Consider the following 144,179-nt stretch of genomic DNA (forward strand, 5'->3'; position numbering starts at 1 on the left):
CCCAGGTACTCCTGACTCCAAGGCCGGTGCTTTATCCACTGCACCACCTAGCCCCCCGAAAGACAGATTTCAATACTGCTTTCACCATGGACAGGGAACTCATCTTGCCCCGATACTTAGTTTCCTCATTATTCCTCATCAGATAATATTCTTATCAAATATTATTATTATCATATTATTAGATAATCTATTTCACAAGTTTGATGTTAATTAGGAAATAAGAAAATACATGAACAGAAGTTTTGTAAACCTATATACATAACATATTTGTATATGAATACATACATATGTTTGCATACCTATGCCACACCTACTATCACTATTATTATTATCTCTTAAAAATATAAAGAATATACAATGATGTGCCTGGAAAGATAACAAAACTAAAAATCTTTGCACTTATATATATTTAATGGAACTGAAATTGCCATACCTACCATAAAGTGATATAATAATTTTAAACATAGCTTGTTTGATTCTCTTGACTTCATAACCATGTCCTTCTCCCCACCCCAAAGTGAAAGATGGAGCCAGTACCAATATATATAAGGTAAATTTAATCCACTCAACCCTGCTCCTCCACCCTTGCACCCTTGCTATTCCAAGCCTGACCTACTTCAGAGAGGAGATTGCCAGTCTTACTGAGCTACCCCAAATTACAAAGTGGCTTTATAGTTAGGACTAAAGTGAGACCACAAAACACATTGCATGTGACTTGAGCCAGAATTGACCTTCCTCCCTCCTCCCCAATCTTTCTCCAGAAGAGAAATTCGAATTCACTATCCACTTGATTAATTGATCAATAAAATCAATCTTCTCTTAGCATAGTTCCCAATTATTTAATTTACCAAACACTGTCAATCTTGGCTTTGGTAAAAACAAAGAGAAAAAATGAATTGAAAAAATATTTGCTCATATGGAATGTCTTTTCAGATGATTTAATGATTTTAAGCAGTGTTATATCTGTATAATTTTAAGTTGCTTGTATAATAGACACATTCTGAAGCATAAACATCAGTGGAAGGAGAAGAGACACTAGCAAATTATATTAATTGAACAAAATAACTGGAAAGACTACATTAAACATTTTTAAATGGTAGGTAAACTGACATGATTTATTATTGTTGTCTAAGGCATTCTTCAATACAACTTCTACATTATACAGTAATTTCTATACTAATTTCCCTAAAGTTAAAACATTTTTTCATCCCTGGAAAACTAGCTTGGTCATAAGGAAAACATTTAAATATATTGCTGCAATCTTCTAAAATTATACATTATTTTCCATGGATTATTATACAGCTTCAAAAATCTCAAAGGAAGAAAGCCTACTTATGTGTATGTTGATATCCGGAATGATCAGGAGAACCATAATAGAATTGATGTGCCCCCCCCATCTAATCTCCGATATTTCATCCAGTGGATTGAAGGACTCACCAAATCAATTAGAGTTTCCCCTTGATTGCCTTCAGTACATGTAACTTTATATTATACATGGATGAATAAAACATATAGATTATACACAGTAGAGTTCTTACAAATCACCGCTGCACATATAAATTCCCCTCCACAAATAAGGAGGGAAAATTGTGTAGAAAGGATATGGGGAGGGGATGTGTTTTTTGTTATGTCCTCACCTAGATAATTTTGTGCTTGTAATACACACAAATAAGGAATGTCTTCTGTATTTGTGTGCCTATGCATAAATACGTTTGCATAGATTCATATTACAGACTCACCGAACACCCATATCCACCTACCTCCCCCTAAGCTCATTCATCTGTGAAAAGAGACGGATTGTCCTTCAAAGCTGGAGAGCCTCAGTAGTGTTTGATTCCAGTTCCACCAAGCAGAAAGTTGAGTTCCAAGTCTTTTGTTGGAAGAGTCGCACAGCCCAAGGCTGAGCTGATCTGCCACCTCACCTCAGGCTACCGCGGCGGGGCACAAGCTGTTCTCCACCACCACCACCACCACCACCACCCCACACTCAAGCCCTCACCTGAAATGTTGCTCTAGGGCCGTTTTACAGGGAGCCCCCCCCCCCCCGTTCTATATCCCACTATGCTGCTGGGATTCCCTCTGGCCCCAGCTGAGTCCCAGAGGCGCAGGCAAGGAGATCCTCTAGTGGCTTCGGCAGGAGTTAATAAACAGTTAAGTTTGGAAGACTCAGCAGACACGTTGAGGGGGAGTAACCAAGCTGGAGCAGCAAAAACATCACAGCGCATTCCTGGGGAGTCCTCAGCTGCCAGCATCTGATTAGAACCATATCTCTCCCTGTGAGTGGCTCACTCCGCTCGGCAGCCCAGCGTACAACCGAGTACTGAACCGGCCCGCGGGGTTGGCCAGTCCTCCCGGAGAGGATTTGGGGAGCAGTGGGGGGAGAAATCATGCTCGGAACCGAAAGGAGCTAGTTTGTGAGTAGTTTTGTGTGGTTTTCCCCCTTCCCACCCCCCACCCCCTCTCCCCCCCCCTTCCTTCTCGACCCCTGCTCTCGGCTTTCACTTCTTGGAGGTCCGGAGCTGGGCTTGGGCTCGGTTTTCCCGGCCCTCTTGGGAGAGCGGGCTGCGGGGAGCCAGCCGAGCAAGGAGGCTGCGAGGTGCGGTGGGAGCGGGCGGTCCTGGAGCCTGGCATTTGAGACAGGGCTGGGGCTGAATGAAGGAGCCTTCGGAGCCGGGCTTAGACCCGGCGGTGCGGGAAGGGAAGGGAGGAAAACTGCCACCGAATCCCGGGAAGGGGGAGGCGGGCGCCGGCAGCTTCTAGAAAGCCACCCTTGTTGGTGGTAGTTTTTCCTCCCTCTGGTGACTGCCTAATGAGCTCCCCGACGTGCTTGCTTTTGCTCGCTTGCCTAACAAAGAGGGAGGACCTGGTCTGGGAGACTCCGGAGCAGCCTAGCCGGGAGTGACAAGCACGGGGACGAAATATTCTGGAACTTTGTCTCGCTCTCTTCCCGCTGCCGGCTTTCCTAAGACAATAGCTGCCGGAAGGTAACTGGCCCCACTAGTGGGGAGGCTCGAAGCTGCCTGGCCGCCGCCGCCACCTCCAGGAGAAGGGCAGGCGCTGAGGCCGGTGGGCTCTCCGGGCTGGCGGGGGCAAAGTGGAGGGCCAGATGGGAAAAGGAATGGGAGAAAAACGGAAAAACAAACCAACCCCAAAACCAACCTTGGCGGCCAACTGGAAATGCAGCGGTGTTCACTTCCTTGGCTTTAGGTGTCTCTTTTTAATATCCCCACGGGCTACGGCCTGATTTCTGCCTTCGATGTAGGTTTAGAACTTTGCTGAGATAATTATTTTTTAATGACGGAAGCCTTAGCAGGAGGGAGGGACTTCTGGCAACCTCTTCCAAATTAAACGTGGGGTCCAGAAACTAGCTTCTCTATGCCAGTGAATAACTTTAATATGGCAGAAGGAAAAGACAGGGAGTGACTGGGTGGAGAAAGGGACTCAATCTTAGGTTTTAAAATATTAGTATTACCACAGAAATTCCTTGATGGGGCTTCTTGGCCCCTGTCACTGGGGGGGAAGGGAACCACCCAGAATAGCCGGTACAGAACCTAAAAATGCTGAGTGAAAAACCATCCCCCAAGAATCGAATTAATGTCTTAAGTAGCTTTTCTTAGAGTTTCTCCAACATAAGTTTTCCTGCCCACATTGAGAAAAACATGTGCCAGGTTGTTTCCCCCCCCCCCCTCTTTTAAAATAGAGAGATGGGAGGAAAACATATAGAAAGCACCAGACAGATTGCTGACGCTTGGGATCTAAGACAAGCTTCTTACAACAGAAGCCTTGTCGTGACTTCACATTTATTTTTTCTGGGCCCTGTCACTACTCTGTCACAGGGAGGGAGATAAGACTTTATGAAACTTGAAAATAGAGGAGATTTTTTGCAGCTTCTTCCTTAATGCTTTCTGGAAAAGGGAAGGGGAGAGAGAATTTGGGGAAGAACAACATTAATAGGCAAGAGTAAAATAGGCTAGTCAATCCTCTCTTAAAAAGGCAGGATGAAAAGATTACTATGCAGTTTACTAGTCTACCCTTTTAAGGCAGATATTCTTTGTGGCCAATAACCTCTAGTGTCTTTCTTTCTTAACATTCAAGTATCTTTATCCTAAATTAGATTTGACATCTTTTTTTTCTGAAATTGTAGGTAATTTTTCCAAACTCCTCATTATGGCTCACCTTCTTCCTTAATCTCATGGATGTGTATTTGTGACTTTGTGAAGGTTTTGGGTGCATATGTGCAGATGTATGCAACTAGCTACTTCCCACTTCCCATCTAAGCTAACTTTCTAGAGCAAGCACAGGTAACACCCCATATCTTAGAGATGTGGGAGAAGTATTACATTGCAAGTTAAAAGACTTGTTTAAGACTTTAGTGAAGAATAGACTTTGATGTTATAAAATAACTGCTGAGTTCAAGATCTAGTCTAAGACTGAAACTCTAAAATTTCCCTGTAATTACATTACCTGTGTGACCTTAGACAAGTCATTAAATGTCATTGGACCTCCATTTTCCTGGGTAGCTAAATGAGGGTATTAGACTAGATGACCTCTAAATCTGTGATTCGGTGACTTGTTTCATCTTTTCCTTTACCTTATCAGTGGCTTCGAAGACAATTTGTTGTCAGGAAAGGGATGCTGGTGACTTCTGAGTCCTGCTGACTGGTTAACTGGCAACATTATTTATTGGATTGCTAAGTCATTCCTCCCTGTTTATTATATAGAGAACAAGAGAAGGCTTAGCAGTTTGGATTCTGGTTAGCAATATGTTTTGGGGAAACTTGGACCTCTTCACAAGGCAGTGACTATGGGTTTTTTTCCATTTTTTCTGTTGCTTGGTGTTGGTAAACTTAAATTTAGTACTACTAAACTGCCTACTCTTCATGGGTTTAACTTGGGGCTACAATCTGTTCTACTCCAAATCTCAACCTTTCAGACTTTCCCAACTCTGTTCCTGTGTAGGGGGAAGAATAATTTGTGGAAATGTTCCACCATTTGGAGGAAAAAAAATCTCATTCCTGGGACACAATAGTGGTTGGACATTGCCCTACTGGTCTTTAGAACAAAGATAATCAGCTGGAGAGACTTGGGGCCTGACTGGCTTGGAAGACTGAGCTAGTTGCTGTAGAAATGTGCACTTTTCTGGTCTTTTGAGTAAGCATAAGCAGAATGGCAGTTTGAAACACCTGAGTTTCAGAATGTGGTTTTTTAAAATGCTCTCTGGTTCTGAAATGTAATGCTAAGGTTGAACCAATGCCATTGCAATTCTAGAGCTAGAAGAAAATCTCCAACAGAAACTTATTAACTATGATGGTAGGGTTGATGTGCTTTGGATAGATGTGTTATTTATTTGTTTACAAATAGTGGATCTGTATTCCCAAAGAAAACTAATGGATACCTTAGGAACCTGAGAAGTCAAGCATTCTAATCTACTAAGGGAGGCAGAAATGGAGAGGGGGAGATGCCCTTTGATTTCAAGTTGGCTTAATGACCAATATAACCTTTGAGATATAGAAGTCTAGATTTTTTTTAAGAGCTAGGAGGAACTTTAGAGTGCTGGATTGATGGTAAAAATGGGTGATGATGATGATGATATTTATTCTGGAAGAGAACCATGACATCAGGGAGGTAATGCCATGACAAGCACATTATTTGGATTTGAGTGGGGGGGTGTTGTGCAAAGTTACCAGCCCTACTTTCTCCTACAGAGCCTTCTGGGTCCAGTAGCCAGATATGAATCAGGACAATTGGAGATGGCCTTTGTAATTGTGTGCAAGTTACCATCTCATTGGTTACTGGACCTCAGTTTTCTTCTCTGTAAAATAAAAAGTTTGAATCGGATGACCTCCAAGGGACTAAGATCCCTCCAAGCTCTATATCTATAATTCTATGAACCCCTTTGCTCAGGTCAGTCACTTAGAATATGGCAGAGCTGAGAAACTAAACCAAGGTCATCTAATTCCAAATCCATTGCTCTTTCAAATACTTTATGCAGTCTCTTAATCTTAATGCATTCATTACATGTTAGTGGGAAAAGGAGTATAATAGAGGCAAACACACTGAAACATGTATGGAACAAGAAACCAACTCCACTGCCCTCCCAACTCTCCCACACACACACAATACACTATACAAGTAAATATAAGTCATTCTTTGCAAAAATACTCATTTTAATGAGGTTCCATAATTAAGGCTCATATATTGCAAAATAAACACTAGCATTCAAACATTTAACTATAAACAAGGGAAGCATATTTGTCTATTCCAACATTAGTACAGACCAGACAAAAAAAGTCTCTGTTTGTGGTTCAAAGGACTCTCCATGGTCTATATGATCTTTTCTACTTTCATTTTGCCAGGCTACTCTTCTCCCCTACCCCACACCTCCATAACTACATATAAAGAAAAAAAGTCCTTTTTCCAAAGACCTGCATTGGATGGAAAGAGAAAGGAAACTATGGACCACCCATATTAATTGCAATGATTAGGCTAGCCATCTGTGGAGTGACGGGCTGCCTACACAGCAGGGCTCATGGCCAAGGATAGCTCCTTTTCATGCATCCCTTTCTGAGCCTTTAAGAAAGCCTGTGACTCTGGAGTCAGAGGGAGTCCGAACAAATCACTTCCTGGCCCAAAATGAGAGTGACACTTTTGGCAAAGGGAACCAGAATCTCCTTTCCCTTGTCCACTAACACCCCCAACTCCTTTGTTTTATTACACTTCATAATTTTTTCCCTTTCTAATAGAAAACTTTTTAACAAACAAGATGAAAAAGATCACCCAGGGACCTCTGGGACCAAAATTAAAACTGGTCTGATAGAAAAAGAACCTTGGGCTAAGCCCCTCCCATAATCTGTACAAAGTATCTTACTATTTAAGCACCTTTAGAATTCCATTTAAAGACACTGATACTTATGATGAGTGACTAGGGGAGAGAAGCTTACATTTTGGAGTCAGGCAACAAGTTAAATTATATTGAAGGAATAAGGAAGCAAAAATCTGAAAGAACTAGGGATGATCTAGGAGAATCCTTGGGAGAAGTTCAAAGAACAATTTCCCAGAAAGTTAGGTAAGAGAGGTTTTCAAATTCAAGGAATCTTAGTGATGTTTCCTTAACAAGTCCCCTCTGATTGGTTAAGGTTATTGCCTCACACTCATACTAGAGAAACTAGCTGTGTCACTCTGAAGTAGGCTGTTGCTTCTATGTTACTCCATATGGTAGCTGAATTATCCCGAAGTACACAATTTAGCACAACCTGACTTCTTTGTCATATTGCCAGCATTGAAATCTTCCTCACCTTGCTTCTTTTCCTTTGTGGATTAACTGCAGCACTAGCAATACTGACTGATCTCTCTTCTAAGGAGAGGAAGAGAGAAAGGGAGATAAATCTTGTTAGGAAAAATGTCAGAGATGATGGTCCTACATGGGATGAGAGAAGCAAACTGGGTTAAAGTAGATCACTAAAAATGTGATGAGGCAATTAAAAAGTGCATTTAAGATACAGGTTATTTTAACTAAAATCACAGATTCAATCATTGACTTTTATCTCCTCTCTTCCCCTTTTCTTTCCCCTTCCTCTTCTTCATCATGTCATGTCCCTACCTTTAAAGAAAGTGTGTTACTTCATTTCTTAGTATTGAAGGTACCAATGTCTAATTTCTCCCTTAAGAAGGGGTGTGGAGATGGTTATGCAATATGTATTCAATAGTGTTACTTGGGGGGGGGAAGAAAAAGTGTAAATTATGTTCATAATTTCAATTTGCATAGGGGACTACATATTAGAAAATTTCCTCTACTGGTAAAGACTGGGGTCTACTCTATATTAAAGAGTTGATTTGCCTAGGGTCCTACAGCTTGTATATGTCAGAAGTCATACTGGCATTTAAATTTTTCTGATTTAGCAGCTCTCCACCCACTCCATCCCCTCTTTCTCTTTCCCTCTCCCTCTCCCTCTCCCTCTTTGTCTCTGTCTATGTCTCTTTCTCCTCTGCCCCAGGAAGTTACTGAAACTCATATGCAATGACATACCTCTTTAAAGTTTGCTTAGCACAGAATTCTTGTCCCTATTTTATAGAACATAGATGCATATCTAGTTAGTTTCAGGAAGGTCTTGGACCAAGATTTTGAATATTCCAAGCCCAGTACTAATGATCAGGACTTGGGTCATCAAATAGTCTTTGTTCTCACACACACATACAAACACTCATATATACATAGGAAAAACAAAGGAAAAACACAGGATTTGGAGCCAGAGAAGCAGGGTTCAAATCCCAGCTCTGTCCTGTATTACCTATGTGACCTTCAGCAAGTCACTTAACCTCCTAGGGGTTCTAGTTCTTCTCATCTGTAAAATTAAAAAACTGGTTGGATTAGATGACCTCCAAATTTCCTTCTATCTCTAAATCTAAGATCTATGACCTCCAGTAGAATAGATAACTAAATCATGATCTCTAATCTGCTTTTAAATATGCTTTGGGGAGTGGAGGGGAGAGGGTGGAGTTTGGGTTATTAGTTTAAAAAAAAAAAACAAGAGAGGTAGTATTATAATAGTCAAAGAACTGAGCTGTGAGACCAGCTCATTGCTTTCTCCTGCTACTGGTCAATTTGAGTGTCCTGGGGCAAGTCATTTAGTTGTTCTTTCTGCATCATCAACAAACAATATAATACCCTGTGCACCTCACTGGGAGTCATGAAAGAATGTATATGAAGTTAAAGAACAAGTCAGAAAGGTAAGGGGGTTTTTTTGTTTTTGTTTTGTTTTGTGACTATTCTGACTTCTCATATCAATCGAGATAATTACCTAGAGGTGGTTTGTTAAAGTATATGTTAATAAATGAAAAATCTGGATAAATTGGCTTTTCTAGAGAGCAATCTCATTTATTATGATGTGCCAGTCACTGTGCAAAGGACTGGAGATACAATTTGGACCAACCAAATTATTAGGGAGAGAGAATATTTCAAGCTATACAAATCTGTTTAAAAACATGATTCTACTAGATTTAAAAAAAAAACAACCGCATGCCTTACATTCCCAATAGATTTTCCACTATTCCCCTCACAGTAGTAGCTCATGTTCAAGCAAAGATGGGAGAAGTGCCAATTTAATACTCCATCAGCTCTTGTTGATGTAGGAATGGCATACAAGAGACTCAAGTAGGTGTCAAGACCAGTTCCTTTCCCGGGCATATTTGATATTCAATTCAACAAAATCTTCTTACATGCCTACGTGGTTTAGAACATAGTTCCAGGAATTAGATAAAAAGTGTGGAAATTTCATGATTTCTGTTTTCTTGGCACTAACAGTCTACTTTAGTTGCTAGTTCAGCTATCTTTGTAGGCTATTCCTGTTTAAAAAAAATTCATGTTTCTTCTGTGTGGTGTAACTATTTCTTTAGAATGGTATAGCTAAACTGAGTTTCTTAGCATTAACTAGAATAATCTGAGAACCTTGCCAAGTCTCTCCCCCCCCAAAAAAAATAAATCAAAGCAACCAAAACCCCCTCACAAATCCTTAGATCTCTAGGCATCATGTTTCCAAATAAAGCATTCATGTTTAGGCTTAGACTGTATGCCCCACTGAAGTCAAGGATAAAAGTTCTTATCTCTTCTTCTCTCCCTCTCCCCCAATTTGAGCACTAGACTTTGCAGTAGTACTTGCTTAATAAATGATTGTTGGGGGGCAGCTATGTGGCATGGTGGATAGAGCACCAGCCCTGGAGTCAGGAGTGCCTGAATTCAAATGTGACCTCAGACACTTAACAATTACCTAGCTGTGTGGCCTTGGTCAAATCACATAATCACATTGCCTTGCCAAAAAAAAAGGTAATCTCCGGCATTCAGATGTATAAGCTCTTAGTTGGAGTGTAAGAAAATAATGATTGTTGAATCAATAATTTTCATTACTGAAACCTAATGACACAGTTGCAATGATTTGGGGAAGTATATTCTCTTTATTTCCCAGTAAACATATCAAAATCAAAATCATTTTTCAGGGGCGGCTAGGTGGCACAGTGAATAGAGCACCGGCCTTGGAGTCAGGAGTACCTGGGTTCAAATCCCACCTCAGACACTTAATAATTACCTAACCGCATGGCCTTGGGCAAGCCACTTAACCCCATTGCCTTGAAAAATCTAAAAAAAAAAATTTTTAATCATTTTTCAGATGATTTAGACCATACATTATGCTTATTCACTAACCAACCTCATGCTTTGTGGCTTAGAACTCCATGACTTCTCTCCTTGATCTCATTATATATTATATGTAACTTAAATTTTTTTTTTAATTTAAGGCATTGGGGTTAAGTGACTTGCCCAAGGTGACACAGCTAGGCAATTATTAAGTGTCTGAGGCTGGATCTGAACTCAGGTTCTCCTGACTACAACACCAGTGCTCTATCCACTGATCACATAGCTGCTCCTGTATGTAACTTTTTTTGTATGTCATGGACCCTTTTGACAGGCTGATGAGACTATGGGCTTCCATTACTCTTAGAATTTTGCTTTTAAATGAACAAAATACAGAGTATTATTCCAAAAGAAACCAATTATATTGAAATACAGTTTACTAAGATATAAAAAAAAAAATTAAGGTTTACAGACTTCAGGATAAGGCATCCTGATATAAAGATCTTTGAAATGCCATGATCTCCTTTATCAAAACCCTGAAATAGTCTCACTTTGAACAGCATATCATCCAAATAGATTCTTTTTTATGGTATTCTTCAAAACTTACTAAAGTATGTGGCACTCTAAATAATTATCAACTCTTTTTTCCCTTAATTTTCCTTTTTCTTTGCCCTATTTTTAATAACATCTTATGAGAAAATAGCCATCACACACACACACACACACACACACACACACACACACACACACACACACACACACGAAAAATGCTGAGTTTTATTTTCAGGTACTCTAATCTTGTTTATAATTTGTCATTTGGCTTTCATGAATTTGTTGACAAGAATGTTCGAAGTCCTTTGTGACTAATCCAGTACCTGAACTACAGGTACCCAAGTGTTTTTTTACTTAGCATAAGGAAAAGCCTTACATCAAGGCTTTCTCAGCAGTTAAACCTTAAGACATAACTAGAAAGTAAATGCAATAAACCTTCTCCTCATTAAAAGCATCCAGCAGATGTACAATGACACTAATCTCCTTAAACCAGCGTGTTTTGTTAGAAGATGGGGAATTCAGCTTAATTTAATCTCTGTTTAGCTTCCGAAGCAGAGACCTGGTGTTGCATCCATATTATTGGTTTTGCTGGGAAGCCTTAATTGCTTAAAAGATCATATTCCTGTCAAAAATATTCAAGGTTTTGTTGAATAAAATGTCCATATTAGCAACTGGGAAAGGGAAAGTGTCTTGGATGGTAATAATACTTACATAATGGACTTGCAACTCAATATCTATAAAATTTCTTCTGCAACCAACTGGTGATCTTTACCTGTTAAACCACTGTGTGAAATAGCTATTGTGCAAACATTCTGTGTGAGTGATTAGAGGATATATAAAAAAGTTAAGGAGGTTATAATTTAGTAGGGAGTATGACATAACTATAGCACATATTATTTGGTTCAAGTGCTTGATGAATAGTAAATCCAACATGTTATAAGACTACAGACACAAGAACTCACTTCTAGTTGGGATGGTCAAGGTGGTGGTATTTGAATAGGGCCTTAAGGGTAGGTTGAAATCATAATTTCATTTAACATCAGGAAGTCCTCTATGACAGTTTTATCAGCAATACTCATTAGTTGGGTAATTATGGGCAACCTTTCTGAATCTTAGTTTCCTCATCTATCATGAGGTTCCCATAGGGACTAGACCTGTGATTTCATTAGGATAAAGAAATTCCAGATGAAAAATTTCCTTTACCAATGGAATTTAGAACCTTCTCTTCAATGTATAACTTCTCAGTGTCTTAGATTTTTTGCTAAGATTAGATGATTTATCTGCCTGTGTGTCTCAAGTACAATTTAAACTTACATCTTGCTGGCTTTGAGAGCAACTCTCTATGCACTTTGTAGTTGTAAGAATATATGCAAAGTATTAGATAAATGTAAATTATCTTATTAGACTGGACATGAGGGAAGTTTGAAAATGGCATGAACAAAGGAACAAGCATAAAGGAGCTGATATGTTTAAGGCATATCTATCAACTTAATTAGAGTATGAAGAGGAAGCCTGGGACCAAATTGGGGAATGTTTTGAATACCAATCTGAAGTTTGGGCTTAATTTTTGTTATAGTCATGAAGAGTTATTTTTCAAGTAGAGAATCCATTCTGGCTTAATGTAACAGGCTAGTGTTAAAATAACATGAATTGGAGTAAAATAGAGACTGGCAGTTATATATTTTACTGCATATGGGTTTCAAAATAGTAAAAAAAAGATCTTAGAATCCAAGGCCTCAATGTTAAGAATCCAACTCAAAATTTGCCCCACTCTTTTAAGCTTAGCATTGGATTAGTTACTGCAAAAAATACATAAATAGGAAACACCTCTCGTAGCATTTTGTTTGAACCTCATGAAATATAGTTTTTATGTAAAATGTAGTTTTTTGGTGTAAAAGTTATATTATCCCTAATAGGTTTAAATTCAAATGAAATGCACATAGGAGATTCAATTTTACAAGAATAGTTACTAACCACTTATAATTAAGTTTGTTTGGATATAAAATTAAATAAAATTACTAGGGAGTAATCCAAAACAAAACTTCCAAGATCATGTATAGACAAATACTGGGGAATCTGGGTCTAAAAGGAACATGTAGTCCAGATATCTCTGACCCAGGAAGGCTTCTTGAAAAAAACATTAATTGAGGAAGACCTTGAAGAATGCCTTTGAAATAAACATGTAGAGAGACCACATAAATAAAGGCACAGAGGTAGAAGAAATGGATTGAATAATCCTATTTATATTTGAAGATATGGTTCAATAAGCAGAAGAATTGACCTTGAGTTAATGGGGAATATTGTAGGTTCTCAAGTTGAAAAATGATATGGTAAAATTTTGACCTTTTCCCTTCAAATACTTTGCTATTTATGCAAGCATAGATTCTATTCCCTACACTTGCTCCCTTATGTTGTATACCCCCACTTACCCAATAGATTGTAAACTCCTTGAGGGCAAAGGTTATTTCTTTTTTTATTGTGCCATCAGAAGAAATAAATAAAACTGATAAATTCTTCATAATAAGACAAAATAAGGAGCACAGTATAGTAGTGATATGCTGAATTCCCTTCCCACTCACCCAATCTATTATGACAATCTCAACATGAGGTACTCAGGGTACACTGGCTCTCATATCCTAAGGGTTCTTTTTGTCTTTTGAAGTTTTCCCTGCTCCACTGGACAAATTTCCATGACTATCTACCACCACAAGCAAAATCTCACCAAACAAGTATTTGTATGTCTGTTCAATGTCACAAGCAATACATAATTGTACAAGGCAATCTCTGCCCCCATGGAGCCTTCAATCCAGAAACAATATGGCCAGATTCTATAGTTAGATACCATGGGTGAAGGTTGAACAAAGTCTTATCACTACTGTGAAGAAGAGGTCTCTTTATAATTGATTTAAGACAATTGGGTTTTGTGAAGAGGAAGGGAGATCATATAATCATTTTAATCTGGACAAATGGATTGGAAAGAGAAGAGTTAGTAAAAAAAAAATCATCATATTAGTGTGCTTTAAACTTAATATTATTCTTGAGTATAAACAGACATTAAAAATAAAGCCATAGATTCTATTCACACCCTCACTCCTTGCTTTGTCTACCCTAACTAGGAATAGACCCTTTTGAATATATATAAAAGAAGGGATCTTTGTGTGATTATATACTCAAGGGTGCCAATAACTCTCATAGTTGGAAGAAAGATTATAAATAAGTACCATTGTTGGATATTTCTAAGGTGGGGGAGAACAGAGAGGAAGTACACTTCCTTCTATGTTAAATCAAAATCTATTTCTTTCATCTTAAATTTATCTTTTCCATTTAATTCATTCAATATGCACAAGTAGATAAATCAGTATAATTTCAACAATATTTTTAGTAATGTGATTCACAATGTCAGTCAATAAGTATTTATTAGGCACCTACTATATGATAGGCATATAAGACTAGGATGCAAAGAAAGGCAAAAGAAAATCCCTGCCATATTGGAGCTCACAGTCCACCACACAAATATCTACAGAACATTTAGGAAGCAATCAATGGGGGAAGGCATTAGAATTGAGAGATTATGAAAGGTTTCTTGTAGAAGGTGGGATTGATATGATAAATTGTCATACTAATAGTCTTGCAAAAATAGATATGCTACAGTTAGATTTGGATCTGGTTAAATGGCAGAACTCCAAATGTAGTCATTAATAATTTAGTGTCAACTTCACAAGCCATCTCCAGGGGAACTCTACTCTGTAGATGGATCTATACCTGGAATCTAATCTATTGAATATTTTTGTCAATGGCATGAATAAAAGCATAGTTAGCATGTTTTTTGTAGATGACAAAACTAGTAGGAATTGCCAACCCCACTAGGTGACTGAGTCTAAAAACATCTCAACGAACTAGAGCATTAGGTTGAATCTGATAAGATGACTTTCTACAAAGGTAACTGTTAGGTCTTGGGTATAAAATAAAATCTGTTTCAAAAGTACAAAATGAAGGAAGTATGACACCATCTGAAAAAAATGGTTTGGGGGGTTTAGGGAATTTCAAACTCAATATGTTAGGAAAGTAATATAGCAGCTAAAAAGAATAATATAATCCAATCTTATGCTTTTTAAAATATTAAAAATAAATTAATACACAAATTAGCATAACCTCTTCACAAAAGATATTTTTTAAACCAAGAAAAAAACACATGGTATCATACGTACAATGTCCAACTGTTTGGAATGACACTACAAATGTAACCTGGTAAAAATACTAAAATACTTCATTTCTAATTTTTAAGGGAAGTCTTTCCATGCCAATTACTTCAAAATTGAAATTCAAAAGCATTGCAAATGCAAAATGAAAATTGAATTTTAATGAGAAAAAAATTTAAAGATCTTAAAAGTTCAAAACTTAAATTTGCTCTTTGCTCTGAGTAGATTTAACCTTTTTGCTTTTGTACCCAGATATTGCAGTAATTATTTTAAGCAAACTTTGTATGGTTAGTAACTTTGCCTGTAACTCAACTGGGCAGCTAGATGGTAAAGTGGATAAAGCATCAGTCCTGGAAACAAGAGGACCTAAGTTTAAATTTGGTCTCAGACTCTTACCACTTACTAGCTTTTTGATCCTGATTGCCTTTCATCCAGGGGTCATCTCCAATAGTCCTAATTTATATCTGGTCACTGGACCTAGATGGTTCCAAAAGAGAAAGTGAGACTGGTGACAGACAAATTCATTTCACTTGCTTGTGATGGAATCACCTCCAGTTGTCATGGTCTTTTTCAAGAATGAAGGATAAGCATCATCATCCATAAATCAGCACAGAAATCTAAGGCTACATTCAGAGAGGCTTTAATTCCATGAATGAAGAGGTAATTGACTTTCTGTAATCACTACTCATGTAGTGAATAAAGAACTGGACAGAGTAACATGAATTCAAATCTTGTTTCAGATACTTAATAGCTATGTCATTTGGGTACATCTTTAATAGTAGCACCTACTTTACAGGGTTTTATGAGGCTCTCATAAGTTAAACAAAGATTCGTGTAAACCTTAAGGTTTACAAATATATACTGGCTATTATTATACTTAATCTTATTTTTAGTTTCCCTATATTAAAATAAGATATCTCTCAGGTTATTTTAAGTTTCAAATATTAAAATAGTTTGTAAATCCTAAAGCACTATGTTAATAATACTAACAATAATAATAAATAGTAATGGTAGTAGTAATAGTAGTTGTTGTTTTAACTCTTGGTCAAACCACTTTTGAAAAGTACTGTATTCTGTTCTATGCACAATTTAGGAAGAATGTTGAGATGCTGAACAATGTCCAGAGGACTATGATGGCAAAGTTCCTTAGAGAAAATACTGAGGAATTGAGGGGTGAAGGGAGAGTTAGAATATATCTTTTAAATGTTGATGTGTTATCATATGGAAGAGGAATTAGGAATTTTCTGTTTGATCCTAAAGACAAATTCAGTAGTAATGACTAGGAGTTGGAAAGAGAAATTTTCATAGCTATTGTCCAAAAATAGAAAATACTACTTCAAGAGGTTACTCCTCCTTGGAAGTCTTCAAGACAAGGAAAGATTGAACAACCATTAGGTTAAGTATGTTATGATGGGATTCCTGTAAGTATGGACTAGAGATCCCTTCCAACTCTAAAACTGTGAGTCCTTAATTCACTTCAATATTAAGCATCTGTTTTTTGCAAGGTCTATGGCTAGGCAAAAATACACTTTCAATGAAGAAAAGCAATTTATTAAGGTTGGAGATATACAGCAGTGCCTTGATAGATTTCTTCCTTACCTCTGACATTGATTTATTAAGTTAGTAAAGTCTGAAAAGTGATACCTTTTTGAATATCTTTTGGCATAGCTACTGAAGTCACTGAAAAATAAGGTGTTGAAACTTGTTAATCTATTTGATATCTCTGTAACTTAAGATGATCAATGTCGATGTTTTGTTATCTCCTAAAGGGATAAAATTGCTAGGAATGGAATGAAAAGTAATTCTTTGTTTCCACGGCATAGATGGTCTTAAACACTATACACTTTCATACATACAGAATGATCTCATTGGCAACATTTACCCCACTTGCCAACAAATTACTCTTCATTCTTATCACAAAAGCCAGTGATCTACATAAGATACAGAATTAACTGTCTCCACATACTCTTCCAGATTGCAATAGAATTACAGAGGTACACTAACTAAATGTATCTATGCATTTAAGGTTATTAGTGAATGTGAAAATCTGGTGTTATAATCTGACAATTGAGGAGATAACAGAACACCCATTGCCATATCTTACAGCTTTCCTTAATTAGTACCTCTTGGACTTACTTCCTTCCTTAGCAATAAAGTAAAGTAATTCTCTTGCCAAGTTTCCCTGTGTTCATAAGAATCATAAATTCATAAATCAGTGGAAACACATAGATGTTTCTGTGTCCCACCAAACTGAGAAATTGTGGGTAATAAGTGAAAACAACATTAAGGAGCAAAAGGTGAAATTTTCATATTTCTAATATCACTTAGAAGTGTTGTGCTGGTATTAGAATACATCCAATGGAAAGCTTTAGCTTGACCTAGACTTTTGGTTTTTGATGGTGAAAGAAACTTGTTAATCTAACTGGTCTATCTAAAGTAGCCTTCAGTAAGGTACATAATAAGCAACATACTTGTGCTTTCTTAGCCTTTGTCAGCTCTGGGCTTGGGAAAGGAAGGTGAACTGAGATAATGAAAGTCTCCAGATGATAGTCTATTCAAGTCCATAGACACTTTGAAATAGATCTTCATTGGAGGGTAAACTCTCTTACCTGGCACATCTAAGGGAGTAGAAGTTGTAATTGTTCAGTCCCCATGCAAATCAACATAGTCATTCAAATTCTCTGTCAGCTAGAAAACCTTTTTTTAGTAGTGGTAGTGTGACATCGTCAGATATTGGAATGCCATCTAAGCTTTCATCACATAGGCAAAAGCTTTGACACCAGTCAAACATTGCTTCAAACGCTCAACTGAAGTGAAGAAGTCTATAATAACTTACCTTATATTGTAGAAGTGATGTTCTTTTGGATGCTCTGAATTTCATCAATACTACTTTTACATTGTTATCAGACAGACTGCTTTCACAAAAAGTGTTTACTTTTGTGTCTATGTGTACACTTTAGTGAAAAATTCATTTGGTGATAAACTACGTTTGCTACTCATGTTACTCATGCCATCTGTTCACTTTTAATGTGGGAGCAGCTTAACACCTTTATTCCAAAGACCTCAAGGTCTAAGGAAGATGAGCCTGCTTCAATAATAGATACAAAATACAAGCCACCAAATGTGAATTTGTCTCTTTTTTTGATTGACCAGAAGCAAATGTCTTTGTGTCATTTCTGACTTTGTGCTTCCTACACATAATACTTTGGTTCTCTTCCCTGAATGAAAGAAAACCTGACTTCTGCCTACACTACAGAGTCTCAGCTAATGTAATTCCCTTGTTTTTATAGATGACAAAACTGAGACCTCTGGAAGTCACTTAATTAAAATTAGAACTAGAGTTCCAAATCTTCACCAGTCTTTCTTCTACATTATGACCACACTTGAACAAAGATTTTCTAAGCCTATTCTTATGGGCTAGGTACAGTGCTACAAAGACAAATCTGAAAACCCTCACCCTCAAGGTGATTGTATTCTAATGGGGAAAACAAGTGCAGAGTTAAATGCATTAGGAGGGGAAAAGGATTGATTTCCTTTGAACAGTGAACTGACCTTTGAGGGAGGCAAGGAATTCTATGAGAGGAAGTCACCCGTGCAAAGGCACAGGAATAAACTAGGGTATTACATATGAGGAACAGCAAGTGTTCCATTTGGGCTGGCATGTAGATTGTGTGAAGGTGAACAAGAGGTGTGATATACTGAAAAGAGTGGTTAAAAACACACTATGAAAGGTATTAAAACATAAATAGAAGAGTTGAGATTTTATTCTAGGAAAAAAGTAGCCACTTGAAGCTCCTCAATCAGTACAGTGATGTGAGCAAGACAGTTTGGGAACTTCAACTTGATGGTTCCACAGAAGGTAGCTTAGAAGGCAGTGACTGGACATAGGAAGATCATTTAGGAAATCTAAATTGTTTAGATGAAAAGTGATGAGATTTTCAATCAGGGTGGTTGGTTATGAGTAGAGAGATGTTTTGAGGTAGAGTTAACAAAACTTGACAACTTATTGGATGTGGGATGGGAAGGAGGGTTGAAGATGAGTTCTGGGTTTTGAACCTGTATGTTGTGGAAGGATGATGGAAAAAAGGAAGTTCATACATTTTTGTTTTGGACATGTTACATGCAAAATGTCTGTGAGATATACAGTTGGAGATTTTAAAGAAGCAACATGTGATACAAAATGGCCCAAGATAGAGAGACCAGAGGTGGAGAAATAGATCTTGAAGTTCTCTACAAAGAAATGATAGTTGAACTTATGGGAGCTAATGAGTTTACCAAAATATGGGGCAGGGTAGAAATAGGGCACAGGATAGAACCCCATAATTTATCTTGTCAATCTTAAATCCCATTGTTCTTTTACATGAATTTACTCCAGACCAATCTGATTATCCTTACCTTCCTTCTACTTACCAAATTCGTCTTATATGTAACTCTATTCACATATGCCTGAAATGCATTCTCCCTTCCTACTTAGGTAGATAGGTCTCAATCTTCAAAGTGAGCACAATTTATATCACTCTTTTAGGCTTTCCTCTCAATTGCTTTATGAAGTAGGTAGCACAAGGATCATCTCAATTTAAAGATGCAGCTATAAAACCTAAGCTGAAATGTTCTCCTTCAATCTCTTTTTGAAGTATGGTGACAAATAATTGAGAAAGTGCTTCATTATAGCCCATGTTACATAATTTACCTAACTAACCTGAGGGCCTTGAGGATAAGGATTCATCATTGAAGAGTGGAGGCAAAGGTTGTCAGGTGCACTGGCTAGTGATGTTAATTAAATGAAAGCATGTTTTCATCTTCCTGACATATTAATGGACTGAAAGCTGAACCCATAACTTTGAATATTGTTTCCTTTTGCCTTTTAAGAACATACTTTTCCTACCCCAACCCCTCCAAGAAGAATATCGTAAGCTCCTTGAGGACAGGGTTGTGTGTTTGTGTGTGAGTGCGTGTATATACAGGTATAGCTCTGTGTGTGTGTGTGTGTGTGTGTGTGTTCACTGCTTTGAACATGGTAAATGCTTGATGTATATTTGAGTGATTGTTAGGTGTAACAGTACTAAAAAGATAAGTGAAACATGGTGCAATTCTTATTAGCCTAAATTTTGGAAGATGACTTCCTCTGGGAGAGTTAGTTTTCTTGAAAAACTTAACTTGTTTACAAATATTTAATGAGATATTTTACTTATTTTTCACCAAATAAGTTCTAACTTAGGCTTAAGGTTGCCATTCTAGACCCTTTACTCATTTATCATAAAGAGTTGGAAGCATATTCATTTAGTGCCATGATTTTTTCATAGATAGAAACACTTGGTCTAACTTTTAGGCAGGATAAAAAACACATGGGATAATTTAGTTGGTATTCCAACACCTGCAAATTCCATTAAAAAGTACTACCACACTCCACCACTGTAGTGAGAAATAATGATCACCTAATAACCTGACTTTTATATGAAATTCTAATCCCAACTTTAAAGGAGCAACTAGTACATGATTTGCTAAATTTCTCCATAAATTAAATAGAATCCCTCTCGAAGAAACTTTTGTAAAGTTGGATTAAAGATTATCTGCTTATATCTCTATAACATTAATTTAAACTTAATAAAGTACACTATCAATTAGAAAAGTATTACGGTTCTAAATGTGATGATTTTTTTTGAGGACAGAACATTCATTTGAGTTTAAGCATCTATAACTCAAATTACATATTCTTAAAAAGAACAAGAAGTGAGAACCAGCATGTTGGGTAGCTTCCTTATGGAGGGCTTATAGAAACAAAACTAGACATCCAAGATGAGACAGTCAGGTTGGGTTGTGGAATCTAATGAAAAAAGGTAGAATGCTACAAAGATGGCCTATTCTGCTCAATAATATTTGGGAGTAAGTATTCAATTTTTCCAACTAATTTTTTAAATTGAATTTAGTAGCTTTTGAAAGGAGGGCTTGTCTTCACTGAACTACAATGCTCAGCTAAGGAAACAAATGATCTAATTAAATCCTCTTCTGCTTTAATCATCTTACAAAATAGGTGATTGGAAAAACACACTCTTGACCCTGCAGTTCAAATCCATTGTCTAACCTCTAGTTTAAGGCCTAGTATACCCTCCTTTTCATTCAGTGACTGAGTGGGTCACAAACTACAGCATGTAAATAGATGAACTCTGGCTTTGATTAGATAGTCTTAGTTTTCTTGAAATGTCCACTGCTTGGGGAGAGAGTAATCTTCAATAAGTTTTATAAAGGTTCATGCTATGTTTGTTTCTGAAAGGACATAGCTACCAGAACATCTCACTTAAACATTAAGCTGTTCATGAACCAGGAAAATTTTAGGATGACTCATTAATTGTTTTTCTCAGTGTTTCCCATATTGACACATTCCTATGGTGGCCAACTAGACTCTACTGAAGGAGGTCTGTGTTACAGTTCAGGGGGAAATAACCTGAATATGTTGTAAGCGGCAAAAGAACTGAAGATAAAGCCAGCTTGGTGATTCAGAAAGATAGTGTGGTGTACACATGAAGAGTAACTTGCCCCTTAGTGGGTGTTGGCATGGTGTATCTAAGCACTGCTCAACAAAAATAATACCTGTGTTGGAAGACTTTAAATCAATCCCATGGAGTAGAGTTATTTTATGGATGTTGGAACCCTCAGTCTTTCTTGCTTCATCTGGACAAATTTCCTAAGGACATGGGAAATCTTAGACAATTTCTTCCTTTTAAATATGTCATGTCAATTTTTGTAGAATATGTGACTTTATTAAGCTCTGGTAATCTTACAGATTAAGTATTAGTGAATAGGATTCAGATTCATTCTGCTCTGGTGTTTACTTGTATATGTGACTTTGGGGAGGTCACTTAAAAAACCTGGTCTAGGACTCCGATTCCTATGTTTAAAATGAGAGAGATGGACTAGATAGCCTCTGATGTCCTTTCTTCAGATCAGAGGTTCTTAACTCAGGGTCTTTAAAATCATTTTTTTGTTAATGATATGATAACTTGATAATATTTAAATATAAAACATGATTCTGAGAAGGGTCTCATATGTTTTACCAGATGACCTAAGGGGCCCACAATACAAATAGGTTAAGAATACTTGAACTCAATCTATAATCTATAAAGAAATGTTTGCACTAATAGGTCTAACTTATGACAGTTACATAGCAAATCACTCTTATTATCTGTTTGTTTTTAACTTAAACAAGGTAAAATTCATGTTTTTTTAAGTGAATGACTTGCTCAAATGAGATTTCACTGGGGCAAAAGAACCTGATCATTTTTGGTTTCAGGGTTTTGTTTTTTTTTTCTTATTTTTGCAAGGCAAATGGTGTTAAGTGGCTTGCCTAAGGCCACACAGCTAGGTAATTATTATTAAGTGTCTGAGGCTGGATTTGAACTCAGGTACTCCTGACTTCAGGGCCAGTGCTCTATCCACTGCGCCACCTAGCTGCCCCAAACCTGATCCTTTTTAAATGCATAAACTATTCATTGAAAGAAATTAGAGCTTCTAAATTCATAGGATCATTAACTAGGAACTAGCAGAAACCTTAGGGATCATCTGTTCCAACTCTTTCATTTTAGAGATGGAAAAAGTGCCATAGAGGCTATTTTTTCAAGGAAAAATGAGTAATAAATGGAAGAAAAAGAATTTGAACCCAATTCCTGCCTCCAAATCTATTTCAGGTATTCTAGGCCAGAAGTATCAAAAGCAGAATCAGGGAGAGCAGGTAAAAATTCCCAAGTAGGCTGGGACCAGATTAAAATGTTATTGAAATATAGGTAACAAAATAAATAAAAATATACTATAACATAGATGATTTAATTTGTGGTTTTTCAAATCAATATGTGACTGACTAGGATCTGTTTCTGTTTGAGTTTGACCCTATCATTGGCCATGGTTGTTAGTTTTCAGTTCTGTAGGAGTTTTCTAATCTTTCTCCCTTGCTTTCTAGGGACAGCTAGATAGTTTCTGTCTTGCAAAGATGAAAAGTGATTTGTAAACTTCTATTTCTATTGCTTTTCCTTCTGCTGAAGCAACTAAGTAACTTCTATGTAACAGTATTTTAAGTTACCTGGGACACTTCGAAGTTGTCCTTTCACCTGCCTAAATCTTAGTTTTTCCATATGTTAAGTAAGGGTTCAAATTACCTGACTTCTGTGAGCCCCTCCATCTCCTTGAGTATGTGGCTGGTGATCCCCATTCACAAAGCTGCATAGGTTGGAGGCGTAACCGAAATCCAAGTCTTCCTGACTTTTAAGGCTCCTCCTCATTAGCATATTATGCTGCCTCTTTTGTTCTATATATTTGACACCTACTAAATACTTCTGTAAGAAATAAAAGGCATCAGGCAGCTAGGTGGTGCAGGGGATAGAGAACTGGCCCTAGAGTCAAGAGTACCTGAGTTCACATCCGACCTTAGACATTTAATAATTACTTAGCTGTGTGGCCTTGGGCAAGCCACTTAACCCCATTTGCCTTGCCAAAAAAAAAAAAAATAATAAAGCAAAAAACCTAAAAATAAAGGAAGAAAAGGCATCATATCAAATGAAGAGGTAACTCACTCAAAGCCATAAATAAAAGTTCTCTAAAGAACTTCAGATTGAATAAAGTAACACTTATGACTTTTGTTGAAAGGGCTAAAAAATTATTCCTTTCCTAAGAATGATCCCCTTAAATAGATGCCTTTAGCCCTGTTGTGGAAAATAAGACCCTTTTATAACTAAGAAGAATTAAGAAGGAAGAATATTAGTTCTCTCTCTCTTTTTTTAGAATGTTAGTTCTTTCAGGATATTGGCATTTTGGACTATTCCAGGAATTGACCTGTAAGGGACCTTAAATGAAGGATAAGTCTCCAGCCTCTAAAACAGTGGAATACAAAGGCCTTGCAGGTATAATATGGGGAGAGATCTTAGATTTCTCCTTCATGCAACTGGTACTCTTATTAAAATGAATTATGCAAAATCAAAGGCCAGGGAAGGAATTTTAAATGTCAGTCTATCCTACTACCTTTAGGGAAAAAAATATTTGTACCATGTTGTTTGGCTTAGTTAGTTTAAGAAAATTTTTAAACCTTTTATATGCAGCAACTATAATTATAGATTACTTAATTGTTGTTAACCTAAACTCTTGCCTTCCTAATAGAAATGGTTTTTCTTCTTCCCTGATAAGATTGAAGGGATGACTTTTTTTTTGAAATTTGACCTCCCTGAAGGGTTTCGACTTGTTTAGGATCACAAAGCTAATACTGATTATGTGTTAGTCAAGGTGCTAATTTATGGAAATAAAAAGAAAAAAGGCAAAAAAATAATCTGTGTATTCAAGGAGCTTGTATTCAAAGGAAGAAAAAATATTTAAACAAATGGATATGTACAAAATGTATAGAATAGATACAAGATAACCTTGGCACAGAGGATAGAGCACAGGGCCTGGAAATAGGAGGACCTGAGTTCAAATTCAGCCTCAGACACTTAATAAACTGTGTGACACAAGTCACCTAACACCATTTGCCTCAGCTTCTTCATCTGTAAAATGAGTTGGAGAAGGAAATGGTGAAGTATTTCAATATCTCTGCCAAGAGAACTCCACAAACCATTAGATGCAACTGAACAACAACAAAATTTAGAGAGGAAGTCCTCCTAGAGAAGATAATGTTACTTGAGCTGAATCTTAAAGAAAGTCAAGGATTCTAAGAGGCAAAAGAGAAGAGGGGGAGCCTACCAGCAAAAGGTAGTAGCTCTCCACCTCTAGTGCCTAGATAGTAATAATATGTAAAAAGACTAGAGAAGAGATAGAAAGGAGTCATCTTATAAGGAATTTGGAATGCCTAACAGAGTTGATGATAGGGAGCTTACTGAATAGAAGGTGACTTTGTCAGATCTGTACTTAAGGAAAATTCACTTTGGCAGCTGTGAGAAGAATGGATTAGAGTGGAGAAATTTTTAGGGCAATGAGAACAATTAGATGACTATGTAAATAGTTGGACTCTATGTCTTATATGCTTAACTCCATTTCACATGGTTCTAAGATTAGCCTTTAGTAAGAAAGATTCTGATTCTGACTTATTACTCCCTGTGTGACCTTAGGCCAATTACCTTACCTGTCCAGGCTCCTTTCCTTATCTATAAAATGAAGGGATTAGACCAGGATCTTAGAAGTTACAGCTAGAAGGGGCCTTGGAGGCCATCTAATCCAGCTTTATCATTTTTTTTGAAGAACGCCAAGCATGAGATTTAATGACTTGCTCAAGGCTATATAATAACTAAGCTAAGAAGTCCTGTCAGGACTGAAATCAGATCCTCTGATTCTAAATCCCTTACACTGGGATACACTCCTCATGGATTATTGTGTAGAAAGGACCTTAGAGAACATTTAGTTCACATCCATTTCCTTCCCTTCATTTTAAGTGTAACCCAGGGCACAAGTCTATTTGCATGAGTCTAATATTAGTGAAAATAGTGTAATTCTATGTGCCTACATAACAATGAATAAACAGACCCAGAGAGGCAAAAAGACTTGCCCATGGTACAAAGATAAAGCTTGTGGAGACAATCTTCACATCTCTTTCAGCTATGAAAAACCTAAAATCAACCTCTCTAAGAAATATATATATATATATATATATATATATACATGTATATGTGTATATAAGCAAATGCATATTCATATACACATATGAACATGTACTGTGTGGGTATGCATGTGAAGAGAGTCAAAGACAAAGAGACAGAGAGAAATGTTAGTTCTATCTAGAAAAAGAAAAGACAAAGAGGTTTTCCTTACCAAAACCTTTTGGCTTTGGAGAGGTAGTCAGAGTACTGAGTGCATATTTGTAGTCTGACATTTAATCTGTATGATAACTACTTGAGTGTGTGTGTGTGTGTGTGTGTGTGTGTGTGTGTGTGTGCTAGAGCTAGGAAAGGCTGTTCCTATAGTTGTGCCTGATCATATATTTTTCCTAACATGAACAATTTTAGAGATAATAACTTCTGAATTTTTATTTGGTGATGCCTCTCATTAACTTTGATTCCTTGCCCTTCCTTCCCAGCAGATACTAAACTATGTAGATATAATTAAGCATAAAATTAAGAGTTAGGCCCCAGGAGAAGATTTGAAGTTATGTTGCTGTGATTGAAACGTTTAATGCTTCTTGTCCCTGGGTCTCACTTTGGTTTTCTCTCTGCTGAGGGAAAGAGAGAGATCTCATTTTAACAAGCTATGAAATTCACTAGGGGACCCTTAATAATGCAAAGCCCTAAATCATCTAACTTGGCACTCTGGATTCCTTTATGGCTTCAATTCTTTCTCCAAGCTTTTCTTTCTGTTGCTACAAACCAGGCATGACTGTGCATTTCTGGTCACATCACCTCCATTTCAGCTTGCCAGTCAGTAAGTCTGCTGAGATATCCATAGCTTCAAAACCAACAGGCTAGCTATGCTCCAGAGTCTCTGCTGATTCCATCTCCCAAGACCTGCAATAGAGAACTAAGGTACTCTTTCCTGAGATGATATATAAGGTGAGCAGATTTAGTCTCATTTTAAGTTAATCAACAATAATCTTGGAAGAAATAGCAGGATCAGAAGTCAGCCTGTAAAGGATAGAGAAGTTAGAGCAAGTTAATTTCTCTCTATGATCTAAAATAATACTTCACTTCTCTAGGAGTGACTTACCTGACAACTATAGTAAATGTTAAGAAGTCGAGAATTTTTTTGTTTCTTCTAAAGGTACCTAAACAGTCCAAATTTGTGTGTGTTTATTTGTCAGAGACCACCATAAAGTTATTTGGCCTACTTACTCTCACAATTCAGATGACTTTCTTTTTAATTTTGCCAGTCAATTCCAAATTTGAAGGAGGATTGGGTGGCACAAAGATCACTGGGGTAGCAGAAAAAGAAAAATAACTATTAAAAACATTACAAACTGGGGTTAATTTAATGTAAAAACAGTCTTATATTACATCCTCTACAAAGCTGCCAAAATCTACCCCAGTGATCTATGTGACTTCCCTACTCAAAAATCTTCATTGGTTCCTGTTGCCTCTAGCATAAAACTATCTTCCTAAATCTTGTAATTCTAAGCTTCTAGCAGAGAATTTGTGTTCACTTCTTTATCCCTTTCAGTCTGACTTCTTATCCTGCTATTTCTTCCAAGCTTACCATTGATCTAACTTAAAATGAGGCTACATCTACTCACCTTTTCTTCTTGAGTCCTTAGTGTTCCATGTGACTTTCTGCTGAAATCTCTTTTTTTGTACTTCCTCCCCCATTAGAAATGTGAAATACTTAAAAGCAGAGACTGCCCCACTTTCTGTGTTTGAATCCCTACCTCTTAGCAATGTCTGGTATACAGTAAGTGTTTAATAAATGTACACTATTCACTGTCAGAAGTCAAATTTCAGATCAAGAAAACTGGTATGCCTGCTTTGAAACAGTAATAATTAACACCTCTATGAAATTTTACTTGTTTGAGTCTGATAACCCAATGAGGTAGCTACCACAAGTATCCTGAACTTTAAGGATAATCCCATAGACACATAACTAGAAAGTTCTGGAAAGGAGATTCAAACCTAGGTCTTCCTCTCAACCTACTAACAAATGCAGCATTTTATCCACCAGGTCACAAGGCCTCTGTACAGACCAGTCTCGGGCAAGTAATATTGCCTTGAACCCCTGTTGAGACATTAACTCCACTGAGTTTAAAATAATGACAAAAACAGTGTTGAAAATATTGCTTGTGTTTGGATGAAATTAATTTCACCTGCCTCAAAAAAATTATTTTGGTTCAGGTTTTCTTCTAGACACTGATGCCACATTGTAGTGTATTTAATTCTCAATATATAACCAATCATTATTTCAAATACAGATGCTTCTAAAAAAGGTACTTTCTTGATCTCTTCAGATGAATATAATGTTTTTCAAGATTACACCACTGCACTGGCACTAAGGTAGAGAGAATGTGAGCAATATTCAGTAATTATTTTTGAGATTAATGTGCACAATTATCACTATAGGCCAGGCCATGCAGGAATTGATCTGAATGTCCCATTGTGTCCTTAGACCCAAATACTCAAAGAGTATATGTTGCACATTTAATGTAGTCATTACCTTACACTTCCAGATTGTTTCATGCTGGGGTGGGAGAAATTTCTTAAGTCTGGATGTTTTGGAATTCTAATGCACAGATGACCCCCCCCCTTCCCACTTACTTCATAATCTCTGACAGTAATGAAGATAAGAAAGTTCTTCAGGCTTTTTTCAAAAAAAAGTTTTACAAATCAGACTCGATCAGTATGCTAGATAGGTAGGTATCGCTTATCTTTGTAGACTCTGCAACCCCATTATTAACTTTTCCACAAGAAACTAGAGTTTTGGATGATGTATTGATGTCCTTTTGACCTGGCAAATGTAAATGGTCCCCAATTTCATCTACTGAGTTAGTATTTAGGTGCTTGGGTTTAACTGTTCTAACATGTCAACTGGAAGAAAGGATGGGCTGAAACCAGCTCTACGAAACAATAATTAAGGCAAATACCACAAATCTGGGCTGAATTTCTCATTTTGTTTCCTGAAGATGGAGATGTTAATATTACAGATAAAATTAATGTGTCACACATACATTTTTTCCTCCTCTGAGAGTCATTTGTTAAATATTTACTTGAAAGGAACCGCCTGGGAGTTACAGAATTTAATCAGTGCTGGAGTTTTACCATTAGGGTACCCATGTGGCACAGTAGATAGGGTGCTGAACCTGTAGTCATCTTTTTGAGTTTAAATCCAACCTCATACACTTACAAGTAACTTAACCTTATTTGCTTCAGTTTCCTTATCTGTAAAATAGCAAAACACTACAGTATTTTAGCCAAGAAACTCAATGTCATATATACTGTATAGTATCTTGATAATTTACGTGCACTTTCCTCCATTAGAAAGTTCACCCTTTGAGAGGGTACAAACTGTCTTTTGACTTTCTTTTATGCCTAACACGCAATGCCTGATACATACTAAGTATTTAAGAAATGTTTCTTGACTGCTTGAATGATTAAGGTATGAATACCACCAGGATCCTACATAGGCATAGAAGCCATTCTTTCCACCAAATGATTTATTAGCTTTTTAATACATCTCCTACAATTTTTAAAGAATTTAAAACATAGCATAGACACCTGAAAGGAGAATGGGGAAGGAGACACCTGAATCCCTAGAATCCTAGAACTTGGCTTTCACATCTCATCTCTGATTTTTTACTTACTAGTGTGACCTTAGACAATTCATTTAACCCTACCAATCCTGTTCCCTAATTTCCTCTTTAGATCTATGCTTCTGCATATATTTTTTGCAATGGTATAATAGTCTTAGTCTTGTCTCATTTTCTAACCAAATAAATAAATGATAAGCAACTTTTAAAGGAAATAACCATGGTTTCTTCTTCATTCCTCCTTACCCTTTGTATCAGTACTTAATACAGTGAGTCTTTAGTCTGACTGATGTCTATAAAGCACTGACAGTGAAAAGACTAGCTCTCAAGGGCACTCGCTTTTTGTTCATGTTCCCAGCATAGGAAGATTTTCCCTGGGAAACTCAGATGCCCTCTAGTTTTATTCCACAAAATAAGGCCATGAGGCCCTAAGATCAAGGTACCCTCAAGTGTTTCTGCTCTCTATTATTTAACCTACCCCTTGCAGTAATTCTTTAGAGGCCATTTGTGCATGGAAAAATGAACAGCAAGGCCTAGGTCTCTGGCAGTACATATTCTTCCCTAGGGCTCTTTGAAGAGACAGCCTTACTGGAAGCTTTTACTTAAAAATCAAGGGTGGGGTCACTCACTCACAGTGAGCCAAGAGGACCTAAATTGCCAAAGGAAGAACTCAAACTTCTAACATGTGCCTGAGAAGAAAGTCTCCAAAAATTTAAGCACTGATTAGGAGGGAGTGTACCGAAACAAAGTTAAATTCTTTGATCTCCAAGGAGTATCACTGACCCAGCCAAATGCTGTTTTCTGGGCAGCAACATCCTTTTTAATGGGCTGATTGGTACCATTCAATGTGTACCAAGAATACCATTTGCTATTAAGTAACTTTCCAAAGTTTCTATTTGGACTAGGTAAAATTATAAAGCTGGCAGGGCTAGGGGTGGGTGGAGTCTCTAACTCTCTCTAATCTGTGTCTGTCTCTGTGTCTCTATGTCTGTCTCTTTGTCTGTTTCTCTTTCTCCTATCCCTCTCTGTGTCTCTCCATTAATTTCTGTCTGCTGTTTCCATTTGCCAAAAGATAGTTTTACACAGGAAATTCATTTCTCCCTGCAAGAACCATGTCCTTGGTTCTCAAGGAAGCTAACCAATCAGAGGCTTCTAATGAACAGTCTCTGGAAACTTAAGATGGTTCCACTATTTCCTATTCCCTTGGAATCTAGTCCTAGCTTTGTCACTAAGTAGTTGCGTCCTGAGGTAAAATCATTTGACTTCAGTCCTTTCATCTGCAATTCATAATCTATAAATTCCCATCCAATTTGGGATTCTCTGATCTTTCAAATTGTTTTAAAGATTGGGAAAGATTAAAGCTCTGAAGAAGATTTAGAGGAGGTCCATCTTCCTCATTTGGATCAGGCCAAACTAGAGACCAGATCTGGCAACTTCTCATTTCTACATGGATTCTCTGAAGACCAACAGGTTGATTCAGTCAATTACTAGTTTGTCTTGATTGAAATGGAATAAATATTGCCCTAAAAGCTGTTGTCTTTCAACTAGGATATTGAGCATTTAATGATGAATCAACTTATCCCATCATTTTTAATTAGAGGAAGAATTATTTTCCCCCTTCTTTTTCTCTATATTAACACTTAGCAATTGCTCATTTTAATATTTATCAATTGCTCACTAAAACTAATATTCTTCACAAGCTAAACCTGTGTTTGTTTATAATTTGAAGATCCCATCTGATTTGGCCCTAGAGATGGTAGCATCTCTTCCTCTTATAAATGTTCAGTAAAGTAAATGAAACATTCCCTGCCTTGGAGAGTTAAATATAAATGACACATGCTTCCTATGAAGGCAGAATTTAGCATCCTGGCTTACAAACATATTTCTCTAGATATTAGGGCCCCACAGCTAGGCAAAGAATGTTAACTGGGAGAAAATTGACTGTAACCTATTCCCTTGTATGTTTGTAAATATGCACAAGTTCCCCCAAATGAACTATTGGCTGTATTAATCTTCCTGCTCCCTAGACGTGGCATTTGCAGGAAGAGTGGAACTTTCTAATTCTTTCTAATGGGATAGGAATTTGACCAGTTACAGGAGGAAAGTATTGGCTCCAGTGTCAGAAACAAAATAACTCTGATTTTGCAGCGTCTCTGGCAACTTCTTATTCCCAACTGGAGACTCTGAAGATGGTGATAAAGGCTGGTTCTTGGCTTCCACAGTTTTGCTTAGAAGTTAATATTTTACATTAATCCATCACTTCAGCTAAAACAGGCACAAAGTACCAAGGGAAAAGGAAAGCACATACTATAAAAAGGACAAAGTACTGGACATTCTAGCAAAGATGTTTATTCCACTTTTTATAATGTTCCTAACTCTTGTTTTCTTTGGCCTGCCTCTATTTTATTTGGTCCTTCCTTGAGGAGTCAGCCAAATAGCTGGCATTTGAAAGTCAATGGGGTTACTGTAGCTAAGAGAAACAGCTCATCAAATACAGGTAAATAAGAAACAGGGGATGGTTACCTCATCCTGCAACAGTCATTAGGATGCTATCCTAAGACTTCAAAAAAGCAAAAAAACCTCCTTTTCAAGGAAACCTTTAGCAACCATTTTGGGTGGTGTTGGACTTGGAGTCAAGAAAACCTAAGTTCCAATCCAGGCTTGAACACTTACTAAGCTGTGTGACTTTGGATAAGTCACTTAAATGCTGCTTGCCTCAGTTTCTTCATCTGTAAAATGGAGATTATAGTAGCACCTACCTCCCGGGTTCTTGTGAGGACCAAATAAAATGATAATTATAAAACACCTGGCACAGTGACTGATTGTTAGCAAATGATATATATACATATATATATATGTATATATATATATATATATATATATACACACACATTGTTGTTCAATCACTTTTGATTGTGTCTGATTCTTTGTGACCCCATTTGGGTTTTCTTGGCAGAGCTATTGGGGTGTTCACCATTTTCTTCTCTAGCTCATTTTACAGATGGGGAAATGAGGCAAAAAGGGTTAAATGACTTGTCCAGTGTCACCTAGCTAGTAAGTGTCTGAGGTCAGATTTGAACTCAGGAAGGTGAGTCTTCCTGAATCCAGGCCCCAAACTCTGCACTATGGTTCCACCTAGTCCTCCCAAATGCTATCTAAATGGTAATTTATTATTATTAAGGTTGAACAATGCTACCATTAATTGTACTTTAATTATAATTTTAATTTATACCTCTCATCAGCATTGTAAAACCTTTTCCCTGTGATTTGTCTTCCCTTCAACCTCTTTCCACCTCTTCTTCATTACTACCCTAGTTAGTCCCAGAATCTCAAACACCTTTAGAACTAGAGGAATCCTTCATCCTTTGATTTTTATATGTAACAAAATGGAAGGCCAGAAAAGAAAAGTAACTACAGAAATAGCCAAGAACAAAACCTCACGTATTTCTTAGTGGGTAGTCTTCTTCTCCCCCTAGTCCAGTACTTGATTTTAATACTTGTTCTATGATGGAGAAGGTTAGAGTTGTAATGTTTAACATCCATCCATTAAAAAAATATTTTGGTTTGGACTCTACTTAGCCTTTACCAATCCCCTATAATTAAGATTAGAGTTGTTAATGAGTTAGATAACTGACCTTAACTGAGCTCAGAAATATCCTGTTAATATTCTTGAAATAAATTCTCTGAGTGATTTTTGTTTGCTCAACTGATTAATATTTGAACCTGGGCGGGGGGAGAAAAATAGTATGAGGCAGTAGAAAGATATAGCTGGTTTGAGTTTCTACCCCTGATGCTTTTTAATATTCGGAAGGCAAATGTCACTCAATCTACCACATTGCTTCAGACTTAATTGCCATTGATCCTCAGAATGATGTTAAGTGCATAATGAGTGGAATTTTCTAGAGTTGGATTCTGAGGATTCCACTTGGATTCTCACTCTGCCACTATGTGACCTTCAGCAAGTTATCTTCACTGAACCTCAATTTCCATATCTCTAAAATGAGGGAATTGGGCCCCACAGGCCTCACTCAGATTACCTATGAGTTCCCTTTCAGATCTAGATCTATAACCCTAGTCACTGATGTCCAGGAAGGCAATAGCTATGCATCTAAATTAATCCAGACTGTGTCAGTACCATTTGATTAAGCCAGTGCTAGACTACCAATAATAACCTACCTTCACCCTGAATTGTAGTTTTAACATGTAGCAACCATTCACAGTATGATCAGGCACAAACCTGTGACAGGAGCTAAATTCCTATCAGTGTAAATACTAATTTAATACTCTCCTGTGCTCTATTTCAAAAGGGGAAGCCAATGACTTCTGAACTTCTAACAAGTGATGTGGTTGGAGACACTTAGAAAGGGGAAGTTCCAAGTTTCTATCCAAGGGATAATGTCCCAGTTGGACAAGGTCTTCTAGAACCTAATTCAATTAACTTTTAACTCCATCCCCAACAAACAAACATCATTCTTAATTTCAGAGAAATTGAGTGCCTAAGTAAATGGGCAGAAAAGTGACAGTTTCATAATTTGGGGAAAAAATAACCATTTCAAAATGTTCAGTCCTTTAGTGAGAGAAGTGATTTGCTTTATCTTAGAACTTAGTATGTTCATTTTAATTGGCTCTGAATTAAGAAAAAAAGTCCAAACAGCAGACAGTAACACTTTGGTGTGACTTCTAGTTATTGATTTGTCATCCCTGACCTCTTGATGTTGGTTCTTTTTTTTTTTTGGCAAAACAGTTGGTAATGCCTTGGACAATGCTGGACAGAAGAATCACCTGATAAATGAAAAGTTCTGTGCCTACTTTCAGTTATAATGTACTGAGTTAGGAATATATAATAACTTCTTACTCTATCTCTTCCTTAGACTTAGAACTCTGACCTATTGGAGATGAGAGAGAAATAATCCTTAGTGTTTCTGTCAGAATTTATTCTCTTCTCTCATATCATCAGGATGGGGCAAATAACATTCTAACTCAAAACATCTCTTTTGTACTTTTTTTTTTTGGTCGCCTCTCCAGGCATGATCTCTTATCTGAATTCATGCTTCATCCCCACCCTCCCTACCCACCCCCACCCCCAATCCCCAAGCCTATTGATTGAGCAATTTAGTCCTTTCTCAAAGAAGACCATAACATCAGGGAGGTGATGCCATGACAAGCACATGAGCTGGATTTGAGTGAGGAGGTGCTATGCTAAGTCACCAGCCTTACTTTCTCCACTACTGCTCCCTGGTTTTGAATAACATCACTCCAGGGAATCTTGTCCCAACCTGTTCCTTATCCTGAGACCAATTAATAGGGACCTGGAATTTCTTGCCCTTCCCTTTTGAAAGAGATTGCCACAGGGAAGAAATCTACCTTCATTGCTCCTTGGGTAAAATCTTAATGGCCCTGTTCAGTAGTTGGCATAGTTTCCAATTTGAAAGTTATCTTTTTCTGAGGGAGAATTTTTGGAGAGGGAGCAAGATGCATAGTGGTTGGATGGCCTTAAACTCATTTATGTTAAAAAGTGCTACTGGTTCAAAAATGGGTCTCTCTCTTGCTCTCCTCCTCTCTCTCCTCCCCTCCCCTACAGCCTTACATGGTTTTTGTCCCCTCCATATGTAAGTGAACTTGTGTGTGTGTGTATGTACACATATACATCCATACATATAAATATATACATATGCCTATATATAATATGTATGTGGGAGCCTCTGAGAGAGGGAATTGAGTTCTGGTTTGTTTTGGAGGAGACTTTCTTGAACCCAAAGATAGTCTTCCTAGATTTAACAATTAGTAGTGTCTTTTGACTATAATATTTCCCTTTTCATTTGTTATAAAATAAGAGATGCTTTTGGCAATGATTCAGATACTGTAGTGTAGGAAAAGTAGGTAACCTAGATTTTTACTTTTTCTCTTTTTATCCCCCACAATTGAAGCTATTAGAGCAGAGACTTTGTTGCAAAATGTATCAGTGTTGCTTTTTAGATAATGCTACAAAGATATTAATAAATTATAAATGTTTAGCCTCCTTAAACTGTTTAATTACTAAACTCATGAACAAATAGCAGTGCACAATTATTAACTTGCTTAATTCTATTATCATTATTTTTTCTAATTGCTGGCTGCTGGGAAAACTGAATAAAATTTAGAACTAACCCAAAACAGTCTAGGCCTTCTTCTGAGATAATATAGTGCTTAGTTGCCTGTTTTTCTGGTTTAAAAGCAAAGTCTTGATGCCCACTTGCTGGTAATGATAATAATAATAATAGAAGACAAGATTTTTGAGGTCTGGGTAGGAAGAAATGACTTATAAGGTTTCTTCCAACTCTAAGAATTCAGTGACTGCCATCTAACATTTTTCACAATTATATATATATATATATATATATCCTCTATCCAAATCCTTAAATATAAAGTTACAGATTCTTTTTTCCTTTGTTTCTTTGTTAAGGCAATGAAGTTAAGTACCTAAGATCACAGAGGTAAGTAAGTATTAAGTATCTGAAGATGAATTTGAACTCAGGTACTCCTGACTCCAAGACCAGTACTCTATCCAGTGGACCAAAGGAGTAGACTCTTTGTTTATTTTTGCAAGGCAATGGGGTTAAGTGACTTGTCCAAGGTCATACAGCTAGGCAATTATTAAGTACTCCTGACTCCAAGGCCAGTGCTTTATCCACTGTGCCACCTAGCTGCCCCTAAGTAACAGACTTTTAAAAAAAGACAAGTGTTGTCATATTCCTCCATTAAATACTTTTTGGTGTCTTTCATCTAAAACACTAAACTAATTGAATAGTTAATAAAATTTGTTTGGTTTCTTCATTAATCACTCAATTCAACTATATTGAGGCTTGTGATTCTCTCTTTCTCTTAGAGTTCAAGTCCCTCCCTTGACATCTATTGCTTCTATCAATCTAGGCAGGTCACTTAACTTCTCAGTTCTCAAAGACCATAAATTGCAGAGAAGGTCCCTATTTGCATTGGCTGAAGGAATTTCCCACCTCTAAGCATTCCCTACATCAAGGATATCCCCTCCCCCATCTCATCCCAGTTCCTATCTCTCCCTTTGACTCCACAGCAAATATTCTTTCTATTGTGCTAAACAACTTTAAATAAGTAGTCTATTAAGTGATCTCCTTTGTTCTACTATTCATTAGATCTGACATCTAAAGTAAATATTTGCCAGGTCAGGAATTCATAATCATCTGATCTGGATTCATTATCTATTGATAATGTATTAAGACCTTGAGATTCCATTACCTGACAATGGAGAAATGTAATCTTTCCTCATGAAAGGAGTTAGAATTTGTTTTTCCAATATTATCCTGTTTTTATCATTATTTATCATTATCCTGTTTTTTAAAGGAAAAAAAATTAAACACCACTGGTTCCTCATCGCTTACTGAATAATATGTCAATGACTTGGCCTGTATTTCAGTAGGAGCTAAAATCTAGTTCTAATATGCCTTTCTGGCCTTGATGCATACCACACTTTTCTTGTATTCTAAGGACAAATCAGAGTAGTAGTCATTTATCATTGCATTCTGTAATTTATTACCTCCATGAATTTATATAGGCTGGCCCATGTCTAGAAGTCATTCCTCTACTATCTCTTCTTGCTGAACTTCTTTCTTTAATGTCCATCATGGATAAATTCTTTTTCTATAAACTTATTCCTCTTTTCTCCCCCATCAAATGATTCCTAAATGCTTTTTGATCCCTTTAGATCTTTCCTATACCTCTAACTCTATTCTGACCTGCATCATTTGCACACAAGTCCTATTCATCCCCTCCCCCCCCCATGAAATTGGTCATAAACTATATAAAGGGGGGGCTGTTTTATCTTTGTATTACTATTACCTAAAACAGTATCTTGTATATACACAGGGACTTACAGCTTGAAGTGAGTTGAAATATTAGTCCTATTTAGCATTGATAGAAATTTGTAAAATCAATCTCTGACCAGTACTCAGTCCTTTGAAAAAAACTGTAATCTACAATGAATAGGGGGTAGGATTTTTCTTAGTGGTTATTTTACACAAATTGCCTTTAACCAAATTTTAAACCAAAAATATCTAACTAATCATTGAGGGCAGCTTAGGGTTGCTAGGTGATACAGTGAATACTGGGCCTGGAGTCAAGATTTATCTTTCTGAGTTCAAATTCAGCCTCAGACATTCAAATAGCTGTGTGTCCCTAGGCAAGTCATTTAACCCTGTTTCCTCAGTTCATCTTCTGTAAATGAGCTGGAGAAGGAAATGGCAATATTTCTACCAAGAAAACCCCAAATCTGGTCACATAGAGTTGGATACAACTGAAACAACTGAATAACTTACATGGAAAAAGTATCTCTCAAATATCAGGACTGTCATAAGGAAGACATGAGGACTCTTTAGGACTTAATATATGCTAATTATTCTTATGTCTTGGGAAGATTATTTATGTGGGTATATGCCTCTGATTTCTGTTTTATAGATCATCTTGGATTATGTCCATCTGAGATTCCCCAAGTGTGAATCCTCCTGGGACCTCTAAACATCTCCTGGAGCCAGGGTTCCCAGCCAGCTTCCTCAAAATGTCTGCTGAAGTAGAAACCAACATGGCCAATGGTCAGCCTGAACAACAGGCAACCCCCAAATCTACATCAAAGAAAGAAAAAAAGAAAGGTACAGAGGATCTTCCTGACCTAAGATTTTGAAAAAAGAAAAAGATTATATTTTTGTGAATTTGTTATTTTATTAATAAGGAAATTCTGATACCAAGGAAAAGCTGAGCCAGTAAGAGGAGGTACTTTGGCTGAATCCTCAATAAGATTAACTTAAATGTCTGAGAAAATTTGAGGAAGAATGTCTAAATTTAATGGAAAATAATAGAGGAAATAATACTTTTTTCTTACAACTGAGAAGTGGCCAGAAAAGCAATGGCTAGAGAAAATATTATCAGAAGAAGTATATGTCATTTGGAGGCCACCATGAAGTTTTATAATAAGTCTTTCTCAGTTTTCCAAAACTAATAGGATGGGATTTTAAAATTTATATCTCTGTGTTCGTTACATCTCTTGATTTCCCTCTCTCTATATCTTTTCTCCTCACTCCACTCCAATATCCACAACCAGGAAACCAAGAAAAGAAGACCATTATAGTAAATATTTGCCAGGTCAGGAATTCATAATCATCTGATTTGGATTCATTAGCAACTGATATTTTTTAAGACCTTGAGATTCCTTTACCTGACAATGGAAAAAATGTAATCTTTCCTCATGAAAGGAGTTAGAATTTGTTTTTCTAAATAGTGGATAGGAAAGAGAGAAAGGTGAGAAGTCAATGTGAATCTACATCTCTTTCTATTCAAAGACTCCAACTTCTGAGCAGCTGCCTTTTTGTGGTGGGTTTATTTGCATTACTATGGCATTTGCAATTACAGTTCTGCATGCTTTGCTCTATGTTAGCTTGTAAATGTCTTTCCAGATTTCTCTGATTCTCTCATTCGTCATTTTTATGGCAAAATAATATTGCCATAGGTCTGGAATAGTATTTTAAGCTTCGTAAAAAATACTTTCTGGGGAACACCATTACATCAATCTAGATTAGCTGAGTAATGAGATCCTCAAGTCCCAAAAAGGTCTTTAGATTCCTGTGGACAAGGTATAAAGGGAGAGAGTTGTTTTAGAAATACAAAACATTTAGAACTGTATAAAATCTTCTGTTCTAGGCTACTACTAATTAATATCTTTATCATACATTTTTAGGGATGTGGAACTAATTCAAAGTATTCCTTCTTCACACTACCCTTTGCCTCCATTTTCTGAATAGTGTTCCTGAATATATTGTCAAAAGGCAGTTAGAGGTGGAAGAAAACTAAATAGCAGACTTCCCCAATTAACTGGATTAATCCTTGTGTAACCAAGAGGCAAGAGTAGCCATAAATATTCCAAAACCTTGTAGATGTTCTGAAGCATGTTCATTCCTGAGGTTGGTGTCAAATACTTCATAGCTCTTTTACTTTAAGGTTGCATTTTTAACTTTAAGCTTTGATTTTTTTTCTTCTCTAGGAACAGAAAAGACAGATGAGTATCTCTTGGCCAGGTTCAAAGGTGATGGAGTAAAATACAAGGCCAAACTAATTGGCATTGATGATGTGCCAGATGCAAGAGGGGATAAAATGTGTCAAGACTCTATGATGAAGTTAAAGGTAAAGACTTGACCTCTGTGATACAGGGGAAGGGCTTGAGATCACTGTGCAGTGGCATAGTAGGAACTTGGTTGGGATGTAGATCTGGGCACTCCCCTATTAGGACAGGGTAACCTCAAGGGCAGAAGTTCCAGTAGCAGCAGAGCAAGAAGATGGTATGAAGGGGGGTTAGGTGGTGCAGTAGATAGAGCATCGGCCCTGAAGTCAGGAGGACCTAAGTTCAAATCTGACCTCAGATGTTTACTAATTGTTTAGCTATGTGACCTTGGGCAAGTCACTTAACCCCATTGCCTTAAATAAATAAAATTAAGAAAAAAGAAGATGGTATGAAGATGAAAGGGATAGCAAACAATAATATAACAAAGTTGTTATTTTCTATCTTTGAGGAAAGTCATTTGTGATTATTTTGGCTGTTAAAACTAGAAGTTCTTTTAAGATATTAATCTTTCTGGGGTGGTTAATTATACCATGTCTAGTTTTCACCACCTCCTCCACTTCCTTTTCAAATGCTTAATTACTTCTTAGCTACAACTTTTATATGGACAATGACCCAATTTGAATATTAAAGCTCACCTTAACATGACATTCAGCATTAAATCCCTCTTCTTTCCCAACCACTGACTTCTAGGGAATGTCCGTAGCTGCTCGGTCTCAAGGACAGCACAAACAGAAGATCTGGTTGAACATTTCTCTCTCTGGAATTAAAATAATTGATGAGAAAACTGGGGTAAGAATCCAACAACAATGAGCTTGGTTTATGACTGTCCTTGATGTTACTAGCTGGTTTTGAGGCCCCGGAAACTTGAGTGAGTAAGCATCCTTCCATCCACCTCAGACTCTATAGAAGAAATATGATATTGTCCTGGAAGATGTTGATTTTTTTTTAAGTAGAAAGAGAGGAGAGTGAAGAAGTTAAAAAAAATCCATTTGTGTGCAAAATCTCCAACTTCATGAAATGTTGTTAAACCAACCTGACCATTTTAGATGATTCTCTCATTATATGAAACTCAGGAATAGTATCTAAATAAGAACATCCCTTTAAACAAACATTAAAGGATTGGATGGCAGAGGAGAGGAAGTAACTATTCCTATGAAGGTTGGGAGCTTCTCTCTAAACTACAATTCATGGTTTTCTTCTCAACAAAACCTTATATTACCTTTTGAACCTCTCCATCGTCCTTCAACTCAACTTTAGGTTTTATTTTAGCCAAGAGACTATGTAGTCCTACTTTTTTCCTTAGCTATTCCCTTCAAAAACTTCTGGATCTCTAATCTTTCCTTCATTTGGTGTTTATATTATAGCATCAAAAAAAAAGCCTTTGCAGAGTGAAAAATACTTTTAACAGAAGATGCATTGTTTCCACTGAGATTTTTTACTACTTGCCCTGCAAGGGAAAATGTGGCTTTAGCAGTCAACAGGAGGCCAATATTTTTTCTTCCCTCAAATTCTAGCTCCTTGAAGAGGCTTGTCTAATGTCAGTAAAAGCAAGAGGTGCTAGTAGTACTGGCTGGTAAATGGACTTTGTGGTTTTCCAGAAACAAGTTATAACTTTGTCACAGGTGATCGAGCACGAACATCCTGTAAACAAGATCTCTTTCATTGCCCGAGATGTGACAGACAATAGGGCTTTTGGTTATGTGTGTGGAGGAGAAGGACAACATCAGTTTTTTGCCATAAAAACTGGACAACAGGTAAGAACTCTAGGGCCCAGGGGTTTTGATGGGCAATATATGGAGAAAGAGGAGGGGGAATTGAAATTAAAATAAAAGGGATTTTATACATCATACACACACACACACACACACACACACACACACACACACACACATTTCTTTTCAATAATTCCATGAAGTTCCACATTTAGCTACAGATACATAGACAAGTAGATGAGGTCAAGATAGCATCTGACTCTATTTCATTCTCTCCTTTGCCTTCCTCTAAAGTAAATATAAACAATTCAGAATGTGGCAGATAGAAGGTGGCAGGGGAGGAGGGATCTAAGTGTGTCTTCAAGCAGTCATTGACAACCAAGTAAAAATAAATTGTACAAATGAATTTCTAGTTAGTGGGATTTTGTTGGACCTTTTTGGTCCAAGAACATGCTCAGCTCATGATCCTTATCATTTTTCTCAGATTTCAAATTTAAGAAGCAAAAGTCAAAGCCTGTATTCCTTTTAGGAGGATCTAAGCATATGAATTCCTTCTTTCTTTTTCATTTAGACTATTTTCTTTCAGTGATGGTTTTTATTTTTAAAATTGCTGTCACTTTTCAATGATCTCTCTTCCATTCTCTCTACTCCCCTCCCTTCTATAATAAAGAAGCAAAACTAAAGAAAACAAATCTATACATTTGCCAGCTATGATAGCATATGCCTTATTCCATATCTATAAGACCACCAGAGGGGAGAGCTATGCTTAAGTCAGCATTCTAAACACAACTGGTTACTTCCATCAATCAGAATATTGAAGCTATCAACATAGTTTTTTTAAAAAACCATTTTAAATAGAATTCAGAATCTGGATAGAAGAGAAAAAAGAACAGTGAAGTACAGCTCAGTTTGAATGAGCTTTCTTGGCATTTCTAGAAGTAATTTGTGTCTGATAAAATGCTTCTTGGCAGACTACAATGCACAAATATACTTGTTACCCAGCTGGGAGCTGTGCTAAAGCAATTGAATGTGCTAAGACTAAAAAAGGTATCTAGAATATCTTCTTCTTTTGAAGCAGTTATACTTTAAAATCTATTCATTGATGACCCATTGATAGGCATGATAGAGCAGTCTCCATAGGAATTCATCCTCTCTGAATTCTAGAATAATAACTATTTAGAGAGAATGATACCTATACAGCTACAATGATTGTCATGTAGATAGCTATGTAGATCTATGCATAATATATGCATATATGCCTGTATGTATACATTTGTATGTATATCTGAAGATGACAATGTACAAGAAAGACCTAAAATCAATTAGAATGCTTTGGATAGTGATAGAAAAATATCTTGTCAATTCTCTAACATGAATAATGGAGTCAAGAAGATCTGGGTTCAAATTTTAACTTAGGTACTTGCTTAGCTGTATGACACTAGGAAGATCAACCTCCCTAAGGTTCAATTTCCTCACCTGTAAAATAGAGCAGGAAGTTATAATATAATGAGGTTAATTCCAGGCTCTATTCAATCAAACATTTTATTAATTCACCCCTAAAAAGCTGTTAGATTTCTTGAATTTTGAGTCCCACCTGTGGTTGCCTTGGTAATGCCACAACAATGTGGCCTGCAGACCTGAGGTTCCCCATCCCTGCTCTAGTAGAATGGTGTAATGGATAAAGCACTGACCATGAATCCCAGAAAATATGAGTCAAATTCTGCCTCTGAAATATGCTTGCTATATGATCCTGGAGGAGTTACTTTTCAGAATTCTAAGCATCTTTCTAAGTTGGAGCAAAGGTGCTAACCTGCATTGTTAGAGGGAGTATACTGAAGCTGGAATTTCTGGATGCCAATAAAATCAAAAGTTCAATCTCTATCCCCACCCAACTTATTGAAAAGATCTATTGTTTGATAAGTGTGATTCATCCTTCTGCTAATGCTGATTTCAATTCCTTTATTCCTTAGTATTGCTGATTGTCTTTATGAGCTGCTAGTGGCCAAAATATTTAATAACCTTCTGGCCAACATTTGAGTGATGAGTCTGTACCAAACAAGACTGATTCTTAGATAGCAAACATGCCATCTGTCACTAGGCCAATTCTCAAAGTCCTTCCAGCTTGGCAAGGCCTGCCAAGGCTTGTGTGCCACTGGCCATAGCTTTTAAAAATCCCACAATACAATGAGATTGCCTAGCAGAATTTCAGGAGAGACAGTTCACATTACCTGAATGAATCCAATTTATCTATTCAAGTTCAGTCTTCTCCCATTAATGGGAAAAGTTTTGGGATGAAAGAAGAAAATGGCATTAATCTGTAATATTAACAAGATGGAAGGGGGAAAGTAGTATTCTAGGAATAACTAATTTTTTTATTTCTTTTTAGGCAGAACCATTAGTTGTTGATCTTAAAGATCTTTTCCAAGTCATCTATAATGTCAAGAAAAAGGAAGAAGAAGACAAGAAAAAGGCAAGTACTAGAGTATGACAGGGTGGCAGGACTAGCTAACTTGATGAGTTGGATTTTCTAAGATACATTTGTATTTGTATTGTTGAATCTGAATATATTGCTTATCACTGAAATATCTTGACTTCAGCTTTTGATCAAGATAGCCATAGACCACAGTACCATTTTAATCATCTGCTGAGGGAGACACAACTTCTAGGTTGACTTTAAGCCTTAGGTTAAATTCAGTAAATATATTCTAATCTGTAGTGTAGAACACTAAATTTTTTTCCCCTTCTAGACTGGAGAACCCATAGGCAGTTCTCTTTTTCCAGATTTCTTCTCTTCTTCTTCTTTTACATAGATTAACTCTTCTGAATCTTGAGTGGAATCATTTCATGTATTCAAGTGTCCTATGATGGTGTGGCTAGGTAGCACAGTGGATAGAGCACTAGCCCTGGAGTCAGGAGTATCTGGGTTCAAATCTGGCCTCAGATACTTGGTAATTACCTAGCTGTGTGGCCTTGGGCAAGCCACTTAACCCCATTGCCTTGAAAAACTAAAAAAAATTTAAAAAGTCCTATGAACTAGTACTCAGTCCATAATGATTTTAGAGAGCCTCATAAGTATTACCTGTTCTTCTAAGGAGCCAAATAAACTTTGCTAGCCTGTGCAATTTTGCCAAACTGCATGGGATTTTTTTTTCAGGTTTTTGCAAGGCAAAGGGGGTTAAGTGGCTTGCCCAAGGCCACACAGCTAGGTAATTATTAAGTGTCTGAGACCAGATTTGAACCCAGGTACTCCTGACTCCAGGGCTGGTGCTCTATCCACTATGCCACCTAGCCACCCCACTGAATGGGATTTTAAGAGTCAGTTCATATTCCTGCAATTTAGGAGAGAAATAAGGAAGATTTGATTTTTATCTGCCTGCTTTAAGTAGCTATTACTAGGTGAGACCAAAGTGGTGGTACAGATTTCTGGAAAATCTATCTATTTTAGGAAATGAAGTTAACATGATTTTCAATTTTTTTATTTGTAGGCTGAAGAGGCTAACAAGGCAGTTGAGGTAAATTTGTTTCTATGCTTATATAAATAATTTGATCTTATATAAATGCTACACTCTTCCTCTCTTCTGAATATTCTCCAATACAAAATCCAAACCTTTGTTTAGTGAGTCATTAAAATTGGGAATAAATACTTAATGAACTATAGAGTTGGAGTCAGAAGAGAAGTTCAAATCTGGGCTCTGCTACTTACATTCTATGTGACCTTGGATAAAACAATGACTTCTCTGGACTTTCTCTTAAAAGAAGAGGTTGGATTAGGTTTATCAGCATCTCTTCTAACTCAAATGTTCTGTGGTCCTGTGACCTTTTCAGAATGGAAGTAAAGACCTGCTGACACTTGATGACTCAGCTAGCAAAATGAAATTGGTATGTCCATGAAGTCTTATGATTGTTTACTAATTGTATCTACCAATACTCCATGGATAATGCTAATGAAACCCTAAAATTACCATAAATGACCATAAAATTAAGGATGATTTAAGACAAAGGAGAACCTATTACTCCTAACAATTCAATATGAATATTTATTCTTTTAATATGAATGCAATTTTTATATTAATGTAGTTTCATAGAACTGGTATATGTCTGAATTTAATTAAAATTGCTTTTTTAAGGGTGTTGACCAGATGGCTTTGTTTGGGGACATGTCCACACCTCCTGACCTAAATAGTCCAACAGTAAGTATGTGGGGCAGCAGAGAGGGAAAATTTTGCACCCTAAAAGCACTTACGCCTATAATTTTATTTCAAAATACCAATAGTTAAAAGTTTTGCCTTTCCAAGCAGGAAATATATCTGAAGTTTCCTTACGGTTTTCTTTCAAAACATAAAAACACAGTAATGTAAATCAGGCAAGTTTTACTTTTTTAAAAAGTTATTTCAGCAACCTCTATTTATCATCTGAAACATAAACTAGTCAGAAATATCCACTATTTTAGGTATTAAAAAACAAAGGAAGCATCTTTTTAGAACTTGTTGACAAAAGCAATTTTGACTTGAATATTCAGATATCAGAATTCAAGAAGAAGATTTCACATTAATCTCCTCTTTCTGTTACCTTTTCCCAACTATTCAATTTCAATTCATTGGCAAGCTCCGTGATCAAAAATTTGAAAACAATAACACCAAAGGAGACATACAGTGGAAATTAAGTTAAACTTATTTATTTTTCTTCCTGAGACTTCATTGTTCCTCTCTATTTACGGTTCAGATTGAGAAATTAAATGATTCTCAGTCAGTCAACAAGTATTCATTATGCACCAGCAATCTGCCAACTTCTATGATGAATACTAGGGATGCAAAGAAAGGCCAAAAAACCCCTCAAGAAACACATTCTAATGGGGAAATAACATGTAAACAGCCTAAGTACATACAAGATATATACAGAATAGATGAAAGTTCATAGCAACTTGGGATACGATTTTTGTTCTTTTATTCTTTCTCCCTGTCTCAAACTCCCACTCAAGCAAAAAGGCATAGTTTATCTATTTCCAAATAAAACCTGTGTATGTCAACAGTCCCATATCATCTGACTATTTGGGACCTTCCCCTTTCTACCCACGTACTTCCCCTCAGATTTCTATAACCTCTCTTTGCCTTACCCTTTCCTTAGCTATCAGTCAAATGTTTGTTGAATGTCCATAGGTTTTGTGTTAACATCTGGCTCCTGAGTTAATTGATGTTATAGACAATCACTATCAATAGAAGTAAAGAGAGAAATATGACTAGGGCAGGGAGAGTGTATGTAAAGTCAGAGAGGTTGGAGAAGGGATGAGTTGGGAGAAGCTTCTTAGAGAAACTGAGTCTTCAGCTGCCTATGAAAACAAAACAAGAAAAACAACTGGGTATAGAAAAGGGCATTTCTTTGACAGGCATCTGGAATGAACATTCTCTTTCTAGAACTCTAACACAGTCTCTATCAGTTCCTTAAGTCTGTCTCTTTAACAAAGCCTTCCCCCCCTTATGAGCCTTAACAGAAGTCTTCCTTCTCTGAAAAATAATTTCCTTTCTATCTCTCTTCAAAGTTTTCAAAGTCTTACTATGGTCTTACTATGAAACAAAAAAGGAGGGAAGGGGGCTGGACTTTTTCCCCACATTAATGAAAGAGAACAGCAGTGTAGCCTTTTTCATGTAGTGGATAATGCAGATACTCATTTCCTGTGGCATACATAGTAAAATTATCCACAATTGACAGATGAGGTCTCAGATTAGCTTGGCCAAGTTCACCTAGCTAATAGGTATCCCAGTCATGTTGAATTGAAATTAATGTCCTTCCCATTCTTTTACCTTGCCTCCCCTCTGAAATGGCATCACATTTAACAACATTGTAAGGTTTAACAAAATAAGAAATCAAAAGTTTTATTGGAGACAGAGCTGGCTTCAAACCCAGAATGATCTTGCCTCTGGGTGACCTGGCCAAATCACTTCACTTTTCTCTTCTGGGCCATTCCTAAGACTATAAATTATAGAGAATTACATTAGTAGGAGTTTTCCTATCCAGGCGTTTCCCTGTAGTAATGAAAATACTGATTCGGTGTAGATAAGGTATTTATGGACATCTTAGCTTTTGCTTCTAGATAAACACAGTATTTCTCTGTCTCACACAGCTTTTGATATAATGATGTGTACACCATAGATATTCAGTTGTTTAAAATAATTGATCAATTAGGGAAGGTAGAATGTAGAGTTCCATATGAATTTGTCTCTGAGGGGGACTGTATGGGTTAAAGCTGAGACTAGAACTGAAGATAGAGGAAGGTCTGATTGACTGCTAAGTCAAAAGAGAACCTAGGAGGGGAAAAAATGAACTGGAAGGTCATAGTCTGAACTAAATTCAAAGTAACTGCTTATAAGGAAGTCATTTTATAAAGGGTTGTCAGTTTTAGCTTGCTATTCAAGTGGACAAGGTGGAGATTATCTCGCTATTCAAGTGGACAAGGACTAAGAAGATTCAAAACTCAAAACAAAAGAATAATAATGATTTAATAACAGTTTGGAAAAAGGTCTTGAATAAAGGATACTAGGCATCTCTGCTTGTGTTTTACATAGAGGCTCACATCAATATGAACAATGATTTCTCTGAAGTGAGTATGTCATTGGAATTCACATTGCATATTTCCATTGGGTTGAAACCAGTTGCTTTACATAACTTCAAATAATGCAAATTGGAATACATGGGATCACTTATGGAAGAATGTATTATTTGCACTTATTCAGACCCTGCTGTAGTAAAGCTTCTCTTGATGACTTTAAATAAAGGTATAAGCATATTTCCTTCATGTTTAAATACAACTTAGGTTACCAGCATAAAAAAAATAGAGATAAGGGGACAGAAATGACAGAACTTAGTAAAAAGATAATTTAAGACATTATTAGGGAATGGGGAAGGAAAGGAAATAAGAATTTCTGTAGCATCTATTTTGTGCTTACATTCTATTAAAGTGCTTTTCAAATTTGATCTCATTTGATTTCCACAATAATCCTGAGAGGCAGATGTTGTTGTTGTTGTTGTTGTTGTTGTTGTTGTTGTTACCACTTTACAGTTGAGGAAACTGAGGCAAACAGTGGTCACAAAGCTAGTAAGTGTTTGAGACTGGATTGAGGCAAGTCTTCCTGACTTGTCCTATCTACTGTATTGCCTAGTTGCCTCAGTTTGCCTATCATAAACAAGAATTAAAGGTGATTTTCCTAGTCTTAGTTGAGCAGAAAACTAGTGATAAAAATAAATTGGGAATGACTGTGTGTGTGTGTGTGTGTGTGTGTGTGTGTGTGTGTGTTCAGGGCTTGGGATAAAGGGGCTAGATAAATTTTCAAAAAATTATTCAACAGATTTTGGCAGGATATATAAATGGAAATACCCAGTAGGTAAAAGATGAAACGAGATTAGGAAAAAAGTTTAAGCTGGACCCTGATTATTAAGAGAGAGAATAGAGAGTAGGGTCAAGGACAGATATGGAGACGGTTGACACTGAGGGAATAAAAAGAAGATGAAAAGTGTTGGGACATAGAGGAAGATAATCAGAAGAGTAGAGTCCCAAGAAAACCAGGAGAAGAGGGTTTCCAAAGAGAAGTGTGATTAAAATATTGAATAAAGCAAAAGGCTTAAAGAGGGTGGGAATTTTGGATCATTGGATTTGAAGACTGATAAGTCACTGATTTTTTTTTGAGAGAACAATGTCAGTGGAGGAGGAATAAAGAAGAGAAATTAATCAACACTGAAGATATTGAATTAGCAAATATGAGCATCCTAAATGGTTTTAGGGAAAAAATGGTAGTATCTTATATAAAATCATATTTTTTAGTCCTTTCAGTTTTCAAAGCACTTTTATCACATTACTCTAGTAATATAAATATTTCATTAGCTATAAATAGGTATTATAAGCATGAAAATTTATTATAGTAAAAATGAAGTCCAAATTTAAAGCATTTTCTGCACATTTTTAGTTTATAAAAATATATATAGTAGAGAAACTGTCTTAACTATTTATCAAATCTCTTTTTCCTTTCAACTACCTTTACTTTTTAACTTCCAGTACGTCTCTTCACCTCCAAACTAACATTTGTAATATGAGAAATCTAAGATATGTCCAATGTCTGTTCCGTCTCTAAATTCTGTAGTCTATGAGGAGGTTATTTATTAAGGGCTGCCAGTTTTATCTTGCTATTCAAATGGACAAAATGGAGAACTAAAAGCTAGGAACATTCAAAAATCAAAGCAAAAAACAAGAAAGAGACAGAACCAGACTACCTCTTCTAAATAAATTATAATAATTGCTATGTGTCTGTCCTAACATTGAATCTCTTTCCTTTAAAAAAAAATCAGTAAAGTAGCAAAGAAAAAAAAACAGGGTTGAATTCAAGCTCTACTACATATGAACTCTATGGTTTTTTTTGCTTTCAGTTCCTCATCTATAAAATGAAGAATTCAGCTACATCTCAAAGATCCATTCTAGCTCTAAAACTCCTTCCCTAATGTGTCTACAAAAGGAAGACACTCAAGGGCCCAAGGAGACCATCTGTTACTAACCTAGATGACTGCAACTAAAAGCAAATGTTGGTGTGTTGGGAAAATGATTCAATTTGGTCCTTCTCAGAATGTACTTGGTGACCTCAACTACCTTCGGAACATGAAGCTCTAAGTTCAAATCCCACTTTATTACCTGTGACTTTGAACAAGTCACTTTATTGATCTGGGTAAATTTTCTCCTCTAAAAAAATGAAGAAGTGGTTAGAATTCCTTTCTAACTCCAGATATTTGATTCCATGACACTACTTCTAGCTCACCATGTCCAAGTTCATTAACTCTAGACATTTCCTACTCCTGCTTCTTTTCAATATAATATAATCCAGACCATAAAATCTATCTTTAAAACCTGAGCAGGTCATTCATCTTTTCAGATGAATTAGCATGACTTTCCCTTGGCTCTGTCATTTATAATCTAGGAGGTAACTTTTAATACAGGTGATTTAGCAAGTCAATGCTTGATTTCAATTAATACAATTTTTTATGGAAAGTTGAATGGTCATTTTTTTCTAATCCACATCATTCAACACCAAAAAGACCAGTTCTATCAAATCCTGAGTGATCTAGATCTCTAATCCAAGAGCAATGTCATTGAGCTTGAGAGCAATTTATACCAATTAGTACAAAGAAAAGTTCATTTAAAATGTAGTTAATATATTTGTCTACATAAATTCAAATGAAAACTTAGCCTTTATTAAGTACTCAAAGTCTTTGTGTAAAGGTCCAAGGAGGGGATATGCAGATAGTAAACATCAAAGGCAGCAGTCTCTATAGTGGGAAAATGTGCACCAGGAGGACTATAAGTAGGATGAGATCCATATTGAGACAGTCAGGCAGGGTTATAAAGAGATATGCCCCCCCACCGTGTGTGTGTGTGTGTGTGTGTGTGTGTGTGTGTGTGTGTGTGTGTGTTTTGTGTGTGTGTGTGTTTTGTGTGTGTGTGTGTGTGTGTTTTGTGTGTGTGTGTGTGTGTGTATACTACATTTTTCTGCCCCTTCCCCCTTAATGTCTCTGCCCTAAATATGTTTTAAAGCATTTGACAAGGGCAAACCCATTTATAATCAACTCTCTGGCTAAATTGATTTCTATTAGATCCTGGGCATTCACATAGCAGAGTTCTACCCATTATCTCCTTAATATTTTTGGGACCTGAGTATTCTTGAATGTGACCAAGCTCTCTTTCTGCTCAGCCTCTCTCTCTGCCCTAAACCCTTCCTTTAAAAATAGCTTCTGAATGCAGAGGAAAATGGGAGAGGACTAGGTAAAAATGAGGATAGTATGAGGATGCTTGCTGCTAAGGAAATTGGCAGCAGAGTAAAATTTTAAAAACCTAGAAAATATGAAAAATTTATCTTATGTACTGCCTGACTTACAAGCAGACAACCCAAAGACTTAACTTCTTTATTTTTTTAATTTTTTTATTTATTTAAGGCAATGGGGTTCAGTGCCCAAGGTCACACAGCTAGGCAATTACTAAGTGTTTGAGGCTGGATTTAAACCTCCTGACTCCAGGGCCAGTGCTGTATCCACTGTGCCACTTACCTGCCTCCTTGACTTATCTTCTTTCATAGCTCATCAAGAATCATTGAATTCTTGTCAATGGAACACTCCAACTACTCCCACAGGAGAACCCTTAGTAGTTATGATTCTTTCTAATTTTATGTTAGCTTTGTTTTAGGACCAAAAACTGTTTAAGGATGTCTCATGTATCCAAAAAAAAAAAAAAAAGGAACATTATACTAGACAAAAGGATTCCCAGATACTAGTCTATATTCACATGGCTTGTTAGTGTGAAATTCTGGACAGTCAAGGTATTTTGACCCCTCTGAGCTTGATCTTTGAAGTGGAAAGGATTTTGCATATAAATTCCAGGATTCCTTTAAAAAAAGTCATTCCTTTAAACTTGGAGATGCCTCTAAAGTTTTATTATACTAAACTGAAGAGTCAGAGCATCATGAGTATGAATTGTACCTGAGACACTTACTAGCTAGATGTGTCTTGGTAATTTCATCATTTATAAAATAGATATAATAGCACTAAGTTCACAGGTTAAAAGTGTTTCAAAGGAGATCAAAATATTTTACACTTAAAATCACTTAAAGTAGAATGAGAAGCAATAATCTTTAGCCAAGAGAATCACAGTAAAACAGAAAGTTACTAAGGACTTTCATGAGCAAAAGTAGGAACTGGGTGGGAAGAAAAGGTGTGTGTAGGGGGTGGGAGGAGAATATATTAATAACTGATTATTGAACTGAGAGTTGAAAAGCTATTCATATGAGGTATGTTGTCAATGATCGCCATGATACAGCTCACATTTAAAACCACAATATTGACTAATACTGTCTCTTTTCTTTCTAAATTTGATAGGAAAGCAAAGATATCCTGTTAGTGGATCTAAACTCTGAAATCGACACCAATCAAAATTCTCTAAGAGAAAATCCCTTCTTAACCAATGGCATCACTTCCCGCTCGCTTCCTCGACCAAAGCCCCAGATACCTTTCTTGCCTGAAAATGCTTTTTCTGCCAATCTCAACTTCTTTCCCACCCCTAATCCTGATCCTTTCCGTGATGATCCTTTCACACAACCAGACCAATCGACACCCTCTTCATTTGATTCTCCCAAACTTCCAGATCAGAAGAAAGAGAGTCTGAATAGCTTCTTGCCACTTGCACTGAGTAATGGGTCTCTGAATGGCGATTTTGATTACTTTGGGCAACAGTTTGACCAGATTTCTAATCGAACTGGGAAACAGGAGGCTCAGGTGGGCCAATGGTCCTTTGCAAGTATGCAAACCCAGCCTGCAATAAGAACTCAAAATGGGGTACCTGAAAGAGAACAAAATGGCTTTCTTATCCCATCTTCCCCCAACTTTTTTGTGGGGAACCCTTCCAAAGGATTGTCACTACCCAACGGAATAAAGCAGGACACAGAAAACTCTGTCCAGTCCTCACCACATGACTCCATAACAATTATCCCACCTCCACAAAGTACCAAACCTGGAAGAGGCAGAAGGACTGCTAAGGTGAATTACCTTCTTCACATATCCATTGGCAGAATGCATGTTCGGTACCAAAGGGTGGCTTAATGCAAGTTTTTTTTTTATCCCCTCTGCTATTGTAACTCCCAAAGAGTGGCTGTAAGATAGAAGGTGGGACCAGTCCCATCAGTTCTCCAGGAATATTTTTCCCTCTAATCATCCGTCGTTCTTAAGCTTACCCTTACTCTTACGGCAGTGTTTGTCACCCACTTTCCACATGCATGCTTTGTCTCTTAATATATTTAACTAAACAAGTTTTCCATTTTAATGCTGCCGGGCTTCTGTGTCTCTGGTAAGTTGATCTTTACATACTATGGGACAAGGGAAGGTTAGAACAGTGTTGCCACAGTCACTTATTTATGAAATTGAGGCTTCATTTAAAAATAAGAGAGATGTTTATTCTTGGATTAATAAGTAGAAATCAGACTATTACTATTTTAGGTAGTAAATTCATCCTTCAGATTTGTGTGTCTCAAAGCATATTGATCATCCTGACTAACACAAGTGCAATGAAATTACCTAAATCTCTTCTTGGCCAATACTTTTCCAGCTCTTAGGCCAATTTCCTGATAGACTTGGGGAAAGTGGGAGGACAGGGAGAAGCAAATTAAAAAAACATCAGCAACAACAGTAGCAACAACAAAACAGCTAACTGGAGGCATAGTTCTGTCTCTGTCATTAATTCACTTTGTCTGCTCATTTCTGAGATGGGAGGTTTACATAAACTCTTCAATGTCCTTTCCTGCTCTGATGTTCCATGACTTGGTTATTTAGCCTGATCTTTCTCTGTCAACTATTCAGTATAAAAATGACTAAGATTACAATTATTCTCATACTCCCAAAAACAGAATTTGGATTTCTCTCTTCTGAAAAAAGATAAGAATAATCATGATTATTTACAATTATCAAACTAATTTTTTTCTGTTTTTTTCCCATACCTATCCTTCCTCTTCCTTCTCTTCCTACTACCACCAGTCTCCAATGAGTGATATATTTGGATCAGATCTTTTTGCTACTCCTACCACAGAATCCCCAGGTCAGACTTCACCAACAGGACAACCTACAGTCTTACAGAACAATCCTATTGACCTTTTCAACACTAATTCTCCATCCTCAGTGGGTTCCCTGGCTGGTCTAGGTAAGCTCATTAATTTCCTGTCCTCTTTTTGTTTGTCTTCTTGTTCTGGAGATATGGAAATGGTTTTTATATTTCTTATATGGTTCTTATATTTTTTTCTTATATGGTACTTATATTTCCAACTTTAATTTGAAAAGTGTCAAAGAAGGTCGGGGTGGGGGGGTAGGTAGGAGTAGGGGAAGAACTTTCCTTTCTAAACAAGACCTGTGTTAAGTATCTACAGGTGGTTTAAAATATTACTTCAATATCAAAAATATGGGCAGTTAGGTGGTTCAATGGATAGAGTGCTGGTCCAGGAGTTAGGAAGACTTATCTTCTTGAATTCAAATCTGGCCTCAGTTTAGTAACTGTGAAACCCTGACCAAGTCACATAACCTTGTTTGCCTCAGTTCCTCAACTGCAAAATGAGCTAGAGAAGGAAATGACAAACCACTCCAGCATCTTTGCCAAGAAAATTCCAAATAGAGTCATGAAGATTTGGATAATACTAGAAATGACTGAACAACAACAAAAAATCCCTAATATATATATATGTGTGTGTGTGTGTGTGTGTGTGTGTGTGTGTGTGTGTATATATATATATATATACTCAGAATGTGGCAGAAAAGTGAAAAGCTACTATTTGAGTGATTTCTTTAGGGTTATCATCATCATCATCATTAGATTGGAACTGTAATTATATCAGCATATGGAGTCACCCAGTGAGGAAATGTCCATTTTCCAAGACACATAGGCACCTTCTTTGGAATTTATAATCTAAGAAAGTTTTCCAAGGCATTGCTTTAAAATAACTTGTCCCCATGATCACACAATCAGGTTATAGCAAAGAACTGAAATCAGATTTTCCTACCTTCATTTCTGTATTCTCATTTATATGATAGGTCATGGAGCTTCAAATATTAAGATTTAAATCAATTAAATTAATAAATAAAATAAAACTTTAAAAGATAAAACTGATTTATGAGATTTTTGCCTTAAAGAGTTGCTAAACAGCTTTTTAATTTTTTTACTTTGTGCAGAAGTTTCAGAGGTCATTTGGTCCTTGGGATGGAGAAGGGTGAAGAACAGTCTGGGTGGGAAAAAGCAGGATACTTCTTGAGAATGGGTGGGCACAGAACATCACACCATGAACAGCCTCCCATTATTTTCAGACTAATTTTATTCCTTACAACAAATTTCTGCCTTTGGGGGAGAGGAAGAGACTGATTGTTGTTGTTTGGCATCTCTACAGACTTCCACCTCTTAGGAATGGGAAGGTAGCATTATCCTCCCTCTTATAGAAATTACTTTTTTTTCTCTGCTTCTGAAACTGACTTGATCACCAAGTTTGACTTTCTTCTATGGAAAAATGTTTTTAAACTGTTATGTCTGCCCAGTTGTTTAAATGACTGAAGATTCTTCCTTGTGCATTTTCCCTAACCTAACTTGTTCTGATTCTCCTTGATAGTATATATGAAAGCAACTCTTCCTAGATGTTCTGATCTTTCTTGAACTTAATTGTCCATTCCCTCTCCCAAAATGGCGCTAGTAGAAAGTACTGACCCCTTTGCAGCATGGAGAAAAATGCCTATATGTTGCGACTCTGATTAAATAATGTCAGAGAGCTTGTCCTTTAATATCCATTCCTTGAAGAATTTTTATGGCCAATATTTTACTAGTCAGCCTGAAAATACAGCTGGACCCAATAACTGTTAATTTATTCAAATGAAGTGAAGCTTTTTGGCGAGGTGCCCCTGTTGAGGCCTTGGGATGCACAACAGCAGAATACTGATGATTCTTCAGAGTTTGGCCACTGCTGTAAAAGGAGCTCGACAGTGTAGGCCCTGTCCACTTGCTATGAGCCTCCGCCAAGCCACAGAAGGTTGTAGGTCTGGCTTCCGCCCCCAGCTGGGCGATCACATCCTGTGGTGAGCTGGTGAGGATAGAAACCTCAACACTCTCATTCTACCCACAGCTAAGACCTGGCATCAGGAGGACAGAAGACTGACCTCATATATACCTCCTTCCTTTCCTACCCCTCCTCTGCCTTGTTCATGCCTAGAGACAAACACACACACACACACACACACACACACACACACACATATGCACATACACAAAAACCACACAAAGTAGAAAGATCTGGAGGACTTTCAAAATGGCCTCTTCATGTGAGTGTGATGATGAAGAGGAAGGAAGAAGAAGCTGAAGACTGAATAGCTTTTAGCTTTTGCTGTTTAAAGCACTCCTCTCTTCCTCTTTGCTCTGCTTAACCCTCATGATCAAAGCCAAAATTATGCTCCTAAGAGAATCAAATTCTAACCTATCTTTTTTGTTAATTGACAACTGATTTTTTTAATCAAATTAGCAAATAATGAGTGGAAAAATAATTTATTGAAATGAAAATGACAGGTCAGCTCAGCTGAATGAGTTATTCTTTCCACCATTCTAGCTTTTAGGATTATGTAAAACTGCTAATTCAGAGAATCCTAGATTTGTAGCTGGGAGAACTCTGAGGTCGCTTTCAAGAGGTCTCTTTATTTTACAGATAGGAATCAGAAGTTAAGTGCTAAGTGACTTGTCAGGGTCAAACCTAACTAAAACAGTAGAACCTATCAGTCCTCCACAAAAATCAGTCAACATTCTATAATAGAAGATTCTAATTATATGGCTAATTACTAAGGTTAAATTCTTATGAAGTAAAGGAGTCCTAAATTTCCATACTGCCCACTCTCTGGTAGTTGGAAAAACTTGTTAGAATACAGTCTAAGATAGATATAAACTTTTCATCAAGAAAGACAAGTTAGTGACAAAAATAAAGAAAAAAATGGGGATAAACATATTACACTCTCATTAGCTATATGAACTTGGACATTGAGGACTCAGTTTCCCTTCTCTGTAAAATGAGTTTAGACTAAAATTCTAGGGATCCTGTCAGCTCTAACATTCTCAGTTTTCTTCATTTAGCAGACAAGTACAGTTTGGTAAAACCCAGCCAATATTTGTCTAGAATAAAAGTTCTATTGTATTAAAAGGTAAAATACATTTTTAGCTCATGGGCTATACAAAAAGTGGTAGCAGGGGTGGCGTAGTGGATAAAGCACCAGCCTTGGAGTCAGGAGTACCTGGGTTCAGATCTGGTCTCAGACACTTAATAATTACCTAGCTGTGTGGCCTTGGGCAAGCCACTTAACCCCATTTGCCTTGCAAAAACCTGAAATAAAAAAGTAGTAGCAGGTCAGATCTGGCTCAAGGTCACATGTGATTTGCTGACCCCTGGTTTAGCTCTTGGTGATTGTATAAGAAGACATAGTTAAATTAGACAATTCAATGACCTGGCTCTGTATGTATGTGTATAAGAACAAACAATATATTATTATATTGCTACAAATAATAAATCCAATTTATCAAGCACTTTTAAAGCTCACAAAATGCAGTGAAGTCCTAAGAGGTTTTTTTTTTTAATATCTTTCATCTGATGTAGGAATTGCATTACCAAGGCCTCTTGTTCTATTCTGGCAGGAATGGGAAACTTTGAAGAACTAAATATCAGACAAGTTCAAGGCGGGCAGAGTTTTGAAATTAGGACAACAGTTATTTGTTTTCTTTTTTAATGTTCATGGAGATGAATTGTAGGCATTTTGCTTAATAGTAGCTAAGAAGGTACTCTAGGTTTTCAGTACCCCCAGGTAAGAAATGGCTAAAGAACTAGAACTGCAGGAGACCCCATTAAAGGGAGACAAGGAGGATTGGTTTGGCGCAATTGGAGAAATGCTTTTATTCTAATAAGTTTCTGGACTATCACATATATTTAAAAGCTTGGATGTAGAATTCATTGAAGTTTGAGGGGAGTACCTCATAAATACTTTCATTTAAACCTTTCTGATTAGAGGGCAAAGGATCAGAGGAAAAACTCCTCCTATCAGCCCTTGTAGAGAGACCTCAAAATCCCAGCCATCTCTCCACTTGCAACCAGCTGCTTGACTTGGTATTAACTCCACCATCACTGTAAATATACCCTATGGATAGATATATAATACCAGGAGACTCACCATGTTATACATAGACACTGCTTCAACTTTGGCACACATACCTCATCAGGACCCTCTCTTACTTCTGCTTCTTAGACTGGAGGGCTAGCAGAGCCTCCCTTCAAAGTAGGTTAAAAAGGGTTAGCCAGGTGATGCAATAGATAGAGAACCAGCCCCTATAGTCAGGAGGACCTGAGTTCAAATCCAGCCTCAGACACTTAATAATTGCCTAACTGTGTGACCTTTAGCAGGTCACTTAACCTCAATGGCTTAAATAAAAAATAATTTTTAAAAAGTAGGTTAAAAATTTCTGCCATCTTTTCATTTCCCATTATCATTATTGCCTCAATTTACCTACTACTGCTTTTCAGTTTCCTTTTGTCTGTTGTCTTCCCCCATTAAACTGTAAATTCCTGGGAGAGCAGAGTCTATCTTTCTTCTTATTATTATATCCCCAACACTTTGCCCATTATATTAACTCACATTACCCTCAGATTCCTAGGTTAGGTAACACAATGTAGAAAATGTGATTTAAAGTAGTCTTCTCGGTCTCCATAAAGCTCCTACTACTTTCAACCAGTCTCCCATCATTAAATCAATCACAATTAAAAAGTTTTCCAATCTCCTCTATATCAACATTTGATGCATTAAAATTGGTAGAAACTATAAAATGGTTTCCATGAGATGTAAGCATAATGAGGTTTTATGGAAATGAGCTGTCATGTCATTAATCACCTAGTATGATAGCCAGCCTAGCTTTGTGTTTGAGCACAATTAAATTACATCTGTGTGACAAAGGTGTTCCTTTCTTCTCTGTTGAGGTTCTTAAGAAAGCTACCATAAAATAACAGTGGATAGATAAATTCTTCTATCTTTGACATTTTTCATTTGGTGAAATTTAATATTTTTCCTCTTTATTCCTTAGGTGGCTTACCAGTAACAACACCTCAGACAGGATCATGGAACCCATCAGTAGTTTTCAACCAGTCCACCTCAGTGCCCATGATGAGTTCTCAGCCTTCAGGATTCAGTCAGCCTCTTGCCTTTAGTACAAACCCAACAGTCTCAGGCTGGGATCAGCCAGCATCCTTTGGAGCCCCAACATCACCCTCATCCCCTCCTCTCTGGGGCTCTACCACAAGTGTGCCAGCTAATACATGGCCATCACAAGCCTCAATGGGAAACCCTTTTCAGAGCAACATATTCCCAACAGCCACCACACCTGGGCAACAATCTTCTGTGCTTATCTCAGGCTCACCCCCTGAGCCCCCTCCTAGAACTGTCCCACAGAAGGATATCTCTTGTGATGCCTTCACTGCCTTAGATCCACTCGGGGATAAAGAAATCAAGGAGGTGAAAGAAATGTTTAAGGACATCCAACTGAGGCAGCGACCAGCAGTGCCAGCACGGAAAGGGGAGCAAGCATCCTCTGGGCCCTTAGGAGCCTTCACCAGTTACTTTACTAGCAAAGTTGGGATTCCACAAGAGAGTGCAGAGCATGATGACTTAGATGCTAATCAGTTGTTGGCCAAGATAAATGGTAAGGTCTTTTCCCCTGGCAACCTTGTCCAAGGTAATCAAGCCCAGAAGAAACCAGTACAAGCTTCTTTCTCATTTCATTGGCAAACCAATAGCTCCATAAAACATTAATTAACCCTTTATATTTTGGAATACATTAGTGAATATGATTGTTATATTTGAAAAAAAATTGCCCTGACATTGCCCCCTGGTGACAGTACTGGTCATACTAGCCTTCAGAAGTACTGGAAACATTACCAGTGTTCTCAGGGTTGACTCATGGTATTTTGGCAAAGCAAATGGTTTTATTTCAACAATAATTAGGGGTTCCTTCATTTTTATTCCATAGATTGGGGAGGGGGGTTGGAGGGCTATTAAGATGAAAGTCTGGGAGCCAAATATTGTCCGAAGCAGATAGGCAAATCTAGAAATTCATCCAACTAGGAAACTAACAGTGTGAATGAGGAGCTCACCTGTAACATAGTCTCATTTGCTAAGAGGTGTAGTCAGTCAAATAACTAGTAGACATTATTTGAACCCATTTCTTCCTGAATGCAAGACTGGCCTTCTATGTACACTATTGCACTTGGATTTTTTAACTCCCTCATAGTTCTGAGAAACAGTGTGTAGGTGCTCTTATCAAATCGAATGAGAATAATCTTTGTAAAAATGATTAGCAAGGTGTCTACAACAGAATGAACACAATAAATGCTTGTTCTTTATCTCACTGAGGCAAATGTTATCAGAGAGACCATTTAAACAAGAAGCCAGTTTGCTAAGTAGTACATTTTGGATTTTTCTTTTTTTTTTTTATTTTTAAAGAACTACCAAAGCCAACTCCCAGACAAAGCACCCCATTAGCTTCCAAGACAGTGGAAAACTCATTTGAGAACCTTTTTGCAAAAGATCCTTTCCGGTCTCCATCTCAAGCACCCGTAAGTATGATTATTGGGAGAGAAACCTTAATAATTTGACAAATTATTATTCCAAGGTATTAATGTTCATACTTGTATAATTGGGAGGATCAAATTATTCCACTTTAATTTTTAGTTAGTAGAACTTTTAATTTTTAATTCATAAAGTAACTATTTTTGTCACACATACACAAAAAAGTTGAATTTTCAACTTCGAGAATTATCTTTCACATATTTCTTCCTCTAGAGAAAGATAATAGGATAATAGTTATCCCTTCTACATCATGGGGGTAAGGGTTTTGGCTCCCCATGATCTAGAAAATCCATAAAATTTGATTTTTTTTCTTTTATGGTTTACAATAATATATATGTGTATATGTATACATATATATATATATATATTATGCATTTCTGAATTTCTAAACCTTTTCTCTGTTGCCTGTTAGCCTCTGCATGTCCTTTGGGACTTCCACAAAATTCCCCAAAATTCCCATTTAATTTCTCATGCCTACTCAAATATAGCAAAACTTCAATGGGCAAGCTTGAGGGGAAAGGATAACTATTATCTTTCAGTGTTAGTGACATGCCTTCAATTTATAGCTGAGCAAAAATGGATATCTAAAAGTAAGATGCCTGTCCTTGGAAGCATTTATTAAGGACTTTAAATAAGACTTTAAAAAGTCCTATTAAGGACTTTAAATACTTTGCAGAAAAAACTCAAATTTGTAATTCTACCTAAAAGAACTTAACTTCTTAATATGAACATCTTAATGGCAATTAATTACAGAAGTTACACTAAGTCCTATATTTAGGAAACAAACTTCTTTTGTTAGAAACTTGTGCTTTCATTTGGATCTAATTATTCAGAGTTCAATGGAACTTAGAGCCTGTAGTCTCCCAATTATTTGCACACACAGCTTTATAATCCAATCATACTCCTTAAAAAAAATTCTAGAAATAGTCTGAGATTTATTCTTTATGATTAAGACTATTTATAGATAAGATAGATCTATATTCAAATATAAGACTTTAAGTTCTTAATTGGATGTTATATCTCCACAGACTGTGTCTCAACAGCCAACATCTTCTCATCTATATGGGGATCCTTTTGGAAATCGATTTGCATAACTTCTGTAAGTTGAAGATTCTATCAAGTTACTATCTAAAGGGAAATTAAATTTATAATAGAAGTTAAGTGTAACTTGCTTGTAGGAGACATAGATCTGAGTTTCCCTTCTCAAAACAGTGATACAATGTTGAGAATAATAGGTAGATTTTTAAATTATAGCTATCAAAGTTTTATGGCAGTATGCTAAATAACTCTATTTTTTCCTGCACATCAAAACTATTCTTTAGTTCATTTGAACATAAGCTCTATTATATAAACATCAAAACATGGAAGACTTAAAAATGCCACAAGGAAGCAGGATTTCACATTACTTTTTATTCAATGTGCCTATGTACTGAAGTACTTACTGAAGTTGCTATTTATAATAATATGTCAATGTTCTGTAGGGCCTGGAAATTTAAGGAAATGTGATATCTTCTTAACAACCATCAAACACTAAGCAAGTATTGTTAATAACTACCCCAAACACAGATGACACATATATCTTGGTTTCTGCTCAGCCTGGAGGTATAGTCTAGTAAAGTTAGTCATTCAAAAAATATTAAGTATTATTTCCCAATCAAAGCCAAGCATTATAATAAACACTGGGAATAAAATTTCATACAAAGAGAAAAGACAGTTCCTGCCCTCAAGAAGCTTATATTTTATATAGTACATTAAGACAAAGGGAATGAAAAAGCAGGAGGGAAGGGGAATGTCACTTAGTGGTTGCTTGATGACTAAGTATGTTAACATAATCAAGCCAGTTTAAGGTTACTCTAAACTGTGGTGGCTACTGATGATGACTGATTTTAAAAAACTGAAATTGCATCTTAGTGGTAAATATTTATTCTCCCAGGGCTTGTTCCTAAGCAAATTGTTTGGCATGTTTTGATGTATGCTGAAATTTGGTATGAGCTTAATGATTTATATCCCCTCTGACCAAACCTAACTTTGAAATCTTTGGTTTTGAAGAAATGTCCCATATAGCAGGCACTCTGAGAATTCAACTGTGATATGTTTGTGTGTGTGTGTGTGTGTGTGTGTGTGTGTGTGTGTGTGGCCATTTCAATCAAGAATTTAAAATGCCGGGGTGGCTAGGTGGTGCAGTGGATAAAGCACCAGCCCTGGAGTCAGGAGTACCTGGGTTCAAATCCGGTCTCAGACAATTAATAATTACCAAGCTGTGTGGCCTTGGGCAAGCCACTTAACCCCATTTGCCTTGCAAAAAAAAAAAAGAAATTAAAATGCCCTGTGATAAATGTACTGGAAAAACAAAGGCAATTACTAGACTTTCCTTACCTTCAAATAGCTTACACATTGTATTGGTAAGAAAATATATGCACAGAAAAGTAAATACAAAACATACTAAATCAGCTAACAATAATTACAAGGTGTTGTTTTGTTGTGAGAGATGTATTAAAAGCTGGGGAGATATGAGGCAGATGAAAAAAAGCTTCCTATAGAACATTTGAGTTGAGCTTTGGAAGTGAGGGCTCCTATCTACAAGGCATTATTGAGGAGAGTAAGACACTCTCAACTATGAAATAACCTCTGAGAAGATGTGGAAAGGGAAGCAATTGGCAGTCTGGATAAAATATTATAGAATACATGAAGAGGACTAATGTGTGTGTAACAAGCCTAGAAGAGTAGGCTGAAGCCAAATGATGAAGAAAATGCCTAACCAAGGAGTTTCCCCTGTAGTTGCAGGGTTCCAGGATGCAGAGGGAAAAGAAAGGAAAGACAATAAGCAAAGGGTTTTGTTGCAGACACCTTCTGGAAGTGAAATTTTGACTGTATACTTAGGATGATTGAACCCTGTTTCTTAGGATTACTCATAGTAATGATTCATTTATATGGGATTTTAAAGTTTGCAAAGCAATATAGGTGTAGCTAAGAGTGATCGTTCCTTCATTTGCCACTTCCAAAAATGAATGTTTAGTTTGTTAAACAGAAAAAAGAAATTCTGGGAATTGATTAGAAATTCATTGTAGTCTTGGACTTCCTTTATCCATTTATGAAAGTCGCACTAAGTAAAGATTTCATATACAAAATATACTCTTACAAAGTAACAATATGGGTTTGTGGAAAGAGTCAAGTAAGTTAAATTGGAATCCCACATCTGCTATTTACTCCCTGTTAGACCTTGGGGGAGTCACTAAACACCAAAGACCTCAGTTTCTTCATCTGTAGAATAGGAAAGTTGGATAAATTTCCTCTTTGGTCTGTTCCATCTATGACCGTTTGTTGGCTAGTACTTATTATGATCTATCAGGCAAAACCATATTCATATATACATATACGAATGAAGGAGGATTAAACTTCCCTTGGTTTAGCCCTATTTGGGAGAGTAAACAGTCTGAAAGGTAACTCTTGAAATTTGCACTGGGCACTGGAATTCTGATTAAGCTTCTAACCACAGATGCAGGAGATTCAGGCTGCGGGCCAAAGGGAAGACGTGCTTGATTTTCCTTCTCCCCAGTTCCTGTTGTGAAGTTATATATGTTCATACAGGTTCCTGCACCTGTTCCTTTTACATGAAAAAGGAATAGTGAATAGCTTCATCTTTGGTTTCAAGCATGACTAGCCCACACCAGTTAACTTCATACATATCAGATGTTGTTGGTGTATATTATGCCATTTATTTTTAAAATTCCAGGGGCCTATTGAATAAGGATTGAAGAGGAGAAAGAGGAGGAAAGTAGGAAGTTCTTTGTAACATATATGGAAAATAGCAGCTAATCTACAAAACAATCAAAGCTTCTAGTCTACCAAGTAGGGCTTTCTTGGTTACAGTACCTTTTTTGAAAGGTATACATTGTAATGAGATTTGTCTTGTACTTCAGGCCAATTAGGGAACAATTTAATGGACTAAAGAACAAATGTAATTTCCCTGAGAGCAATGCAACTTACCCACAGGGAGCGATTTTCCTATTGGGGATTGTAGATTATTTCCCATATATTGCTTTTTCTTACTTAATGATATCTGAAGCTGTGTTCAATTTTGAATTCCCCGAAAACTGCATATTTAGTCCCACTGATAATGAAAAAATATAATTATTTTCTGGGTATATATATTATCTTGTAACTTTTTTCTCCCATTCTTCATTAGGATTTTGGTGCATTCCCTATCAAGATGAACAAAAAGGTTGGCCACATTTGCCAAGGACAAAGTTATTAGTGGGACAACTTCTTGTCTTGCTCCAGCTTCAACATTCATTACCTTTTGCCTTATTCCTTGATGGCTTTTTTTTTACTTATACAAATATCTTTTCACTTTTTGCCCAGACATAAAGCTAAGCTTCAGAGCTGTGGCTTGAAACATAAGATATAAGAACCTGACCTTCCAAATCTTAAAACAAATGAAGTCAAGAGAATTTCTCCAATGTGGGGATAGGGGGAGAGTGTGTCCATTTGAGTCCTCCATCACTAGGCTCCTTTACTTTCCTGAAACACTTGGCATCTCACAAAGGATAAATGTTAAATACCATCTAAACACACTTCCAGAACTTTTGCTCTATTGACAAGTTTTGGAATTACCTTCACTTAAGGTTTAGAATCTGTGTGGGGTTTTTCCCCACTCTCTTTTTTTCAAAGGCTTACAAATTCATTGGTTGTAAAAGGACCGAGATTTATTTAAAAAATAAAACAAAATCATGTTTTTCCTCTCCTCTTCCTTTCCTTCTCTAATGATGTGATGAAAGAAACTAAAGCAAGCCCTTCAATCATTCACAGATATTTGCTGTCTCATTCCACATCTCCAGACCTCATTTTTAAAAGGATGGGAACCTTTTTTGAAGCTCACTTTTGGGAAATTCTCCCTAATTTTATGGCAGGATTGATTTTATTTTTTTTAATTCTGACCCAAAATCTATGGCAAATAGGGGTAAGCATGTTAGAGGGACAGTAGTTTCCCCATCACCCTTACCCCAAACATTAAGTATGATTCAGTTTCTAAAATTTTATTTACTTTAACCTAACACTATCACTTTCCTCCTTTTGTAGAGCTGGCAAGATTCTGTTGGTTTATGGGAAAACAGTCTCCTTACCAAATCACAGGTCTGATACTGTTTGGAGCCTTTTGGTTAAGAAAGAGTGTAATCACTTAATCATAATCACTCATGGGGTGGGCACATACTGTTTTCCCTTAACTGAATATGAGGCCACCATCTTGAATTTATGCTCCAGAATCCAGATCTTTTGATAATGTTTTTCAGTGAGCCTGCTAGAAGTCTATTCATCATGGAGATGTTGTAATCTGAAGGTCAGTTCATTTATGAAATAAAGTGATTGACCCAAATACCTCTGGAATTTTTGGTGGTTACATTGGACCCTTTAAATTAACTAAAGAACTTTTTCAAACAGGCTAGGGACTGATAAAGACAAAAAAAATGGATGAAAGATGTCCTGAAGTATCTGAAAATATTGGTTATAACCATGGTCATATAGATCTTTTTTTTCTTTTTAAAAAAAACCAAAAATGAACTTGAACGCTTTCCCAGTATATTTTGTATTTCTACTTTTAGCGCAATTATGAGAGTGATTTTTTGCCAAAATGAATTTTGTATTGCATATGTGTTATTGTTATTGCTTGTCTTTGACCCTTAACTCTCAGGTTCTTGTGGGTGTTAAACATCCACATTCAATGTTAATGTTGGGTGGAGGAAAAGGATACTTATGCAGTGTCTACCAGCTGGGAGACTCATGCACCTCTATTGATTTAACCCTAAGCCCTAAATAATTTTCTAAGGTAAAGTTAGGGTGACATGTCTAATGGTAATAGCTGATCAATGTATAGGCTTAACCTTTCTGTCTGGCTTTCTGCTCAACCATTTATAAATATGAACTTGAAATAGTATTTTAATGTCCAAATTCCTAAATCTGTGCTAAAACTGGAGACAATTGTTTGTAGGTAACTGGGATTTTTGAAAGTAATTTCTTGAAATTGAATTTCAGCCACATATGTCCTGTACAGATCTATTTTTCTCCTGTGCACTTTTCTGTAATGCAAATAAAGTTATGAATTTACTCCATCTCAATAAACTGGAAATGCAGAATTTTGTGCATCTTGTTTATTTGTTCTATCTTCAGAGTCTGCTTCAGATAATGTGTGTGGTATTTTGTACTTTAAGCTGGGGCTGAAAGAAGATAGAGAAAGGTAGGTGAAATTAGGTGGTGTTTTTTTCTCAAATCTAGCTCATGTCATTTTGTTTTCTCCCTTTCCATCCTACAGTGTGAAGTGGAAGTACATACTAAAATGAATACAAATTATGCTCTAATTTCTCCCAATTATAACTTCCTGCACTATGAGGCAGCTTATGTTATATACAAAAAAATTTCAATATCAGGATGTTAACTTCTTGATGTCCTCATACAACTCCATCAGGTTTTAAGTTGCAGAATAATTAGGCAGCAAGGTAAGAAGACTTAGCTTTCTAGTTTGTAAAATGGGATAGCTAGGTGATATAGTGAACAGAAATAAGGAAGACTCTTCCTCCTAAGTTCAGATCTGGCCTCAGATACTTATTAGTTGTGTAAGAGTATGGACAAATCACTTAAGCTCATTTTCCTCTTCTATAAAATGAGGATAACAATATTATCTCCCCTAAAGGTTTGGGTCAAATTGGGATATAGAGAGTAGCTAGGTGACAAGTGAATAGTACTGGGTGTGAAGTCAGAAAGCTCTGTCTTCTTGAGTTCAAAATCTGCCTCAGGTGCTCACTAGCCATGTGACCCTGGTCTACTCACTTAACCTGGTTTTTCTCTGTTCCCTCATCTGTAAAATAAGCTGGAGAAGGACATGGCAAGTGCTCAAGAAAATTACTAGTAAAATCCTAAATATGATCAGGAAGCATCAGAAACAACTGATGACTGAATAACAACAACAAAATGGGGATGATAATAATAATAGAACTCAACTCTCAGTGTTGTTAGATAAAATGAGATCATGCACTATGCATTGTAAAGCTATATAAATATTAGCTGTTATTATCATTTGTCAATGGAAAAGAGTTTCCTCTTTTCTAATATAACCAAGGTTTTTAAAAAAATGCTTAGGATGCAAAGGGTAAACACTCCTTCCCTTGTAGATATATACAATATAGATATAAAGTGATAGATTGGTGGGAAAGCAGAGGGAGGCACTTAACAGTCTAAGATAAAAGGTGATGCTTGAGCTTATTGGAGGAAATTAGAGACGGAAAGACAAGTAAGAAGGAAGTAAATTCTAAGTATGAGGATCTATAAATGCAATGCTTCATCTCCAGAGCCAAGAAGAAAAAAAAATGTTTGGGCAAGCTTTGACTCTATAGACAAGTGACAGGGTTAAACTAATTTTATTACATGCAATGAGGTAAACTGAGGAGGAAGGAGGAACTATTTCAAAGCAGATTAATCTAAATTTAAAAGTTATTGAAGGTAGGCTTGTTCCACCTCAGGTTACTGCCAGCCTTTCATTCAATTCCTGCAAGTTTTCCCTTCTCTACCCCCATCTTTCCACCCTGATGTCACTAGGTAAGAATGCAGGAAAATAGCTCACACTTAGAGACTATATTGCTTCCCAGCACTGCAGAAACAGCCATACCTGAACTAAGAGATTTGAGAAGGAATTCCCTGTTGTGCAGATTCTCTATAATTTATAGATGCTTTGCAGGGAAGGAAAACTCCTTCAGATACTCTGCTGATTTCAGTCTTCTTGCTTAACTTTTTCAGGTCTCTCTCCAAAACAGTTTAACCTTCATACTTTTATCAGTGCCATGAAGAGCAAGGAGTTTTAAAGAAGTGAGAACCACCTGCTGTTAACCAACCCAAGAGTAGAGAGAAATGCTTACTGAAGCAGATTTACCAAAAGTGGAAGGGGGGAAGGAAAATAAGGGCAAAATAACCTTGTCGTTGACTGGACAATTCACAGTAGAAGTTATTTACTTATTAACACAATTCTCATCTGTGCAGATTTTACCAGTGAACATTTAATTTGTGGCAGGGCTTCCTTTTCAGACTGTAAGAAAATATGACTTACAAAAAAATAAACAAGCACCTTTTAAAAAAATATAATAAATATAAATATAAAACTAAAAGTTAATATAATATGCAATGGTGAAAAAAATGAGTTTTCATGATAAATGCAAAACTAAAACAAAGATTCCCTTTCTGTAAATAAGAGTCACATTTCTGAAAATAGCAACAATAGCAATAAGACCAGAGAAAGAAATTAAAGGCATAAATATGGGGGGAGGGGGAGATAAAATTATCATTATTTGCTGCTGACATAGTTTACCTAGGGAATCCTAAAGAACCTGAAAAAAAATAAAACCTGGCCTAATTGAGGTAATAGCTTCAAGAAAGTGGCAGAATTCAAGATAAACCCACAAAAAGCCATAGCATTTCTACATAACAATAACAAAATCCTGGAGCAAATAATCAAAAGGGAAGCCCCATTCAAAGCAACAATAAAATGCAAAATGTATACCATGGCACATTCATTTACCATGGTACACTCAAGATACAATGATCTTTAAAAGACCTTTAAAGTAATAAAGAATGACCTCATTGGAACGTTCAATGTTGGACTATATTAATATAATAAAAATGACATTATTCCAATTAATTTACATATTTAAAAACAAATTTATCAAACTAGGGAAAACTTGTTAGAGTTAGGCAAAGAAATAAAATTAATTTGAAAGAACAATTTAAAAATTTTTTAAGTTCTAAAGTTTCAAGAGAAAATAATGGGAAAGGGGGAGGAAAGAATGAAGAGAGAGCCCTTCCAACACCTCAAATTATATCTTTAGTCATAAAATGTGCTTGATACTGGCTAAAAAAGAGAAAAGAAGATCAATGGAACAGATTAGATAAGGAAGAATCAGAAAGAATTAAATTCATAATCCACAACCCAGTAAACTTGAGTACATAAATTATTTGAGGAAAGATTCCCCATTTAACCAAAATTATTCAGAAAACTGAAAATAAATTGCAGATATTAGATTTGGCAAACATGAACTATATTACACAATACATCTCAAAAGGATACAAACAGAATAACAAAATTAGAGGAGGACCAGCTCAGGGATCATTTGAAGTAATAATTAGGTGGAAATAATTAACCAAACAAGGGATAATGGTAATTGCAGAAGATAAAATAATTAGTTAACTGAAATGGAAAGATATATACACAAACACAATCAATGCAACTAGGATAAGTATCTTATAAGGTTCTGATATATAAGATTTACAAAAAGACTAATTCAAAAATATAAAACTGAAAGTCATTCTCCCATGTATAAATGAACAAAGGATACAAACAATTCTTAAGAGAATTGTGAACTGTTAAGAAGTATAAGAAATATCCTTCCAAATCACTAATAGGAGAAATAAAAAAAAATCTCCAAAGTTTCACTTTAAAAGTTTTAAAATATCCTACCATGGTTTGAAAATATCCATTAATAATATTGTGCTGAAGTCCTATAGTTGTCGTTCAGTCCTTTCAGTTAAATCCATCTCTTCATGACCCCATTTGGGGTTTTCTTGACAGAGACACTGGAATGGTTTGCCATTTCCTTCTCCAGTTCATTTTACAGATAAGGAAACTAAGGAAAACAGGATTAAGGATTTATTCAAGGTCACACAGATTTAAACTCAGTTAAAGATGTCTTCATGATTTAAGACATACTGTATTCACTGCTCCACCTACCTGCATTTCTATAGTACTAACAATCCCTTATTAGTATCCCTAATAATAATAATCCCAGTATTATATCTGGGATATAACATAATCCAGTATAACTACATACCTGGGTAAATAACTATACTTTTGGGGTTTAATGCTTCATCTTTAAAATAAAGAAGATGGACTAGAAATAACTACTAAGGTTCTCTGTAGCCCTAAATCTATGATCCATCTGTTTATTATGAGGCAGCTAGGTAGCTCAGTGAATAGAGCAGTGGACATAGAGTTCAAATTCAACTTCAGTCACTTGCAAGTTGTGTGATCCTAGGTAAGTCATTTAATTTTGTCTACCTCACATTTCTCATCTGTAAAATGAGAATAATAGTACCTAATTTTCAGGGTTGTGGGAATAAAATAGAATTACATTGAAATGTGCTTCAAATGATATATATATATATATATATATATATATACATATACATATACATATATATGGTAGTTATTATTCTTATTACTTGTTTTACCTTATGTCATGTTTTCATAGATTCATTTAAACATAATGCAGCTTTAGTTGCAAGGTCCCTCCCTCAAAAAAAAAAGCAAAACAGATTGGGTTTTCAATTTTTTTTCTTTATGTAGAGGAGTATAGACCTGGATAATGGATAATCTCCAAATTGGATTGACCCTTTTAATAATCCAGTGACTAAATAAGCTATATTTCCAGAAATATTCCATAAGCAGCAGGAAGCACAATGCAAAGTCTACTTGGTGAAATAAGATCTTTCTCTTCTTCCCTGCCCCCATCCCCCAGACTTCTGGTTAATATTTAAGCCATTATTATTTGAAGAGATTGCTAAATAATGAAATGTCTGTGTTTCTTTCTGGGAAGTGTTTAAACAATATTATCCTTTTTTCTTAAAAAAAAAAAAACACTTTGTTTGCACGTTGGAAGTATGCTAGGTAAGTCAGAGAAGCTCAAGATTACGTACTCCAGCAGCTCTTTATAACATGGTAGTCATCAGCATGCTGCTGATGAACAAACTCCAGCAATTTATCATCTTACCTATCCAGTTACTAAAGCTCCTCCTCAGTTCTTGTTTTTCTGAAGAGCTCCAGGTTTTAATTACTGGTCACATGCAACACATTAAGTAGAAGACTAAAAATATGTCCTGCAAACCTTAGTCCTCTACTATAATTGGACGGGGAATCCTGTGTTGAAGGACCCTCTGTTTCTATATTGCCGGGTGCCAGGCAGGCAGTTACTGATTCCTAACTAGTTATGATTTGACTTGAATGGGGCCACTTTTGTCTTATCCTGTCTCCTACAGCTCTACCACGGCCCTCCATCACCTCCATCCCTTTGAAGATCCTTTTTGTGTATTTTTTTCCCTCTTTAGAATGGAAGATCCTTGAAGGCAGGACTTGACTTGTTGGCTTGTAGGTAATTGTAAAGAAGAATAGTGCCTGGCAAATAGTAAGCATATAGTAAGTGCTTTTTCTTCTCTCTGCCAAAGCTAAACCAGTTACCTGAGAACATAGGGTGATCTGCCCAAGGCCTAACACCTTAGCAGCAGAACTGGAATTTGAACTCAACTCTTTTCACTCTTCACCCAGTGTTCTGTCTATAATAACAATCTTTTTTACAGGTATAGAAATTGAGGCTCAAAGAGGTAAAATTCAGTGCAATAAACATTTATTAAGTACCTCTTATATGGTAGGCATTGTCCTAAAGGCTGGAGAAAAAAATTAATTAAAAAAGACATTCTCTATCATAAAAGATTTATAGTCTAAAAGCAAGAGATAACACATAAGAGGAGGAAGGAAAGCAAGGAAAAGGGAACACATCTTGTTTTCTGGGGTAGAAATCCAGGATAGAACAGATGAAAAGTTGAGTGAGCTAAATCGGGTTTCTGCCATCTATAAAGGAGGCATTAGGAAGAGTTTGATACTCCTCCCTCCAATCTTCCAATGGGGGAAGGGAGGACTGAGGGAGATGGTGTCAGTCAAGGCTTGAACTAGCAACATGATGGTGAAATTAAAAGTGATGAGCTGATCCTGAGAGGGGCATCTTGTTTTGTGGAATTGAAACCAGGCAAGGGAACAGATGTAGAATGGGGTTTCCTTTTTAGAAGATAAAATAATTGCTCAGAATCACAAGTCAAAGTCAGACTTATGACAATAACTACTTTCAAACAGTAAGTGATATCCCTTACAAGAAATATTGACCTTGTTCCATTTGACCCCAGAGAACAGAAATAGGAAAAATGGGTGAAAATTGCAAAGAAACAGACACATTAATACTTGAAGACAAAACTTCCTCATAATTAAGGCTGTTCCAAAGTAGAATGGAGGCTCCCAAGAAGTGAAAGGTGGATTTTCCCTTTCCTGAAAACCATCAAACAAAAAACAAATGACTATTTATTAGAAATATTGTAATGGTCATGCTTTTTCAATTATGAGTTGAAGTAAATGGGTCTCTGGGGTCCCTTTCAACTCTGGGATTCTTTAATAACCACCACATCATTAGGAAGCATGTTGAGGAACTCAGACTCTAGAGAGAAGAACCAAGCTATAGAAATCTGGGGGAAGGGTAGCCTGATAGGATGCTCTACATGGGACTAGCAGAGGACTATAAGGGAGAACAAAGGAATTGACCAATGTGAATAGCTGCTACTGGGGAGGAAACACACATATCTTCCCCCCAAAACATGCCAGAACCCTAGACCAAATCACATCTGTCCTTTGCTAATTGTGGCTCTAGTATTCAGTTGTCCCATTCAGTCTTTATTAGTCAATTTTCCTCCTTGGATAAGTATTTAGATTGGTTAATTTGAATATTCATTAGTTAATGTCATGATTAAATTTTTGATCTTGCAATTGCAGTAGCCATTTACTATTGGTTAAAAATATTAGTTCTCACTGCAGCAAGGCAATCCTTTGATACCTCCTTAATTCACTATCCCATCCCTCATAAATGATATTCCAAATCATTTGTTTCATTGATCCTCAAGCTTCTTGGTTTTCCTCCCACACACCACTCCCCCCATACTCTCAGCTGAAAACCTTCTATCCCACATGAAGAAGTGGCTCTTCTCTTTGCCAAAAAATCTGTTCTACATGCATCCTTTATTTCATTCCATCTTGTCTTTTCCAATAGAATGTCCTATCATCCCTACTCTCTACTAATCTTCAATCTCTACTATTCTAATATCCTGCTATCTGCCAACACGCCCATATTTTCGTGATCATTTAAAAAAATCATCACTTCATTTGATCTTCTGGGCTAGCTATTATGTTTTTTTCATGACTATAGTCCTTGAGAAAAATCTCTGCATTTGGGGCCTCTACTTTCTCTCTTCCCACTCTTCTCAACACTTTTGGTGGTATGTTTCTGACTACATAATTCAGCTTAAACTAGTCTTTATGAAGTCCTCAATGATTTCTTAATTGCCAAATCTAATTTTGTTTTTCTTCAATTTCCATCCTTTTTAACTTCTTGATTGCCTTGGACATTATTGATTGCCCTCTTCTCCTGTATATTCTCTTCTCAGCTCTACTCTCTCCTGGTTTTCCTCCCACCTGACTACTCCTTCTCAGTCTCTTTCATTGGTTGTCCCTCCAGGTAATGCCTATTAACTATGGATGTCTCTCAAGAGCTTCTCTTGAAACCTTTTTTTCTTCTCCCTAAACTATTTGACTCATCAATAATCATCTCTATGTTGATAATCTTCAGGTCAATTTGTTCAGCCCTAACCTTTTTTTTTCTGATATACAATCTCCCATCAACATCTACCAATTGGACATTTCAAATTAATGAATGTTCCCTGGGTTCAACATGTTCAAAATGGAACTCATTATGTTTTCCTCTGCCTCTTTCCTTTTCAAACTGCCATATTACTTTCAAAGGGTACTGCCATTCTCCCAGTCACACATGCTCAAAACCTTAGTGTCATCTTCAGCCTACATTTATTCCATATATCCAATCTGCTTTCAAATCTTGCTGTTTCATCCTTCACAATATCTTTCAAATATGTCCTTCTCTCCTCACTCACACAGCTGCCACTTTGGTACAAATCTTTTATCACTTCATGCCTGAACTATTGCAATTATTTGCTGTTGGTCTTCTTGTCTCAAGTCTCCCATTCAGATCCTCCAAACAATTGCCAAAGTGATCTTCCTAAACAAGGAACTAATGATGTCAACTCAATAAATTCCATTATCCCCCTATCACTTCTAGGATCAAATACAAATAACTCTGGTATTTAAAGTCCTTCATGTTCAGGGATCAGGGTCCCTGTTTCAATTTCCAGGTTTCTTTCATTTTATTCTTCTCTCTGTATTTTACAATCCCATCACACTTTGCCTTCTTGCTGTTCTTTGCATACAACACTCTGCTTTCAGACCTATTCACTGATTGTGCTTCCTGCCTGTAATGCTCTATTTTATCATTTCTATTCCATGACCAGCTTGGCTTTCTTGGCTTTCTTCAAGACTCAGCTTGAATCCTGTAAGAGACTTTTGATAGTTCCTCCCTATACTCCACCCAAACCCTATTGCTAATTCCTTTGAGATTACCTCTAATTTATGAGAGACAGACAGACAAGCAAAGAGACAGAGACAGAGAAAGAGACTGAGACAGAAGCAGACAGAGACAAGAGATGAGCATAAATACATGTCTTTTATGTATGGTATTTTACATATGATCTCTCCCATTTTGCCTATTGTTTCCCCCATTAGAATGCAAGCTTCCTGAAGGAAAAGAACCTGTTTTTGTCTTTCTTGGTATTCCCAGTAATTAGCACATTGCCTGGAATTTAATAAGGACTTTATGAATATGTATTGTTCAATGGGTCCAATCATACTTTATAAACATCTAAACCTGAATAATAATTATTTTCTTCTAACTGGGAGTCATGGTCTATTGAAAAGAGAACAATGGACTAGAAATCAAAAGCATAGATGGGTTTAGTTTTCTATTAAGCCACCATTTATTTCTGTGCTTTTAAGTAGTTTCCTTTAGCCTCAGGGTTTTCATCTTTTTTTTTTTTTAGGTTTTTGCAAGGCAGTGAGGTTAAGTGGCTTGCCCAAGGTCACACAGCTAGGTAGTTATTAAGTGTCTGAGACTGGATTTGAACTCAGGTACTCCTGACTCCAGGGCCGGTGCTCTATCCACTGTGCCACCTAGCCTCCCTGGTTTTCATCTTTTCAATGAGTAGGCAGAAAACATGAGAAGTCAGTATGAAAAAGTAGAAAGACTGGTGGATTTGGAAGCAGAGAATCTGGGTTCATATCCATACTATCCTGTCACTTATTGCTTCTGGGATTTTGGATTTATCACTTAGCATCTCTCTGGGCCTCAGTTCTTCATCTTTAAAATGAGAAAGTGAGATGAGACAGCTTCAAGGGTCCCTTCTAGCTCTATGTCTGGTCCTATGATCTCTAAAATGATTTTTCTGTTCTAAAAATTCTATGATTCTATCCATAATCCCAGGAAATTTTTCTAGAAGCATACTGTACTTGGTCAATAAGGTTCCTATGGCTTGATTCTAATAGATTATGATGACTAGTAGATTGTGGACTATTTCCTGGTACATTTATCCAGACACCTAAAGATTGGAAAAGCAAAACATCTACATGGATACAGACATCCTTATCATCATTAATCTTGTTTGTGTGTTTATTCTGCCTTTAACTTCCTGTAGGATTTTTAACTTATACCACAGCTACTAGTAAATTATAGTTAAATTCTCAAGTGTATTTCAAAACAGTTGCTCATTCATATTAACTCAGCCAAGAAAAAAACTATAAACTTTTCTAAATATATTAGATGAGTCAGTTTCCAAAGGGGAAAGCTGCTTACAAGCTCTGGTCACACCTACTCATAATTAAATCTAATTAGTGTAAAATACTCTCAAATTTTGAATAAAGGACTTTGCCTTTAGGTTTGCATTCTCAGAATGAGCCTCAAGAATGAAACCCATTAAAAAGACACTTAAACGTGGATGTGGTGTCTCCTGGCTATATATTCCCTGGGCCAGTGCTAACATCTTGTTACTTGCTGTGCTCCACAGGAAGTGGCTTGTGGCCATAGAATCATTCAATTATCTAGTTATAGTCATTTCCCACCCATTTCAACAGCCATGGAAAAGTCTGCTCTGCCTTTGTAAATTCAGTTCTATGCTAGTGAGACATCACTCAGGTATGTTGAACAGAACTGTTGAAAGCAACTTCTTTCTGTTCTTAGGAGCCACAAATGATGTAGGCTCAAGGATTCTGGTAACTTTAGCCTACAACTACAAGCTTCCCTGACTCTAGCTGTATGACACATAGAAATTCCATGCATTGCACACCTTCCATGAGATGATTTGATTTGAATTCTGTGAAAACTCCTGAGAAGCACCCACTTTTTAGAAAGCATTGTGTTTAGTGGGGATCCACAGACAAAACAATCCCTGCCTTCAAGGAACCCATTCTATTGAGAAGAATCAATATATACACTGATAACAATAAGTAAAAAGTACATGAAAAGTAATTTGGGTAGAAGAGAGAAACTGCAGCTGAAGGGCTGCATCAGTGTAAGAATGGTTTATTTTTCTAACAGTTACAAAGGACCTTTGTATTTTTTAATCTCATTCAAAGATACAAACATTATCACTCTAATTTATTGATGAAAAATTGAAACAAAGACAGGCAGGTTAACTGGTTAGCCCATGAGTACATGACTACTAGTGCTTAAATACAGATCTCTCCTAATATTAGGTAGCATACACAATGCATAGTAGCATCACTTCCTTTTTTGCTAGATTCTGAAACATTTTTCTCCATATATCTCTTTATCCAATATACAAACACCTAAAAATACAAGCACCACTTTTTCAGTTCTTTAATTGCACTGAAAAGACTACAAACTTCAGGAATTTTTTTGTTTTATGTTTTTTAGTAATTTGTTATGTTCTAGAAAACATGTAAAAAGTTGTTTTTTAATTATTGTATTTCATTGCTGTTAGTGTGAAAATGACATGACATTTTCAGAATTAAAAAGAAAAAAACGATAAAAATTGCTTCATTCTTTCTGGTTCTTAGCCTTTGAATGAGTATGAATTAACAGTATTGGACAAAGTTGCATGAAAGAAGAGCAATGGTTTACATTCTGGCTGTTATTTCATGATTTCTATGACCTTGAGCAAGTTGTTTTAACTTCTCTGGACCTCAGTTTCCTTAATCATAAATTGGAGGTGAGGGATTTGAACTCAATGACCTCTAAGGTCCCCTGGGGTTCTATGATCCTCTAACATCCTATCACATCCTAAATGTGATCAAGCTAAGAGTGTTAGGGTATGAAAATGGGTAAGAAAGAATTACTTCTTCTGAAGCAAAAGCAATGGAACTGGGAAAGAGGAATGTCAGTGGTAACACTGGGTCCAATGATAGATCCAATGATGGGTAAGCCACACCACCCCAGAAGAGGGGTTGGTCCCATCCCCAGAGAGTTCATGACAGAGATATTGAGGTGGTGGTCACCATGGAGAGTAAGTTAAACTTACAGGGGAGAAAATATACTTACTAGTAAGGTGATACCCTGAGGCAAAGCCCTATTTACCCCAATCTACAGTTATCCTTTCCACATCATGAGGGGTTAGGGAGTAGACACCTTTTTGATCTGGAAAAATCTGCTTCAAAATTTTTGACTCAGAGAAGAAGAAATTCTATATATTTATTGTATTAAAAGATTAAAAAGATAACAGATAAAATTACTATATGTATATGTTATGCATTTCTGAGTTTCTAAACTTTTTCTGTTACATCTGCTGGTCTTCATGGGCCATCTGGGTTTTCACAAAACTCCCCCAAAATTGACATTTAATTTCTTATGCTGACTCACCATATATTGAAATCACAAAATGTGGAAGGGTATAGTTCTCAATCCAATTGGTGAATCTAATTCAATATAATTGCTCTGAGTAAAATTTTTGAGACTAAAGAGCATTGTTGTTGTTTTAATTCTGTCTGAACCCATCTAGGGTTTCCCCTGACAAAGATATTCTTGGAATGCCTTACCATTTCCTTCTCCAGCTCATTTTTCCAGTCAAGGAAACTAAAACAACAGAGTTAAATGATCTGTACAGTGTCTGCGACCAGATTTGAACTCAGGAAGGTGAGTCTTTCTGTTTCTAGGCCCAGTTCTCTATTCAATGAGCCACTTAGCTGACTACTATGCATTGGGAAAATGTAAAGAGACCACAGTGAAGCAAGCACATTGTACAAAAGTAGAAAGCCCCATTCAACTCAACCAATTTATATCCAGAATACAGAAATCTCATTTTTCAAATCTACAGATTATTCACTGTTCTTTGACTGGACTTTGGAGTCCTCTAACAGAAATCAGTAATGACTCTGACCAGTGACAGGAAATACTTTGAGAGTTTTCCATCCTCCCCACTGAAGATAAATAGATTACAAAATAATCACAGCCACTCCTTTGGCAACTGCCTAAGAGACAAGCAGCATGTCTGTTGACCAGAGATTTGGACTTCTAATATGGGTTTTAGAAATAAGTCTTTTGATGAATGGAGCTACGACAAGGTGAGCTCATCACTTCCCCCTTTGCTATATATTTCTTATTTCATTCAATCCAACTAAATATTTATTCAGTATCTTCCCTGCTTCAAATCTCAAAACTCTGGGCATTACAACTTCTCTGGGTTGCAGTCTCTTCCTCATAATGTGAAGATTAGATTAGATAATGTCTAAGATCCTTTTTAACTCTCAATCTAGGCACCCTGATCCAATAAGTACAAGATCTAGGTGATCCCCAGAAGCACAAAACATAAAAATGATGCAATCCCTAGCCTTCAAGAACTTATTGTGTACTGGGGATACAATTTATATAGTAATAAATATAATACATATTGTTTAAAAAGGAAAGACAGCATTAGCAAGTAGGGGGATTAGCAAAGGCTTTTCAGAGCAGGCAGTAGCATCTGAACTGAGCTTTGAGGATGATAAGGATTCTGGAAGGCAAGGTTGAGGGGAGATCCTCAAATTGGAAGTAGGGGACTGAATAGACGACTTTAAAATAGTCTGAATTAGAGGTAAAGATTGCCTGAACCAAGGAGTGAGTGGAGGAAAGAGGATAGATGAGAGAGGTAATAGCAGTAGAACTGTTGAAACTTGACAAGTGACTGGACAGGCAAGAGGGAGAGGCATAAAAAAGAATTGAGGATGATGATGAAATTGAGAACTTGACTGACTAAAAAAGCAGGGAAGGTTAAAAAAAATGAAGGATTTAAGAAAAAAAGATGGTAAAATTGTTTTGAATATTTTGAGTTTGAATTTTCCAACAGGACAACCAGATTAAGATAACCAGTAAGCAGTTAAGAGGTGCAAGATTTGAGATTAGAGTATAGATCAGGTTTATGTAGTTGCCTACATGGATATGATTATTGAATCAAAGGGAGTTGATAAGATGACCAAGGGAAAGAATATGGAGTAAGCAGAGGATCTAGAGTAAAACTCTGTGAGTAGGAGATGACGAAGAAACCAGTAAAGGAGATTGAAAAAGAATTGCTAACACAGGAGCAGAAAGCAATGTCCCAGAAGAAGCATAACACAGTGAGGAGAGGCTACTTTCTCTTGTGACCTTGGGCAAGTCATTTTACCTCTTTGTGTCTTAATGAGAGGAAGCTGGGAGGCACAGTAGATAGAGTGCCAGGCTGGCATCCAGGAAATTCATCTTCATGATTTCAAATCTGGCCTTGGACACTTACTAGTTGTATGATCCTGGGAAAGTAACTTACCCCTGTTTGTCTCAGTTTCTTCATCTGTAAAAATAACTGGAGAAGAAAATGACAAACCATCCCAGTACCAAGAAAACTCCAAATGGTGTCACAAAGGATCAGATATGACAAAGTAGACTAAACAACAAAATGAGAGGGTTGACCCTCAATGATCTCTAATGTCTCTTCCAGATGTAAATCTGTAATCCTTAAATTCTAAATAAAAAAATAAATGACTAGTAGTACCTACCTCCTGGAGACTCAACTCTGCTAGTCATTGTCAATGAGTGAAAACAGTAGCTTTTATGAAGCTTATAGGAAAGACAAGGGAAGAAAAGATCATAAGAAAGGAGTCACTGCCCTCCAAGAGCTTCCATTTTAACAGCAAGAGACAACATTTAAAGGGGAGCAGGGTGGGGGGGGGGGGCGGCTAGGTGGCTAGGTGGCTAGGTGGCGTAGTGGATAAAGCACCGGCCCTGGAGTCAGGAGTACCTGGGTTCAAATCCGGTCTCAGACACTTAATAATTACCTAGCTGTGTGGCCTTGGGCAAGCCACTTAACCCCATTTGCCTTGCAAAAATAAAAAAATAAATAAATAAAGGGGAGTGGGGTCAAGGGAATTGCCACAAGGTAGTTGATTGTCACATTCTTTCCAAAATCATTAATTTTATTAACATTCTCAGATCTTTTTCTTAAGAGTAAACCCTGAAAATATGAAACGGTTTTAAGAAAGAAATGGATTAGATCATTTGTAAGAGGAGAGGGAAGGAGAAATGAAATGGGAATCCCTCCCCTCTAGACTTAGGAAGGTTTATATTATATAGGATTTGGACTAGGGAACCCACACTTGAACTATATGTACTCAGTTAATCAATTTTGCTGAGAAGTCAACTTGAAAGCAGAGAAGATTGAGAAGGCTATTAGTAAATATAAACATTCCTTGTAGCCCTCTCCTTGAGAGTTCTTGAGGTCAAGATAGCATTCTGGGTGTGAACAATTTCTAATCACATAAGTTAGAGCTTAACAACATAATAATTAATGCTTCTAAACAATATAATAAAAGCTTAATAATTCACATAGGCAAGTGGCAGGGTAAGGAAGCAAGCTAGACATAGACACTGGACAGCTTGACGCCAAGATACTGTTCTAAAAATTGAGTGGACTTTGCAGAGAGGGGTAGGAGGAGAGGAATAAACAGTGTATCCAGAAGATAGGGTGGTTGATCATTTCAAAAACTACAGAGAGGTTTAAGACTTGGGGGGGGGGGGGAGTCATTAGAACTGCAGGATCAAAGACTAGGAGACAGGAGAGGATAGGTACTATGGAAAGGTCAGGCTCACTGATTGGGAAGACAGTGTTCTTAGGTGTAGCAAGTAGTGGGGTATTTTGTTTACATGTAGGGTAACTAAATCACAGATATTAGAGTGGCAAGAGGAGAACTAATTGATCAGGACCTTCAGCCTCCAAAGAGACCTGTGATTATCAAACATACATAGATATGAGGAGTAAGGTATTTTGACTTAGTTGTCTGGGCCAGTAATTAATATATGTTTGGGTCAGATGGGCAATTAGATACACTCATAAGAATCTTAAGTTAGGTTAGGTCCTCTCTAGTATCTCTGGTTCCCTATGGCCTTATGTTTCTGCTCTGGTTCTGAGTTTTACGTACCAAAGACCCTCCTGGAGTTTATGTTTCCCAAACTTGAAATTTGACAGAGAGAGAGAGAGAGAGAGAGAGAGAGAGAGAGAGAGAGGCAGGCTGGGATATTTCTGGGATATTTTAATGATATGTTGGAAGGACAAAAGGAGTTTTTTTTGTTCAGTTGTTTCAGACGTGTCCAACTCTTCATGAGCCTACTTGTGGTTTTCTTGGCAAAGATACTAGAGTGAGTTGCCATTTTCTTCTCTAATCAATTTTATAAATGAGGAAACTGAGGCAAGCAGGATTAAGTAACTTTCTCAGGGATACAGAGCTAAGAAGTATCAGATGTCACATTTGAACTCAAGTCTTGCAGACTCTAGGGCCTGTGCTGTGCTACCTAGTTGCCCCAGTGAGAGAGTAAATCCTTTCCAAATTTAAGTTAAAGATTCTGGTTTTTAAATTCAAAGATTTACTGTTTTTCTCTCTTTCTTTTTGTTTACTTCAAGTAATTAAAATTTAAAGGTCAGGGGGACAGTTAGATAGACAGTGGATAGAGCACTGGCCCTGGAGTTGGGAGTACCTGAGTTCAAATCTGACTTTAGACACTTAATAATTGCCTAGCTGTGTGACCTTGGGCAAATTACTTAACCCCATTGCCTTAAATAAAATTTTTAAAAAATTTAAGGGTCAGGGAATAATAGAGTGTAATTTTAATACATATTTCTTTTTTTAATTCAACATAATGGAAGTCTGTAATTTCTTACATATTCCCCTTTCTTTGTTTCCTGAAATGCTTATTTGTTGATGGTTATTAAGTTTAAATTTTTAAAAAGGAAAAAAATTAAAAGACATCAATGTTTTAGGATCCTTTTCCTGGAAGTCATTCACAGGAGGGATTATAGGAAAGTATCTAGACCCAGGTTTGAAATATTAAGGCCCTGGATAAAGTATTATCCTTAGAAATAGAAGAAAAGATGTGCAGCTTCTTCAGTGTTCCAGGCCTATTTCAGTTTGTTCAAACTCTTTTTTATATCTCCAAATGGGCAAAGAACAGTTAGTCAACCAACAAGGATTTATTAAATGCTACTGTGTACTGGATGTTATGCTAGCCACTGGAAATATAAAGACAAAAACCCTGCCCTTAGGAGTTTATATTCTTCTGGTATCCCACTACAAATCAAATGAGTCATATTGCCTTTTCTAATCATTTATTTTCATGAAGTGCATTCAAGGAAATAACCTGAGGAAAGGCTTCACTAGTTTCTGCAGCTAATCACCCCATCTTGACTCTCCCATAATAGTGGTCAACCTCAAATTCTGTTACACTGCCATAGGACCAATGTGAATTCTGCTGATTCTAATTCTCCTTAATCAAATAAAAAACCTCTTTTAGTTGAGTATACCATAAATTGAGGTCCAGGACCAAGTTGATTCTCATCTTTGTCTCTGTAGCACCTTCCTGGCACATAGGTGTACATGATAAATGCTTATTTAATATCTTTTAACTAAACTGAAGCAGCACTAAGTGACAAAGAAGTTCCTTTTCCATATATGAGCAAAGTCATCCATTTTAACATCCAAAAGACGAGAATAAACAACATACATTTCATAATTCAAAAGACTGTTCAAAAGACATTTGTGGATAGCAAGTTGTCACGACTTTATTGGTATTTGAATGAATCATATTTGGCATCCACAGAGCACCAGAACCTTCTGTGGCATTGCTGAATACACATAAAAGAGGACTTCAGAAAAAGACGAATATATGTAAGCATGACACTAAATAAGATAGATGAGACACCTGTGCCTCTTAATCTCCTAGTGATGTTGTAATTAAACAGAAGCAAGATTGGTTAGGTTTCTATGTGATACGATTGCTTAATTGGAAAATATTCAATGAATGGTAAAGGCTAAGTAAGATTGGGGAACTTTTATTTATTTATCATTAAAAGAGTAAGAGAAACCACTTCTATGTTTCTAATTGCTATATGAATATATTGTATTACAGCAATCAAAAACATTCAAACATTCAAATACTCATTAAGCATCCATAGCATCCTAGGCTTGCTAGGTCCCAAAGAGAAATAATAATAATAATAATAATAATAATAGCCAACATTTATACAGCTTTTATACATTTATATACTTGTTATGGGTCAGACATTGTGCTAAGCATTTTACAAGTGTCATCTCATTTGATCCTCAGAACAACTTTAGAAGGTAGGCAATATTATCATTCCCATTTTACAGATAAAGAAACAGAGATTAAGTAACTTACTCAGGGTCACATAGTTAGCAAATGTCCAAGGTCACATTAGAACTCAGGTCTTCTTAACTCTGCTGTGTCACCTAACTGACCCTAAGATCATAGATCCAGAATTGGAAGGAATTTTGGAGTTGATCTCATACAAACTTTTATTTTAGAGATGCCTAGATACCTAGAGAGAAAATAATTTGCACAAGGTTACATGAGGCCACAAGTAGCAGAGTCATTTTATAGGTGAGCCTACCTTCTAAAAATAATATGTTGAATTCATATACTATTTTAAAGTTTACAAAACTCTTTATAAATATTATTTTATTCAAAAAATAACATTGAAACATAGGTGCTATTATTATTATCCTCATTCTATAGATGAGGAAATTGAAGCAGAAGTTAAGTGACTTGCTAAGGGTCTTCCTGACTCCAGGGACAGCACTACTATCCCCTATGCTACTTGGTTGCCTGGTCTTTGAAAACTTTAGTAATTAAACCTTCTTGATTAAGATTCAGATGGGTCTCCTTCCTATCAAATTCGATTCTATGAAGAATGATTTATGGGAAGTTCGAGTGTATATAGAGATATCCAACAAGAGGTGTATTTTTTCCTCTATATTATGTGAAAATAAAATTCTATTCTTTTTTTTCCATGTCCCTTTTAAAACTATTGTAGTGAAGCTTTCCTTCATTCAATCTTTGCCCTCCCCATTCCCTGTCAAAGAATCATTTTCTCATTTGGAAAATATTTTCATTTGCTGAGGAACTTTGCCTACCAGAAGAGGTTAGGGGAGGGGAGTTTCATCATTTGAACCTCATGTATTTACTCTGACCCTTTCTTAAACAGAAAAATCAATTTGAGCAGTCCAGATTGTAGGTAGAACAGTGCCCTGCTGAGCATACATGAGATCCCATGCATGCCCTGGGAAGGCTGCCCTCCCTTTGAAGTTCTTCGCCCTTGGTGCCTGCCATGCTCAGCTGCTCAGAGGAGGAGGGAAGGCCCCTTGAGTCTGGCTCTCTTGACCCAAGCAGCTGCACCACAAAGCTTTCTTTGGCTTTAAGTCTCATTGCATGTAGTCTTCTATTTGTAGACCAAGCAAGGGGAGGGTGAAATAATGAATACTGACCTTTTATGACATTTAGAAATCAATTAATCACTTAATTATTAATCAATAAATCACTTATTTATATGTATGCAGATGCATACATAGTTCAATATTTAATCCTAATAATAACAATGTCAGAGTCAGCATGGAATAGTGAATAAAATGTTGTTCTTTGAGCCAAAAAGCTCTAGCCCTGCCTCTCTGTGCAACACCAGACAAGTAACTTAAACTTTCTGCCCTTTAAGTACCTCTCTACAGGAATTCTTAATTTGGAATTGAGAAAAAAATTTTTGATAACTATTTCAATATAATTGGTTTTCTTTGTCATCCTATGTAATTTTTAATGCACTTAAAAACATTACTCTGAGGTTTCCCCAGGATTTCCAAAGGGGGTGCAGGTCACCAAAAAAAAGTTAAGAAACCCTGTTCTAAGATTAGAAATTGGAGAGAAAGTACCAATTTGCATTGACAGATGGAGACTCTTCATATGGGAATTCCCTCTGCTATTGAATTCACTAATCAATTCCCTATCCCATTTCCTAATAATATGCAATAGCTCACACTTATAATATAGGATTTTTTTAGGTTTTTTGCAAGGCAGTGGGGGTTAAGTGGCTTTCCCAAGGTCACACAGCTAGATAATTATTAAGTGTCTGAGGCTGCATTTGAACTCAGGTACTCCTGACTCCAGGGCCAGTGCTCTATCCACTAGCCACCCCTATAATATAGTTTTAATGTACTGTGTACTCCTAATAATAACCAATAGCAATTTGTATTTTGGCATGCTCTCTTTTATCCCCATAAGACTCTTACTACTATTATTCCCATTTTCTAGATGAGGAAGCTGAAATTCTTTTTCCTTTGGTCTCTGAGATACAGGCTTAGTAGTGGTATTGTTGGATCAAAGAGTATGTACATTTTTATGGTCCTTTGGGCTTAGTTCCAAATTGTTCTCCAGAATGGTTGAATTAGTTCACAACACTACCAACAACAATTTGTCTCAATTTTGGACATATCCCAAATATTCATAAAAGGAAAAGCTGTGGTCATTTTTATGAACCAGTTATCTAAAACATTAGTGTTTCATTGTTGCCACCAGAATAATTTCAACAAAATAAACATCTCCTCTCTTCTGATAGCATCTTCTGACACATTTTCTTCTCACGCCAAGAAATAAATATCCACTTGTCAAAATCCTTTTCATCTAAGACAAGATCTCATTCAAATGCTACCTCTTCGGGGAAGTCTTCTTGGATCCATGCCCCACCTGACCCCAGCTGGAAGCAATCACTCCATCCTCTCTATAACCTCATAGCATTTCACTCTTTTATCATCTTTTCAGAATCATATTTATTTATATCTTTGCTCTCCTGCTGGAATGGAAGTACCTTGGGGTGAATAACACCTAACAGTGTCTGGAGCATAGTAGGAAGGAAGGCAATGAGCATTTATTAAATATCTGCTATGTACTAGGCAATGACAAATGCTTTTCAACTATTTCATCTGGTCTTCACAACAACCCTAAAAAGTAGGTGCTATTATTATTATCCTCATTTTATAGTTCAGGTTACTGAGGCAAAAGAAAAATTGAGTGATGTGTTCATGATCACCCAGCAAGTAAGTGTCTAAGGCCATATTTTGACTCAGATCTTCCTGACTCTGAGCTTGGTGATCTATCCACTGTTCCATATAGCTTTCTAAGGTAGGCACTAAATAACTATTTGTTGAATTTCAATTTGATTGTAAAAAATAGAATTGAACCTGAATGTTGTTCACAGTGACCTAAATTTTCCCACTTCCTAACACTGGTACAGCATGAAAAAAAGCAGTGTGTATATATATATAGTCAGAAAACCAAGTTTCACATCTTGACTCAACCTGTGAGCAACCTGTGTAGCCTTGGACAAATCACTTAACCCCTCTAGGTCTTATTTTTCCTCATCCTCAAAATGAGGGAGCTAAACAAGATGATCTCTGATCAACCTTCTAACTCCCTCCCTGGGTCCACCCATCTATCAGATTCTCATATAAAAGCAGCATAAAACTTGTGTTTCTATTGAATGGGAGAATCACAATCCCTGCCCCCCCCCACCTTCTCCCCTTGTTCACAAAAACCTGAAAGGGCAAAACACCCATCAATGGCATCTCATTCCTCTGTGATGCATTCATTACTAGCTCAGAGATTCATTCACCTGTGGTGTTGGATGCATATTACTTTGATCTCAACAATGATTTTTCCAGCTGAGATTTAAACATTTAGAGAAATAATTTGTACTTGATTAGCACCTTTCATTTTGGGGTAGCAAAAGTAATTTATAAATATGTCTTCATTAATCCTAACAACACAGCAGGGAGATGGGCAGGTGGTGCATGATTTACATATGGAAAAACCTGAAGCAAGCAAAGAGGATTTTTGTCAGATGAGAAATGAGTTCACTGGAGAGGGGAGCTGGAGATGAAGTGAAGAAGTGGGGAAAATACATGAGTACTAATCGTTTTAACATTTGTAGAACACATTCTAAGTTTTTTTTAAAAGTCACATTCTTTGTATTTATAATCCATTATTCAATTAAATTCAAAAATAATATATATATATATAATATGGCACTTTCCTGTGGGCTGAAAATGCAAAATAAAAATGAAATGGCATAACTGTAGTCAAGAGATTGGAGAACACAGCATGTACATGAATAAGAAAATTACTAGCTAATTTGAGGAGGGGGGCAACCAGTTGGTACAGTGAATAGAGGACCACTCAGCCACGTACTGTAACCTGTGAGCAATCTGTGTAACCTTGGGCGAATCATTTAACCCCTCTGGGAGGTAGCTTGAACAAGATGATCTCCAATCATCTACCTTCTAACTCTCTCCCTGGGTCCACTCATCTATCAGATTCTCATATAAGGGTAAGCATAAAACTTGTGTTTCTATTGAATGGGAGAGTCCTGGTATCAGGAAGACCTGAGATCAAATTTGTCCTCAGACACTTACTATGTGGTCATTTAAGTCATTTACCTTAATCCAATGGAGAAAGAAATGACAAACCACACCAGCATCTTTGCCAAGAAAACCTCAAATAGGGTCATGAAGAGCTGGACACAACTGAAATGACTGAACAACAAATTTATGGAGGGCAATAGTACTCACTACTTAGGGACATTGGGAAAAGCTTCCCATAGTAGATGACACATAAACAGAATCATTAAGGAAAATAAGGAAGAAAATCAGCAAAGATGAGGAGGGATAGGATTAGGTAAACTCCAGAGTTTATGCAAAGGGTAAAAAACATAGATAAAGGCATGAAACTAAGGGATAGAATAACAAGTTCAGGGAATAGAAACTAAGCACATTTAAATTAAATGTCCCTTGCAGGCAATATAGAATTTATTCTTTACTTTCTACATTCCTCCACACCATTTCCAATCTCATTGATTTCACCTCCTCAATTTCTTCCCTGCCCATCCTCTTCTCCTTCCTTTAATCATACAATTACCCTAGTTCAGGTCCTCATTTCCTCTGACTTAGATGAGTCCTTATTCTATCTATAGCAAACTTACATTCCATTTAGAACTATTCCTCTCATATTCTTTTTTTTTTTTTTGCAAGGGCAAATGGGGTTAAGTGGCTTGCCCAAGGCCACATGGCTAGGTAATTATTAAGTGTCTGAGACCGGATTTGAACCCAGGTACTCCTGACTCCAGGACCGGTGCTTTATCCACTACACCACCTAGGTATTTTCATAGAGAGTAACTTGCAGTGAAGAATGAAAAAATCCTTTTGAAGAAATTGGGATTTTAGTTGAGTCTTAAAGGAAACTAGTGAAGCTAATGGTGAGAAGAGACAACATTTTAGGCATTAGGGTTAGTGAAAAGACTGGAGTCAAGAGAAGGAATGTTATAAGCAAGGGACACTTCCCTGGTTTACTTAAATTTCCAACTAAAAATCCCATTTTCTATAGGAAGTCTTTCCTAATCCCTCTTAACTCTGATGCCTTCCCTCTCTTAGTAATTCCCTCTTGCCTATTAATATATAATATATATATATATATATCTTGTTTGTCCATATTTGTTCACTTGTCTTCTCCACTCAATTGTGAGCTTGTGGAGGGTAGGGAGATTATCTTTTTGCCTCTTTTTGCATCCTTAGCAGGCTTAGTGTCACATAGTAGGTACTTAATAATTATTTATTGATTGATCATTGATTAATTGATTGAAGAGAGCAAGTGCTGCTGGTTCATCCATAATTTGGAGGGAAATAAAGACTTAGAAAGCAAAAAATGAAGGAAAAGGCTAGGTTGGAAAGGGTTTTAAAAGTTAAATTGAAAATTGCATATGCAATCTTGAAGGTAATAGGTAGCCACTGGCATTTATTGAAATGGAGAATGTACATATTCTGAAGGACATCTTAAGAAAATTAAGATAATGAAAGTTCTGAGATTCTCCAGCTCTGAGATTCACTGAATAGGAGAGTAAAAAGAAAAAGAAAAAAGTACAATAAAGAAAACAAAGAATTTGAAGAAGAAATGAGTGATTATCGGTCTTAAGAATATATTATCAGTATTAAAGAAGAATTTTATAGAATATTTTTGGTATATACATATATACAGAAGTCTGAATCCCAAAGAATTTAAGAAATTTGATTGTTGTTTCCTATTGTTTTGGAGGTGCATCACAGCTGGTATGAAAACCAAGCTGGTCTGACTCCCAGTCATTTCAAATCATATCAATAAACAATGAATACTCTTATGTGCAAAACACCATATTAGGTAAGGTCTAACATTCTTTCAGCTTCAATGTAGTGTACAGAAAAAAAAAAAGAAAAAGAAAGGAAAGGAGAAACTTGGGCCCAGAAAGATATTGTGAATTAAAACCAGCCCCAGCCACCCCTGGCCTTTTTTGATGCTACTTTCATGTGTTCTCTTTTCTCAGACTTTCAGAAGCCACTTTGAGAAGGTTACCTAGAGAAGCTGGTGCCCCTGCTCCTATAGACTGTAGGCTGAGCTCCTGGAGTCAGTGGTCTTCATGTAATCCTTGCCAAAAAGAAATGGTAAGATATAGACCTTTTTTTCAGCATCCATGAATGGGGTCTCTGGGATTTGCATTTCAGGAAAGAAGGTCTAATTTTCAGTTCTGAGACTAGGACTATTAGCACAGTGGGTGGCTCCTTAAGGTTCCATTTTTTGCAAGGTAAAGGGAAATGCAATTTCAAATAGATGCATATATTTTTATTCAGGTAGGTATTCCCCCTTTGTTTAAATAAAAAAAAATTGTATGGAATTCAGATCAAGATGGCTAGACAGTAAGAAAGCCAGTGGAATTGGGAGGAACTCCTCTACCACCTCAAACATGAACTGTCACTCACAAGAAAATACCAACGAGGCCGGGGGGGGGGGGGGGGGGGGGGGGCAGATAAGTAGTGCAAGGGATAGGGCACCTTCCCTGAAGTGAGAAGGACCTGAGTTCAATTTCAACATCACATTTACTAGCTGTGTGGCTCTAGTCAAATCTCTTGACCCTGATTGCATCTCCAGAACAAACAAGCAAACAACAAATCAATAAAACCACCCCCAAATGAGGGAAGAAGCAGGAAACACTATAGCTACTGCCACAGGGAAATATATGGTAGCCCTGGAGCATTTGAAGTAGGACCCTAGACATGGCATCCAACCAGCTCCACCCATTCTATACCCTCTCCTAGACTGATCAGGTGTTGGGGTCCTTTTCCATCGTACTTCACCCTGACCTGAGCACAGAGATTTGCAGGTACAAAGGTACTCTGGGCAAGCCCAAGAAAATGACTTCCCTAACCCAGCAAGAGTCCTGGGCCAGTTCCCACCCATCCCCCCCCCCAAAAAAGCAAAACAAAACAATATAAAAAATTATTACAGGTGCTTCCAGCTACCCTCCCAGTGCAGCCAGACCCAAGCCCACACTGATCAGGCCTCTTGATGATCAAGCCTAGGGGGACTCCTAGACTTCTTTGTCCTAGGTCAGTTCAGGATGGCAGAAAACTCCCTCTATATCAAAACAATCTAAACACAGGAGCTTCCTTCACCCCTACTAGCTGGGCTCACTTCTGCTCCTTTCTTAAATGAAGCAGAAAATGGTTTCCTTTAGGTCAAGTGCTAATTCTACTCTCAGAGGACAACACATGGAAGGTTAAGGCCAAATTTACAACTCAGCCCTTCATCACAGAGATGTATATGGCTAAGACTCACCTTCTCCTGGGACCCCAGTCCTATGTCACATCATTACCCTCTGCCCCATTCTTTGGATGATTCCTTTCTGCTTCTCTTCAAAGCAGAAAGGAGTCCTTGTCTCTCTTCCATCTAACAACCAGAGCAAAGAAGAGGAAACACCTCCCCTCACTCTAGTGGGTCTACTGGAACTACTATAGTAAATCCATAACCAGACACTTTTATTGCCCCAACCATGAAAAATGAGTAGTAATTAGAAGATAACTTGAATATGTGTTCATAATGAACTTCTTCAAGGAAAAGACCCAAGGGACAAAATTCCTTCAGAAACTCGGGTTGAAACAGCAATTGCTTAGAGACAAGAAGTGACAATAGAAAAATAATTAGACAATAAATATATTGCAGAAATTTTTTTAAAGCAGTTAAAAAAACACAAAAATAAATGAACCAATGACTTGGAAAACTGAAGAATGAAAGCAGCAAATAATAGAATTAACAAAATCAAGCAGGTAATAAAAAAAATAAAATTATACCAACAAAGCAACAGAACTGAAAATGTAACTAAATGATTGACAGAACAATATGAATTTGAAATATAAAGTAAAAAAAGAACAAACATTAACTGGGATCCCAGAAAAAACTAAGAAAGAAAAAAAAGCTAGGTAGTGTATTTAAGGGATTAGTTCAGGTAATGTTCTATATAGAAAAAGAGTATGTAAAAAACCAGGAAGAAGAAATCCTAACAATTTATCAAAATTATATAATCATAAAAGTTAAAAAAGAAAACAAGAAAAATCACAAAAATCTCTCCAAGCATCTAGGAGTACACAAGAAGCTATACTTATACTTAAATAAACATGCATTAAAATATCATAACAATAAGAATAATAATTTTTAATAATAAAAGATTTCAAGGATAAACAAAAGCATCTTTTTTAATACTATATACAAAAAAGTACATTCTTTGAAAATGTGATCATACTTGTTTAAACATAAAGTTGTAGAATCAAAGGTATCTTGGAGTTGATACAGGTCAAGCTTCTCATCATGCAGATGTGGAAAGTGAAGCCAAGATTGATTAAGAGACTTTTTCAAGGTCACTCTGGTTGTGAGTGGCAGAGAAGAAATTTGAAATCAGGGCTTCTGATTCTAGAGCCAGAGCTCTTTTCACTGTGCCATACTGTCTCCCCAAGAAATTTACTTTAAAAGCCAACACGAGTTGAATGGATTTATCAGTACTAACCACAGAAGAGAAAATCTGAAAATTACAAGGATATTAAGTGATTTACAAAGACAATAATATTCTTCAAGCTTCTTATTAACTTTAGTTAAAATTAATATTAATATACATGGTAAAGACGTCATCCTATCTATCAGTCACTAATTTAAATGATTTGGAAAGAGGAAAAAACAGTAGTCTTCAAGATAAAGTTAATCTTGCTAGACTAAAATAGTTTAAATATCATATAAGTAAAATGATTAATAGTGTTAAAAATAGAAATGCAAACATATTTGTATATTAAGTTAACTCCTTGTCCTGGGTCCCCTAAACTCTGGATTTACCCAGATCTCGGGTTCAGGTTGTACTTCATAAAAGATCCTCAAGTTTCTACTTCTGCTTCTGATTCCACCCTCAGTCATCCCAAAAAAATCTCTAAAACAAAACTTGTATAGTTCATGTCTAGGATTTCCATAAACTATGATTAGCAGGGTCCCCTCTTGGTAAAGGTAAATGATGTACATTATGGACATCGGGAAATGGATAGTTATCCCTTCACCATGGAAATCCCCAAAAAAAAATTCAAAAGCCACTTGGAGAATAAGGAAAATAAAGAAATTCTAATGTCAGACCTGATGAGACAAGCTCATGTTCCTATTGCCATGTTCTTGTTCAACAAACTGTGGTTATTGCATGAGACCAGGGTAAAAAGTGAAAGAGTAGAAATAAATCCCTTCTACCCAGACAATACTGATAAATGCTTAACAATCAGCACTCTGGAGGAAAAATATGTGCACTACACAATTTTAATCATTTTAATTGATAACATTTTTTTCAATCACTTTCTTAATTCTAGAAATCAATAAAACAGTAAATCAAATTCTGATTTGTAAAATTTACTGATTTTAGAGATGCAAATTCTTACAGTAAAAACTTTAACAATCAGCTCTCAATGGTAGCATCTGACTGCAGCACACTTCTACCACTATCATATCTTGCTGCCAAAGCAAATTTCCTTAAAAGTGTAGATCTGATCATATAACCACTCCACACAATCAGTTCCTCTGACTTCCCATTGACCTTGGGAACATATTTTAGCTTTTAAAATCCCTACACAACCCAGCCCCCAATCTACCCTTCCAGTCTCATTGTGAATCAATCCAGGTAGGATTCTCTGCAGGCTAATCAAATTGACCTCTGTGTTATTCACACACAACAGTCCATCTCCATTCTTTGTTATTGTACTGGCCAACTCCACTGGTCTGAAAAATCCTCCTTTATTATTTTTGCCTCACAGATTCAATTTCTTTAATTTGCAACTCAGGAATCACTTTTTGTATTTAGCATTTCCTAATTCCTTAAACTGTTGACGCCTCTACTTCCAAACTACTTTGTCTATATTTTTTGTATATGTTTTATATATGTTTGTATTTATTCACTTTATATTTATGTTGTTTGTACTTATATATTTATTGGTTGTCTTTGCTCAGTACAATTGGGATGATTTTTATTTATTGTACTTTTATCTTCAGTTGCCCTAGCATAGTGCAGATACTTAATATATACTTATTATTGATCATTTGGCAGCTGAAAGTCAGTGATAGAGAAAACACTGGAAAAGAATACCAAAAGGTAGTAGATTCATTCTATTTAGTTCTTTCGTAGACCAAAGAGACTCATCTCATTAAAAGTCTATCATCCTGTCTATCAGTCACCAGTCATCTTCAGAACACTCCTAATCATCAGGGACTAAAAATATTTTCTTTTATTAACCCAGCAAGGTGCATTTTCTTCAGAAAATAGTCAAAATTCATTCTAGCTTCATGGGATTTCCAGGATTACTCCTGCTACATTAATTTTAAGAGTTGACACTTAATTTATTACTTATAACAATAAACTTGAAAGAGAAATACTTGAAGAAAGGATCAAGAAATTTTTCTTGTAGTTCCATGAATATATTGTCCACAAGAATGCAAAATCTAATGTAAATATTATAGCTAGATTAAAACTGAATTTGATCTAAAATATGTTATTCAACTGCAAATTATGATTATCAGATTACATGTAATTTAGATTTTAAGAAAATTAAAAGGGATAATAAATAAGAGCATCATACAGTGATGAAGGGGAAAACAGTAAATATGCGACAATCAACTTGTTGTATATATCAAATAATGTCAACAGTTAAAATCAGAAAAAAAGAATAAATCAGGGGCTGCTAAGTGGCACAGTGGATAGAGCACCGGCCTTGGAGTCAGGAGTACCTGAGTTCAAATCCAGCCTCAGACACTTAATAATTACCTAGCCATGTGGCCTTGGGCAAGCCACTTAACCCCATTGCCTTGCAAAAAAACTAAAAAAAAAAAGAATAAATCAATAAGAACAATAATAATTAAGAACCCCAGCTATTTACTATCAGACTGACAAATTATATCAAAATGATTTGTTACACAGAGAAGCTCTTTGGGAGGGAGGAAGGAGGATTATTACAAGAAATTCTGAGGATTTTTTAAAGAAACAAAAGATATAAATAAAAATTTATTTTAAAAAAGATTAACTTTTTCTTAATTGCAGGTTTTCATGTAGCAGGAGTGATCAAGTATTTCAGGGGTGATCAAAAGAGCTCTTTTTTTTTTGGACCAGGACACATCCTTCTCTTGCCCCTTGCTAAGAGACACATATCTTCCTGAAATAACAATGATTATTCCTGCTGAACACAAAGTTTGATCTCATCATAAGATTTCTTTTCTTTTTTGTTCTAATTTGAAGAGACCTACCAACTCAGCTATGTCACTGACCCAAAATATAAATGGTAATTTGAATTTATTTGATAATTATTTTGCATTTGAAGAGATAGCAATATAATATGCAGAAGAGGCATGATGAAATTCTTAAAGATTACCACAAAAAAGTCAGAATACACAGCATGAAATTTTATTTCAAGATCATTTCTGTCTGCCTTTTTCCGTATTTCACATTGGTTTGTAAGCAATTTGTTTTCCCTAATATCCAGTTGTATAATACCTTTTGTGGTATTCATAGCCTCATGTTTTTCAAATACCAACCAGTTTGGGGTTTTTTAAACAGTATCGTTCACGAACTGTGGAAGCCTTTGGCCAGTTTGGTGGGAAGCGATGCCTATATTCTTTGGGAGACAGGCGTAGCTGTGAATCTACTAGTATCTGTGAAGATGAAGAAAATTACTGTGGAAATGATTTTAAATGTGAAACAGGTATTGTGTCTATCTCTTCAATTCACTAGTATGGGACAAATTGCTTGGCTGACATTTTTGGGCACAGATTGTTCATTGTGGGTTCTGTTTGACTATAAGAGTGAAAGAAATTAAATTCTAGTTCAACTAGAACTTCCAAAGATACTTTGTGTATCTCATGCAAAGAGTCTATTTTGTCCTTTATCTTCATCAAAAATATTAGATGTCTTTAGAGTTCAGTATGTAAATGTGTGTGTTTGTAGATGTGTGTGCACATTGTGTGCATCTGGATATTACCTATACCTTAGCAGATGGAGACTCGGTGTCTCCCTCAGTGTGATACAGAGGGCTTCCTAAAATGATTTTTAAAAAGGAGCATTTTATTCCATTTTGGGCAATATAAATTATACCATGCCATATCAAGTCATTATTGTCGTTTATTTAGGTCGATGTATTAAAAAGCGGCTTCTATGTAATGAAGACAATGACTGTGGAGACTTTTCTGATGAAGACAATTGTGAAAAAGACCCACGTTCTCCCTGCCGTAGTGAGACAGAATTATCTGAGCTTGGCCGGATGGCTGGATCTGGGTCAGTATCTATTTAAATTACAGAGGAAATAAATACCTCCTGGTTAGGTGAACATTATCTCTAGGGAAAAGACAAGTCACACTATAGACAAAAAAAACAACTGTTCTTACCAGTGCCAGGTCACCCTGGAGATACAATGGAATCATCCAGAGTAAAAATAAAGTGCCAGGGAAGCTCACCCTTTGGTGGCACATGCAGAGGTTAAAGCCCTTGTGCTTGAAATAGCTTGACTCAAATCCCAGTCTATATTGGCCACTTAGAGCCCCAGGAAAAATGTATCCTTTTTCACTGAATGAAAACACACACACACACACACACACACACACACACACACACACACACACACAATTTAAATTTCAGCTCTGCCATTTTACTAGTTGTGGGGTCCTGGATAAGTCACTTAGTATCTCTAAGACTCAGTTTCTTATAAAATGAAAATAATAATACCTATATAACCTACTTCATAAAATGATCATGAAGAGGGAGTTTTAATAATAATAATAGTTAATAATTATATAGGATTTTTAAGGTTTGTGAAGTACTTTTCATATGTTAACTTGTTTGATTTTCACAACAACCCTATGGGGTAGGTGTTATTATTCTCATTGTACAGATGAGGAAACTTGAGATTAGAGATGCTAAGTGTCATGCATGAGGTCATATAACTAGTAAATGTCTGAGGTAGGATTCAAAATCAAGTGTTGCTGACTCTGAGTCTAACAGTGTATTATTCACTGTACCAAGTAGCTGTCTCCAAAAACAAAGTATTTAATATATGTGACTCATTGTTGTTGCTACCCCTTCTCTGTTGTTTTGTACAGAACTATGATTACTGGTAGAGAAGATATTCTTCTACAATGTAAGTTAGCAATATTCTGTAACATAGTCTTAGGGAACTGAAAAGTTAAATGCTTTGCCCAAGGACACAGAGTTAGTAAAGAGGAGATAGGGTGTTAAGGGCAACAATAATGAGTGGAAGCTGATGGTGGTGGTCCTGAGGAGAAGGAGGAGAAGGAAGTTAAGATCATTAAGGATTTATCTCAGGTGGAAATCTCAAATTTGACATCGTAAAAATGGATAATGACAAAAGCCTTCTGTAGTACAATGGTATTGGTGCTCCGTCTTTTCACAGATAATATAAAGTCCAGCTATCATTTCCTTGGAGGAAAGGAATAAGCATTTATCGAGTACCTAGAGTATAAGGCACTTACTAAGTACTTTACAAATATCTCACTTAATCTTCACAATAAACTTATGTGATAGTTACTATTTAAGGTTAAGGAAACAGAGGCAGACAGAGGTTAAGTGATTTGCCCAGGATCACACAGCTAGGAAGTATCTGAGGTTGGATACTGCACTCAGGTCTTTCTGACTCCAGGTTCCAGTGATTTTTATCCATTGATTCACCTGAGCTAGATCATAAGTGAGAGTTTTATCAACAACTAGCTTAACCTTGCTCTTCCTAAATTTGCCCAATCATTGTCAATCAGTCGTAATATACAAGCACATCCTCCAAATACTTTGCTCCCAAACCTCATTTAGTGGTATCACTATTCAATCATTTTTACTCCTGTATGACTTTTTGTGACCTTATTTGGGATTTTCTTGTCAAAGATACTGGGTAGTTTGTCATTTTCTTCTCCAGATCATTTTATAGATGAGAAAACAGAGTTAAGTTACTTGTCTAGGGTCATATAGCTAATAAGTTTCTGAGGGTATATTTAAACTCCACAACTGGTCCAACACTTCATCCATTGCACCACCTAGCCACCCTTACGGTGATTGGATCAGATAATATCTGATATCTCTTCTGTTGTTCGGTCATATTCAACACCTCATAACCCCATTTGGGGTTTTCTTAACAGATATAAGAATGGTTTGCCATTTCCTTTTCAAGCTCATTTTGCAGTTGTATTGCTAATACACTATAATGAAACATCTCCCACCTCCATTTGGCCAGTTTCCTGAAGGTGCAATCAGATGCAATCAAGTTCTATCAAGTAATACAACTAATTGCTCACTTAAATGCTGAATCACTTAAAATATTTTCATGCAACTACTAAAAGAGTCCTGGGTAGAATTTGTCTATATAATAGCCCTAAACAGAAAAAATATAAAACTATTAGCTTTTCCCTAAAAGAATATTTTTTTGTGAATAATTAAACTGCATGCTAAGTTCTGGGAATGAAAATATAAATGTGTAAGAAAGTCCCTGCCTTTAAAAAGTTTACAATCTATTAAGGGAAAATAGCCCATGTTGGGGAGGGAACTAGGATCAGGAAATAGGAGAAAAGAGGGAAAAGCTGATAATATACATGCAGCAACATGGGATAGACATAGCCTGGAAGGGGCAAGATGGCCTGGTTCCAGGCAAAACAAGTGAAAGCTCATCTGTCAGAATTCTGCGACACAGGAGTACGTCCATCAGGAGCAAGAGAAAGGGCAGACTGCATGTGGAATGGCATGACTGGAGATAGTGGGGAAATCACATGATGGTCTTGTTCTCAGCAAGATTTATTGAAAGCTATCAGGACCATTTAATTCCTAAATCATTATAGTTTGACCAAGGGACAGATATGTAGCACAATGAATAATAGTAATAGTAATAGAGTTCAAATCTGGCCACAGATATTTACTAGTTGTGAGACTCTGGGCAAGACATTTAATCTTGTTTGCCTCAGTTTCCTCAACTTTAAAATGAGCTAGAGAAGGAAATGGCAAATCACTCCAGTGTCTTTGATACCAATACCCCAAATATGGTCATAAAGTGTTGGACATGATTAAAGTTACTGAACACAAGAATAACAATTAGACTTTTAGTGCTTTTGGTTTACAAAGTATCATATAGTATGTAGTTTAATCTTCATACCAGGCTTGTATAATGGGCAGTACAAGTTTTAAACCCATTTTACAGATGAAGAAATGTTCTCAAAGAAGTTATATGACTTGCCCATGGTTATATAACTAGAAGGCAGTAGAACCAGGGATCCAATCCATGTTCTCAAAGAAGTTATATGACTTGCCCAAGGTTACATAACTAGAAGGCAGTAGGATCAGGGATCCAATCCAGGCTTTCATAAGAGAAATTTCAGACTCTTTTCCCAACACCACATTTGCCTCCTTTGGGATCGTGGGATCACAAATCTCAAAGTGGAAAGTACATTGGATGCCACTGAATTCAACATTTTCAGTTTATAGATATAGCACCTGAAGTGAAACCACAAGGATAAAGGCTATAAGTGAGGATTCAAACTCAGATTCCATGATTATCAGTTCATACCTCCTTTTTCACTACATTGTTTTCTTAAAAAGACAAAAAATAGGGGGCAGCTGGATGGCATAGTGGATAAAGCACCGGCCTTGGAGTCAGGAGTACCTGGGTTCAAATCCGATCTCAGACACTTAATAATTACCTAGCTGTGTGGCCTTGGGCAAACCACTTAACCCCATTTGCCTTGCAAAAAAAAAAAAAAAGACAAAAAATAGAGTCCAAGTAGCAACCCAAAGTAATATTTATGCATTTCTTAACCATTTAACCTGTATAAAATTGTACTACATTTTTCTTAAATTCCTATCTTTTTGTGAAAATGTGTCATTAATGAAATATTTGAGGGCTGTATTTTTTTTTTAGTTTTTGCAAGGCAAATGGGGTTAAGAGACTTGCTGTATAACATTATTTTGAATGAAACATTTTTCATTTACATAGTGATTTATTTTTAAGACCCTCGTACACATTACATCATTTGAATTTTATAATTTTGCTACCATTTCCTCAACTGCCCTATTGTTCTATATACCATTTTTGTGACTGACTTCCATTGACCAAAATTCTCTTCCCTGGCCACCACTCCCTATAAATATTATCTCCTCATTAAAATGTAAGCTTTTTGAGGTCAGGAATTGACTTACTTTTGTATTTGTATACACAATATTTAGCTGAAACTGGGTATATATTAAGTACTTAATAAACATTTGTCATCCTCTAGTCATTCATTCACTATTATCCCATTTTAAGGGCAAGAAAACAGAAATACAGAGAGGCTTTGTGATTTGCCTAAGGCCCACATCCAATCATTTGCAAAGCCAGAACTAAACCTGATATCTCTGAATTGCATTTCATTATATCATATTACTGCTTCAACTTCCACCCTCGTCTCCACTCCAACAAAAACCCTGAAGTTGCCTCTTCCACTTCAAAGCAGAATTGATATTTAATATTTTACTTTAAAATGAGATCCTAAAGCAAGAGCTGAGCTCTTAAATTAGATATGTAAAGTTAAAAAAAACCATGATTTACAAGAACCAATATTTTAAAAAAAAATTACAGGTCAAAGGGGGTCATTTTGCAATTGCATTTATAATAATTTATTACATACTATTAAAATTTTTCTTCATTTACTCTGATTACTATTCTTATGATGTCTAAATGTCTGAACTAATAGACATAAGGCAATAATAACAGCAATAAAGATGATGGTGAGAGTTTCAGCAAGCAAGACTATAAACTGCATTTCTATATTTTGCCATCTGGACAATCTCTCCAAATCTTATCTTGTCGACTGTCACACACAACCAGATTCTTTCACAGATCAAAGTCCCCAACATTAGTCGGAATTATTCTATACTTTTTTCTCCCAGTGAACTGCTCTACCACTTGAATGAGGATTCCAGAAGGGTTGAATTGGATTGGGTTGCAACTCTGACAGACCCTTGCCTTGTGGTCCTCTAAGATTTTCAAAAGCATTTAGTGTAATCCTTCCACACCATCTTGTATTCATTGAAAACACGCAAATCCAAACCAGATGAAATTATGTATGATATGCAAAGAATGCTTTCCTTGTGCTCCGAGCTTAAAATCTCCCCTGTGGATCAAGCCCAGGAAAGATTCCCTCCAGCTCACCTGGTAAACTACTGAATTGGGATGCAGCTGGGAAGACAGACTCATGCCAAGTATTAACCAGAGGACACGGGCGTTTCCTCTCCCTAAAGAGCATTCCACGCATGATGAATTTTCATGTTACCTAGAAGATCAAACTATCTCCTTGTAGACTAGACTGGTTGACTCTAGAGCAGTAGAACCAAATGCCACCCCTGATCAATTTTGATCAGAGTCACAGCAAGATCTCATGTAGCTTCAACCACACTGACCTGCTCATTGGGTCCCCAGACACACCACATCCCATCCCTTCTCCAGGGGAATATCTTTCCTTTTTGAATCTACTTCTTTATCTTCTATCTACCCTTTGTTCCCCTAGTGGCCCTTTCATTCATGATTCTTTCAGTTATGGCAACTCATCTATTTAATGGCAATTGTATGAGAGAGGCAGTGTGTCATAGTAGATAGAGAAAGTCAACTTTAAAACCAGGAATATCTTGGTTCCAGGCCTGCTTCTGACATATTCTGGTAGTATGACACTGGGTAAGTCATTAACCTCTCAGATAAACTATAACTTGAGAAGGAAGGGGGTCAATCAGCATTGGTAAAGGAAATTTGCTCAATCAGTAAGTTCCCTAGAACTCCATATGTAGTTCCAGTCTTGACCATATTAATCATCATCATCATAGTTGGTATTTCAATAGGTTTAGAAAAACATTTTACATATATATTATTGTATGTGAATCATATTACCATTATATTTTATAAAGCACTTCTCACAAAAGCTTTGTGATATAGATTGCACCAGAATTCAACTTAGATTGTCCCTATTTTACAAGTCAAATAACTGAGACTAAGAGATTAGGTGACCTACCAAGCACAACATAATACTGTGTGTGATTACAGTGGAAAAAACACTGGATGCGGACTCAGAAGAATCTAGTGTGAATTTTAGCTCTGTTCACCTGTGTAAACCATAGCAAGTCATTCAACCTCTGAATAGAAAGTCAGTTTCTTATGTTAAAAAAAAAGTGGTCTGGATTAGATGACCTCTGAGATTCCTCCTGCATCTAAAGTCCTATAGCATCATTTTCTTCCTTTCATTGAACACTTAATCTCCTACTGCTTGTATTCCAAGTCAGCTGAAATAAAAGTGAATAGAGTACTGAAGTAGGAAAATCTAAGTTGAAATCTGGTTTCAGATACTTACTATTTTGGTGACCTTTCTCAGCCTCAGTTTTCTCATCATGTAAATTGGATATAATAAAAGGCCCTATTGCTTAAAATGCTTCATAGAGGCAATAATAATAATAATAGTTATTATTATTTTTATTAAAAGGGCTTCTTTAGGAGAATATATTTTCATTTATCAGCCACACTTTGAAATTATTGTGAAAATTTTGTCTCCTTAACTGAGCCTCCCATAAAATGTAATGGATACCACTAGTTAGTTAAAGAGAAAAGGAAATTTCAAGTTCTTTCTGCTGATTCAGAGATTTCCTGAAACATGCCAGCCAAATGAATAAAATATTACTAACTGGCTGTCAGTAGGACATGCTTTTTAATGATTTTGTAGCATTGGTGGTAGGCTTGTCCTAATTTAGTCACATTCTTTTGCCAACTTGTCCTTATGATTAGTGATATGAATAGTGATATAGTTGCCTCAGGGAACAACCTGCAGCTGAACAGCTCTCAATTTTTTTTCTGTGCCAATCTAATCAATCAATCAATGCCTTCTGTGGGCCAGGCCTTGTGATAGTCACTGAGTCATAAATGCAAATTATATTCTAGTGAGAGAGACCACAAGGATGTAAAAAAGTATGTACAAAATAAATATTTAGAGAAAATAAATATATGAAAAGTAATAGGCACAAGGTAGTTTGGGAGTGAGGATATAAGCACTTGGGGAGAATCAGGAACATTTTCATGCAGATGATGATGTTTGAGCTGCATCTTAAAGAAAGGGACATTGTATGTTGGAAGTGAGGAGAGAATGTATTCCATCTGTGGAAAGGCACAGACAGAACAGATGGATTGAGTGCTGACTGTGAAAAATAAAAAAGGTCAGTTTTCTGGATAAGTTTGCAGTAGAAAAAGTAGCATCTATTGAGGCTGTTAAAATAGGCTAGGAGCAGGTTATGAAGGACTTTACAACTTAAAGAGAGGAGACAATATTTTTAACCTAAAGGCAATAGAGAGACATTAAGAATTGATTTGAGGACAGGTGACATGTGGTCAGATCTGTGATTAAGGAAAATTACTTTGGTAATTGTATGTAGGATGAACTGAAATGATAAGAAGTTTGAAGAGACTAACTTGGAAAGTATTGCAACAATTTAGGCAAGAGTCTGAACTAAGGTGTTAGCTTTATGAATAAAGGGATAGAATTCAAGAGAAGATATGGAAGCCTAAAATAGCAAGATTTGAAAACTGATTTGGGGCGGCTAGGTGGCGCAGTGAATAAGAGCACTGGCCTTGGAATCAGGAGTACCTGGGTTCAAATCCAACCTCAGACAGTTAATAATTACCTAGCCATGTGGCCTTGGGCAAGCCACTTAAACCCATTGCCTTGGGAAAAAATGAAAAAAAAATCTAAAAAAGAAAACTGATTAGATATGTAGGGTAAAGAATAATATTAGGATAATTAATTTATTAATTAGGACAGAATTAAGGATAATGCTGAAATTACAAACATGAAAAAAGAATGGTCTTGTCTCTTATAGTAATGGTGAACTTTGAAAAAAGGAAGGGTTTGAAGGGAAAGATGTGTTCAGTTTTGGACATGTCATTTTTGTGATATCTCCAAGGCATCTAGTTTGAAATATCCAATAAGCAATTGGTAATATGGGACTGAAGCTCAGGGGAGAGACTAAAACTGGATATGTATAAATATGCACACATATGTGCATATATATATATATATATATATAGGCATTCATTTGTATAGAGAAAATAATTAAACTCATTGGAGTAGATAGGCTTGAGGGATGGAAACTTACTAGCTCTCCATCCTAAGCAAGTGAACTAATCAGTCCCAGACATTATCATGAATGATCCAAAAGATTGTGGTAATCACTGAATTCTTCTAACTGTTAACACTATATTTTTTTCAAAGAAATAGTTTTGTAAAGAATGCCAAACATAGTCAGTATATACCTACTATACAGCCTTTAATCTTTTGAATCAGAACATAATCTTTCTACTATTTTTCTAAAAGAAAATTGTCCCCAAAAAAGATGGAAATTGGGGCCAAAGTAAGGGGAAACAGTTGGACTTTTTGCCAGTAAGCTGGAATTTCAGTGTTCCTATTGGAATGCTGGAAAGTACACTATGTCTAATACAGTCCTGGAAACAAAAAAAAGAGGTCCTTGACGTGCAATGAGACAGCTGGAGGAGAAGACACATGTTTAAAGAAAGTGAAGAGAGGAAGGGTAGAATCACAAGAATTGATTCATAGATGCAACCTAACATACACACATGCTAGATTGTGCCCCTGGGATGCACTGTTTGCAAATAATTTACAGAGTTGGCATTCCAGTCTCACAGCTTAAACTGCTTTCAAGAAGTTAGATCCAAGTTAGAGAAGAGAAATTAGGAATCAGAGCCCAATTCTCCTAGTGCTTTGCTTTAGTAATATTTTTTTTGCTCTTTCTCATTGAAAGCAATTTTTTTATTCTCAAAGAGTTTAGGGGCTTCTTTGAGACAACTTTACTATTAAAGATTCTAGAATGAGGAGAAGAGATCCCTGAATTATTTTCTTCCTTAATAGATCATTGGGTAGTAATGGTGAAGGAGGGCTCTTGAAATTTCCTTTCGAGTTAGAGTAGAGAAGGCTACCCTTGGAAATTTGCTATCTCTTCTGTTCACAGGATCAACATTTTAGGGATGGATCCTTTGGACACCCCCTTTGACAATGAATATTTCCATGGTCTATGTGAGCGAGTTCGAGATGGAAATACTGGGACCTATTATCGCAGGCCCTGGAATGTGGCAACTCTAAATTATGATGTAAGTCTCCTCACAAATCCTACCACCAAATTAATCTGTAACTTCTCAGAATCTAGTTCAAAAGATATCAAATTGCTTGGATAAGTTTCATGAGAAATATTGGGTGAAGTTCTGCAGACAAGAGAAATAATTAATTGAATGTAAGAACTACTGGGCATTTAAAGAACAGTATCATCCATTTAATCTCTCTAAAAAAAGGCTTCAAATCACCCATAAACCAAAATATTGGGAAGTGGTCACTCTTGGCCTCTTTGCCTGATCTCTCTCTCTTACCTAACCCTAATGACTGAATGTTGCTTCAATCAGACTGTGACCTGGAAAGATATAGCTTTAGAAAATCAAAGTCTCCTTGCACTCCACTGTATCCAGGGCCATCTTCAGTCATCCTAAACCATATCTGGCTACAGGACACAAATGACCCAGAGGAGAAAGTGAGGTTGGTGATTTTGCACAGCACACCCTTACTTGAATCTTACTCACTTGCACACCATCACAACACCTCCCTGATTTCATGGTCTTCTTTGAGAATGAAGGATAAACAGCAATCCAAACCAATTTCTTTCTGATGAACTGACCATCTTCAACAAATATAAGGAAACCATTGACAACTATCTTAGAATCATGAGAAGAAATTAGGATAACATTGGCAGAACTTGGGCAAAACCTAAGATGTGATACATAATGATTTAAATGATGCTCATTGCTTGTACTCATTTCTTGGCTTAGAGTAATGAAAACTTGCATCTGCAATACCCCACTCCTTTATCTTAATTTGTACTTTTGCTCTAACTCATCTTGTGAATGTACATCAATATTCACTCATTTATAAGAAATGCCTGATACAACCCTATCATGTTCTTTCAAACAAGTCTAGAAAACAGCCCTGAACAATAAGTCATTAACCTTTTTTAGAGGTTTGCATAATTTTTCTAGAACTATGACTTAGATGATTATTAGGGAGTGCTTAATGCTTTCTTAGATTTCCTCTGGAGTTTATGCCCACTACCTGAATTAAATTTCTTAAGAAAATTCTAATAACAATGGGAGTAGAAGGGAGAAAGTTCAGGAGAACCATGAGGGACCACTTGAATGAAAATTCAATAGTGGGAAATAGAAAAGCAAATTAGTTTTAGATCCCATGCAAATTGTAAGTGTTTAAATCCTCTTGGTGGTCCCTTGTGACATCAGAATTACTATTAGCATCTGTTTATATGAAACTCAATATTTTTCTTGTACCTTAGGTCACCTTGGAATGGAAAAGGATGAGGGAAAAAAAGAAAGAAAAGGATGGTGAAGAAGAGAGAAGGAAAAAATAACCAAAATAGCTTATTGTACCTTCTGTTTCATGATGATTCACAGGAGAAAAAATTTTTTCATACTTGATATGAAAATATATATATATATATACATATTTAAAATCTCAGATATGCAATGGATTGAGAAAGGTCATATGAAGTTCATTTTCCTGATTTCAGTCTAGACTATCTTACAAAGCTTTTTCTGAGAGATAGTGATATCCTGTCCTCTTTAAAAGATCTATTGGAGGGGGCGGCTAGGTGGCGTAATGGATAAAGCACTGGCCTTGGAGTCAGGAGTACCTGGGTTCAAATCCAGTCTCAGACACTTAATAATTACCTAGCTGTGTGGCCTTGGGCAAGCCACTTAACCCCATTTGCCTTGCAAAAACCTAAAAAAAAAGATCTATAAAGGGAGAACCCATTTTAATGTTTAATAACCTTTCTATACTTACCTAATAAAATGTTAAATTATCAAAGAAAAACATCATCTAATTATATTTTCTTTTGATTTCAGAATAATTGGTTGTTTTCCTTTCTTTTAGACCAAAGCAGAAAAAAAGTTTAGAACAGAAAACTATGAAGAACATAAACTTCAAATAGCAGAAACCTTCAGAGAAAGGAGAACAAGTTTTGGCTTTGGCGTGTCTCTAAAACTCACATCTACTGAAGGCCCTTTGAATTTAATCAATACTATACAATCCTTTGATTCTAATGTTCCAGAATTTGGAGAAGCTGAAGCCAAAGCTCCAGAACCCAAAATGCTTGAAGATGAAGTGCCTGGGGATGAAGTACCTGGAAAAGAAGCACCTGGGGATGGATCCCCTGGAGGTGGACCACTTGCAGGAAAATCTGATCAAAGCAAAGAAAATTCTGCTCTAACATTTAGATATCGATACTCAAAAAATGAAAGTCTCTACCTTATCAAGTATTATTCCTCAGACGAGGTAGGATTAAAAAAAAGTATACAATATAAAATGTTTTTAAACTATATTATTGTTGCTATAATAATAACAATAATTATTATTATTGCATTATAGCACTTCAAATTTTGCAAAGCATTTTACAAATGGTATTTATTATCCTCACAACCACCCTGGGAGGGAGGTTTTATTTTTCCCATTTTACCATTGAGGATTGTTGTTGTTATTGAGTTGTTTCAGTTATGTCTGACTCTTTGTGACCCTATTTGGTGTTTTCTTGGCAAAGATACTTGGAGTGATTTGTTATTTCTTTCTCCAGTTCATTTTACAGATGAGGAAACTGAGAGAAAGTGACTTGCTTAGGGTCACACAGCTAATAAGTGTCTAAGGTCACATTTGAATTTAGGTCTTCCTGACTCCAAGTCTAACATTTTCTCCATTGTGCAACCTAGATGTCCCTGTTAAGGGTTACACAGTTAAGCAAGTGTCTGAAACTGAATTTGAATTCAGAACTTCCTGACTCTGAATTCAATATTCTAGTCATTGAATTATCTAGAACTGTTCTGATGATTTTAGTATCTGGAGCTGGCCAGAACCAGAGAAGGACATTCAAGAAACATTAAACTGCAATATCTGTCATTGGTGAATAACAAATTAATATTGCAACTAGAATGCTCCAAGGAGAGATTATTCCCTTTTTGTGAAGAAGGGAGCAGCCTTCCTTGCTTCAGAATTGATATTTGTGGAACACTGAAAGGCTCATCAAATCATGATTTTGCCGTTCACAAAGGTTTGTTGGCCTTAAGTAGTCTACTTTCAGAGTTCAGGTATACTGACTAGGAACTATGATAACATGCTATTTTAACACTGACATCACGATTGTTTGTGAGATACTCTATAAACTAATAGTAATAAATTTATAAAAATGCTTTAAGATATAACATTACTGATGATTCATTATAATGCATTAGAAAGGAGAAAGAATATTTATTTGCTACTAATTATGATCATAAGGCAATGAGATATTCCATAAATCAGTCTCTTAATATCATCATACCTCATATTTCTATTTCACAGAAGTTTTAGAATTATTAAAAACCTGTTATTTAGTCCAACATGTTTATGTGTGCATGCATATTTGATTTGTGTTTCTATGTGTGCATTGAGTTCTTAAGATAAGTGGATCTAAGCACTTTGAAATAAATATCAAATTTCTTTCTCCTTTCCCCAATTACCAAATTGTATTTTAATGCAAATAATAATAAAATTATGACTCTTAGGTCTCAAAGAATGAGATGCTAGTAGAAAATCCTTACTGACAAATCTGCATCATGAACTAGTCAAATTTGAAATCTTCTAATTGAATTCTTAAGAAAAATACACACATGGACACTTGGGAGAACCCTTCCTCAAAATCCAGCTCATTATTCATGCTTTACAATCTGGACTGGGGATTAGAATATTTTTTGTGCATCTTTGAAGCTCAGTACTGAATTGTAATAGGAAACAACAGAATGCAGCATTAATTCATACTGTGCACAGTGTGAATTCTTCTTCCCTGAGACATTTTTGGAACTGGTACCACTCATTCCCTCCAGGTAGTCCTGTCATCCAGCCGGTTGAGAAGTCATGTGTGACTGACCAACTGCCTGAAACTCTATGTCCAAGTCCAATGGTCAAAGATCTCTGTAAATAATATGTACTAACTATAGCTGCAGCAGGAAAATCTTTGAGATACCATGAACAGGTCTAGTTTGCACTTTAGACAAATAGGAACAAGTTATTTGGATTGCACAGGCTATCACAAAATTTCTGCTTTGACAATTGTCCAAATCCCTTGGGAATTTTTCACTGTGGAGTTTTTGGTTTATGCTTTTCCACACATGTATTAGCATAATATTATTTCTCCCTTTCCTCCCTCCTCCTTCCTTTCCCTATCTTCACTTCTTCTCCCTCCTCTTCCTCCTTACATTTTCTCTCTTCTTCCTTTCTCTTCTTTCCTTTTTCCTCTTCTTCCCTCCTGCCTTCCCTCTTTTAATTCTTTTCTCTCCTTTCCCTTCTTACTTTTCCTTTTCTCACTGACTCTCCCTTCTCTATTGCTTTCCTTTCCTTACATCTCCCTCTTTTCTTTCCTTCCTCTCCCTTTTTTCTCTGTTCCTCCTTCTCTACTAATTTTCTTTCTCTCTTCCTCCCTAAAATTAAAACTCAAGTCCCTAACGTAACTGCCTGAACTTGGGTAAGGTATTTCATTGACTTTAGAAATCAACAATCCATAAATCAACAAGCATTTAAGATTCTACTATGTGCTAAACACTATACCAAGTATATGAAATGCAAAGAAGAAGGGAAGTGGTGGCCACCTTCAAAGATCTTACAATAGGGAATAGAAGAAAACATGTATACAAATAAGTATATACAAAAATTATGCCTTAAACCTACAAGGTAATTTTGGGGTGTGGGGGGAAGACTAATTAGTAACTAGGAACACCAAGAAAGGCCTCAGGTGGAAATAGTGTTCAAACTGAGCTTTGAATGAAGGAAAAGATTCTGAGTTATAGAAAAGAGAGGAAAGGGGCCCCAAGGCATAGGGCACTGTCAGTACAAAGGTACAGAAATGAAAGTTGGAACATTCTGAGCAAAGAAAAGCAATAAAAACCAGTCTGAAGAACATGAAGAAGAACAATGTGTAAAAAGCCTGGAATGTACCAAGATTCTATCTCCTGCTTCTTCCTCTTCCTCCTCAAAAATTAAAAGTTGATTTGGTATAATAGAAGAAGAGAATTGAGTAATAATGCTGCCTTTGCTGGCAGCTCTGAACAAGTCACTCAGGCTGATAGTATGATAGAGTGAAAAAAGAACCAAGTGTAGAATGGGAGGCTCTACCCAAGTCACCAATCCTTTTATCAGATTCCAAGCATCAATTCTTTGCCAAAGGATTCTTGGCTCCTAACCAGAGCAGTGCCTCTTTAGAACATTCTTTTTGCAATATTGACTAGGTACTCACTGAAGATGCATATTTTGATTTAGTATTTATTGGGAGTCCTTCTTATATAATCCCATCCAGATCTAAAGTTTCACCAAACCTCATTTTGTTCATCTGAAAGATGACTTTAATAATTATCAAATGATTTAACATCACTTCATAGAACTGTTCTGAGGAAAGCACTTTGTCAACTGAAATGTTGCCCACTTAACAACTTCTCAGCCACTTAATTGATTACAGCCTACTTAAAAGTAGGTGTGTTTAGTCTTTCTGGGCCTGGGTTTTTTTCAATTGCATTAAATTGTCCATAAGGTCCCTTCTAATTCTCAAATTCTTTGAATGAAATTTTCATGGATATGTGCTTTGATTTTTTAATTAAACTAGAAAATGATTGCAATTAACCTTCACATTTTTTCTCTTTGTCCATTTTATAATGCAGACAAAAATCTTTTTAAATGTGAAAGGAGAAGTTCAGCTTGGAAGATTCCATATGCGAAATCGAGATTTTATGTTGAAAAGTACTTTTCTGGATGACTTAAAAGCTCTGCCTACCAACTATGAAAAGGGAGAATATTTTGGATTTTTGGAAACATATGGCACTCATTACAGTAGCTCTGGGAATATAGGAGGGAAATATGAATTGATATTTGTGTTGGACAAAGAAGAAATGCAAAGGAGAGGTAGGCCTAATGTTGGTTCTCTACTGACTCTTTAGATCAGGTACCCTAGACACTTTCACTAACCCCTCCCCCAATATATGCATACATGCATGGACAAAGTTTCCAGCAGACCAGTTCTACTATATGGATTTTCTGAAAGAGAAGAAATATGTCCCCTTGCTCTACTCTGCAATTTTGTTCATCAAATGGAGAATAGATAATCTCCTGGAAACACTTCAGTTTGGCCATGGACTACCCAGCAGAGTCTCAAGAAAACCCTGTAAAGCATATGTAACTGAGACTTGCTTAACATCTAGCAGATAACAATACTCCTCTCAGAGAAATATATTAGAGTGATAAAAAAAAATTTTTTATAGAATCCACAGTTTTATTAAGTCTACTTTATTAAGCTAATAACCAGATTTCCCTGGTTTTCTTCATGGCTCAGATAAATCTTCCATAGTGGAGGCAAGAAATGTCCAGTCATATAAAACTTATGACATCATGTGGTCTGGTGCTGCCACAGCTTTTTAGGGGTGAATTAATTAAATGTTTGACCAAATATAACAGGCTAACTTTTAAGTTGATAATTTGTATAACCTTCAAATGATGTTGTAAATACCCAAATGACCCTTGGCAGAAAAGTTTCCCCACCCTAGTGCTGTAAAAGCACTTGATTCTGTTAATTATTTCCAATTTATCCTACAAATAGTTTACTTGTATAAATAGTTTTCTTGTTGTCCCCCACCTTAGATTGTAAATTCCTTGAGGGCAAAGATTATTCTTTGGCTTTCCTTGTATCCCCATGTAGTAGTACATGTGTAGTACATAATAGGTGCAAGAATGACATGAAGGACATTGAATTTTGTTCAATTAGGTTCAAGTCAACAAACATTTTTAAGTGCCTCCTATGTGTCAGGTGGAATGTCAAAACTAAACTAACACCTGCCCTCTCAGAGCTTACATTCTAAGAGGGAATGATGAGCAGCTAATACAAAATTCAGGAAGGAGACCAATGTATAATAAGGTAGGAAAGAAAAACTGCGAAGTGTTTTTAAAAGACAAAAAATTTACATTACATAAAAGGAATGAAGTAGCATTGACATTTATTTAGTTTGGGGTAGGGGTGAGATGACAGGTCTGAAATGCACTTTAGGAAAACACTTTGGCAGTCTTGTGAATAATGCATGAATTACAGTGGGAATGGATAATTCAAGGAAAACAATTAGGAGGCTATTGGCAATAATCCAGATGTGTAGTGATAAGAATCAGAAAGATATAGTCACTGATTATCTGTATAGGGTATGGGAGAATGAGGAGTCCAAAATGATACCAAGATGCTGAACCTAGGTGACTAGAAGGATGATGGTAACCCCAAAAAAATAAGAAAGTTTGGAAGAGGGGTGGACTTGGGAAGAAAGATAGTGGTTCTTTCTTGGATACCTTGAGTTTGAGATAGCTCCAGGACATGCTATTTAAAATATCTGTAGACTGTAGGAAATGCCATTTCCCCTCTTTATACCTGGTTTGTTTCCTCCTTAATAAAGTTTCCTTATATATAAAATAAGATCTAAATGACCTAGAAGAAATTGGTTCATAGAATTCCTGTGAAGTCATGATTCATATTAAAGGATCATAGGATTTAGAGCTGGAAAGGTCCTTAGAGGTCTCTAAAGTTAACGCCTTCCTTTTGCAGATAGGGAAACTGAGGCCCAAAGAGGTTAAGTGATTTGCCAGAACCACACAGGTTAGTAAGTGATTCAGAATTTGAATGCCAGTCTTCCTGGGTCCAGTGTTATAAGCCCACTATACTGCTTATTTCCTGCATTTCCCTCTGTAGACAAGAAATACCTTTTGTGCCCATGGTCCAGGACGGCCTTCCCCCACATCTCTTTCCTCATTCCCAGTCCCAGTGCTTTTTATGCCTAGGAATGACAAAACAAGGTGTGCTATTCACCATTAAGTTGGCAAGCAGCAAAATTCCACTGGGTACCACTGGGTGATGCTAATAAGGGAAGGTGCAGAGAGATAGTAACGATGACTTTGTAGGCAGCAATAACTCCCCAGAAACAAAACTTTTGTTTTTTCCTTTCCAAGAAATAAGGTCAAGGTTTATTTGACTTTTATTTAATAATAATTTTATTTATTTAATAAATGAATCCTCTAAGAATCTTCTAATGAATTTCTTTTGTAGGTCTTGAAATACATGACGTGCGGAAATGCCTTGGATATGATTTGGAACTCTCTTTCCAAAGTGTAATAGATTTCCAAGTCAACAAAGAAAGTTCTGACTGCTCGGCAGTACACTCAAAAAACCTAGGTAAGTATGACTATTCAAGACTCTCTGTATTACTTATTTACCTGCCCCCTTTCTCTGAGAATAAGCATTTTTGAAGACTTTCTTCCCCTCATAGCACTTCCATACATTTGGAATGAGTCAAGGTGTCTCTCTTTTGATTTACAACAGGACAGAATAACTTAGAAGTAAAATACTTTGCATAGGGTCTGGCAGAAATTCAGTAACACAGCAGAAGCAAGGACACAAGCATTTTTACCTAAGCTGTGCCAGTCACTATGTTAAACACTTTGCAAGTATTATCTTATTTGAATCTCACAAAAATCCTAGGAAATTGTTGCAGTAATATCACTGTGTTCTCCTAAGAATATTCTTCATACTATGAAATAGTCATAGCATCATCTTCTATTGGAGTAATTTAAGAAAAAATGATATCGAGGGGAGATTAGGTGACGCAGTGGATAGAGCACCAGCCCTGAAGTCAGGAGTACCTGAGTTCAAATCCGGCCTCAGACACTTAATAATTACCTAGCTGTGTGGCCTTGGGCAAGCCACTTAACCCCATTTGCCTTGCAAAAACCTAAAAAAAAAAATGAAATAGATTCCCATCAAATGGAGAATGGTTGAATAAATTATAGTATATATGAACAAATTTTCCATGCCTTAAAAAAAGAACAAATTGAGGAATTAGGAGAAAATGAGAGGATTTGTAATAAAATTATTCAGAATGTGGGGCAGATAGGTGGTGCAGTGGATAGAGCACCAGTCCTGGAGTCAGGAGGACCTGAGTTCAAATCCAGCCTTAGACAATAATTGCCTGGCTGTGTGACCTTGGATAAGTCACTTAACCCCATTGCCTTAGATTAATTTTTTTTATTTTAAAATTATTCAGAGTGAAGAAAGTAGAAAAGAGAAAACAAAATGTGTGACAAAAATAACACTAATGTACAATCCACTGGAAAGCTATAATAAATTATTTTAGTCCTGGAGAACTGATAAGGAAATATGCTCTTGATGTTTTTTGCCCTCCATTCTCAAAGAAGACCATGATATCAGGGAGGTAATTTGGATTTGAGTGAGGGACTACTGTGCTTAGTCATCCTCACTTTCTCCCCCAGAGCCATCTGGGTCCAGTGGTCAGATATGGATCCAGATGACTGGAGATAATTCTGGATGTGAGGCAGTCAGGGTTAAGTGACTTGCCCAAGGTCACTAGATAGAAAGTGTCTAGTGTCTAAGGTTGGATTTGAACTCAGAGCCTCCTGACTCCAGGGGATGGTGCTCTATGCACTGTACCAAATAGCTGCCCCTTAGTCTTTTTTGTTTGTTTGTTTGTTTGTTTTTGCAAGGCAATGGGATTGTGACTTGCCCAAGGACACACAGCTAAGTAAGTATTAAGTGTCTGAGTCAGGATTTAAATTCAGGTCCTCCTGACTCCAGAGCTGGGGCTCTAACCACTACGCCATCTAGCTGGCCCTTCCCCTGAGGCTTTAGACAGTGGGTTCAGACACTTACTAACTGTGTGATCTTGGGTGAGTCATTTAACTTTTTTTTGTCTTTTTTTTAAATTTTTATTAAAGATATTATTTGAGTTTTACAGTTTCCCCCCAATCTTGCTTCCCTACCCCCACCCCCACCCCACAGATAGCACTCCATCAGTCTTTACTTTGTTTCCATGTTGTACCTCGATCCAAATTGGGTGTGATGAGAGAGAAATCATATCCTTAAAGAGAACAGAATTCTCAGAGGTAACCAGATCAAACCATAAGACATCTGGGTTTTTTTTTTTCCGAATTAAAGGGAATAGTCCTTGTACTTTGTTCAAATTCCACAGCACCTTATCTGGATACAGATGGTACTCTCCTTTGCAGACAGCCAAAAATTGTTCCCAATTGTTGCACTGATGGAATGAGTAAGTCCTTCAAGGTTGAACATCACTCCCATGTTGCTGTTAGGGTGTACAGTGTTTTTCTGGTTCTGCTCATCTCACTCAGCATCAGTTCATGCAAATCCCTCCAGGTTTCCCTGAAATCCCGTCCCTCCTGATTTCTAATAGAACAATAGTATTCCATGACATACATATACCACAGTTTGCTAAACCATTCCCCAATTGAAGGACATTTACTGTATTTCCAATTCTTTGCCACCACAAACAGGGCTGCTATAAATATTTTTGTACAAGTAATGTTTTTACCCTTTTTCCTCATCTCTTCAGGGTATAGACCCAGTATTGGTATTGCTGGGTCAAAGGGTATCCACATTTTTGTTGCCCTTTGGGCATAGTTCCAAATAGCTCTCCAGAAGGGTTGGATGAGTTCACAACTCCACCAACAGTGTAATAGTGTCCCAGATTTCCCACATCCCTTCCAACAAGGATCATTATCCTTCCTGGTCATACTGGCCAATCTGAGAGGTGTGAGGTGGTACCTCAACGAAGCTTTAATTTGCATTTCTCTAATAATTAATGATTTAGATCATTTTTTCATATGGCTATGGATTGCTTTGATCTCCTCATCTGTAAATTGCCTTTGCATATCCTTTGACCATTTGTAAATTGGGGAATGGCTTTTTGTTTTAAAAATATGACTCAGTTCTCTGTATATTTTAGAAATGAGTCCTTTGTCAGAATCATTAATTATAAAGATTGTTTCCCAATTTACTACTTTTCTTTTGATTTTGATTACATTGGTTTTACCTGTGCAAAAACTTTTTAATTTAATGGAATTGAAATCATCTAATTGGTTTTTAGTGATGTTCTCCAACTCTTCCTTAGTCATAAACTGTTCCCCTTTCCATAGATCTGACAGGTAGACTAGTCCTTGATCTTCTAATTTGCTTATAGTATTGTTTTTTATGTCTATGTCCTGTAACCATTTGGATCTTATCTTGGTAAAGGGTGTGAGGTGTTGGTCTAATCTAAGTTTCTTCCATACTAACTTCCAATTATCCCAGCAGTTTTTATCAGAGAGGGAGTTTTTATCCCGGTGGCCTGACTCTTTGGGTTTATCAAACAGCAGATTACTATAATCCTCTCCTGCTTTTACACCTAGTCTATTCCACTGGTCCACCACTCTATTTCTTAGCCAATACCAAACAGTTATGACGACTGATGCTTTATAATATAATTTTAGATCGGGTAGTGCTAAGCCACCTTTGTTTGCATTTTTTTCATTAAGTTCCTGGCAATTCTTGACTTTTTATTTCTCCATATGAATTTACTTACAATTTTTTCTAGCTCATTAAAGTAATTTTTTGGAATTTTGATTGGTAGGGCACTAAACAGATAGTTTAGTTTTGGTAGAATTGTCATTTTTATTATATTAGCTCTCCCTATCCATGAGCAGTTGATATTTGCCCAGTTATTTAAATCTGATTTAATTTGTGTGAGAAGTGTTTTATAATTGTTTTCAAAAAGATTCTGAGTCTGTCTTGGCAAATAGACTCCCAAGTATTTTACACTGTCTGAGGTTACTGTGAATGGAATTTCTCTTTCTAGCTCTTCCTGCTGTTTCTTGCTAGTCATATATAGGAAAGTTGAGGATTTATGGGGGTTTATTTTATAACCTGCAACTTTGCTAAAATTGCTCATTGTTTCCAGTAGTTTTTTAGATGATTTCTTGGGATTCTCTAGGTAGACCATCATGTCATCTGCTAATAGTGAGAGTTTTGTCTCTTCCTTCCCAATTCTAATTCCTTTAATTTCTTTCTCTTCTCTAATTGCTGATGCTAACATTTCTAATACAATATTGAATCGTAGTGGTGATAATGGGCACCCTTGTTTAACCCCTGATCTTATTGGGAATGCCTCTAGCCTCTCCCCATTGAGTATAATGCTTGTTGATGGTTTCAGATAGATACTGCTCATTATTTTAAGGAACAGTCCAATATATTTCTACACTCTCTAGTGTTTTTAATAGGAATGGATGCTGTATTTTGTCAAAAGCTTTTTCAGCATCTATTGATATGATCATATGGTTTCTGATAGGTTTGTTATTGATATATTTGAGTATATTAACAGTTTTCCCAATATTGAACCAACCCTGCATTCCTGGAATAAATCCTAATTGATCATAATGTATTATCCTAGTGATGACTTGTTGTAGTCATTTTGCTAAGATTTTATTTAGGATTTTTGCATCTATATTCATGAGGGAAATAGGTCTATAATTTTCTTTCTCTGTTTTAACTCTTCCTGGTTTAGGTAGCAGTACCATATTGGTTTCATAGAAAGAGTTAGGCAGAGTTCCATCTTTCCCTATTTTTCCAAAGAGTTTATATAGGATTGGAACCAATTGTTCCTTAAATGTTTGGTAGAATTCACTTGTGAATCCATCAGGCCCTGGAGATTTTTTTTTTAGGGAGTTCACTAATGGCTTGTTGAATTTCTTTTTCTGAGATAGGGTTGTTCAGGTATTTAATCTCTTCTTCATTTAACCTGGGCAACTTATATTTTTGTAAATATTCATCCATTTCACTTAGATTATCAAATTTATTGGCATAAAGTTGGGCAAAATAATTTCAAATTATTACTTTAATTTCCTCCTCATTGGTGGTGAGTTCAGTTTTTCATTTATAATACTAGCAACTTGGTTTTCTTCTTTCTTTTTTTTTAATCAAATTGACCAGAGGTTTATCAATTTTATTGGTTTTTTCATAATACCAACTTTTGGTTTTATTTATTAATTCAATAGTTTTTTGCTTTCAATTTTATTAATTTCTCCTTTGATTTTTAAAATTTTTAATTTGGTATTTGATTGGGGATTTTTGATTTGTTCTTTCTCTAATTTTTTTAGTTGCATGCTTAGTTCATTGATTTCTTCTTTCTCCAATTTATTCATATAAGCATTTAGAGCTATAATATATCCCCTCAAAGTTGCTTTGAATGAATCCCATAGGTTTTGGTATGTTGTTTCATTATTATCATTATCTAGGATAAAATGGTTAATTCTTTCTATAATTTGTTTTTTGGTCCACTCATTTTTTAAGATGAGGTTATTCAGTTTCCAATTTGCTCTGGGTCTTTATCCCCTTGGCCCAGTATTGCATATGAATTTTATTGCATTGTGATCTGAGAAAGATGTATTCACTATTTCTGCCTTTCTGCAGTTGATCATTAGGTTTTTATGTCCTAGTACATGGTCAATTTTTGTATAAGTTCCATGTACTGCAGAGAAAAAGGTATATTCTTTCCTATCCCCATTCAGTTTCCTCCATAAGTCTACCATATCTAATTTTTCTAACAATCTATTTACCTCCCTAATTTCTTTCTTGTTTGTTTTATGATTTGATTTATCTAGATCTAATAGTGGGGGGTTGAGGTCTCCCACTAGAAGAGTTTTGGTGTCTATGTCTTCCTGTAGTTCTTTCAGCTTGTCCTCTAAGAATTTGGGTGCTGTCCCACTAGGTGCATATATATTCAATATTGAAATGAATTTATTGTCTATGATACCTTTTAGGAGGTTAAAGTTTCCTTCCTTATCTCTTTTAACACTATCTATTTTTTCTGCTGCTTTGTCTGAGATGAGGATTGCTACCCCTGCTTTTTTTACTTCACCTGAAGCAAAGTATAATTTAGTCCAACCTTTTACCTTTACTCTATGTGTATCTCTCTGCTTCAAATGAGTTTCTTGTAAGCAGCATATTGTAGGATTCTGGTTTTTAATCCACTCTGCTATTTGCTTACATTTTAAGGGAGAGATCATCCCATTCACATTCAAGGTTATGATTACTAATTCTTTATTGCCCTCCGTGCTATCTTCCCTCTGTTTGTATTTTCCCCCTTTCCCCCCTTTTATCCATATTCCCCAGTATTTTGTTTTTGAATACCACCCCCTTCAGTGTGTTTGCCCTCCTATATCACTCCCTCCCCTTTCTTTCCCCTTTCCCTGTTCCCTTCCCTTCCTTTTGCTATTTCCCCTTATTTCCTCCACTCCCCTTCCCTTTCTCTGTCCCCCGTCCCCTTTTCCCCTTTTACTTCTTGAAAGGTTAGATGTTTTATAAGTTAACTGAGTATGTGTAGGTTGACTTTAAGCCAAGTCTGATGAGAAGAAGATTCAGGTGTTTCTCCTCTACTCCCTTCTTCCCCTCTATTACCATAGGTTTTTTGTACCTCTTAGTGTAATGAGCTTTGTCCCATTCAATCCCCTCCCTCCTCCCATCTCTTTCCTGTCCCCCTTTTTAGGGAGGTAGTTTATTTTTTTTTAGATCATTCTATCTAAGTCATAGAAAATTCTGAGTGTCTGTCCCTTCTAGTTCAGTATATTCTGTTGAATAGAGTCCAAATTCCTGAGAGTTATTAGAGTCTTTCTCCCCAGTGGAGTTAAAGCCAGTTACATCCCATTAGATATGAGTCTCATGGATAGGTCATGAATGTCCAGCATTTCTGGCTAGGTATATTCTCTCTGCTAGAGTTACATTTCTCAGGATTCTCAGGATTTATGAGAGTCTCTACCCACCCCCCATGCTGGGATATAACCAGTTTCAACTTGCTGGATTGCATTTTTTTCCTTTTACCGCCCCCCCTTTTTTTTTTACCTTTTCATGTGTCTCTTGAGCCTCCTGTTTGATATCCAAATTTTCTGTTTAGCTCTGGTCTTTTCATCAGAAATTTTTGGAATTCTTCCATTTTGTTAAATGTCCATCTTTTTTCCCTGGAAGAGAAGGCTCAGCTTTGCAGGAAAGTAGATTCTTGGCTGCATTCCAAGCTCCCTTGCTCTTCGAAATATCTCATTCCAGGCCCTTCGATCCCTTAAAATTGATGCAGCCAGGTCCTGCGTGATCCTTACTGTGGCTCCTTGATATTTAAATTGTTTCTTTCTGGCTGCTTGCAGGATTTTCTTTTATCTGATAGTTCTGGAGTTTGGCCACAACATTCCTTGGTGTTTTCCTTTTAGGATCTTTTTCTGGTGGGGATCGATGTACTCTTTCAATAACTACTTTGCCCTCCGATTCCATGATGTCAGGGCAGTTTTCCATCACTAAATCCTGTAATATTAAGTCCAGGCTTTTTTTCTCTTCAATGTTTTCAGGAAGTCCTATAATTTTCAGGTTTCCCCTCCTCGATCTATTCTCGAGGTCAGTGGTTTTGTTAATGAGGTATTTCACATTTGCTTCTATTTTTTCTATTTTTTGATTTTGTTTAACTGACTCCTGCTGTCTCGTGGAGTCATTAGTTTCTGTAGACTCCATTTTTTGGGGGGGAGGAGTTTTCTTCATTAACCTTTTCCAGTTGGTCGATTCTATTTTTGAAAGAGCTTTCCATTTGACCAATTGAGGTTTTGAGAGAATTAATTTCTTTTTGCATTTGCTCATTTGAGGATCTGAGAGAATTATTCTCATTTTGCAAGTTATTGTCTCCCCCAAATTTTCCAGTTGATTTTTAAACTCCTTCATTATTTCTTCAAGGAAGTCTTTCTGTGCTGGAGACCAGATTGTATTCTCCTCAGAGGTTCCAGGTCTCTCTGGGTTGGGGTCTTTCCCTTCCAGGAATTTTTCTATGGATCCACCTTTCCGCTGACCCTTCTTCATTATGCTGAGACCTTGAGTTGGGTGGGGCTGGTTCACCTGGGCTTGGGATCTCTAAAGGCTTTACTGAGTGCAGTTTCTCTGGCTGGCCAGTAGGAGGTGCTGGTTGCCCTCTCTGGGGTGTCTGTGACCTTGGTTGCGAGGCCTTCTCCCTTTGCTTGAGGGAGGGAATTGGAGCTATTGAATTCTTTTGCCTTCAATCAATGGTGGGCTTTACCCTGGCCTGAGGTGATTCCTCAGCTGGGCTGGTTCTTTTGCTCACACACCTGGGCCTGAGGCAGAAGTAATTTGCATTTGCTTGGGAGGAGTCTCAGTGCAATGGAGGCGTGGACACAGAGTTTCTCAGACCTGAGGAGCCCAGGGATGGTGTCCGCAGCTGTCCTGCACCAGACCTCTCCCCGCAGCCCCTTCCCCAAGCTCCAGGGGGACAGCCCCAACACCAGCGCCTCTGCTTCCCTGCAGACCCAAGCCCCCTTCGTCCAGCCCCACCGCTGATCCAGCAGGTCCGGCTCTCGGGCCCTCAGACTCCCGGTTCCGATTCAGCTATTGGTCTGGCTGATCTTCCCTGGGAGCTCAGACTCACCTGCCGGTACTCAGCCAAGGCTGCTGCGGGAGACAAATCCTGAGGTAGATTTTCCTCTCCTGGCTTTTCTTTCTGGGTTTCCTGGTTCGGATTTCTTTTAAGAGGTTTGTTTCATGTGATAGATGGGGAAGAGATCAGGAGACTTTAGAACTGTGCCTGTCTTCTCTCTGCCATCTTGGCCCCCAAGGAGTCATTTAACTTTTATCTGCCTTTTTCCTCAGTTATAAAATGGTAGTAATAATAGCTCCTATATCCCAAAGTTGTTATGAGGATAAAATGAGATATTTGTAAAGCAATAAGGAAATATACCTTTTTTAATTTTAGTAGAGAGAAGAGGACCATGGATATATAACATAGTACATACTGTCAAATGTATTTAATCAGTTGATTGGTTTTGCTTAAGTTTTTTGTTGCTGTTGTTGTTCAGTTGTAAACAGAACAAATCAATTATAAAACTAGAAGAAAGAAAAAGATAGATAGGCTGTGTAGGGAGGATGAGAGATAATTGATAGACAGCCCAAATGCTACAATGGACCAATGAAATGCGCAAAAGAAAAAGATTTACTAGTCTGTTGAGTACTTTATGGAAACTTTATGGAAGAACGTGAACAAGAACTGCCACAAAGAAGTACAGGAACAATTAGGATAGGACCTTTGGCTTGCTCTCTTCTGAGATGGCATTTCTGTGGTTTCTTAGGTGACAGTCCACTTCCTAGTGATGTTTTTTTGAATCTTCTTGAACATCCACTTTAAGATCCTATCCTATTTGTTCCTTTACTTCTTTTGAAAATTAAAAAAAATGAGCAATTGAGTGGCACAGTGGATAGAGCACCTGCCCTGAAGTCAGGAGGACCTGAATGTAAATCCAGCCTCAGACACTTGATATTACTAGTTGTGTAAGACCTTGGATAAGTCACTTAACCCCATTGTCTTATGCCCCCCCCAAAAAAGTGAAAATAAAAAATATTTTGAAAAATGAATCCCAGTGAAAAAGAAAAAGCTAGAGAAATATTTGTTATTAATACTACTGAGAAAACTCTCTTTGGTCCTCTGCCAATCACTACTCCATTTCAATCCCATTCTCTTTCCAGAGCTCTTAGTTTCTACTGATAAATCCTAATGTAGCCTAAAAAGATTTCTGTAGCATCCCTGCAGTTTTTCTGAGATTTGAAGACTCTATATTTCAAGACATGTAGGTTTAAGTTCAACTGAAACATAGTAGATTTTACTCCAACTCTTTATTTAATTCTGTGTTTTATTCAAGTATGCTTCATGTAAACAATATATTATTGAATCCTATCTAATCCAAACCATTACCCTCTTCAACTTTATGTATGCTCACCTCATTCACAGTCACTGTGTATTTCCCTCCAAACCCATTCTCTTATACCTTTTTCTTTTATTTGCTCAGTACCAATAGTCCATTACTTGATGCAATCAGCTTCTGTCCCCTTGCCCCTTCCCCTTCTTGTCCCCTTAATTTTTCCTTTCCCTTTGCTGATTCCAAGCTCTTTTCTTTTTTCCTTTTAAACCCCTCTTCCCAATTTATCCTCTTAGCTTAGTTTATTTTGTTTATTACTAATCTAAGTCCATCCTTCCTTTTATTCTTCCTCTTCACTCTCTATTATTGAAGTTGAATGCATTTCTACAGCAAATTATGTTTGTGCTCATTCATGCACATGCCTACTCTATTTCAACCAGTTCAGATGAAAGGGAAATTCAAGTGAAACTTGTTTTCTTCTTTTTTATTCATAGTTTCCTATGTTTATCCTGATTATATGACTTAAGTTCTCTATCAGTCTTTTGATTCCTTCCCTCACTTTGTCTTTCTTCTTTGAAAATTATGAAAAAAAATACTATTCATAGGTTCTCTACCTTATTTAACTGCTCCTATGATCTCTGATAACATTAGTTTTTAAGGGAATACTTATATCATCTCTCCCAACCATTAGAATGTAAACATTCTTCATCCTGGCCTAGTCCATTCTGAATGTTCAATCTTATTTACTTTTTAGGAGTTCTTCGTGATTTTTCTTTTTTATATTTTAAAGTTTCTACTGATCTTTTGATCAAAAATAAAGAAAAGTCTATTTCATTAAAGATCCTTTTCTTTTTTGCTGTAGATTTACTTATTTTTCCTTAAGCTTATTCTTGGTTGTAAACCCATATCATTTTGTCTTTTGTAATCTGTATTCCAAGAACTCTACTCCTTCATAGATGTAGCTATTAAATCTTGATTAATTCTGATTATGCTACTTCTGAATATGAATTCTTTCTTTATGACTGCTTCTAATATTTTTTATTCCAACAATGCTATTTCTGGGAGTTTTCATTTTGGATTTTCTTTCAGGAGGTGACCAGTAGATTCTTTCAACTTTTCACTTCACTCTTATTCTAATAGATTTGGGTTTTTTTTTCCATGACTTCTTGAAATGCTGAATGACATTCAGTGCCATGTTTTGGTTATGGTTTTCAGGAAGTTGAAAGATTATTAAATGATCTCTCTTTGAAATCTATTCCATGTAAGTTTTTTATGAGCTACTTCATATTTTCTTTTCTTTTTTCAGCTCATTGTCTTTGTTTTCTATCTCTTGTTATCTCTTGCTATCTTTAACTTGTGCTTGATTTCTAATTTTCAGCATCTGTTATTTCAATAGAATTTTGTGTCTATTATATTAAGCTTCTAATACTTCTCCCAGGTAATTCCACCATCTCTCTTTTTTTCAACTCTTTCTGTAATCCTCTCATTTCTTTTGCAAAGCTATTTTTAAAATCTTTTGAAAAAATATCATTTTATTTTTTATATTAATTCTAGTTGAGCTTGCAACCAGACAGTGTTTTTGAAACTTGTCTTGAGAATAGTTTGAACTTCTCTGTTTTTCTAAATTTGTGTCTTGGACTTTCCTGATACCATAATAGTCCTTTATCATGGGAGTCTTTTGTTTGTCTGTTTACTTATTCTTCCAATCTTACTTCTTATATAGGAACTTTGAATAAGAAACAATCTCTGCATACTTTGTTAGCTAATTGTAAGTTAGCTATAAGTTCAGGGATACTGAGCTATAGGTCAACCCCTGGTATTAAAACCCCTGATTTAGTCACTTATCCCTGGGCTGAGTCTTTGATAAATATTCTGGGATTAAAACAACTCATTGGTGACCAGTTCTGGTCTGTATCTGACTACAGGTTGAATTCAAAATCCTCCTTTGGGCAGAATTGTAGACTTATCCTTGATCTGAGTCCAAAAATTCACTATTTCAGAACAACAAAACTTCTGGCTCATTCCCGTTTCACAGTTTCTCTCTTCATTGTTTGTTTACAAGATGAATTCCTGATCTTGGTCTAGAAAAATTATGTGGCTTCCCTTAGACTGTCCAAACTCTACTGAATAGGGATGTTCTTAAATCTTTGTTAGAGGAGTTTAGAAAAGAACAGCACTATATGGCTTCTTCCTTTGTTGGTCTCTATAAGGAATTTCTAGTTTGTATCAATGAATTCCCTCCCCCCCGCCCCATCTATTCCCATGATCCTGTCTAATGTGGGCATATAAAGAGTGTATATATATATATATATATATATATATATATATATATATATATGTATATATATATATATACATATACATATATGTATATATATATATATACATATATATATATATATACTGTGAAAGCTAACTAGAGAACAACATACCTGAGTATAAATTAGACTAACTTGCTCTTAGATGTAAATATTTTAATTTTCCATATTGTCATAATGAACCAGCTATATACCTTATTGCTATCAGTTATTACCCATCCTGGGTTACTACAGAGTTCACATCTTCTTTAGCCTTGCTGAGTCAAGTGGGACCACCTTCTCTTCAGTTAAAAAAAAAAACCACCTAGGAGATAACACCAAAATCCTCAAGTAGGAAATACAGTCATCATGCAGATGGCACCACGCAAGCCCATAGTAGGGAAAATATCTCTGAATGCCTGCCCCTAGATCTCTGATGCATTAGATAAAGTAGATGGTGAATATGTAAATCATCAAGGTTATAGAGAAGAAAACAAGGTTATCTACACAAACATAAAAGCCAACCCCCCCCAAAAAAAATGAAAGTAGTGACTGAAAATGCCTAAAGCTGCCATATCCCAGGGTATTCATTGAAGCCTAGCCTCAGACCCACCAAGCACTGACTTTCTAAATTTACTAGAGTGGGAATTCCAGGAAGAACTTCCAAGGAAAATACCTAGAAGGAAGTACTATGACCCTTTCACCCTGACTCCTGCCTCCTTTGCCAGGGACTGGATTTGAACCCACCAGTTGAATTTTTGGCTTATTTATTATACTATAATATTGTGTCTTTCCACAACACCTCGAGTACCTATGCCCACTATTTTCCATGTTAGAAGGTGACTTACAAAGACTTATATGTTGATAAGATGTATATATAGATCCAAATAAGATGGAAGTCATATCACAGTGAGTGATTGCCCACTTCCCTACCCACTCCACCATTATTAGAAGACCAGAAACATTTACCAGGTCAAGAGGAACACTTACTTCCTTCTCAAGTTTTCCGCATTGACAACACACTTCTCATTTAGCCATCAAAGGTATTTGAACTCGTGACAATGAGTGGTCCTAATTCTAAGCCCAGTGTGCTATTATTCAACGTGCCATCTAGTTCCTGGATACACATCTACTTACGTATAGTCTTAATTTCTTATTTACATTGATTTTTTTTTAGTAGAAGTTGTGTTTGTGAATAATATGTAGATTGTATTATTATCATGTTTACCACTTACCATAGAGTTGACACATTTCAAATCTTCAAAGACCATCTCAATCAAATTGTCAAGAATTAGGGCAGTAAAAAGAAGTTTTTAAAAAAAAGACCTTCTAGTCCTGGTATGTAACATAGACCAAAATCCCAACAGGCATTCCATAAACCCCTCTTTAATGATTGAATTTTTGAAGAAATTATGAATATACCACTCTTGTCCTCCCTCTCTGCAGATGATAGCAGCCACAAACACCTTATAGAAAATGTTATTTCACTCATTGAAGGAGGAACTTTAGAATATGCCAGTCAGCTCAAAGAAAAACTTCTTCGGGGAGCGAATGAATTAAATGTAGCCAATTTTCTCAACTGGAGTGCTTCCTTAGAGAAAGCACCTATACTCATCAACCAAAGGGTAAGGAATCCATTATTTCTAATAAAGTAGTCCTATGCATATTTTCATAAAGTATAATGGAGTGTTTCCAGGTGCTCATCACAGAATAACAGAATTTAGACTGGAATAGACTTTGAGAGGTCACATTTCATTCTCCTTTTACAGAGGATAGCAATACCTTTCCAGACAATTTGTGATAATACTTATCTAACCCTCAAACTATTACAAAGTACTATCTTCTCAATCCTGTGAGGAAGCAAGTGTAAATATAACTATGCCTGCTTTATAAAATATGAAATTCTGTCTCAGAGAAATTAAATGATTTTTCCATAGTTTTAGAGTTAGTGCTATGACTTCAAATCTTGTGTTCTTTTTCTCTATGCCATGATGAATCTCTATTAGTTTTATTGACTATTACTACTTCTTCCCCTCATGGTTCTAGAGTTGACCCTGAGTTGTTGGGGTCAATTTCTAATTCTATCATTCATAAGACTTGATCATTGACCAAGAAATTAATATCAATCAGCCAACAAAGTTAATTACCTTTCTTGTAGTTTCTACTAAGGTAACATAGAAAGAGAAATTGGTATACAATTTTGTCCCAATCTCTGACACAAGTACTAGAGAGACAAGGGGAAAAGTTGACTCAAATTTAGAGACCACATGTGGCAAAGGAAGAACTCATACTTTCTGGCTCAATAAAAGTTCTTTTCTTACTTCCTGGAGTCCTCATAGATTCTTCAATGTCAAGCTCATTGTTGAACTCTGAGATCCTAGGTTCTCATAAAGTCCTGAAGCTGTATTTCTTCAGTGAGTCATCTGACCTTGGCTCCTGGTGTGTATGTTGCTTTGAACCATTACTCTTCATGGGATATTCTTACCATCCACCATTGAGGAGAAGTCCAGTCTTCTAACCTGAAAATCTCAAGGTCTTTTAAAATAGAGGGAGAATAATGATACCTTTCCCTTAATATATAGTTTATGCCATGGACTTATTTTTTTTAGTAGAAATAGAATTCTTCACATCTATTCTGTATTCTGATGAATGATTCTTGGAATTTAAAGAGTTCTCACCCGATAAAGTTAACAGAGCTAGAGCCTCTTATTTCTTACCTTGACTTCCCCACATATACATATAATACTATAATACATTACTCCTCTTCAAGCACTCTATGATGTAGTCAGATTGGTCATTTTATTATTCCTCTGGCACAACAGATCATCTCCTGTCTCCATCTGCCTTTGCTATGTCTGGGACACATTCTTCTCATCACTGCCATTTCTTAGTATATCTAGTTTCATTCAAAGCTTAGCTCAATTGTGACAGCCAACACAAGATTTTAATTGATCTGCCAAGATGCTAGTACTTCCCCCACCATTATCTTTTGTTTATTTTATATTTTATATACCTGAAAGTATAAAAGTTGCCTTCTCTTATGGAATATAAGCTCATTGAAGGTAAGTGTACTTCATTTTCATCTTTTTAACTCCCTATACCTTATACAGCTGGCAGATAATAGGTACTTATTGAGTGATTGATAAATAAGCTTCTGCTATGTCTTGGCAAATTGGATAATATAATCTCCAACCAATTTCAGCTTGAAAACTGTAAGTTAACTAATGAGGTTTTCTTGTTTAAGAGAAGGACCAAACTAGTCAGGAGAATGCACTGTTCCTCTAGTCTTCCTATAACTGCAGAGCTATGAAAATTGTCAGTGACTTTGTTGGACCCTTGTACTTTATGGGGTTTCAGTTCCTCAGAATCTGTCCTTCATTGCATACCCTTCATTTTTATCTCTTCAAAAATGCATTTAACTCAATTGTATTTTCTCCATGGCCCTTGTATTCTTGTATCATGGTTTCATTTTCCTCTGAAGAGTAAAGTAGAATGAACTTCTTTTCTGAGAAAATAAATGCAACTCCAGTCTTTAATTTACACTCTTTCCGGCAATGTGGCAACTTAGGAAAGATTTCTGCCAAATAAATATGAGAGTTGACAGTCTCCATTCCATGGTTTAATTCATAGAAGACTTAATTTGGTGGAGCCCTGCATCATCTCTGAGGTTACAGTTTCAACAACACAATAATTATGTTTTGTAGGAATTTAAGGATAGGAGGCTGTATTTTTTTCCCCTCTTAAATGGCTAGAATCCAGAAAGACATTTATAATTCTTTGTTCCTCTGTTTTATGGAGCTCAGTCCCCAAAGGGCCTTCCCTACAATCCCAGGGTCAAAAAGGACCACAGAAATCTCATAGTCCAACAAGATTTTGCTCTACTACAACACATCTCTACTTCTGGTCAATTACCTGTTAATAAAAAATAAAATCTTTTCAGGCAGCACTATTTTAGATATGGTTTTTTAGACTGGAGGTGACTAATTTCTTCAATAGAAATAGCTTTTCTGCATCTGATAAACTCCAGGAAATAAAAAAGTACAGTAGTTTGCAAATATTTCCCACATATCAATTTTTATATTCAGAAAACAAAGCACAGAGTCATTCAAAGTTATTTCTCTGATAGAATTGAATTGAAGACTTGAAGACTATAAGTTATTTAAGGGCAGGGACCATTTTAATTTTGGTTTTGTATCCACTATTACCTAGTCCAGTGTAATAAATATTTAAGTGTTTTATAGGTATACTTGAACTGAATGGAATCATCTTCCTCCTTAATCTAAAAGCTATCTAAATCTAAAGCTAAGTGAATTTTGAATAAGGTAATTATATTAGTCATCTTACACAGTCTTGGCAATGTGACATAGCAGAGTTTCTCTCCTGGCTAGCCATGTGATTGTTCATTCTTTCCATGAGTAGACTTTGGTTCCCTAATTTTTTTAGGGCTTTTTTTTTGTAAGGCAGTGGGGTTAAGTGACTTGCCCAAACACAGCTAGGCAATTATTAAATGTCTGAGTTTGGATTTGAACTCAGGATCTCCTGACTCCAGGGCTGGTGCTCTGTTCCCTGCACCACCTAGCTGCCTCCTATTCCCATCTATTTTATGAGATTTGGAAGAGGTAACAATTAATCCCATTAGTGAGAAAAGTATGTACTAATTACTGATGAACATGACGTTTATCAATTTATTTTAGCTGCTAAGATATCATTTCAATGCTCTAAAAGATAAAAGTTTCTGAACAGTGCATAAGTAGACAGAAAGAACTAATGAACCACCTTAAAAAGGAGATATTGGAATTATGATTTTGTGTGATTTGGTGCCTATTATTTATCCTCTCTAGGACTCAATTTCCTCATCTGTAAAATGAACATTTAGCCCTCTGACATCCCTATCCCTTCCAAATCTGTGATCCTGTAATAAGCTTCTCAGTAGTGATTTCATTAATTCCCATGGGGTGTTGTTGTTGTTCAGTCATTTTCAGTTGTGCTGACTCTTTGTGGTCCTATTTGGGGTTTTCTTGGCAAAGATATGGGATGGTTTGCCATTTCCTTCTCCACCTCAATTTATAGATAACAAAACTGAGGAAGACAAAGTTAAGTGATTTACCTAGTATCACACAACTAGTAAATGTCTGAGATTTGAATTCACCAAGAGGAGTCTTCCTTAATCCAGATCCAGCACTTCATCCCCTGTGTCACCCAGGTATCCTATTATCATTTTCCAAGAGTTTAATTATTTCTTGCAGTTAACTTCCAAATCTGCAATAGAGCCATCTTTCTTCAATGTCTGTCCTGCATTTTTATGTGACTGCTAGACATCTCCACCTCAGTGTCATTTTGGAACCTCAGATTCAATATGTTCTTCATCATTCCTATTAAAATCACCCTCTTTTGGATGGAGCCAAGATGGCAGTGTGAAGGCAGCATTTCCCAGGAACTCCTTCCCCCCAAAACTCCAAAAGCCAACAAATTATGACTCTAGCCAAAATTTAAAAGGGCAGAACCCACAGAAAGACTAAGTGATACATTTTCCCAGTCCAAGATAACTTAGAAGTTCCACAAGAAAGGTGTGCTTCACCAGGACTGGGGGTTGGAAAAAAAGCCCCAGCTGTAGCGCAGCCCAGCACAGCCCAGACCAGCCCTGATCAGCCCAGGGATCACTGGGAACAGCTTGAAGGGGAGGTGAGAGAACTCTGCTGCACCAGAATGAGTGTGGAGTGAGGAGCACTGGCCTCAGAGCAGCCCTGAGTCGAGAACCTGCAGCAGGAATCTGGGGAAGCCAGCCTGCACCTCCAGAGCACAGCCCTCAGATGGTAAGGGGGTTGGGGGAGACTGCAGAAATCTCTCTGCTCTCCCTAGAGCAGGACTTGGCTGTTTTCCCACACTCAGATCCAGGTTGCAGTTTGGCCTTCCATACTAAGATAGCAGGGACCCTCCTCACAGCTCTAGGGCAGAGGAGAGTGCCTGTGGTCATCTACATATCAAAGCACAAACAAGAGAATATAAGGCCTTGGAGGAATAAAGATCCCAGTAGGGTGTCCCCCCAAAAAAAACCCAAAGCTGGTGTCCCAATAATACTCAAAAGCTCAGGAAGCACCCCCAAATCAGGCACAGGCTAGAGAAATGAGTAAACAGAGGAAAAAAAAGAGGAACACCATTGAGAAATTCTTTGTCTATGATACCAAGAAGGATCAAAATACTCAATCTGAAGATGAGGAAGTACAAGCTCCTGTATTTAAAGACTCCAAGCAAAACAGAAGTTGGGCTCAGGCTATGACAGAGTAAGAGAGATAGAAGAAAAATTGGGAAAAGAAATGAAAAACATGAAAAAGAAGTCAACAGCTTAGTCAAGGAGATCCAAAACAATACTGAAGAAAATAACATATTAAAAACCAGCATAGGTCAAATGTATAAAAACAGTTCAAAAAGTTATTGAGGAGAAGAATGCTTTAAAAAGCAGAATTGACCAGATGGAAAAGGAGATAAGAAAGCTCTCTGAGGAAAACAAATCCTTCAGCTGTAGAATGGAGCTAAAGGAAGCTTGTGACTTTATGAGAAGTCAAAACACAATACTTCAATACCAAAAGAATGAAAAATTAGAAGAAAATGTGAAACATCTCATTGAAAAAACAACTGATCTGGAAAACAGATTCAGGAAAGATAATTAAAAAATTATTGGAATATCTGAAAGTCATGATCAGGAAAAGAGCCTTGAACTCATTTTTAAAGAAATCCTACAAGAAAATTGCCCTGATATCCTAGAAGCAGAGGGCAAAATAGAAATTGAGAGAATCTACCAATCTCCCCCAGAAAGAGATTCAAAAAAACAAACCCCAGGAATATTACAGCCAAGTTACAGAACTCCCAAAGAAAAAGAGAAAAATGTTACAAGCGGCCAGAAGGACCTAAATCAAATCATGGAGCTGCAGTCAGGATCACACAGGACTTAGCAGCAACTACATTAAGGGTTTGTAGGGCTTGGAATATAATATTCTGAAAGGCAAAAGGGCTTGGAATGCAACCAAGAATCAACTACCCAGCAAAAGTAAAACTCTTCCAGGGGAAAGGATGGACTTTCAATGAACCAGCGGTATTTTAAATGTTCCTGTTGAAATGACCAGAACTGAACAGAAAGTTTGACCTTCAAATACAGGATTCAGGTGAAGCATAGAGAGCAGAGGAGAAGGGCAAAATATGAGCGAATTAGTGATTATGATGAACTGCATGTATTCCTTCATAGAGAAATAATACTGACAATACTCATAAGAAACTTCTCATTTTATAGAGCAGGTAGAAGGAGCTTTTGTAGATGAAGTACAGAGAGAGAGCTGAATTTGAAGATATAACATATTGTAAAAATGGAGTCAATGGCTAAAAGGGAAATGCACTGGGAATAAGAGAAAGAAGAGATGGAATAGGTTAAGATGTGTTGCATAAAATATTTCTTTTTACAATGAGCTTTTGCAATGATATGGAAGAGGGGAAGACAAGGGGTAACGAAGGAACCTTTACTCTCATCAGAAATGGCTCAGAGAAAAAACAGCATACACACTCAATAGGGTATAGACATCTAAAATAAAAATGAGAGAAAGGGAAGGGGGAAGGAGGGGGATGTGAGTGATAGAGGAGAGGGTGGATCATAGGAGAGAATAGTCAGATATAACACATTTTCTTTTTTACTTCTTGCATGGGGCTGGGATGGGTGCCCTGTCTGGGACCTCAGGACTAGATGGTTGCTGGGTCTCAGGAGTGGTATGTGGGCTCGGGACCTCTTGGCCCCAGGGCCGGTGATCAGTCTGCTGTACCACTCAGCTACCTTACAGCACATTTTAGAAGAGGGACAGAGTGAAAGGAGAGAGAGAAAATATAATATATGGTAGTGGGGAGGAATCAGCAACAGCAACAGTGGAAAAATATGGAAGTAACTTTTATGATGGACTTATCATAAAGGATGTGATCCACCCAAGACAGAGCTGACGGTATCAGAACACAGACTGAAACACAATTTTTTTCTCTTTCCTTTATTTTATTTCTCATGAGGGTCTATATTCTTGGGGGGGAGGGGGTATTATGTTTATTCTTAAACAAGAATATTTTAGTAATGTATTTTTAAAAAAATCATTTGTGCAAAAATATTCATAGCAGTTCTGTTCATGGTGGCAAAGAATTGGAAATTAAGTAAATGTCCTTCAATTGAGGAATGGTTTAACAAAATGCGGTATATGTATGTGATGGAATACCATTGTTCTATTAGAAGCCAGGAGGGATGGGAATTCAATGAAGCCTGGAAAGATTTGCATGGACTGATGCTGAGAGAGATGAGCAGAACCAGAGGCACATTGTGTACCCTAGCAGCAACATGGGGTGGGGGGGTGATGACCAACCTTGATGGACTTGCTCATTCCATTAGTGCAACAATCAGGCACAATACTTTATTTTTCTTTCTTAGGGATATGATTTCTCTCTCAACACATTCAACTTAGATCAATGTATACCATGGAAACATTGTAAAGACTAACAAACTGCCTTCTCTGGGGACTGGGGGGGGGGGGAGCAAGATTAGGTGGAAAATTGTAAAAAATTCAAAATTAAAAATAAAATTGGAAAAAAAAGATGGAAGGGACCTTTAAAAAAATCACTTTCTTTCAAATTTTCTTATTTCTATTGAGAGCCCCATCTATCTTCCCAGCCACCTAGATCTATAAACTTTGAATCATCTTTTACTTGTCTATCTATGTCATCCCTCACAGTCAATCAGTTGCCAAATCCTATTGCTTCTCCTTCCACATTTCTCACATCTTTTCTTCATCATCTAAATTGTCATCATGCTATATCATACTATTAACATATTTTACCTGCACTATCTTGATAGCCTCCTAATTATTCTCATTTCTATTTCCTCTCTCATCTACCCTACATGGTCATCAAAATAATCATCTGAAGGCATAAGCCTAACCACAACACTTTTTTTTCTCATAAAACCTTTAGTGGATTCTCATTGTCTCCAAGATGAAACAGAAACTCATTAGCGTGACATTTAGAGCCCTACACAGTGTGGTTGTGACTTATCTTTCCAGAATTATCCACCATTTCATTCTCCTTCATACACTTTGTTACAATATAACTGAGCTCCAAGTTATTTCCCAAATTTGACATGACATCTACCTTTGTATTTCCTTATGAACTGTCTTCATTTGTCCTCCTTGCTTGGAAGGATGATTAGAAGATGCTTTCTATAATAAATATAAAGTTGCCATTTTTATGTAGTAATGTGGCTTTACTATACGTTTTAGCTTAAACAAGGGAAGACTCAAGGCCTAAAGGGACTGTCAAAGATAGGAAATGTGAAAACAAGAGCAGTAGAACAGGGAAAAGTAAACATCTAAGTCTCAGTTGCCAGAGAGATGGGATACAATTAGGCCTCAGTTGTTGTGACAGTTGTAAGCACAGGGAAATTAGCAACTAGGATTTGGATACCACAGTCTTTAGGTAGCAGACAAAGAAGGTGATGAGAGATGCCCAGGTTTGGTCAACTCTCTTCTTCACTTTTCTAGGAATTATTAGGGACAATCAAATTTTTCATCATCTTCATGGCAGAGTCTTTTTTTTTTCTGCAAGGAAAATGGGGTTAAGTGGCTTGCCCAAGGCCACACAGCTAGGAAATTATTAAGTGTCTGAGGCGGATTTGAACGCAGGTACTCCTGACTTCAGGGCTCATGCTCTGATCCACTGCGCCACCTAGCTGCCCCCATAGCAGAGTCTTGTAAACAGTGGTGAGTTTTTTGTTTTGTTTTTAGGAAAGGAACAGGTCCTTTTTGAGACATATCATTTTTGTTTCTTACTTCAAATGCTATAAGAGGGAGATGCTAGAGAAGACCCAGTCATATAAACACAAGATATGGACATTTCCAGAGAATGAATGATCTGTGGAATCAGAATGGGTACAAAAGAGAAGCAGTATGCCCCAGGTGAGCTTGCTGGATCTTAGAGAATTCACCTAGAAGAAAAGAGTTTGAGAATTATCAAAATAGAATATAAATTCTTTTAGAATAAGGAAAACTTTCATTTTTGTCTTTGCATCCCCCAGTCTGTTTCCTGGTGTCTGCCACATAATAGGAATTCAATAATCATTTGATCAATTGTATCAAGTTGAATTGTTCTTGTGAGGCCACATCTGGGATATCGCAAATGATATGACACACATGATATTCTGTTCAGGTTACCACATTTTAAAAAAGAATATTGACAAGCTGAGATGAGTAACCAAGATAGCAAGGCAACTGGAGGCCATGGCATACAAGGATAAAGTGAAGGACCTGGGAATATTTAGAATAGAGAAGAGAAGTCTTAGAGAGAATAATAACTATCTACACATATATGATGAATTTTTTTTCCATAAGGGTGTATGGACTTGTTCTGCTTGGTCCTAGAGAAGAAAACTAGGAACAACAAGTAAACACAGTGGAATGGATTGCTTTGGAAGAGAGTGGGTTCCAGATCAATAGAGGCCTTCAAGTGAAAGTTTTATAATCTGAAATGTTGTCAAGAGGAATTCTGGTTAGATAGGAGTTGGATTAATTAGCCTTTGAGAAAGTCTTCTCATTTTGAGATTCTATAAGTGCAAGAGCCAGGTGATGCAGTAGATAGAATGCCAGGCCTGCAGTCAGGAAGGCTCATCTTCCTGAGTTCAAAATCAACCTTAGATACTTAACTAGCTCTGTGACAGTTTGCCTCAGTTTCCTCATCTGTAGGATATTGGAACCCCAAATGGGGTTGTGAGGATTCAGACATGTTTGAACCAACTCAACAGCAAATACAACAATTGGTGATCAGTATACATTACAATTTGATAGAATGTCAGGTAAATCTTACTTTTATGCATTAAAATTAGAACCTGTCCCAATAAACAGTGCAAACAAAGTAATTGTGTAGAGATTTCAAATATGAGCTATGACAAAAAAAAGTACAATCATATATTTAGATGGTTTTTATGGTTTGGAAATATTGATTTTCATTAACAAATTCAGCTGCTAAACAATACAATGATGCCATCCAGAGAAAGAAATGATGGAGTCTGAATGCAGATCTGAAGCAAACTATTTTCACTTTATTTGTGTGGGGTTTTTTCCTTTTGCAAACTGTAATTTTTTTATCGATTCTTCTTTCACAACATGACTACTATGGAAATATGTTTTACATGATTTCACATATGTAAGTTATATCAAATTGGTTACTGTCTTAGGGAGGGGGAGGGAAAGGTGAGAAGAAGAAGAAAGTTTGGAAAATAAAAATTTTATAAAAATGGAATGTTAAAAATTGCATTTGCATGAAATTAGAAAAAAATAAAACTATTTTAAAAAGACATTGCAGTTATACAAGGAATTTTGAGAGTCTTCAGTTTCTAAGCTACCTCTAAATTGAATAGGTCAGGAATAGCCAAGCAAAAAGCTAACCAACCCAGAGAAGGAATATCTGATCTTATCCACACATGAAGTATTCACTTAAATATTCTTTAAGAATTTAGTATGTGTTTAAAGAATGTTTAGGTTGGATTATTGCAGGGGAAGGAGCACTTGGCTCTTTAGTCAGAGAAAATAGAATTCAAATTCTGGTTAAGCTATTGATTGCTTTGCCACACTTGGAGGAGTCACCTAATTTCTCTTGGCCTCAGCTTCTGATTCTTCAAAATGAGGTAGTTTAATGAGATCATAAGATTCCAAGATACAAATTCATAATAGTAATAATAATATTATTATTATTGTTGATAATAAATAGTATTTACACAGCACTTTAAGGTTTTTGTATTGTCTCATATGGTCTACAGCTATCTCCAATAAGTAATCTGGTTCCAGTGAGAATGAACAATGCCCATGAAAAGAAACAAAATTTGGAAAGAGCCATAAATGACTACCTTGCTGAGTTCAGTGTCCAGAAGTGCAAGTCCTGTCAAAATGGAGGAACCACAATGCTGTTGGATGGGGAATGCATGTGCAATTGTAGGACTGGTTTTCAGGGAATTGCTTGCCAAATCAAGTCAAATGTCTGAAGGTGAGTAAAATTCTTTTGAGAAAAGACATTTTCTCCCAAGCCATTTTGCTTGCAAACCACAACATGCTCACTTTTGGATTGCCCATAAAAGTTAAAGATGATTATGAATTAATAATGGAAAATAATAAATTTTTCTAGAATTTCATTTTTCACAGGAGTTTTTATATTTTTCTTCATCAGCTTTTAATTAGAGTTGGAAATTCGATTCAATAAGCAGTTATTGTGCTAGATTCTAAGATTATTGAAGAAAAATGAAAAATTCCTGCCTTCAAGGGTCTTACATTTGATTGGAGGAAGGGGAAAACAAACAAAAAGTGAAATAGAATAAGTTTCTAATGTATCTTTATTTCTGTTCACCCTCTGATGAAAATCTGAGTAAAAGGGAAAGTCCTCAAAAGGGAGAAGAATAAAACTAGCTAGACAGATAATCCACAGAACAGATGGAATGAGCCATCCTGAAAATACCTTAGTGAACTTTATCAATGCAAGCACTGCAATGGATCAGGAAATTTTAATGTGAAAATGCTCTTGCTACTGTTTATGATTTGACTTGATCAATGGTGGCATGCTGGAACCACTTGTACCATATTCCAAGACCTGATTGTTAAATTTCCAGTGTGAGCATAAACAACTCTGGAATGAACAAATGATAGAAATTGGAGATTGGTTTATCGTACTGACTAAGTTTTTAAAAAATGGTGGACAAAGTGCTAACAATGCAGATTAAACTTAGCAGTGTGTCCTGTGGACATTTTTTTCCAAAATGTCAATTATTAAACATTTATCAGAATATCCCTGAGTTTGATCCATCAAATGTTCATTAACATAGAGATTTTTCAAGAGAACTCTTTTTAGTACAGTAGGTTTACAAGGACTGAGTGACTATTAAATAAACTAATTATCAAATATTCTCTGTTTGGCATTATGCTCAGCTTGGGCATGCAAGTAGAGGCAAACAAATGTCTAAGTTTCCAAGGAGTTTAGATTCTGATGGAGGAAGACAACACAAAGAGAAGAGTAAGAAAAAGAGCATAGTTTATGTGGGTATTTATGAGGTAACCTGATTTTAAAATGACAAGGAAATAGCCTGATGATTTGGTTCTGGGCAAGATAAGGCAAGAGATCACCCAGGGTTCAAGGGGCAGAGTCTGAGTTCCAGAGGGAATGAGACATGGTTTGGAAATGATCAGGAAGAAGATTGTGGATCACCCCACAATTAACCCTGGAGTGGCTCAGAGTTAGTTCTATTTCTAAAATTGCCAAATGGTCATTAACTATGACTGTAGCTCAGACATGTAGTCCCTGCTGTTGCGGGTGGGGATCGAAGCTGTTCAATCCTTTGAGTTCAGCATCCTGAGTTGTAGTAGGATTAAAACTGATAGAGTTTCTGCATCATCTCACACCAACATGGTTAATCCCGGGTTTGGGGGAAGGGGGGGGGAGATGGGCAAATGGATGTTAAACTACCTAACAAAAGATGATTTGACCCAAGTTTGAAAAATAGGTGGGTTTTAACTTCCATGGCCATTAATAATGAAATTTGACTGTAAGGAGCAGCTATACACCAGTCAAGGCACAATAGAGAAATCCAAATTTTGGGGAAGGGAAATTATGACAACCCATCTTTCATATACTAGTGACCCAGCCTGAAGCTCAAAGTGATATTCACTCCAAATTTATGATCTCTGTGAGGTGGCCCCCTCTCCTTCCCAGCTCCAGAGGAATCTTCATAGTATAACTTATGGACCTTGGTCAAATCGCCTTTTACATCAACATATTTCTCCCGATTAAATAATTGTTAAACTAATTGATTTTTAAACGTTTGAAAATCATGATTTTATTTTAACTAGACCTGTAATCTCAGTGTTGTAGAAAAACTTATATCCAAATGCAGATCAGCACCTACTCTATACCCTTCATTATTAGAATATCATCTGGGGCACTAAGGGATTGAGGGACTTACCCAGGGTCACTCAGACATCACAAATCAAAGATAAGACTTGAATTTAAGTCTTTCTTACTCTTACTTAATTCTTCACCAGATTCATCAAACCAAATTAAAATTCAACTGGGAAATATTTAATAAAATAAATAAAAATGTAACAAATAATAACAATATTTTAAAACTAAATCAAAATGCAGCCTATAGGTATACTTACATAGGATTAGATATCCCTCATTTATACTTGAGTTTGATATCCCTATTCTACACTAGGCTGCCTTTCAGAAAATCAAGCAGCCCTTCAATATTTCTTGACTCCCTCAGTCTCTTTTGTTGGCCATCTATCTTTCAGCACATATTTTGAAGTATGGAACTTCTTCCCATTCCTCAACTCTCACCTAATAAACCTCAGATTTCCCTAGTTTCAAAATGGCCCATTCCAAGAATCACTATTCAAGAATAGAATCATAGAAGCAAACAAAATCCAACAGTTTCTCTATGATTTTACATGGTCTCCCCTGGCCTAAATTAAACAGTGAATATTTTAGATAACATATCTTTAAATTCAGTTGAATATATGGGTGAATTGTAAGACATTTCAGATTGAATGAGAATTCAATTAGGTTCAAACCATTATTCTCAAATATTTATTATGCACTAAATATTTTCAAGGACAACAAAAAGTCCATTAAAAGAAACACAGTATTTGAGAGCTGGAAGAAATCTCAGAAACCATCCTGTTTGAAGGGCTCCAGGGAAGACCAATTATTCTTTATTGACAAAGAGTCTGTGATCTTTTTACAAAGAAAAAAGATTTACACACAAGGCAATTACAGAATAATATAATACATAATATAATTAGACACTAAAGTGTTTGATATGATAATAAATGTCCATAAAACAGGACAGTCATAGAATGGATGATGAAAATAAGTTGTTCTTGGAATGAACTTTAAATGGTAGTTTTCACATCCTCTTTTCCTGGAAGCCCAGTAAGGAGAGATCCATATTATTCTAACAGTAACGTAAACCACCATGGAGGAAGAAGGCCTCCAAATGGACCTTGAGCAGTAAGTAGCATTGGAGTAGGCTAGAGACTGATTGGTAGGATGGTAGAATTTAATGGGATGCTGTCTCAGACACTTAGCAGCTAAATGTTGTTGTTCAGTCATTTCAGTTGTTTCCAACTCTTCAGGACCCCATTTGGGGATTTATTAGCAAAGATAAATAGTAGTTTGCCATTTTCTTCTTTATATGAGAAAACTGAGGCAAACAGGGTTGAGTGACTTGCTCAGAATCACCCAGCTATTAAGTGCTTGAGCCCAGATCTGAACTCAGGGAGATGAGTCTTCCAGATGCCAGGTCCATCCCTCTATCCACTGTACCACCCAGTTGCCATTACTAGTTAATTAACTTTTGGCAAATCATCTAGCCTCCATGACCCTCATGTATGAAACAGGGGAAATGGGGGGCAGCGAGGGGAGGGATTAGATTTTCCACTCTAAAATCTATGATCTTATGAAAAGAGAAGTATTCTAGTCTACAGTCTGAAGCCCTAGAATCTAGGCTCAATTACAACAATACCTCAATCATGAACATTTCACTTTCCTCCCCTCTCACTGAGCTTCCTTGTCTCCAAAATGAAAGAATGATGTCGGTTGGCCCTCTGGGTACATTCTAAGGTTTCCCATATATATTTTTAAGCCATTGGGGGCAGGAAAGAGAGGGAACAGAGGAGGAGGGACACCCCTCCAGAAAAGCTATTTAAATGCAAAGGCTTATAAATCAGCTAGTCTAGCCCTGAGTTATATGCCAGAAATATGAAAATAATGTGTGTTAACCCTCTAGCTCTCAACCCAGATGAAGTATCCTTATCTGGGTAGAACCTGGACCTTTAGCACCACCTAGCTGTGCTCTCTGGGATTGCAGTCCCTTAACTGTACCCCAAACTTCAACATATTCCTTAAAGATTTTTCAGGCACAGAAGATTTGCTGAAAGTCAATCAATCGTTCTGGAAAAAAACTGGGAACTCTTGGCCTAAAATATTTCTAAGGTATCTTCCTACCCAGAGATTCTATGCTTCCTTTTTTGAATATTCCATCTCTAAGCAATCAATCAATACCACTCAAAAACAATATATTATTTTATTTTGTTGAGTCACTTTTCAGTCATGTTCAACTCTTTGTGACCCCATTTGCAGTTTCCTTATCATGAATAGATTGGTTTTCCATTTCCTTCTCCATCTTATTTTACAGATGAGGAAACTGAGGCAAAAGGGTGAAGTGACTTGCCCAGGGTCACACAGCTTAGTGTCTAAGGACAGATCTGAATGCTCAAAGCAGATTCTTCCTGACTCCAGGCCTGGTATTCTATCCACTTTACCATCTAACTGTCCCATGTTGATTTTTTTTAAAAAATATTGTTCCATAATTGTATCATGATCAATAATCCTCTCTTCAAGGCCCCACCAACTAAATTATAGATTGCTGGAGTGTAGGAACCATTTTATATTTCCTCTGTATCTCCTCAGCAGAGCTTGTTGCTTGATTACTCAGAAAACAGTTGATTCTTCAGTTGCTTTCACTGTCTTTCTCTTCAGATAGTCTCTCTACACAATAATTTGCATTGTCTACTTTCTCCCAAATCCAAATTCTGTTCATCCTTTGTAGCTCATTTCTACCTTTAAGTCTTAGCCAACAAATCCAACCCTTCTGCACTTCTCATTTAGGAGTTTAATCACAGTATTTTGCATGTTTATCTAAGAAATCCATGTGCATGTGCTTTGTCTCCTCAGTGAAATCTGCTTATAGCTTTTTTTGAATTCCAACAATGCTTTAGGACAATTCTTGACATGTGGTAAAGGATCAGTAAATTTTCACCTAATTGTTTCTCAAAATTGAACTAAATAACCTGTCCATCTCTAACTTGCCAATTCCCCCCAAAATGACAAAATTGAGTGAGTCATATCTGCTGACAGATTTGCTAGATGATTTTTTGGCCTTTTGAGAATCATTTTTAGAGCAAGCCACTACTTAGAAATAAAAATATTACCTTCATCACTTCAATGCAAGATCGGATGGATAAGGGGTATTTCTGACAATGAAAATTCCAATCCTACCACACAAAACTAGGGCCTTTGTGTATGACTTCTTTTCTTTTATCTATATATTCTTTATCCATGTTTTTGCATTAAAAACATGAGTTTGCCCAATATGTTATTTTAAGCCTTTTTTGCATCTAAGACTATTATTTAATAATTGTTAGTAATTTATTAATGTTTAGTATTATATGCAGAATAGAATTGCATGTGGGCTCTCTATTTGTTGTGGAGAATTGGTCTATTCATTCAGCATTTCTTATAATAGTTTATCTTCCCTTTTTTTTTTACTTTTTTCAATCACAACCTTTTTAAAATTAAATTTAATGTTTATTTTTAACAATCATTTCTTCTTATATTTTAAATTTCAAATACTCTCCCTCCTTCCTACCTCCTCCCTCAGCCACTGAAAAGACAAAAATATATCAATTATATATGTGAAATCATGCAGAACATATTTCTACATTAGCCATATCAAAAAAAAGAGAAAGTTATACTTTAAATTTGTGCTCAAAGTCATTAGTTCTCTCTCTGAAGATGGATAGCATTTTTTCATTGTGAATCCTTGGAGTCTTGTATCATTGCATTGATCAGAGTAGCCAAGTCTTTCACAGTTGATCATCACAACATTGCTATTACCATTGCTATTACCTCTCCTGGTTCTTCTGTCTTCATTCTGCATCAATTTTTATAAGTCTTGTCACAGTTTATTTTGTTTTGTTTTTCCTGAAACCATCCCTTTTGCCATTTTTATCGCACAATAGAACTATATCACAATCATATGCCTCAACTTGCTCCCCAATTGATGGATATCCCCTTGACTTCCAATTCTTTGCTATCAAAAACAAAAGAGCTGATATAAATATTACTGTGTATATAGTTCCTTTTCCTTATTCTTTGATATAGTACAGACCTAGTAGTATTGCTGCATCAAAGAGTATGCATTCATAGACTTTTAGACATAGTTCCAAATTATTTTCCCAGAATGATTGGATCAGTTCACTACTCTACCAAAAGTTCATTAGTGTGCCAATTTTCCCTCATGTCCTCCAATATTTGTCATTTCTAATAGATGTGAGGTGGTACCTCAAAGTTGCCTTAATTTGCATTTCTCTAATCAATATGTGGGAGTGCCTAAGACAAGAAGACTTATCTTTCTATACTCAAACTTCACCTCAGATACTTTCTAGTTGTGTGACCCTGGGCAAGTCACTTAACCCTGCTTTCCCCCAGTTCCTCATCTATAAAATGGGCTGGAGAAGGAAGTATTAAATCACTCCAGCATTTTTGCAAAAAAAAATTTCAAAAGGGTTCACAAAGAGTCAGACACAAGACAGACAAAACAAAATCAGGAGAGATTTAGATTTCACATGACTATAGTTAGCTTTGACTTCTTCTTCTGAAAAATGCCTATTCATATCATCTCTCTTGAGATGACTCTTATTTTTTAAAAAAATTGACTCAATCACTATTTGAGAAACTTCTTGTAATTTTTTAAATATATAATTTCATTGTCTTTTCTACCTTTTAGCAAAATGTAGTTTTTCTGAGGTCATAATTGCTACTTCTGCCTTTTTTTACTTCATCTGAAAGATATTAACTCCTATTCTAGCCCTTTATTTTAACTCTGTATGTGTCTTTCTGTTTCAAATGTTTCTTTTGAAAACAACATACTGTTGAATTCTGGTTTCTAATCCATTCTGCTACTTATTTCTGTTTTATGAGTGAGCTCACCCCATTTACAATCACAGTCATGATTACTGTGTTTTTTTTCCCTTCATCCCATTTTCTTCTGGGGTTTTTTTCCCTTCTCATTGTCTTTTTATACTGTCCCTCCCCAAAATGTCTATTTTGCTCTGAATCACTACCTCCCTTAATCCACTCTCCCATTTTTATGATTTCAATCCCCCTTTATGTTATCCCCTTCCCCTCTCTATTGAGTATTATAGAAGACTATACCAAACTCAGTGAATGGAATGTGTACACACACACACACACACACACACACACACACACACATATTCTTCCCTCTTTGAGTCAATTCCAATGAATGAGGTCCAAGCATTGCTCACCATTTCCCCTACCATTGTAAAGGCTTTCTTGCAGACCTCTTTTATGTGAGAAAATTTTCCACATTCTATCTCTCCCAACATCTCATTCCAACATAATCAACTCACATCTATGATTTTTATCTATATAAACTCCTTCTAACTGTGCTAATATTGATAAAGATTTTTGAAGTTACATTTATCATCTTCCAAAACAGGAATATAAAGAGTTTAACCTTAATTGAGTCCCTGGTGATTTCTCTTTCATGTTTGAATGTCAGATTTTCTATTCAGCTCTGGTCTTTTTTTTCTTGGTTTCTCCAAGGTCACACAGACAGGTAATTGTTAAATGTCTGAGGCCGGATTTGAATTCAGGTCAGTTTGACTCCTGGGCTCGTGCCACTTAGCTGCCCCAGTTCTGGTCTTTTCAACAGGAATGCTTCAAAGTTTTCTCTTTCACTAAATATCTATTTTCCCCAAGCAGGATTATACTCATTTTTACTGAGTAGATTAT

The 144,179-nt window shown here is 36.5% G+C and overlaps 2 protein-coding genes across 5 annotated transcripts in view; both read left to right on the plus strand.

Moving 5' to 3' along the window:
• Nucleotides 1-2,110: 2,110 nt before the first annotated feature.
• Nucleotides 2,111-66,242, plus strand: DAB2 (DAB adaptor protein 2). Of its 4 annotated transcripts, XM_074206118.1 has the most exons (15): nucleotides 2,113-2,414; nucleotides 37,532-37,722; nucleotides 39,108-39,247; nucleotides 39,876-39,974; nucleotides 40,808-40,939; nucleotides 43,284-43,367; nucleotides 44,383-44,409; nucleotides 44,723-44,776; nucleotides 45,025-45,087; nucleotides 51,800-52,456; nucleotides 53,447-53,609; nucleotides 58,545-59,159; nucleotides 59,960-60,072; nucleotides 61,114-61,184; nucleotides 64,272-66,242. In XM_074206118.1, the coding sequence occupies exons 2-14, from the start codon at nucleotides 37,632-37,634 to the stop codon at nucleotides 61,177-61,179; spliced, it is 2,304 nt and encodes a 767-aa protein (XP_074062219.1). In that variant the 5' UTR covers nucleotides 2,113-2,414; nucleotides 37,532-37,631; the 3' UTR covers nucleotides 61,180-61,184; nucleotides 64,272-66,242. The 4 variants fall into 4 exon arrangements, with proteins under 4 accessions (XP_074062221.1, XP_074062219.1, XP_074062223.1 ...); XM_074206120.1 differs by lacking the exon at nucleotides 44,723-44,776 and having other exon boundaries at nucleotides 2,111-2,414; XM_074206121.1 differs by lacking the exon at nucleotides 51,800-52,456 and having other exon boundaries at nucleotides 2,173-2,414.
• A 12,043-nt stretch (nucleotides 66,243-78,285) lies between these two features.
• The window catches only part of C9 (complement C9), a 67,576-nt gene continuing 1,682 nt past the window's right edge, over nucleotides 78,286-144,179 (plus strand). The window contains exons 1-10 of the mRNA XM_074208021.1: nucleotides 78,286-78,410; nucleotides 89,537-89,654; nucleotides 95,111-95,255; nucleotides 95,680-95,824; nucleotides 104,570-104,708; nucleotides 106,549-106,950; nucleotides 110,349-110,589; nucleotides 112,763-112,888; nucleotides 125,976-126,154; nucleotides 136,354-136,577. Coding sequence (XP_074064122.1) covers nucleotides 78,334-78,410; nucleotides 89,537-89,654; nucleotides 95,111-95,255; nucleotides 95,680-95,824; nucleotides 104,570-104,708; nucleotides 106,549-106,950; nucleotides 110,349-110,589; nucleotides 112,763-112,888; nucleotides 125,976-126,154; nucleotides 136,354-136,575 — 1,794 coding nt within the window. The 5' untranslated portion in view covers nucleotides 78,286-78,333 and the 3' untranslated portion in view covers nucleotides 136,576-136,577. The remainder of the gene's footprint in view (nucleotides 78,411-89,536; nucleotides 89,655-95,110; nucleotides 95,256-95,679; nucleotides 95,825-104,569; nucleotides 104,709-106,548; nucleotides 106,951-110,348; nucleotides 110,590-112,762; nucleotides 112,889-125,975; nucleotides 126,155-136,353; nucleotides 136,578-144,179) is intronic.

The sequence above is a fragment of the Macrotis lagotis genome, chromosome X, assembly GCF_037893015.1.
Source record: "Macrotis lagotis isolate mMagLag1 chromosome X, bilby.v1.9.chrom.fasta, whole genome shotgun sequence".
NCBI classification, from domain to species: domain Eukaryota; kingdom Metazoa; phylum Chordata; class Mammalia; order Peramelemorphia; family Peramelidae; genus Macrotis; species Macrotis lagotis.

Bases quoted from the DNA above. Each gene is read 5' to 3' on its own strand.
- DAB2 (XM_074206118.1), top strand. From the start codon at position 37,632: ATGTCTGCTGAAGTAGAAACCAACATGGCCAATGGTCAGCCTGAACAA. The intron at 44,410-44,722 runs GTAAATTTGTTT...TGACCTTTTCAG, and splicing joins AGGCTAACAAGGCAGTTGAG to AATGGAAGTAAAGACCTGCT. The intron at 59,160-59,959 runs GTAAGGTCTTTT...TTATTTTTAAAG, and splicing joins GTTGTTGGCCAAGATAAATG to AACTACCAAAGCCAACTCCC.